This window comes from Episyrphus balteatus, chromosome 1 (assembly GCF_945859705.1).
Source record: "Episyrphus balteatus chromosome 1, idEpiBalt1.1, whole genome shotgun sequence".
Lineage (NCBI taxonomy): Eukaryota > Metazoa > Arthropoda > Insecta > Diptera > Syrphidae > Episyrphus > Episyrphus balteatus.
Genome location: NC_079134.1, coordinates 156928638 through 157033615, shown reverse-complemented (window position 1 = coordinate 157033615; position 104978 = coordinate 156928638). Strand labels below are relative to the sequence as shown.

General features: G+C 29.6%; 9 protein-coding genes and 1 pseudogene across 9 annotated transcripts; 3 read left to right on the top strand and 7 right to left on the bottom strand.

Moving 5' to 3' along the window:
- Positions 1 to 5023: 5023 nt before the first annotated feature.
- On the bottom strand, positions 5024 to 13494 carry LOC129917993 (lysosome membrane protein 2-like). The gene is made up of 6 exons (XM_055998278.1): positions 12828 to 13494; positions 8429 to 8543; positions 7765 to 8360; positions 7298 to 7703; positions 5444 to 5691; positions 5024 to 5380 (listed from the first exon to the last, which is right to left on the bottom strand). Exons 2-6 carry the CDS (start codon positions 8508 to 8510, stop codon positions 5114 to 5116), a joined length of 1599 nt encoding a protein of 532 aa, XP_055854253.1. The 5' UTR covers positions 8511 to 8543; positions 12828 to 13494; the 3' UTR covers positions 5024 to 5113.
- A 5327-nt stretch (positions 13495 to 18821) lies between these two features.
- LOC129918000 (lysosome membrane protein 2-like) lies at positions 18822 to 24959 on the bottom strand. Its single transcript, XM_055998289.1, has 5 exons — positions 24575 to 24959; positions 20774 to 20828; positions 19713 to 20708; positions 19401 to 19648; positions 18822 to 19334 (listed from the first exon to the last, which is right to left on the bottom strand). The coding sequence occupies exons 2-5, from the start codon at positions 20802 to 20804 to the stop codon at positions 19062 to 19064; spliced, it is 1548 nt and encodes a 515-aa protein (XP_055854264.1). The 5' UTR covers positions 20805 to 20828; positions 24575 to 24959; the 3' UTR covers positions 18822 to 19061.
- Positions 24960 to 38726: 13767 nt separating this feature from the next.
- LOC129917986 (scavenger receptor class B member 1-like) lies at positions 38727 to 67429 on the bottom strand. Its single transcript, XM_055998267.1, has 6 exons — positions 67089 to 67429; positions 47493 to 47769; positions 39893 to 40488; positions 39437 to 39839; positions 39136 to 39383; positions 38727 to 39070 (listed from the first exon to the last, which is right to left on the bottom strand). Exons 2-6 carry the CDS (start codon positions 47689 to 47691, stop codon positions 38840 to 38842), a joined length of 1677 nt encoding a protein of 558 aa, XP_055854242.1. The 5' UTR covers positions 47692 to 47769; positions 67089 to 67429; the 3' UTR covers positions 38727 to 38839.
- A 3059-nt stretch (positions 67430 to 70488) lies between these two features.
- Positions 70489 to 74647, bottom strand: LOC129911563 (glucose dehydrogenase [FAD, quinone]-like). Its single transcript, XM_055989397.1, has 3 exons — positions 74494 to 74647; positions 72266 to 72469; positions 70489 to 72203 (listed from the first exon to the last, which is right to left on the bottom strand). Exons 1-3 carry the CDS (start codon positions 74645 to 74647, stop codon positions 70489 to 70491), a joined length of 2073 nt encoding a protein of 690 aa, XP_055845372.1.
- LOC129907012 (glucose dehydrogenase [FAD, quinone]-like) lies at positions 74203 to 75280 on the bottom strand. Its single transcript, XM_055983043.1, has 2 exons — positions 75002 to 75280; positions 74203 to 74941 (listed from the first exon to the last, which is right to left on the bottom strand). Exons 1-2 carry the CDS (start codon positions 75087 to 75089, stop codon positions 74679 to 74681), a joined length of 351 nt encoding a protein of 116 aa, XP_055839018.1. The 5' UTR covers positions 75090 to 75280; the 3' UTR covers positions 74203 to 74678.
- A 7799-nt stretch (positions 75281 to 83079) lies between these two features.
- Positions 83080 to 85241, top strand: LOC129906423 (glucose dehydrogenase [FAD, quinone]-like; annotated as a pseudogene).
- A 3778-nt stretch (positions 85242 to 89019) lies between these two features.
- LOC129911554 (glucose dehydrogenase [FAD, quinone]-like) lies at positions 89020 to 90939 on the top strand. Its single transcript, XM_055989386.1, has 2 exons — positions 89020 to 89158; positions 89222 to 90939. The coding sequence occupies exons 1-2, from the start codon at positions 89020 to 89022 to the stop codon at positions 90937 to 90939; spliced, it is 1857 nt and encodes a 618-aa protein (XP_055845361.1).
- Positions 90940 to 92741: 1802 nt separating this feature from the next.
- On the top strand, positions 92742 to 94847 carry LOC129906056 (glucose dehydrogenase [FAD, quinone]-like). The gene is made up of 2 exons (XM_055981687.1): positions 92742 to 93008; positions 93067 to 94847. The coding sequence occupies exons 1-2, from the start codon at positions 92864 to 92866 to the stop codon at positions 94794 to 94796; spliced, it is 1875 nt and encodes a 624-aa protein (XP_055837662.1). The 5' UTR covers positions 92742 to 92863; the 3' UTR covers positions 94797 to 94847.
- Positions 94848 to 97353: 2506 nt separating this feature from the next.
- Positions 97354 to 99297, bottom strand: LOC129911546 (glucose dehydrogenase [FAD, quinone]-like). Its single transcript, XM_055989379.1, has 2 exons — positions 99159 to 99297; positions 97354 to 99097 (listed from the first exon to the last, which is right to left on the bottom strand). Exons 1-2 carry the CDS (start codon positions 99295 to 99297, stop codon positions 97380 to 97382), a joined length of 1857 nt encoding a protein of 618 aa, XP_055845354.1. The 3' UTR covers positions 97354 to 97379.
- Positions 99298 to 102694: 3397 nt separating this feature from the next.
- LOC129911535 (glucose dehydrogenase [FAD, quinone]-like) lies at positions 102695 to 104731 on the bottom strand. Its single transcript, XM_055989369.1, has 2 exons — positions 104482 to 104731; positions 102695 to 104418 (listed from the first exon to the last, which is right to left on the bottom strand). Exons 1-2 carry the CDS (start codon positions 104624 to 104626, stop codon positions 102695 to 102697), a joined length of 1869 nt encoding a protein of 622 aa, XP_055845344.1. The 5' UTR covers positions 104627 to 104731.
- Between the last annotated feature and the right edge of the window lie 247 nt (positions 104732 to 104978).

The window sequence follows — 104978 nt, the reverse complement described above, 5'->3', positions numbered from 1 at the left end:
AAGAGCTATAATTATTTGAACCCAATTAGTTTTCATCAAAAAATCGAAAAAATCAATCTTTTTTCCCCTCTAACACCATTAAATCCATTTTTCAAAATGACAACCTACAATAAATTTTATACCATCGGAAAGCATTTTATTTCACCTTTTATGTGACGCTCCAATCTTATTTCTATGATGCCTACAAAAAAAGTAAGAATTTTTTAAAGCTAACCATGTCGAAATTTCAAACTGAGATTACGGTATTTCCTACACTGGTGGCTGGTCATCGGCAACAGATCTCCACAGGTGCTTTGAGGTATTTTTCAAGTTTTTCAATTTAAGATTGTGTAACTTGTAGAGCTCGTACAGTTAATTGTGATACATCAAATGAAATATGTTATCAGCATGCATATTAAAGTTAAATCAAATTTTTATGTGCTCTAGATCAAAAGATACAACGTGTTTAGAAAAAGAACATCATTTCACCGTTATCTCAGGATTTTGAATATGACATCAATTGAAATTTCCTATCTACAGTATAAATTAAATTTATCTATCTATTAAAACAAAAAAGTTATAATCAATTGATTTTTCCTGTCGCTTTTTCGTTTCATCTTGTTTCAAATCACTATGATAAATAAGATTTCACTTAAAAAAAAAGCATCTTTCCTATCTTTTTATTCCTTTTAACTAGTGCCGTGCAGTATGCATTTAAAAGACCCTAGGTCTTACAGGCATATAGTTAAAATCATTAAGAGAAAATTTCTTTGCAATTAAAAAAGTAAAATAATCATTTTTATCAAAAAACAAAACCGACTTCCATGACTAAAACTGGGTTTTATGGTTTTTCTAATAGTTCCTATGGCCCGAACTGAATGAAATTGAAATGGGACCACATGGCAGCCACCAGCTTTCCAATACGAAAAGAATTATCAAAATTGGTTCTCTCAGTCCAAAGTTATGAGGTAACTCCTTTTTGGAAGTCGGTTTAGAGTATGTAATAGCGTAAAAATTATATAAAAGTGAATAATGTATATATTTTGTTTCAAAATTATTTTAATACTGAACAAATGAACCAAAAGAAGTCAGAAGTACCTCAAATTAGTTTCTCTGTTTTTTTTTTTTTTTTTTTTTTTTTAAAGTCACGCATACACCATGGTGGCCGTTTAACTTTAATTCAAATAAATATCAAAAAACAAAACATTTTCGAAATTATTTGGTCTAACCTTTTAAATGTGATAAATCAAAAGGACTGATATCCATTTCGTAAAAGTAGATTCCCAAGTCCCAACACTTATGCAAATAATCTCTTTTTTATTTTTCATATTAAAATATTCTAGAAATTCTCGTTAAAATATTGTATACCTAAGCTATTTTTGTTTATGAGTAAAGTCCATCAAACATTGGTAATACTCTTTTTTTACTTACGATATAGGTACTATAGGTCAATTTTAAGATTCGAAAAAAAAAATCAAACTCGAGATAACAATGCCAAAAAAGTGGGTCCGGCAATTCTGTCTGTCTATCTGACTGTCTGTCTGTCTATCTGTCTTTCTGTCCGTCCGTAAGTTCCTGGACCTGCAGCCTAAACTAGTGAAGCGATTTTTTTCAAACCTGGTAGTTTTGGGTGATTCCCAAAACTAACGCTACCTGTCATATAACGGAACCGCTCTAACGATTTTGATTAAATTTTTTGTGTGTAGTTGAACACATAAAAGCTTCCTTAAGAAATAAAAAAAATATTTTTTCTACCCTACCTGCCATAGAAAGTTTTTTTTTTGATTTATAGTAGAGTAACTAAAGCAAATTATTAGGGAACCCGGCCGAACAGCTCTGATTTTGACGATTTTTTTTTTTCAAACGTAGGTAATTAAAAATACTTTAAAGTCTATAGATTAAAGTCTATAGATTAGCCGGTGTTGCCGTATTGTTTTTTAAAATTAAAATAAAATTTTTTTTAACAAAACCATTTGTTTTTGCTTAAATTTCATAAAACAAATGATAGCAAAAGATTCTCTAGGTAATTTAAGGAAAATATATAAAAGGCAGTAAGGGACAATCTTCCATCGTTTAAGCGATAAATGCAATTTTCTAACATTCTGACCTCAAACACAAAAAAAATATTTTGAAAACAACGGCAACACCTACAATATTTTAAAATACATTTTTAAAAAGCCAGAAGCTCATTCTTATTTCTTAAATTTAAATCCACTAAATTTAATCAAGACTTTTTGAAAAAATGGTCCTCAAACTCAGAATTAAAAAAAAAAAGTTATTAGAAAAATTTAAAATGACTTTTTTCCAAACTTTTTCTAATAAAATATGAATTTATTTAAAACAAATTTTTGGCCATAAATATTATCAGTTGAATTTCGAAGCAAAAAAGGTAAAATATATCACACTTTTGAAAAAAAAATGAAAAATTACTTCAATTTCAATGGTTTTTTTTTTAATTAAAACTGAATTTTTGCATTGAAATAATTAATTTTCTCAAAGACTGTGGTAAATAGGAATTTTAAATTTTTGCTATTTAACTTTAAACAGTAAGGGTTATTAAATGAATAAAAAATAATTTTATGTTTAGATGTTGAACTTTAAAAAAAAAATAAGTTTCATTTTTTTTCAAAACTTTTATTAAAAAAAGTTCTTCGAAAATGAAATACTTTTTAATTTTTTTCATAAACCGTAATACATATTGACATTTCCTTTTATAATTTGAAATCATAATAAATGCGGCCAAAAAAATTTGAAAATAAATGCATTTTATATTACGACCAAGTTTAAAAAACGACATGTTAAAATTTTTTCAATAATTTTTTTTTTTTTTCAAAAATCTGAGTTCAATTACCATTCTTTCAAAAGCCGTTCATTCAATTAACTTAATTTTAATTTTACATATATGACTAAGCTTCTAGCTTTTAAAAAATGTATATTTGAATATTGTAGGTGTTGCCGTTGTGTTCAAATATTATTTTTTGTGTTTGAAGTCAATTAATAAGAAAATTGCATCTATCGCTTGAACTATAGAAGATTGTCCCTCACTCCCATATATTTTTTTTCCTTGAATTTCCTAGACAATCTTTTGGCATCAAATAATTTATGAAATTTAAGAAAAATTTTTGAAAAAAATTTGTTTTTGTTCACAAAAATCTTCAATTAAATTTAAAAAATCAAAACGGCAACACCGGCAATTTTTAATCTATAGACTTTAAAGTATTTTTAATTACCGACGTTTGAAAAAAAAGATCATCAAAATCTAAGCTGTTCGGCCGGGTTCCCTAATATTGCCAATTTTTGAGCTTTAGTTACTCCACTATTATGAATTTTTCGTTAACGACAAAGCTGATTCCGACCAATTTTTATACAAAAACGTTAAAACAACCATTGTATAAAAAATTTTAAAATTTTTCATTTTTAAAAAATATTTCATTTTTTTTTTTTTTTTGAAAAATCAGGATTTTGAAAACGGGTTGATGAATTTTATCGAAATTTCGTTTTTATGTATTTTCTAAAAATGGCATACCAACATTTTTTTTTTGAAAAATGTTAGAAAAATTTTATATACATAAATTTTATATGTATAAAAAATTAATTAAAAAAAAACGGGTCGATTTTCGTTTCCTTTTTATTCAAGAAATCAAATGGCATACTTGGTTTTGCATAAAAGATCATTTAAAACGATGTTTAATAAGTTATAAAAACAGTTTTTATTTTTTACACTACTAATGAAATTCCTTTAAAATATCACATTTTTCCTAATTTTGTTCAGTAAAAAGCTTTATTATAAGAGTTACTTTTACAATAAGAGCAAGTACGTGCGACCTCAGTCGTGCATTTAATTTTTTTATTGTAATAAAAAGAAGTTTCGTAATTTTGTCTCATGGCACATTTTTTCTAGAGTTTTTATTAATATCATTTATCTTCGATGTAAACTCTTGGGTCTTAATGAATGACTTATGAATTGGCCAAGCGAGGATCATCTCTTCATGGTTCACCTGAAGAAAGAGTAAACATTCCTCTAGTATTTGTAAAGGGGAACATTTTTTTCATTTTTTCAGATGAATCAAATTGAAGGTGGTGAGTTGAAAAACTACAAATTATCTACAAATGATCTTATCTGTAGATCTAGAAGGGTTATAGCCATGATTCCAGCAACCTCATACTGCTTGATAGGGAAGCATGCGGATAGGCTATGCATTCCACAAAACACTTTCTGTCGAATTGGGAAGGAATCTTCAATTTTTTTTGTCACTGTTTTGCTGTTGCAACAGTGACAAACCGATTAGAAGGCCTTCTATTAATACCTTGTTGAGCTGTTGGAATCGAAGATCATAGACTTGATCGCTTTCCTCAATGGCAAGAAATGGATATAAATAGTTTTCTCCTTTACAAACCTCAGCAATTTCAAGGAAGTTGGCTCGGTGGCCAACTCTACCCTCCAATAACACAGATACACAAAAAAATATAAAAGTTCTTATCTGGGGTTGCGACTAGGTTTTTCATATAGTTTTTAGGTCGCTAAAACTGAATCCGAAGTCTATTTTGCCGTATCATGCAGGTTTTTGAAATATCCTCAAAAAATGTCTAAACTAAAAAAAAAAGTTCTTATCTGACATTTTTAGAGAATATCTCAAAAACCTGACGTGATACGGCAAAATTGACTTCAGATTCGGTTTTAGCAACCCAAAAACTATATGAAAAATTTAGATAAGAAATTTTGTTTTTTTGGTTTTGACATTTTTTTGAGGATTTCTCAGAAACCTGACGTGATAGGGAAAAATTGACCTCGAATCTGGATTTAACGATCCAAAAACTATATGATTAACATATTCGCACATCCAGATCAGAGAAAAAAAAACCTAGTCGCAACCCCAGGTCAGAACATTTATTTTTTTTTGTGTGGCTGTGTAATTTTTAAATCTTCTACTGTATTAAAAAGCTCATGCCAGCGTTAATTGGGTTATTGATTCAGGGACTCATGAAGCTTTTATCACGTCAATTTCACTGTTTTTATGAGACCTTACACTATAAAATAGAAATATAAATAAAAAAAATTTTATTTTATTTACAAAAATTACTTAAAAAATAATATCCCTTACATCTAACTTATCTAACTTAAAATAATTTTTTTTTACATTGTAGTTTTATCTAATGAATTATCACTAAAAGCATTAATATAATGTTCCGATACATCATTATCAATAACTTTCGTTTTTTTCTTCTCCTTTGCGACATTCCATGATTTTTTCATATTAAAAGTCATCATTAGCTTAACAGTCTTATAAACCGCAAATAAACTTAAAGTTAATAATAATATCACAATAATCGGTTGTATCACTGGCATATTTATAAAAAATATAATCATTCCACGAATCATTTCATCATTATTTTTAACACTCTAAAAAAAAAAACAAAACAAAATCATTAGTATTGATCATTATAGGTTTGTAATTTTTCTTACATATTCCATCCAAAATTGTGGCAAAATCATTCTGCTAAATCTTTTAACTTCAGGTGGATAGTAATCCAATGAAGGAAGAGGAATGTTTGATTGAATTCTTGCAATTGCTTCCAATTGAATTCCTGATGTTGGTTCGACTAAGATATGGGATGAATGTTTTTCCCGACTTGGTTCAAGTCCTTCGATGTAGTTTTCCCATGCGCCGTGGAATCCCCAGAAATGAGGATTTGAAAGTGCCACCGGAGTGCCTACATATTTTGAAAAAAAAAAGTTGAAAAGCTTACAAAAAAATTATACCATTAAAAAGCCATATATTTCTTCTAAGAATAAAACCATTTTTAAATTTTTACACGCACAAAAAGTATTAAAATAATTTATTAAAAACAATCATTTCTTATGAAAAAAGTGAAAAAATCACTTCCATCAACCAGAAATCCATTTTTTTTATAGAACAACCTATAATAAATTTTATACCATCTGAAAGCCTATTATTTCAGTTAAAAAAATATTTATATCGCCCATGTCTGTGCGACGTCTACAAAAAAAAGCTAGAATTTTTTGAACCCAATCAGTTTTCATAAAAAAAGGAAAAATATCAATATTTTTTATCTTCTCACACCATTAAATTAATTTTTTTCTTTAAAAACCTATAATTAATTTTAGTAATAAGAAAGCTTATTATTTAACCTTTAATATGACGCTTCAATCATATTTTTATGATGCCTACAAAAAAAGTTAGAATTTTTTTAAGCCAACCATGTCGAAATTTCAAACTGAGAATACGGTACTTCGCAAACTCGTGGCTGGTCATGGGCAACACATCTCCACAGGTGTTTTGATGTATTTTTGAAGTTTTTTAATTTAACATTGTGTAGCTTGTAGTAAATGTACCGTTATGTGTGATATATCAAATGAAAGGCAATATTGTCAACATGCTCAATAAAGTTAAAATAATTTTTATCTGATCTAGATCAAAAGAAAGAACATGTTGAAAAATAGAACTTTATTTTACCGTTATTTCAAAATTGTGACAACAAAAGTGATTAAAATTTTGCACAAATTTAGCCCTTCCTATTATCTATTTACAATATAAATTCCATTCATTTAGCTGTTAATAAAAATAAAAAACGGTTAAAAACTGTCAAAAAACTTAGGACAAAAAAACTAGTTTTTCCTATTATTCAGTCAAAAATCATTTTACATGTTCTATAAGTTTGAGATTTTTTTTACGCTACGAAAAATTTAAAAAAATAAAATCTCACCCAAAAATACCCCAAAAAAGTAGTTGTTTTTCAAAAATTCATAGTTCGAAACGCAGAGACTTAAAAAAATCTGTATCTGACTACTATTTTTTTTATTATCTTTCGAATGACGTTTTTTAAGTTTTTAAAAAATTTTCCGCTACCAAAATCACTACTTTGTCAAAAGTCTACCTCATGTTTTGGTCTTAAAAAACCATTTATAACTTGGTTTTGAAAGTTTTAAGAATTTTGTCAATACTTTTGTCAGTCTTACAATAAATTTATCTATAAATTAAAATAAAATTCAAGTTTCTACAACGTCGCGTTTAGAAAATAGCCCTTTTTACCCCTTTTTACCCTATTAAATGACGTAATTTATAAAAATCCTTCATTTTTATTCAACTTTAGGTTAATATCTTTCAAATAAGCTATAGTAAATGTTTGTATCTCTAATAATTTATTTTTAATTTTTACGACTCTTCAAGTGGAACGTGAGAAAATGGCGTCACTTTTTAATGGATGCTACCCTGGTTCATCGATTTATAAGACGTTATCACGTCAAAAATTCATAGAATTTTTCTATAAGAGAAGTTGATAGGTCAAAGAATCTTACCAAGAGCACATTTTGAAGAATCAATTAGACCATCGGGCAACATAACACCTCCAGTCTTTCCCATACAATCTTTCTCAGGATCTTCTGCACGTTTGTAGATGTCTGGAGCGAAAATAAACTCATAAGTATCCAATGCTCCAACCTTAACCGTTTGATTATAAACCATTGGATAAGTCCGACAAAGGTTATTGGTAAAAGCCTGTATTACTGTGTCCTTTGAGAGATGTGGTGGCAACCCTGTACCTTCGCTAGCACCCACCAATGAAAATGGACAATGTTTGGGAAAGTTCTCTCCATAAGCATTAATTCTTGGCTTTCCATTGAGTGTGTTGATCTTGAAAAAGTTCTCATAACCATGTTTAGGTCCAATGTTGACATTGTATCGGGTTGTTGTTGGGTAAAAAGACTGCAAAAGGTGATAAAGAAGTTGTCAAATATGAACTGTTTCAAGGAAACCCTTAACTTACATTATACATAATTCCAGCATTTGGTCTTGGTGCAGCAAATGGTATTTGTTTAACCATTTCCAACATCGGTGATGTACTATTCCATAAAGCTTCATAAACGGTCTTATTCAAAAACACATGATCTTTAGAAGCTAAAAAGTCAAAAGCTATTTTGGCTATGAATTGATCATGTATCATAGCAGCTAGACCCAATAAAACTGGATTAATAGTTGTAATAGTTTTATTTAAAATATCAGGCTCATTCATTTCTTCAATATATTCCAATCGATAAACAGTTGTATAGGACATTGTTGAATCTTCATCGTGAAATACAATATCTTCTTGAGTCATGATTTTTTTATAGTAAATTGGACCGATTTCTTTAAGTTTAAGTTTAGCTTCGGGATTTGCAAGGAATTCAGTTGGATTTTCAACAGCGAAGAGATAAAGTTTAACTGCTATTTCAACACTGGAAGGATTTCTCCATTTTTCATAGGGTGGAAAGCCTGGGCGGAGTTTTATTCTCTCGTTTAAGGCTAGTTCGAGGAAGTCATATCGAATTGAAATGACACTAAGGAAGAGTGTTATGAATGCTAAGATGAAGTATGTGATGACACCTTTAAGACAAAAATAGAGTTTAATTATAAAAGGTTATAGATTTTGTTAAAGTGTTTTTTAAGCTTACATCCAATTTTCTTCTTTTGACCAGTTTGAAGAGAATCATCAGATTCAACTTGAAGATGTTTTTGTGATGTTGGTAGACTCATGTTTGTTGTCTTAGATTATGTGTTGAGGGAGGTCTAGAAAAACAATTAAAATTTAAAGGTTAAATGATTAATTCTGGAACCGACAGATAATTCACTAAGCAGTAGTTTGAAAGCTTTAGTCCAAAACTTTTAGCTTCTAAAAAACTACTCAAAATAGCATAATTCACTGTTTTATTAAAAGGTTATTTTTCACTATAAAAGAGTTGCTTTTCTTGTGTTTTTTTCGCGGACAAGAGGGAGGGGGTGAAGGTAAAAAATATAGTGAACAAACTTGTTTGTCGAATATTATCATATGACACATGTTTTGAAGGTATTTTTTGATGCTGAATCTAATGACTTAAAATAAAGGCAATACGATTGCTTTAAAAAAAGTTATCGCCGATTAAAAACAAGGGTGCTTGTTTTTTTACTTCAACAGGTAAAATATAAGGGAAACCCATGTAAAAAACATGCTACACTGATGAAATTCGGAATGAAGGTTTAAGATAAAGCAAGGACAAAGAACTCATAAAGTTATTAAAAATATTTTTGGTGAAAGGGTGTTTTTTTGATGGGTTGAGTTATGTGTGAGAAAGGTATCATAACAGCTGACTTAAATTTTATTAATTTTTAAAACTTGGTGAAAAAGTTTTGTTTGTAATAACAATTAAGAATCTATAAAGTGTACAAAATTCTTTTGAGTGAAAGGGTGTTTTTTTGGGAAATATGGAAAATCCGCGATAAGTCGGATAAAATCAGTGGTTTAAATTAATTATTTATTTTTTTTATTTATTTATTATTATGTATTTTTATTATTATTTATTTTTAAATTTAAATTACCCTTACGAAATTTATTGAAAATGTTGTCTATTCCATAAGAATTACGAATAAAACAAGTGTTTACATTTTTTCATGTGAAAGGGTGTTTTTTTAGGTGTAGAGATAATATGGGTATATTTGAAAAAGTGTGTAATACTAGGGTAATATTAGTGGTACCCTATTGAAATTCAGCAATTATGTTACTTTTGAAATTAGAAACAAGAGTCTAAAGTGTCTATAAGAATATCGTGGTTAAAAGGGTGTTTTTTTTTTTGAGTGTAAACAAAAATGATGGGCCACCCTAATGAAATTTGGTAAAAAATATTGATTTAGGGATAGAAAGCAAGAATAAAGAGTTTTCATAAAAAAAATTTAGGTGAAAGGGTGTTTTTTTTCGAAAAGACAGTAAAATCTGTAATTGGTCCCAAAAAGCCAGGATTCATTTTATTTTTGGTTTTGATTACAAATTAAACATAAGTTCTTAGACGTTTTGAACGAATCATTGGCTTTTTGGGACCAGTTACAGATTTTACTGTCTCTTCGAAAAAAACACCCTTCCACCCAACTTTTTTTTATAGACTTTTTTTATCCTTGGTTCTTATCCCAAAAACAAACTTTTTGCCAAGTTTCATGAGTGTAACAATTTTTTTGTTTTTTAAATGCTTATTTTACCTGTACTATAGTTTTACAATGAAATAACTCCCCAAAAGAAATATTTCAAAACACTTCGATACAGGGAATTCTTTTGTAATGAAATTGGTCCTTAAAGCCTCAAAGGTGCTTTGTGAATAAAGGGAAATACAAATAATAAGGAAGGCATTGTGACTGTTAGTTTAATCTATTTTGTTAAATAAAAATCTGCTAAATTTTTTAATGTACCTACTGCATTTTTTTCAGTAGACTGCGCAAATTTTTTTTGGAAGTGCTAACACTGCTCATTAAATAATTTTTCTTAACTTTGACCTCGAATATCTTTAGAATGGTTAGATTAATGAAAAAAGTTAACAAGACCTTTTTTGTGGGGCAATTTATTTCCTATAAGAATATGTCTTGGGCGTTTGATTTATTATAATTTTTCAATTTGTTACAAAATAAAGAACAAAAAAAGGAATTTTTTAGATTTTCTCGATTTTTGGACCTCAAATATCTATTAAACGGTTAGATAAACGAAAAAAAGTGTACAAGGCCTTTTTTGAAGAGAGTTCAATTCCCTACAAAAATATGTAAAGAAATTGGCTAAAAAGTCAATTAATAAAAACATATTTTTTTTTTTAGCAGAAGCTTGATGTAAAAATGGAAAATTGCGAAGCGGAGAACCTTCCAATTAATATAAAAAGCTCATATTTGGTGTGTATATTCTAGAAGTGTCTAGCAATCGATTTTACGGAGTACAAAATCAAAAAAAAAGAATTTCGATTTTTTCGACCCACCCTAATAAACATACCTACTTAAAAAAAAATTGTTTTCAAAAAAACAACATAATGCTAAGTTTTGATCTCAATGAGATGTGTAACAATCTTTGAATGAAATTTTTCATTAAATGTATGTGTATTTCCGATTCATGTGCAAGAAATGAATTAATCTCTAAAAAGCATTGACGTCAGCAAACTCGACTGGACACTCCCTAAAATCAGGCGTTTCTATTTTCATAAAAAATTTGCCAGTAGGCCACATTTTTTGTATATTAAAACAAGAATTAAATATTCATAGAGATAAGATTCCTTGACGTCAATTTCATTCTAATCCTCGTAATTGATTATTTCAATTTCAATGCAATCAATTTTTACTTCATGTCTGTGATAGAAACATTGAATTTATTATTTAATGATAGATGGCAATGACTTTGGTCTTGGTTTTCTTATCATAAATATGTAATAATTATTTATAATTTAATTGAACAAAAATTCAAAGTAAATGCAACAACATAAATTCAAAATGCAGTAAAATTTACCGTACAAGTTTATTTACAAGGGAGCTTTAATCTCAGTCGAGAAAAATTGCATACAATTTGGAGTTATTAAAAATACAAGCATGTCATTGCTTTTAACGTGATAACGTCTTAAAAATCGATGAACCATGGCAGCCACCACAAAAAAAGTGACGCCATTTTCTAGCGTTCCACTCTCGCACTTTCGCAGTGCGGCAAAAATTTCTGCATTTCGAAATATGAATTTTTGAGAAACACCTACTTATTTTAGGGTATTTTTGGATGATTTTTCATTTTTTTTAAATTTTTGTAGTGTTCAAAAAATCTCAAGGTTATAGAACATTTAGTCTATGACTGTGCGCATATATGTGCAAAAAATTGGTAATTTAAAATGATTATTGACCGAATAAAGGGAAAAACAAGTTTTTTTGTTCCAAGTTTTTTTTGACCGTTTTTGACCGTTTTTTATTTTTATCTTTTTTTCTTCAACAGATAAATGAATGAAATTTATAGTAAAAATAGATAATAAATAGGACTATATCTGTGCAAAATTTTAATCAATTTTGTTGTCACAATTTAGAGATAACGGTAAAAAAAGTTCTATTTTTCAACAGGTTATATCTTTTGATCTAGAGCAAATACAAACTTGATTTAACTTTATAGAGCATCCTGATCATATTACCTTTCATTTGATATATCACACATAACTGTACATTCACTACAAGCTACACAATGTTAAATTAAAAAACTTGCAAAATACCTCGAAACACCTTTGGAGATCTGTTGATCATGGACAGCCACCACTGCGGGAAGTACCGTATTCTCAGTTTGAAATATAGACATGGTTGGCTTTAAAAAATTCTAACTTTTTTCCTACGCTTCGCAGAAATAAGGTTGAAACGTTATTTGAAAGGTGAAATAATGAGCTTTCACATGATATAATACAATTTTGTATAGGTTGCCATTAAAAAAAATTGATTCAATAGCGTGAGAAAATGAAATTATATGCTTTTTTTTGCTTTTTTTTATGAAAATTGATCGAGTTCGAGCTCTTTTTGTAGATGTCTAATAGACATGATCGATATACATATTTTGAGCTGAAGCAATAAGCTTTCAGGTGGTATAAAATTTTGTATAGGTTATTATATCGAAAAAATGGATTTTTGGGTGATGGTAGTGATTTGTTCACTTTTTTTTCATAAGAAATGATTGTTTTTAATAAATTATTTTAATACTTTTTTTCACATTGTAAAAATTTAAAAATGGTTTTATTCTTTAGAAGCAATTTTTGGGTTTTTTTTTTGTAAGCTTTTAAAATAAAAAAATTAATATAATGAGAAAAGAAAAAAGGTAATTTTTTTTAGCTTTTTCTTGTAAATTATGATTGTTTGAAATAAATAAACACCTTAATTGACTCATTTCAAACAAAAGCACACAACCTGTTTTTATACGACGTTATCACGTAAAATTATCGTCCGTAAACCGGCTTTACAGGCGGGTTCTTAAGTATATTTTAAACCGAATTTGAAAAGTATTAGAAAATTGCAAATTATAATTTGTTAACACACATTATATTGTTATTAGGTACTTACTTTCTTTATTAAATTCCAAATAACAAGATCCTAAATATCAAGATCATACGATTCGAAAATTAAAATTATTGTTGCAAAATATTTGAAGATAATTTAATGAATATTTTGTTGCATGTAAAAAATTGTTTTAAACCGACATCTCGGCGCCTCGAATCTTCGCAATTTGATTATTTTTTAAAATTTTTGTTTCTTATTTTTTTTTTTAACAAACTGATGCCATTCACTTCTAGTTGATATATACTAGGTGCACGCGATTATATGATTAGAATTCAACTTAATTAACACGAAAGATTTCTTAAGTGCATCTGCCAATCAGAAGGTTATCACACATTATGACAAGTATAAAAATTATTTATTAAAATTTTCATTAACAATTTTTATTCAAAAAAAGAATAAATTTTCATTATATTTTTTTCTGCAGTCAATGTTCTGATGCAAAAAAAAAAAACTGACAGCTGAGACTGCAATAAATCGTAACAAATCGTTATGTGATTTTAATTTGTAATCCTTGCAAGTTGTTATTTTTTCTTTATTTTTTTTTGCAAAAAAAAAAAATAATAATCTTTTATTTTTTTTTAAATCGTTCTTTATCAGAAATGTGTCAATTAAAATAAATGAAAAAGTAATAACACCAAATAAAAAATTTATTCTTGATCATCCGCTGTTTTAAACCGACTCCAACGGAATTATAATTTAAAATGATCTGTTTTAGTAATAATTCTTCAAAAGGGTGATGATGGATTTCATATAACTAATCTTGAATTTAATAAACATTGCATCTTATCATTTTAATCGGAAGTGAATATGTGGAAGTGATTTGGAGGAAACTTATCAAATGTATATATGCAGCTTATCAATGTACGTTTGAAAATCCGATTTTGTTTTTTTAATGAAGCGTAACATAACAAAACATGCGAGCTTTAAAGAATTGAGTAGACATTATCGTTTTTGAAAATACACTACTCAAAATAAACAAGTGGACATTTTTGTTTAATTTATATAACTCTATGTATCCATGTTTTATATTATCGGATGTGTGATAAAAAATTTGTTTACATCACTTGACCCATAAAATTTTGACAAACAACTTCAAAAGGATCAGTGTATCCAATTTGATTGATATAACTTTTCACTTGCTTACGCAGTTCCATAAAAGAAATCTCCCATTGCCATTGTTTGAGAATGAAAATGAAAGCAGTTAAGAAAACCTTATTCGAAGGTGGTTTTGCTCTTATCTTCCTCTTTGATTCCGCATTCGATAGGATCGACATAAATCTTGCAAACAAATTTGTTTATCAATGAGATAGTATCCCGATAAAATGATCATATACATTTACATATGTACCTACATATGTGGGTTAAGATATCAAATTATTTTTTAAGGAAGTTTTATTTTTAACTAATTGAGTACAAGCTTTATCATCAGAAAAATATTAAAATTTGTATTGCATTGGAGTAATTAAAAAAACCAAAAAATTCAACGTTAGTGAGAAACACTGCATTCTGATACTATAATGAGATGAAATATTTAAGCCATTCCTTTTGTTACAAGAATATGTATCTAATTTTAAAATCTACAATAGAAACAAACACTATATCGTCCGTCGGTCTCATAAGAAAACCTCGTAACTCCACTTTTTTTCAAAAATGACTTTTGAATGCCATTCTTAAGAAAATATGTCAGCGGAGCAACCCAGAAAATTTGGGGTCATTCCGAAAACTCTAAATAGAATTAAATTCAAATTTTGCACAGCGCGTTTCTTCCCAACTACTCTGTTGTTTGTTTACTCTTTCGTCTCTCCTGTAAAATTTTGATTTTGGGAGTAACGAGGTTTTCTCATGAGACCGACGATATACAACTACATAATGTTGTTCTTAAAATTGCAAGAAAAAAAAAATTATAATTGAATTTGCGCTCACAATGAACTATATCCTTAAATTGCTTTTATTAAGATGAATTTTTATAAAATCAAAATTTATACCTAATAATTATCGTGCTTAATTATTTATGCAAATAAATAATTAAACAAATGTTTAAATATTAAAAAAAAAAACTGAAATAATTTTTTTTGACAATAAAAAAAAAAAAAGTCATGTGTGCAATTCACACGTGGTAGAAGTGAAACCTTAAAAAAAATTTTTTCTTGCAAAAAAAAAAGAAAAAAATATACCAATTTTTTATTCTATCTCCTTTAAATACATGTTTTTTATATGACAACCCGCATATTAATTTTTATATCATCTGAAAGCTTTTCTGTTTCAGCTCAAAATATTTATATCATCCATGTCTATACAACATCTACAAAAAGAGCTTATTTTTTTTTCAAACCAAATCACTTTTCATCAAAAAAGCAAAAAAAATCTTTTTTTTTTTTAACAGCAATAACTATATTTTTTCAAATGACAACCTATAATAAATTTTATATTATCTGAAAGCTTATTATTAACCTTTTTGTATGATACTTCAATCATATTTCTACAATGCCTACAAAAAAAGTAAGATATTTTTAAATCCAACCATGTTGATATTTCAAACTGAGATAACGGTACTTCCTACACTGGTGGCTGGTCATCTCCACAGGTGTTTTGAGGTATTTTTCAATTTTTTCAATTTAAGATTGTGTAACTAGATCAAAAGATATAACGTGTATAGAAAAGGAACATCTTTTTACCGTTATTTCTGAATTTTGAATATGAAATTAATTGAAATTTTGTACATTTATAGTTTGTTTAATTTATCTATCTACAGTACAAATTTCATTCATCTATCTATTAAAACAAAAAAGTTATAACAAGTTGAATGTTCTTGTCGCGTTTTCGTTTCATCTTGTTTCAAATCACTAAGATACTAAAGGAGTTTTCACTTCAAAAAATATTCATTCATCTCCTGAAATCTTCTCTATTTGAAATCCAAAAAAGAACACCCATTCATTTATTCTTTCACAGTGCATTATAAAAATATAGAGACATTGTTAAAATATTTTGAATAAATATCTTAAAAAATTTGGTACCTGTTGCCTATAATATTCATCAACAGCCAAGAATAAAATAAAAATAATTTTTATTAACCTGTTTTTTGTAAAAAAAAATATCAGAGTGCAAAAAAGAAATTTTATTTTGCAAAACAGTATTCTGACACTTTTTTCCATCGTTTCTTATTAACGTAACATGATTTTTCTTAAAATGGAAATCAATTTTACTATACTTTCTTTTAAAAATATATCTGTGTGCGAAAACATTAAATAACAGTTTAAGTCTCCTGCTTTATTCAATTTACATGGTTTTAAAGATAAAGTGAAGATTTTTACTTTGGAACATAATTTTTCATTTTTTTCACAAGATCTTACGAGTTTAAAAAAAAAAAAAAAAATAGAACTGCCCAAAAGACGTAAAAACTTAATATTTAACTGAGTATATCGTCGCTGTAGTTCTAATACCTCGTAACCCAGAAAAGACTATTTTTCAGCAGAGCCAAAAAACTAAGTATGAAATGTATGAGAATCAATACAAATGATCTGGTTTTAATTAAGCGTAGCTCTGACAATATCGATGTTAGGCAAACAGGGTCTTTTCTATTACATCCGGATTTTTTTCAACAATATAATTGCATCATTAGTCCAAAATCGCCTTTTTGTGGGTAACGAGGTATTAGAACTACAGCGACGATATGTAGTTTCAAAAAGAAACATAAAACCGTTTTGATTGTTTAGTTTTCCGCCAAAATGAGAAAACACAATTGTATCGAGTTAACAAAAAAAAAAAAAACAAATCTTCAATCCTTAGTCCTCTTAAATAATGAAAAAGAGCGTTCATCAGCTTTGAAACATCAGATTTTCTGGAGAAAGTTACTAGCTTTACAAAAAGGTATGGCACGTCATTGTGGTGGCAACCAATGATTTTTAGTAATTTATTCGATGAATTTGTCATTCGATGAATTGTCATTCGATAAATTGTTTATGACGAATTGTCATTCGAGGAATTGTCATTCGAAGAATTTTCATTCGAAGAATTTGCGGAAAATGCATCCAAACTCATGGTAAAATAAAAGGAAATGAACACTTAATCAACCACGTAAAGCAAATAAATTAAGGTTTTCTTAGAAAAAAGTTGTTTTGTTTTTTTTTTTTATTAGTTTCTCGGAAATGACAAGACATTTTAACATCGGGTCTTCTTTGTTTCCTTAAAAACAAATGTAAAAATTTATCTTTGAAAACAAAATAAGCATTTGAAATTTTTTTTCAAAATTTTGTGTTTGAAAAAAAAAAAAATTGGAAAACAGATTCAATAAAACGGTTTTATTTAAAGTAAGAGTTACTAGTTTTACAAAAACATATGGCACGTCATTGTGATGGTAACCGTTGATTTTTAAATTTATTCGATGAATTATCATTCGATAAATTGTTTTCGACGAATTGTCATTCGATATATTCGATGAATTGTGTTCGATGAATTGCCATTCGATGAATTGTTATTCGATGAATTGTTATTCGACGAATTGTCATTCGAGGTATTGTTTTTCGGTGAATTGTTTGTTCGATGAATTGTGTTCGATGAATTGTAATTCGATGAATTGTTTTCGATAAATTTTCCGGTGACCGATTTTCCGATATTTTCATAATAAAACTTGTGTTCAAATTTGACTTAAAAATATAGCCAGCAAGTTCCACATTGTGTATTGTGTAACTAAATGTAAGTGGAGTAAAATTTGATTTATACCTCGAAATCCAGGAAAAGTCGATAAATTTGTAAAACGCAGCCCTATCTGCATTATTAAAAGGTCAAATAAGGAAGTTAAAAAAAAATTTCACCGCTCTCGATTACAATAATTTTAAATGCAACCCTATACTAGTTTTACAGATTCATCGACTTTCCCTGGATTCTGAGATTTTACCAATTTTATGCTTAATTTTACTCGACTATAAACAAAGTTCATTGAAAAAAAAAAAAAAAAAACAATAAAAAATAAATTATATTTTTAGGCCTAAAATATTTTGTTTTTATTTTCATTTAATATGGGCCATTTCGTTAAAGGAATTTCTTCAGTAGATAATCAATGACTTGATGGAAAAAGGCTGTCGTTCACCTTTAAAAATATTTTGCAACTTAGAACCATTGAATTCACATACCGGGAATGGGAATTTTAATGTTCCTTAAGAAGTCTTTATAAAAATGTTTCTTCCTTTATCTGACTACGGAAAAGCCAAAAGGGGAGGTGTATAAATGGATGCTCATATGTAGCTCCTAAACGCATTATCATTGGAGGCATCTTTCTCAGCCGCAAGTTACCTAATGGCTATCTAATGTCTTATAGGATCGAGTATGGCGCACTCTAGAAGTAAAAGCCGTAAACCTTTTTTTTTTTTTTTAATTTTTTCAATGTACAGCGGCTCTAAAATACTTTATCTCGTATTGCGGTATTGACTACCCAAAAAATAATAAAAATAAAACTTTGAAAAGTATAAAAAAATAAAATATAGCAGTTGTTATCCTGGCCATATACAGGGTGTCCCAAAAGTAATGGATCAAACGAAATATGCTGGATAGGCCAACTTAAGGGTTCTCAGAATTTGATAACTTTTTCATCTCAAATCCTTAAGGTTTTCGATATAATATAACTGCCAAAAATCCTTATTACATTACAGTATTTTCGCAAAAACTGCATTTAATCGAAAACCGTGTAAGGATTTGAAATGAACAAGTTGCCAAATTCTGAAAGCCCATAAGTTGGCTTATCAGCATAATTCGTTTGACCCATTACTTTTAGGATACCCTGTATAAATAATGACAAAATATGTGCTTAGTAATATGTTGCAGGTATTGCAAATTAGCATCTGTAAAATCTCACATTTTGAAATTTGAATGTTATTGTTATTGTCAAGGTATTAACTTTGAAAGAATATAAAAATATAAAACAATATTCTATTTTTTAATTACTTAAAATAGATTTGTATACAAAACTTTTATTATATATATATAAAAAAAAAAAAAAAAAACAAATAAATCTTACAACTCTCTGAGCATCTACTTAACTTTACTTACAATTACTTAAACTAAATATCTTAAAGCAATTTTTGTGACATTAAAAAAAAGCAAAATTAGCACAAAAACGTATGCTTAATATACACAGACTTGTTTTTTTTTTAACTTAAAAAGGTTTCTACAAAATCGAAACCATAAGTATCTTATCAATTCTATTTAAAGCTATTTTTGGGAACATCTTCAAACACATCAAAATTACATTTTGATAGCATTCTTCGGTAAAAATGACTTTGAGTCATCATAATATCTTGGATTAGTTGGAACTTCTGAAATAGTTTGTTGCAACTCAGTTTGCCCAAACCATAAAGCTTCCATTGGACTGATACCATATATTCGACAAATAATTGTTGTCAAACTTACAACCGTAGCAAGTAAGAATATTATTGTAGTAACTTTTTGAACATATGGTAAGTAGACAGCAGTCAATTTGAGTAAAAACATTGAATGTGATGGCAAATCATCTAGATCCTGAAAAATATGTTAAAAATTCCTCTAAGTTTGGGTTTGAGATATAAAAATGATGTTAAAACTTACATATTCATACCAAAAGATCGGTACAACCATTCCGTTGAACCGTCTGATTTTTTCGCTAAAACCACTTAACTGAGGCACCGGAATACTTTGCTGAAATCTGTATTTCACTTCGAAGGAAACTCCAGTTTTTGGCTCAATCCAAACGTAAGTTTGATGATCAACTGGATTTGGTGACAAACCTTCAAAGTGCTCCTCGTAGTTGTATGTCGATCCGAAAAAGTGAGGTTGTGAGTAAGCCGAAGGGACATCTGAGGGAATTTTTAAAAACTATGAAAAAATGAAGACAAAATATGGACAAACTTTTGAACTTACCAAATCGACAACTGGAAACATCAAAAATTCCGCTTGGTAGCGGAACACCCATGGAATCTTTCAGACAACTAGCTTCGCTATCCTTGCCAATAACGAACTTGTAACCATTTAGACCACTTTTAGAAACATCGTGCTCATAAACCAGCGGCAATGTTCGACACGAATCTGCAGCAATAATAGAAAGCTGATCTTCACGCTTCAAATAAGGTGGAAATAGGGCATTTTCGAAAGCATTATCAACATGAATGGGACAAACTTCAGGATCCAATTGGATCTTATCAAGTTGTTTCTCAAAAACAGTAAGATTGTTTAATGAACGGACTTTGAAGAAGTTTTCCATTCCATGTTGCATGCCAATATTAACAGTGTAAACTTCTGGTTTTTCGTCTCGAAAAGCATTGTGAAGTGTACCAAGATTATCAACCGATACTGGCCACCATGCTTTAATCTCATCAACCATTGGAGTAGTGTAATTCCATAAGATTTCATGGACCGTGTGATGGACAAAGATCGGTTCATGTTTTGCATAAACATTAAAAAGATTTCTTGTCAAAAAGAACCAATCATGTATTTTTGCAGCAATACTCAATAGAACCACATTTGGAACATAGATTTTTTGATCCATTATTCCCGGAGGACTGTTCTTTTCATCGAATACAAATTCCTTACGACGAAGTTTACGGAATGTTAAAGTTGATTCATTTTCGTTATCTGTTATATTAGCGTTGCCAATTTTTATCCGATAGACTATTGGACCTATTTGTTGAAGATGAAGTTTTTTATCGGTGCCATTGAGAAAAGCTTCTGTGTTGGTAACATTGAAAACATAACAACGAAGTGAACCATCAGGTGGTTCTTCCCATGCGCTGCGAGATAGAAAACCTTTACGGAAGCGAACGTGTTCTTTTATTGCTTCATGCTGATAGTCTATTATAAGTGATATGAGGAATAGAGAGGAACTTATGATGGCCCAAATTAGAGGACATAGTATTTGACCTAAAAAAAAATCAAAGTTATAATTAAAAATATTTCGTAAAAATGTATGAAAAAATTCTACTAACGTTTCGCTTTTGAGTTCTTTGTGAAGTCCATTAATCGAAGTCCAAGAAAAAGTATCTAAAAAATGATATACTTGGTTATAAAAATGAAGTTAAAGATTAAATTTAATTATGGTTTCAAAATAATAAGGTAAGCAAAATTAATTCGTAGCTCCCAATTAAGTCACATTAATGTTTGCTTCTATCTCAAGCTTGAATTATAACCACTGAAACCCATATATTAGCTTTGTTTTTGAAATTTTTGAAAATCGGTCCATTTAAGGATCAGAATTATCTAATTTTTTTCTTGCACTGCAATGTTACCCGAGATGTTTATAAGTGAAAATTATTGGAAGCCAAATATGTATTTAAAATTTCGTCACCTGAATGAAAGAGCCAGCTAACTCTATAATTTAAATACTTTTGTTATACACTGAGGGAAAAATCGCAACGTAAAATGTAATATGTTCATTTTTGATTTAACGTTGAAAAAACTAACACGAAACATCTTTAAATTAAAATTGAAACAACGCACATAGGAGTACATTTCGATCAAAAACCTGGACAAAATTATTTTTTTTAAGTAAAACAATTTATTTTTGCTAGAAATTATTATTATTTATGCAATGAAAGGCGATTTTAAGTAATTAAGTTGAAAACTTTAAAAACGCTCGCGATAAGAAAAACTAAAAAAAAAAAAATAGTATGAAATTTCATACACCCAAAAGGGGGAAAATTTAAATATCTAAAATATCAGAGCTTCTAAAAAGGAACCATTGTAATTTTTAGGCTAAGTGAATCCAAATGCATGAAGTTCAATAAAAAATTTCTGGAAAATGTTAACAACCAGGAAGAAAAACACGTAGGGCGTATGGGTGATTTTTACTGAAAGTGAAAATTTCATTCGGAAATTATTTTGTTAATCGCAAAAATTCGCACCCAAATTTTTGATATTAAATTAAAAGAATAGTCAAAGTTATTATAAATCTATGTATCGAAGCAGAATAGTAGGGTATACTGTAACAAAGCTATTAGACTTAAAAAAAAAGGAATAAAAATATCTATATGTGGCAGACTCTTTTCCCACTGTCATTTAATTGAACAAAAAACATTTAATACTTCCATTACTACTCTTTAATTTATTATTCAATACCTGCAATTGTATTTTTCATTTGCAAATTTTATGTTTAAAAGCACACTCGCTCACAATCAATCTCCTAACAACACTCACCAAATCACCACAAATTAAAAAAAAAAAAAACAGAAAATAAAAAGTTGACTTTGAACTTGTTTTGTCACACCAAACACTTTACCACAAAAAAAAAAAGAAGTGCATAATATGAGCCCATGTATATTTACCATCCGCTTTGTAATAAATTTAATTAAAAATTTTGATTTATTAGAAAATCGACTTTTGTCCAGCTTTTCGACCAGAATACTCCTATGTGCAACGTAAGAAATTTTTTTATTTTTGTCGGACTTCAGGTTTTGTTACATTTTATCACCCTTATTTCCAACAGTGAGATAGCACATTGGTAAAACATTCGTCTAGAGATCCAAGAGTTGTAGGTTCGATTCCCAGTGTTTGCCAATTTTTTTCTTTTTTTTTTTTAATAAATCGTTGCTTTTTTTTTCAAAGATGAAATAACTTTGATTCAAAGATGTTTTCTAACGGCAAACCACTTTAAACTAACGATTTTCTACTTTGATTTTAAAATTTTCGTCTACAATGCAAAATCATTCCGAAAAATAGTTGAATCGTTGATTTTAAGTTGTTTTTTCTCTCAGTGTAGTTGGTAAAATAAACTGTTTTAATAAATGAGGAATCAAGGAAATGCACCGGGTCACACCTAATCGATTGCTAGCCGCAATATCAGAAAAAAATGAGATCCGATCTTGTCAGTCGGTTACGACAAACTCTATCAGCCCAGTGGCTAGCAAAGTTCAACATTGGTATAAAATATTATTTGCAACAAAGAAGCGGAAACTACGGTTGGCGCCAGCTCTAGTTGCTGACCCGTGCATTAGGTGAATATAGGAAAATGAATTTATAAAGAATTATACATAATTAATTATTATTTAAATTAAAATGTTTGCTAAGGCTCTCACACATATAACAAAAATGTAGGCTCTATGGTTTAAAATAGGAGCAATTACTCGAGTTGTTTAAATTCGAAAGGCAATACCTACATAAAAAAAAGGAATGAAGTTTAACTAAAATTGTTTTTATAACCCCAATTAATTTAATTGTAACTTATTGATAAGTAGGTATAAGCTTTTTTTTTCCACCTTTAAGTAATGTTTAAATAGAAATATAAGTAAGAGAAATGGTACACTTTCTATACAGTACACACAAGCTTCATATTTAGATTATGAATAAATTAAGCTTTGAAATTTCAAAGCTATAAATTATTTAGAAATTTCAAAGCTTATGAATAAAACTTTTAATAAAGGAAATCTGATCGACATTTTATTTTAAACCCACCAAATGAGTTCATACAATTTTAGATTATGACAAAACTGTAGATAAGTGAAAGTGGGGATCCCAAAGTGATTGTGCCCAAAGTTTAGGCTACATAGAAAAAAATAAGGCAGGGATAACACTATCCTACTAGTATAATTTAACTTTATTTCTGGTACACATATTTAATTTATTCCGACTAAATATACTAGAAGTAAAGTTAACCCTGGCGCTATGTAGGTACTTTCTTAATTTTGGAAAACAAGGCATTAAAGAAGATTTAAAAAACAAAAAAAAATAACTCGAATTAGGTATAGTATAAAATTAATAGTGTATTGAAAATTAATTGTTCAAGAACAAGGTACACCTGTTCAACCATTGCAAGGTCAAGAAAAATAGCATCAGTTCCGATTATTTTTTTTCTATAATAAACAAAGTTTTAGATTTTCAAAATAATTTTAGTTTAGTCCTTAGTTTGATTCAATGTCAATCCAAAATAGAATAAAAGAAAATAAAAGTTTTAGTCTGACTAAGAAACAAACATAAAACAACGACCTAAATTACAATTTCTTAAATTTAGAAATTATAAGATCGAATAATTTTGTTTATTTACTAAAGAATAAAATTTATTTCATTCAATTATCTTTACAAATGTGAAAGTTATCTACCAATTTATAAACGTTGAGCCATTTATGTGGTGGTCCCAATCAGCCTTAAATAATGCTTGGAATTGCTTAAAATTTCCATCTTAATTTTTAAATTTAAAAAAAAACATTATTCGCCTTACAAAAAGGTATTGCAAATTTTTGAAAATGTAACCGTTTATTTTTTAACATATATTTCCTAGCTAAGTTAAATTTTTAGAAAATTGCAACTCCCGGCTGATTTAATACCTACACGCTCTAGCTTTTTGGTACATTGCTGGTGAATCACCCTGTAGGTAATAAACATTCCGAATGCCATCGAAATAGATAATAAATCCATCAAACATTTTTGTTTTTTTTTTTTTTATGAGAAAAGAGGTCTTCAAAAATGTATGTATTGTAAAAAAAAAACTCATAAAAAATATTCATTATATTCCATAGTTGAAGGAATATTGCTGATAACATTAGAATTCACAAGAAAGGCTGATCAATATGACACAATTATAAAAAAAAAAAAAACATACATAGGCCAAAAACCACGCGCCTGAAAAATTATGTGGCGCAATTTTTTAAAAGCTTTTTTTAAAACTACTACTAAATATACATTATTTCTGAAGCTTTGTGTTTTTGAAAAAAAAAAATTCTATTAAATCGTTTGATACAATGTCAAATTAGAATCATTACAGTACAAAAAAATGATGATTTTAAATCTTTGCTTACCTGTAATTTGGTTGTTGTAAATGTTTGTTTGATATTGATTTTTTTTTTAAAAGATGATCACTTTTTCCAAACTTGTTTGTAAAACTAAACACTTGATTTATTGAATGAATTGCATGGTAATAGTTTTTGTTTTTTTTTTCAATTATATTTTGACACTTAAAACGGATTTAGTTATTTAGGTATTTAATTATTTTCTAAGTTAAACTCAGAGATTTAAATATTTTGAATTAAGTTTTATTTTTTTTTTAATTTAGTTTTGAATTTAGTTTTAATTTTTATGTTATTTCACTACAAATTCACGTTTTTTTTTCTGTTCAAGCTTAAAATAATAATTTTATTAATATTTTTTTTTTTCAAATCATTTGGGAAATAACACATAAATTCACGACCGGAGTCTTTTTTAAACTAAACAAATCTAGCATGATCATATACCAAATCTTACTTTATATTGAAGTATTTTTTCATATAGAAACAACAAAAAAAAAAAAAAATCTTCCCTATAGAGAGATCAAAGACCAAGAAATGATAAAGACTAGCCGGCAAGCATTTAATGGCTAATCTACAGACATAAGACAAATATAAAACTGAAAGAAATGAAACAAATAAAAAGAAAAAAATACCTACTTATGGAACAAGCACTACTCTACTCTCTAACCATTGCTATGCCAAAAGCCGGGTATAATAATGTTACGTCTGCGCAAGCATGATAAGGGAAGATGTTACAATTTGTTGGAAATTGAGATAATGTTTTGATTGACACGTTATGAGCCGCGATCTTACTATATAGACACATATCGATCTGTAAAAAGACAAATATTAAAGGTGTTTCCCATATCAAGTTGGTTATTGGTTGAAAGGCCAGACTTGATAATTTTATTGCTCTTTATCGATCAATATCGATTTTATTATGATATCGATTGAAAGATATCCTTAGTAAGCTATTTGTTTGTTTTCAAATATAAATATTTACTTTTGGGAATTTATGAATTTGTGTAAAAAACTAGAATGGTTGGACTTAATGGACTGATTGTCCAAAAAATATTAAATCACCATGATATAGTTATTTTTTAAGCTAGAAATTCATTCATTAACATTCTGCTAGCTGACTCAACATACGTTGTTCTGCTACAATAATTAATTCGAAAACTCGAGTTTTTCAACCTCTCAAAAATCATATTACTTTATTCGGAAAATGTGCTGTTAACCAAGCAGTTTTTTTTAGAAATCATCACCAAGTTTTATAGATTCACTGAAGCACTAATTCTTCGGCTTTCATGCAATTTCTTGCCTGACTTTGCTTGTCTGTACGTGACGTTCTTTTGTTTTCATTTTAACCTCTTTATAAAGTAGTTCCATTTTTTTAGTGATCACCGAAAACGAATGATGTTTTCAATTAATACAATCTACTACTTCAAACGAGAATGTCTGAAAATATGAACAATAACACGGTGTAACACTCAAAATATACGCGGGCGGAAACCTATCACGTTTCGTAGAGCTAGTCGCACTGATTACGAAACGGTATTTAAAAAGTCCCGAACACCCCCAAAATGTGGATTTAGGGGCAAAAAACTGTTTTTTTGACCTTCACCCATTGAAAAAAATCTAGCTTCGTCAAATTTTTACCCATTTTCGATAGTTTCTAATAGGAGATAAATATACCTTTTCAACAATGTATAAAACATGTAACTCGGTTAAACCACCTAGAATTTATAAGCTGTCAAAGTTCAAAAATTCCATTTTTTTCGTCATTTATCCAACTTCGACATCAAATTAAAGTATATATTTTCACAACAATATGCTGTTTTAAAAATATATTCTAAAATAATATTTAATTCCAAATCAAACGAGGTATTTTTTATGAAAATCAGTTTAAAATTGGCCTAGAAAAAAAATTTTACGATTTCAGCCCAGATACAGAAATTCGAACTTTTAGGTATAGAACAAAAATGTTGTTTTGGCACGTAGTAGGATACCTTGGGCGCCAGGATTTGATAGCGGGATTTTGTAGAGGAGTTCAATACAAACATTTTTTTCTTTGGAAGGGGGGTCTAACTCCCCCCGTTTAGGTGGGAGGGGCAGTTTTCTAAAAAAAAATTATTAAAATAAAAAAAATTATTGAAAAAAAACGACAACTTTTACAGTAATAAAAGATACCATTTCCGAAAGGCAAAACTGTACATTTAATTCTTATTTTTAAATCAATTTATTTTAACCAATAGTTTTTGAAATAATCGATTTCAAAGTTAAAAATAGGTGAAAAAAAATGTTTAAAACTTATTTTATACTATTTTTGTCCAGACTGTGAATTTTAATACAAAAATTACTTACACAGAAAACTGCCTCAATTGATTCCTTATCGAATAGTGAAAACTATATGTTTCTATGTCTTCCAGTTTTTGAGAAAATTGAAAAATAAAAACGTATAAAAACAAAAAATATTTTGAAAAAAGAAAAATCTGATAAAATAATTATAATCAGACAAATTTGTTTGTACGTGACGTGAAGGTAGTCCCTTTTATATTTCATCATTAAAAACGGGTTGGGGTCAAAATTCTGCCGGAGTCAAAATTCTTTTGTCAAAATTATTCTTTCAAAATTCTGCTTTTCAAAATTCTGTTTTACAAAATTCTATGCAAAAAAATTAAAAAAGGGTTTGGAAAATGTTAAAAAGCGCGCACTTTTTAACATTTTCCAAATCCTTTTTTAATTTTTTTGCAAAATTCTGTAAAATCATCTTCTTGAAAAATTATTATTTGATGACTTACCTACATAATTTGTCATTCTTTGAATGTATATTAATTTTTGTTTAATAAAGGAATGAAATTGAAAATATTAAGAAAAGGTTTTTAATACTAAACATTTCCGAAAATAATTCAAATTTTTTTATTTATCAAATAAAGATGTATATTCAAAAATTTGAATAAAAAATATATTGTATCAAACAACATCGGTTCCAATAAGTTATAGATTTTATTTGAAAGAAAGTCAGTCTATGCATTTTAAAAAATATTTGCGACACTTAACCAAAAAAATTTTGGAAAGTACCAATGTTGAATTCCATTACTGAGGTGTATTTTTCGGGTTGTCAAAATTCTTTTGTCAAAATTCTGCTTTTCAAAATTCTGTTTTTCAAAATTCTGTTTTTCAAAATTCTTTTAACATTTTCCAAACCCTTTTTTAATTTTTTGCAGAATTCTGTAAAATCATCTTCTTGAAAAATTATCTGCTTAATTTGTTATTCTTTGAATGAGGTGTATTTTTCTTTAGTCAGCGCATATGCTATAAAAAAAACAGAATTGGCAGAATTTTTTTGTTCAAGAATAATGCTGGCAGAATTTTGAAAAGCAGAATTTTAAAAAGCAGAACTTTGAAAAGCAGAATAGAAAAAAAGCAGAATTTTGAAAAACAAAATTTTCGTTGAAAAAGCAGAATTTTGAAGCCAGAATTTTGACCCGATCCCGTATTTTTCTTTAGTCAACGAATATCATATGATATAAAACAAAAACAGAATTGGCAGAATTTTTTTGTTCAAGTATATTGCTAGCAGTATTTTGAAAAGCAGAATTTTAAAAAGCAGAACTTTGAAAAGCAGAATAGAAAAAAAGCAGAATTTTGAAAAACAAAATTTTCGTTGAAAAAGCAGAATTTTGAAGCCAGAATTTTGACCCGATCCCGTATTTTTCTTTAGTCAACGAATATCATATGATATAAAACAAAAACAGAATTGGCAGAATTTTTTTGTTCAAGTATATTGCTAGCAGTATTTTGAAAAGCAGAATTTTAAAAAGCAGAATTTTGAAAAGGAGAATTTTGAAGCCAGAATTTTGACCCGATCCCATTAAAAACGACTTTTTGTGTTTTTTTTTTTTTAAACCTAATATATTAAAAAAAGAACTGTAGTTGTATGTTTATAAAACATTATTTTTTTTTGTTTGTTATTTTAACTAGGACAAGAAGTCTGTACACTATTTTAACACTGTCAAATGGAATCTTTTTCACTACAAAAAAAAACTATGTACTTGTCTCGAATATAAACTTTTCTTCATTATAAAAATAATGACAGATAAGGTTGTCTAGTCTCTTCTTCAAGGATTATCAACATAATTATAAATCGTAATTGTCTACTGCCCCCGACATACAATAGAGGTAGATATAGTTTAGTGATTTATTTTTTTTTTTTGCAATTTTAATGTTTAATTTTCAAAACATAGATAAGTCATATATGTATACCTATTTTATTGATTTTCACTAAAAAAAAAAAAAATAAATAAAAAACATAAAATAAACAGAACATGTGAATCGGTCAACATTATAAACTTAGTCACAGTCTGAGAGAATGAAAATATATATAAATAATATAGGAACTGTTGGCAATGTAAACAAAACTGACTTAATCAGTAAAGTGATTCTCCGAAACACGTGGTATATTGATCTTTTGATGAGGAGGTTATCACAAATTACTTGTAATTTTTTGATTTAAATTCTCTTAAATTCATTAAAAAACATTCATTTATGAGTGACTTTGTTAAAATAGTTACCCTTTAATAGGTGGCGCTATATAGGGTTTATTTTTAACTGAGAACATGCAAACCTGACGTGAAAAGTTGTTGCTAAATCTTAAAGATAGTTTTGAAAATTAAATCCAGACATGGGATTGATGGTCAAAAGCTTAAAAGTTTACAAAGATCAAGAAAATGCATAACGACAAATATTACCAATGCAATGTGTCTGAGAGGTGCATCGTACCCACTTTGCTATCAGTAATAAACCAATTAATCTGTATTATGGTCGTTAAATCGAATTTAATTGCTAAACGTCTGGACTAGGCGTGGTTGTTGGTTTAATTTTATTTGGTATTTAATTTTTTTTCTCTCTTAGTATTAACTAAAAATCAAAAGAAAAAAAAAAACAAGTAGAGCACAGCATTAAGGTTAAATGAAATAAACTTATACAAGGAAGTAGTTATTATACAATATATGTACATTAGGGCGTTCGTTATTTAGGTTTTTTTTCGGGAATCAAGTTCCTTAGTGGAAAAACAGTTTCTAAATAATAAAAGAATAATCCCCTAATTTTTTCAGATTTTTATTTTGACGCTAGATGGCGAGAGGGTTAAAGTTTTTTCTCATTCGAAATAGGTACATGTTGACTTATGAAGCCATTTTTTTTAGATAAAGCTTTATTGTACAAATTTTTGATGAGGTTCTTTTCTAAACACCCTTTTCAAAAAGCTATAAACCATTTTTCTAGGACCAGGTTTTATATTATTTTTCATGCTACTCATATGCTTGTTTTAGTAAAATATGCTTGGTTTAATAAACCCAAAAACGACATGCATGTCCTGACTAAACCCCTTGTCCTAGAAAAATGGTTTATACCTTTTTGAAAAGGGTGTTTAATATAGAAAAGAACCTTATCAAAAATTTGTACAATAAGACTATATCTAAAAAAAACCTCATAAGTCAACATGTACCTATTTCAAATAAGAAAAAACTGGGGCACCATCTAGCGTCAAAATAAAAATCTGAAAAAATTAGGGGATTTTTTTTTATTATTTAGAAACAGAAAAATAACGAACGCCCTAATGTACATATTAAATGATTGCTTTAAGGAAATGGTTAAATTTTAACTAATAAAACATGCAAAGCAATTTTAATCATGTCATGTAATGCTCATAAGGATTTATTTTATTAGTTGATAAAGTTCAATTTATCGTTAGAACTAGCCTCGAAGACTTTTTATGCTAAAACATCAAAAACAATAGATGGCTTTTTTAACCATTAGTTTCATTAAACGACGAATTTGTTCAAGTGTTCTAATTTTCATATTTGCTTGTCTGTGTTATACAATAACCAAGAAGTATTTTAAGACAAAATTCTGCTTTCAAAATTCTGTATTTTGAAATGCTGTAAAATGGGTAAATGAGTGTAAAAAAGTGCCAGCTTTTTTACGTTATCAAAAAGATTTTCAGCTATTTACAGCATTTTAAAATAAAGTAGGGGAAGGTGGCGGACAGTGAGACACCTTTTTTTCAAATTTGTATATCTTAGAATGTTTTCAAGATAGCTTAACAAAACTTTGAAGACAGTTTAAGACACATTTTATCTTAATGTTGCAAAAAATCTTGTAGTTAAAGAATGAATGAGAGCATCACATTGGACTAAAATGTAGAAAAAGTCAAAACGTCTCACTGTTTGCAAGGGTTGCGATCAGTGAGACATTCTTAGATGAAAAATAAATTTACGAAAATGTCAAATAATTAGGTAATTGACAAGTACATAATTAATTAATTTATGTTACTTTAACCCATATTTTCAAATAAAAATAACAAAAAGCCCAAAAAAATGAAAGAAAAAACACTTCGAAATTATATTGAAGTCATGCTAAAATAATAAATTTTTTTTTAAATTTATATGTCTCACTGTTTGCTTTTTAAAAAATCTATGTCTCACTGTTTGCTTTTACAAAATGTCTCACTGTTTACTTTTTGTCATTTTTCGGAAAAATATAAAATTAGAAAAAACGAGAAGGAATTCTAATTACATGATATTTTTTTATGAAAGAACATATTAGAGCGGGCGGCCACTGCAGAAACGCTCAACTCATCGAGCTAAAGAAAATTTCAAATGGGAAGTGAAAGAGGGCTATTAGTAGTTACGAAAACCACAGGTCTTCCCGTTCGCATCCTGGCACGATTGGCGTGGTAAAGTGCAATGTGCATCTCATAGAGTTAAAAGACAATATTGGTGTCAAATTAAAGGTGATATTGTCAGCTATCAAAATTCAGAGGTCTTCTGGGCGAAAGTCTGGCAGTTTTGTCATGCAGCCCGTTTTAAGGTTAGAAGCGATGAAAGTGAGTTTTTTCATAAAGTCTTGTTTTTTGGTATTTTGGTGGATGAGTTAAGGAGTTTTTCACTATAAAATAAAAATATGAGTTATTAGCATTTAAATATAAAACGATGTTTTGGAAAATGCTTGATAGTTTATTAACAATGACCCAAAGTATATGCAAAACTACGAATAATTCACGAAAAAGTCTCAAATAATACGCTCCGCCCCTTACAACTTACCGAATTAAAAGGCGAATTTAATTTCAAATTAAAGCTAATAATGTCTTTTTTTGAAAACCAGAGGTATTCCAAGCCACATCTTGACATTTCACCCCCCAGCTTGGGTGAACGTTTTAAGTAAAAAACGCTCCTAACCTTAAAACAAGCTGCGTGACCTAACTTCCAATTTTTGGCTTGGAAGACCTCTGGTTTTCAAAAAAAGACATTATTAGCTTTAATTTGAAATTAAATTCGCCTTTTAATTCGGTAAGTAGTAAGGGGCGCAGCGTATTATTTGAGACTTTTTCGTGAATTATTCGTAGTTTTGCATATACTTTGGGTCATTGTTAATAAACCATCAAGCATTTTCCAAAACATCGTTTTATATTTAAATGCTAATCACTCATATTTTTATTTTATAGTGAAAAAACTCCTTAACTCATCCACCAAAATACGAAAAAACAAGACTTTATGAAAAAACTCACTTTCATCGCTTCTAACCTTAAAACGGGCTGCATGACAAAACTGCCAGACTTTCGCCCGGAAGACCTCTGAATTTTGATAGCTGACAATATCACCTTTAATTTGACACCAATATTGTCTTTTAACTCTATGAGATGCACATTGCACTTTACCACGCCAATCGTGCCAGGATGCGAACGGGAAGACCTGTGGTTTTCGTAACTACTAATAGCCCTCTTTCACTTCCCATTTGAAATTTTCTTTAGCTCGATGAGTTGAGCGTTTCTGCAGTGGCCGCCCGGACTATATAAATATAATACATATGTAAAAAAAGTTCTGTCCACTAACCAGATTTTTTTGTGTTATACACTCCTTTTATAACACTCCAAAAACTACTTTCACCTGATTTTGGTTGATATTTTACGGTGTAGGAAAATGGACAGCTTTAATTTAGTCGGGACAAAATTAAAAGACGCAGACGGGGAAATAAACGTTTTGACCCAAACTAGCGTTACTGTGCTTATTTTCAGAAAAGAGAAAAATGGATTGTCTCACTGTTTGCACTGTCTCACTGTTCGCACCTTTCCCCTAGTTTAAAAAGATACTTTTTTCTTTCGACAAGAAATAAATTATGAAATATGAAGTGTCAAATATTTTTGTGTTTGACGAGATAAAAAATAAATTTTATAATTTCTTCTTTTTATCATCATTATTTCTTTGTTTCTTTTATTTATTATACATAAATTATTTTGACCAATCACAAACTTCACCAAACTAAATGATCATTCAAAGCTTTCACCAGTATTTAAGCATGTTTTTAAGATTGTACGAACTACGACATTATTTCAGAAAAACAGTTTTTGACGTGATAAATTCTTATAAACCGATGAACACTGGTTGCATGCACGAAAAAAAGTGACTCATCCTCGCTGGTTTTTATAGTTTACAATCTTAATGCCAAGCCAAAATTAATTAATGTAACACTTTAAGATGCCTAATCTTTGCATTCGGCCTTATCACGTATTCCATCATATCGGAAATTTTATACGATTCCCTAATAAAACAATCACAAAATCCGATTGTGGTGACGATTTGTATGAAATTTTAGATTACGGACGGATTACGTGATTATTTTTTTCGGAAATCATAGCAAATTTCCGATACGAAATGGAAAAGGCCGATTGAAAATAAGCCGAAATTGTAAGAAATTCGGCGAATATTAAAACAAAAATTTATAATGAATAAAATTTATTTTCATTGGAGAAATTTTTTTTATTTGCAATAAAATTTTTATTTTAAATGCAATTTTTTTCAGTTGCAATAAATATCTTCTTACAACCTTGATGAAAAGTTAGGGGCCCTTGTTTTCCTTTGCCTTAATGAAGGAAAATAAGGAAACTCATTGAACATTTGATCTTTTTTCCACTTTTTCTTACAACATCTATAAATAATGAGTAATAGTGCATTATTAGGTTCCTTTCGTTACATCCATTTCGTTACTAATATTTATGTAGGTACACTCATCGGTTGGGGGTCTTTTGATCATATCTCTTTGCGTTCACAAACAAATTTTGACTAGCAGTAACTAGATTAATCTGCAACATTATTCGTAATCTCAAAAATAAATTTAGACTAGAAATCTTAAGATTTTTTACTTATTTGCAATTTTTTGCAATTAACCTTGAACTGGCATTTATGCTGATTTGATACCTAATGCTCATTTAACACTAGGTATTATTGACATGTCTGCATTTTTTTTAAATTTTTTTTTGACAATTTTTCTTCTTAATTTGGGTTTTTTTTTTTTGTTATTGAAAACGATAAGGAAATCCCGAAGGTCATGAGAGGGCTAAAAACTTTAATCGTTAATTTGACTAAGGTAATTTATAATGTTGTTTGTTTGCTATAGGGAGAAATATGTTTATAAAAATAACCCAAAAAACATTTTTATAATATTTAATTAATTTTTGTCTGGCTGTACTTTATCAGGGTTTAAGCTTGATAATGGTGATTGAAATGAAATAATGACATGTATTTTTCTGATCATATTGTTTAATTGCCCTTGGTTCAAAAACATACCTACAGATTAAATTGGTACATACCTAAATGTTTTAATTTTTATGTTTTGATATTGTAAAATTAGTTTTAAGTAAAGGAACTAGCTATTCTGTCCTCCGACAGTCTTTAGTAAGAGGTAATTAAATTTCATCATATGATAAAAATGAAATTAGAGTCCGCCATTTTGTTTTTTATAACCTTTAGTCGTTTTGCCCAAAAATAAATACTAAAATTCACAGTGTCTTATGCTGTAATTTTTATAAGAGCCGGTTAAACATGCACTAAAATTTTGCGTGTTTGAAAGGGTACAAAAGCATCACGTTTGCATCACGGCGATTTTTGCCAAAAAATTATAAAATTGGTACACTGGATCCAAAGTCAAAAAAATTCTATGATGTTAAGTTTTTAAAAATAAAAACTTCAAGATGAGTTTTTATTTTATATATATACTGACCCGGCAGACTTCGGTCCGCCATTTCTTGTATTTATTTCTAATTTTCGACTCTGTTATTAGTTAATTTTCAAATGAAAAAGAGGATCAAAACTTGAAAAGTTACCCGGTGTGGCCGGTTAGCGAACGTACACAAAACAAAACTTTAATAGGTATATATAGTAGATTTTTTTTTGAATATTTTGGTTCAACGAAAAATTATATATTCCGTGTTAACGCCACTGAGTATACCTTCCCACTTCATCTATTACTTTATTAAAAACACCCTTCTAGTACCTTTTTTGAATTAGCTGAATCATAAATTCATAATCTTACATAGAAACATATTTTAGATCTCTTGAATTTTGTATCTCCTGATTGATAACTTCTGTACATTAAATAATCTAAAATTTGTAATACAATCATTTGGTTTCTATACCATAAGACAATTTAACTAAATTATCTATTTGAAATAATTAAGAAAATAAGAATATTTTACAAGAATTTTAACCTTCTTTACATTGAATTCTTAGTAAAAACCAGAGATCAGAAATAACAGTCAACCTTTATTTTTAATTGGTTTCTCTCTGAGAGTTACCACATTACTTTAAATAGCTTCGGTTAAGGTTTGAGATTTATTTTAAAAAATCAAAAATAAAGGTTATCGGTTGAGATTTATTTTTTATCTCTTAAAATATCTCTCAATGGTTGAGATTTTTACCAAAAAATAAATGGACAAGGTCAACATTTAACCGTTTGCGCTGAAAATAAATCAAAAATGGTCAATTCAAAGGAAAATGTCGAATAGGTCAAGAATGTCTTTATTTTGCAAAAATAAATATAAAGAGCATGTTTTTTCTAAGTTTATGTATTAAATAATGAATGAACCAAATAGAATCTCAAAGTTCTTTAGACCCAAGATTATATCTCTTTTCGTTTAAAGTAAATTCTAAAGACGAAAATGTGTTTTCCACTTTGATTAGAGTCGCTGGGACGACAAGCACAACCAATGCAATTTCGAATATTTCAGGAGACCGATGTTCTAATATATAGGACAAAGCGTTCAGCTTCCAGAAGCGTTTTCGCCCGCCCAACTTCAAACGGCTATATCTCGGAATTTTGAAAAAAAAAATGAAAAAAAATTTTTGATGCCAAAAGGTAGCGGGGACTCTAACCTACATTTGGGTACAACTCCCATCCCTGTAGGTGCTCGCATTCTCAAACAGGGAGAACTTAAAAGTCAAAAAAAAGTTAAGCCCGATTCTGAAAAAAATAGGCATGATGTTGCGGTTTAACATGGAAGATGATTTTTTTAAAAATCTGACAATGTGCAAAGCGTAGGCCCATGACAAAAGCTATCATTTGGCATCACTCCCAAAAATTGCTCTCAAGCGGTTAAGCTTTCAGGAGCGTTCAAAGATTCGGGTATTTTTCGAAAAAAATTTTACCCCAACTTTCAAACGCGATTTTCTTGGAATTTCGAAAAAAATCCAAAAACCCGATTAAACTACTATCGGGTAGCTGAGAATAAAAGCTTTCATATGGCACCACTCCCATGTCTTTAGGAATTGATACATTTGCAGATGAGATTTATTTTTTTCTCTCAGCGATATATCTCACTGGTTGACCGAAACATAAAAAAATACAAAATAAAGGTTTCTATCAGACCTTGACCGAAATTTTTCTTTGTTAAAAATAAAGGTTATTTTATGACCTTTATTGAAAATGGCGACAAATAAGAGTTATTAATTAACCTTTTAAAAGGTTGAGATTTATTTCTGATCTCTGGTAAAAACCATTTGTTAAACTGTCCAACATTCAGTTGTAGCAAACGTTTTAATTTTTTTTTCTATTATTTCCTGTTTTTTAGTCACGCCTAATAAAATAATATCTTTAAGAAAAAAAAGAGGAAAGTTGTCAAAATTTGTACTTATTTTGAAAAATCCAAGAAAGAGAATTATAAATGTTTGCAGAGTATATGTTTTACTTATTTGGCCTTTTTTGGACTTTGTTTTCAAAATATTACTTAATTTCAAGACCAAACAATAGCAATTCAGATAAATTGTTTAGCTTATAAACTGTTTTAAACAATGAAATTCTATTTAAACGTTGGCCATTTCGATTAAAAAAAAAAAGTTTGCAGTTTTTTCGTATTTTTCATACTTACATTATATCCTTAATTTTGTATCAAATTTTCAAAACTTTTGGTCAACATTTTTGACTCCCAAAAGGACCAAAGGCTCCACTGTGGGCGATAAAAGTTTGTTAACATCTATTAATCCTCTGCATTTAAGTAAAATGCGATATGATCTATTTGGTTTACTGGATGTTAATTGATCTAGAGACCGTGAATTCACCTAATTTAGAGGTTCGCAAATTCAGTGGTTGATATGAAGGCGTTTGTCCATGCTGGAAAACCGATAATTTAAAGTCCGTTGGAGTATTTTTTTGTCGTGCAGGATATGTCTTCCAATACACTACGCCAAAGATCCCCCTCGTTTCCAAACTTGTATTTAAGATGACCAAGAATAATATTTTCAGCGAAATTCGGGTGATTATCATACATCTTCTCGAGAAGATTGTAGAAGATTTTCTCAAGTGAGTTATCTTTCTCTTCTGTTGAGCAGTTATTTAATTACCAGAAAGATAGTCCTTTTTTTGTCCTTTCATAAAGTTTACTTTGTAACTTGCTGGATGGTTGTATCTGACTTCTATTTGTCACGTGGGATGCCTAAGATTCGGATATTGTATATTTGTATTTCACTGTCTTATTTTCGTGTGCTAATGTTATCAATACTTGGATCTTCCATATAACCGAGGTTTGTAGTTGCTTCATAAACATAATTGTTACTCCTTCTCAGTGGCGTACGTTTAGTCGCCGGGGCCCCAGGGCAAGACTAAATTTTGGGGCCCCTTTGATATTTGGGGGCCCCTTAGATAAAAAAAAAGAACGTATACGCCATATATTTTTTTTTGTATGGCTTATTAATTTTTAGGTTAACTTGAATGTTTTAATATGTTCGTAATCCACTTTTCTATACGTACTTTAAATGTCTATCATAAAAGTAGTAAATACTTGTACTAGGGGCCCCAAAATTAAATATTTAGAGACCCCTAAAATACAATTTAGTTTAGCTTAGAATTGATAGTTCTTGGGGCCTCTGTTCTGAAGTACACATTTGATTTTCCATCATCAAACATTGTTTATTTCTTTTGGGGCCCCTGAAATATTATTTTTGGGGCCTCAAAATTAAGAGGCCCCTTAAATATGATATAATTTTTTTGGAGCCAAGAATTAATAGGTATTGGGGCCTCTGTTCTGAAGTAATATTTGGAATGCCACCAATAACGTAATGTTTTTATTTTGGGCCCTGATATATTTATTTTGGGGCCCCTGAATTGATATTTAATTTTCCATTTGATTGTTTTGAACCACTGAAGTAATAGCTTTTGAGCATCCTCAAATAATATTTGCCATGCCATCAAAAAATTTGATGAATATTTTTGGGATCCTTACCTAGTAATAGATTTTGGGGCAACCAAATTAATATTTGATTGCCTCTCAACTAACGGGGTTCCTGAAAAATTATTTTTTGGGACCCTTCATATAATATTTTTGGAGCCCCAAAGTCTTTTTTGGGACTCCTAAAGTAATATTTAGTAATCAATCAAAAAATGTAGTTTAATTAAAAAAACAGTTTTTTTTTAATTTAATTTTTTTTTTTGACACCCTGAAGTAAAGGCTTTTGGGGCCCCTAACGTATTGACTTGAAGTAATATTTGGTATGCCATTAACGAAGCTTTTTTGGGGCCCTAAGATTAAATTATAAATTTTCTTTTAAAAAGGCAGTTTATTTTTTTGGGGCCCCTGGGGTAACCTTTTTTTAAATCAATATATATTGTGTGGCTACCAATGCATTATACATTACACTGAATGACATAATTTGTCTTCCTTGTATCCAAAGTGATTCAAATACATTTTAATTTACTTCATAACTCAATTTATGCTAACAGTTTCCTTCTCTGCATTGTCTCCAGTGGGGGCCCTAGAGTCGGTCGGGGCCCCGGGGCGCCACCCCGCTTGCCCCAAGGGAGTGTACGCCCCTGCTCCTTCTTAAAGGCTTACAATCTAAATGAAACCAATATAAACTTTTGTAAGCATATTTATTAACCTATTTTTTTATTTTATTTAAAACTACTTCATCCCTTTTTGGCACCACATTCGAAATTATAATTTCAATTTAAAAAATAAAATTCTATAGCTTATCCATTCGATGAACGTCTTAAGTAATGATTCTTTTCACGCCTCCATAATAATTTTACCCTAGAATATCCACTCAAACTTATATCATCATTTAACCTTTTTATCACAAAGTAAATTAAAATTAAGCCTAAAATTAAAAATATCACAGGTACAATATAACGTAATCGAGGCAAGTAATTTGATGTGAAGATTAACAGAGCTGTTATACTTGGTGTTACTTCAGGTAAATGCTTAAAGAAAAAAACAAATTAAATCAATTTATCTATATCAAATGTCTTGAGAATATTAAACTTACATATTCACACCAAATAATTGGAACTATCATCTCACTGAATTTATTTACTTCCTGACTAAATCCACTTAGTTTAGGAAGAACTAAATTACTTTGTGATCGTGCCTTCTGATCAAGTGGAACTCCATTAACTGGCTCAACTATCGCATAAGATCCATGATCAACATAGTTTGGAGTAAAGCCTTCAAGCTTATCATCCCAAATGCCAGAACGTCCAAAAAAATGTGGTGATGATACAGCAATTGGAAGGCCTATGAAAGATCAGTTTCAGAAATGTTATCGATAACAAAACCATCGATCTTACCACTGTAACACTTCGAGATATCAGAAAGTCCATCGGGAAGTGGTGTTCTTCCAAAGCCTTTATAACAATCTTCTGTCAGGTTTTCCTTCCGATCATACCAATCCACGTGAGTGACGTATTTGAAGGCCTTCAACTTTCCCATTTGAACTTCTTTTTCGAAGTAAAGAGGTATTGGACGACAAACTGATTTCCGCCAATACCACAATATCACATCTTTAGCGACTTGATTTGGATAGATGGCGCCCTCTGTTGAGTTCATTAAATCAGCATAACAATCACCACGTTCGGGTTGATATCCAGGAACAGTTTTCTGATAACCGAATGTGTTAATAGTGAAAAACTCCTGAGCGTTGTATTTCGGCCCGATTCTAACATTGATACGATCATTAAAGTCCTTATAGACCTAAGAAAACCCAATTGAACTATTAAGGCTTCAAGACATTAAATCAATCTTACCATATGCAAAGTTCCACCATTATCAACCGGAACCAGAAATGGCAAATATTTATCCACAGTCAACAGCGCTGGTGTTGTGAAATTCCAAAAATAATCACTAACTGTCATATTGACAAACAACTTATCAGCTCGACTTATCATATTGAATGGAATTTTCGTTGTAAACAAGGAATCAGCAATTTTCGTTACCATTCCAAGTAAAACAATATTTGGTACAATAATATGACGATCAAGAATACCCGGTTCATTCATATCGGGTAAAAATTCCAAATACCTTCGAGCTGTATAAGATAAAGTTGAATTTTCATGACGAACAATATCATTGTGTTCGAGTTGTTCTCGAAATACAATTGGTCCGAGTTCTTTGATTTTTAACTTTGCATCAGTTCCATTGAGGAATGCATCACCATTAACAGCTGTAAATAGATAAACTCTGCAATAGATGATAGGTTCGGGTTTAGCCCATAATTCGTAGGGAGGTAGCTTTGGAGTCATTCGTAATCGAGTTGTTGTAATAATTTCGAATAGTGACCATCTTGAGAGCAGGAGAGCTAACACTATGAAGAGTGTTCCAAAAAATATCTGCAGGTAGGTGTCTGAAATGTGAATACAAAATTAAAATTTTTGAAGTTATACTTCTTATGGGAGGGTGGGTATGAAAATTTACTTTTTGACAAGAATGTCAAAGGGATTATGACGCGATCACCCTGGGTAGCAGGGCTGTCGTTTCACCTTTAGAGTAGGCAGTACTTTAGTATTTAAAAATGCAGTACGCCGCAGTACGGCAAACATAAAACACACAACACGTTGCAAGTTACATGTTTCATGTGGCAAGTTGCATGTGGCAAGTCGTATGTGGCAAGTTGCATGTGGCAAGTTGTATATGGCAAGTTGCGTGTGGCAAGTTGCATGTGGCAAGTTGCGTGTGGCAAGTTGCATGTGGCAAGTTACATGTGGCAAGTTGCATGTGGCAAGTTGCATGTGGTAATTTCCATGTGGCAAGTTGCCAGGGTTGCAAAAAGCTCACATTTCAGCTCAGCTGAAAGTGAGCGCCCCAACTTCCAACGCCAATATCTCGGAATTTTGAAAAATATGAAAAAATTTTTTTTGATGCCAAAAGGAAGCGGGGACTCTAACCTACATTTGGGTACATCTCTCATCCCTGTAGGTCCATGCGTTCTCAAACCGGGAGAACTTAAAAGTAAAAAAAAAAATAGGCACGATTCTGAAAAAATAGGCATGATGTGGCGGTTTAGCATGGAAGGCGATTTTTTAAAAATCTGACAACGTGCAAAGCGTAGGCCCATGACACAAGCTATCATTTGGCATCACTCCCAAAAATTACTCTCAAGCGGTTTAGCTTCAAGGAGCGTTTAAAGATTCGGGGATTTTTCGAAAAAAAAAATTTACCCCAACTTTCAAAACCGATTTTCTCGGAATTTTAAAAAAAGTCGAAAAACCGGATTATACCACTATCGGGTAGCTGAGAATATAAGCTTTCATATGGCACCACTCCCCTGTCTCTAGATCAAAGCGTTCCAACGCCTATATCTCGGAATTTTGAAAAAAATGAAAAAAATTTTTTGATGCCAAAAGGTAGCGGGGACTCTAACCTACATTTGGGTACAACTCTCATCCCTGTAGGTCCACGCGTTCTCAAACCGGGAGAACTTAAAAGTAAAAAAAAAAAATAGGCACGATTCTGAAAAAATAGGCATGATGTGGCGGTTTAACATGGAAGGCGATTTTTTAAAAATCTGACAATGTGCAAAGCGTAGGCCCATGACACAAGCTATCATTTGGCATCACTCCCAAAAATTACTCTCAAGCGGTTTAGCTTCCAGGAGCGTTCAAAGATTCGGGGATTTTTCGAAAAAAAAAATTACCCCAACTTTCAAAACCGATTTTCTCGGAATTTAAAAAAAAGTCGAAAAACCGGATTATACCACTATCGGGTAGCTGAGAATATAAGCTTTCATATGGCACCACTCCCCTGTCTCTAGATCAAAGCGTTCCAACGCCTATATCTCGGAATTTTGAAAAAAATGAAAAAAATTTTTTGATGCCAAAAGGTAGCGGGGACTCTAACCTACATTTGGGTACAACTCTCATCCCTGTAGGTCCACGCGTTCTCAAACCGGGAGAACTTAAAAGTAAAAAAAAAAATAGGCACGATTCTGAAAAAATAGGCATGATGTGGCGGTTTAACATGGAAGGCGATTTTTTAAAAATCTGACAATGTGCAAAGCGTAGGCCCATGACACAAGCTATCATTTGGCATCACTCCCAAAAATTACTCTCAAGCGGTTTAGCTTCCAGGAGCGTTTAAAGATTCGGGGATTCTTCGAAAAAAAAATTTACCCCAACTTTCAAAACCGATTTTCTCGGAATTTTAAAAAAAGTCGAAAAACCGGATTGTACCGGAATTTTTTTTTTATGATAAAAAAAGAAATATTTTACTAAAAAAATAGAAATATATTTACTATCAAAAACACCAAGAGAAAAGATCACGAAAAATTATCTGTCTTATTTATAAAAATATCTATGTGTTAAAATAATTCCATTAATAACTAGAAACAAACAACTCAAGCTATGGTGTTTTATAAAAGTTTAAAATATCTTCATATTTCATTATACTTTCCAAATAAAAATCAATGTATCCTCTCACCCATCACAGCTCAGCTCACTTTACCTTAGCTCACCCAACAGCTCAGCTCAGCTCACCGACAGCTCAGCTCACCCAACAGCTCAGCTCAACCATCAGCTCAGCTCACTTTCAGCTTAGCTCAAATGAGCTGAGCTATGGTACATAGCTCAAAAGTGAGCTAGCTCAAAATTTGAGCTGAGCTGCGAGCTGAACTCAGCTCACTTTTGAGCTTTGTAGCAACCCTGCAAGTTGCATATTGCTACTACTAGTGCTGAAGCACACACAATCCTCATAAAATTACCATATAGCATATTTTATGCGCAATTTGTTTACTTTCGTTAAGCATATACCTTACGTTCTGAACCGCACAACATGAGTAAATTTCACAGATTAAATTGAAAACTACATGGATGCAAGGAGGATGAAAGAATTAATTTATTGTTCACTTGATAAAAATGTAAAAAAACGAAGTGTGGATTAATTAATTTAATAATAGAAATTAAAAATATCAAATGAAATTCATTTATATATACTGAATGAGAAGTATAACTGCAGTCGCGTGTACATGTGTACACACACTCTTTTTTTTTATAAGAATTAAAGAAAAAAGAAATATGAAAAACTTCGTATGAGTTTGAACCCTGATAAACTTAAAGGGATCGTGAAGTTCTTTTCGATTGACGGCATAATTTAAAGAAAACTATATTGATTAAACTCTTAATTAGACGAAATTAGCCGACAAAACATGAAAAAAAGGGTTGGGTAAAATTTCCCATGTACATTTGGTAGCAGAATAAAAATCCCAGCTGCAGTATGTCTCTGCAACGTTTTTACTTTCGATATACATAGGTTCTATAGGGCAAGTTTAGAGAATGGAGAATGCCAAAAAAGTGGGTCTGGCAATTCTGTCTATCTGGTCTGTCTGTCTGTTAGACCAGTGCCAATCCGGATTTCAGAAGGCAAAAGTTGAACAAATTACACTGGTCGGCAACGAAACTGGAGCTTGAACCAAACCATACTTTTCTATAGGACTTTTGTGTGCTGATTCCGAATCTGAAGTCAAAATTTCACTGGCACGTCAAGTTTTCGAAATATTTAAATATTAACACGTCAAAAACGCGTTTTTTGTGATACTTTTGGCGGTGAATTTCATCACCGTTAAATTTTTTTTCGCAAAACTACATATGCAATATTCAAAAGCCATGTTTTAACGTCTTAAATACGTTTATTTTTATTTTCAAAATTATTTTTTTCTAAAAGATAATTGGTATAGAAAGGTATGATATTTTAAAATCTAGGTGGTTAAGGTAACTTATGGTTTTTCAAGCAGATTTTAAGTAAATTTCAGTTTTCGACTCATGATTCGGTTGAAAAAATAGCAAAATATTACGGAAAAATAATATTTTTAGATCAAAAGTCAAAAAACATTTCATTTAAAATTAGTTTTTGGGACTTTATAGCTAAAATTGTGATGAGCAGAGCTCAAAAACTAGACGTGATGGAAAAAATCTGTAAACTGTTTTGAATTCAGCACACTCAAGTTTATTTAAATCACCTTACAGAGTTCTTGCTCCCGACTTTTTTTGTTTTTTTGACGACCAGTGTTATTATCAGCATAAGGGTGGTGGGAAAATTTAGGATAAATGGTATATGAATGGGGAAAAATAAATTGCCCACAAGGAAATTGGGGGAAAGGGGGTGGGTGGGCGAAAAAGTGGGGTGGGTGTCAAAAATCATGGTTTTTTACGATTTCTGTCAAAATTAGACGTCCTATCGAAAAAAAGTCAAATCCAAAAGTTGTAGGTAGTACAAATGTCTACAACTTTTACTCAAACAATTTTTTTCTATAACCTCAAAAATATTGAAAAAAATTCAAAAAATACGATTTTTTGATTTTTTATTTTTATCTTTTTCAAAAATAGTTGGATTTTAACAAAACTTGGTTAAAAATTACTTTGTTATGTTTTCTATCTTATTGAGCAAAAAGTTAATTTTTGGAAATTTATCGAATTTAATTTTTAAAAATAGCTTATTTTTCAATCAAAAAAGTTACCGAAAAAATTTTTGATTTTTGAAAAATTTGGAACGCAATTATTTAGCTTAAAACTGTTTTTTAAAGATTGTGTGGAAAAACTATACTTTTGTTTTAGAAAATATTGAGAAAAATTGAAAAAAACAAAAAAACGATTTTTTAAGATTGATTTTTCCGTAAATGACAGTAATATTGGCGAGAAATAATTTTCCATAGAAACTAAATTATACTTTTCTAATGGTCATTGACCTTTTTAATTTGAATCAAGTACTAGAATAGCTCTAACGTGCAAAGTTTTTGAGATATTGAATTTTGAACGTCCCAAACACTATTTTTCTAATGATGTGATAGACTTTTTCTGACTTCAGATTCGAGCTCAGCGCACAAAAACCATTAGAAAAATATACTTTAATTTCTATAATATGTATATACCTCAAGCTACAGCCTAAACGAGTGAAGTAATTTTCTTCAAACTTGGTAGTTAACAGTTTTGGGTGATTCCCTAGAAGAGAAATTGAAAGTTTTTTTTATGACGAAAACTAACGGTACCTACCATAAAACGGAAATAGAAAAATTAATATTTTTCAAAAACAGCTCTAACGATTTTGATTAAAATAAAAAAAAAATTTTTGAATTTTCAAAAAACACATTTTTGAATTTTTAAAAAATATTTCAAAATTTTTTTTTGAAAAATCAATTTTTTGAAAACGGGTTAGTGAAAAATTTTTTAATTTCGTTTTTATATAGGGTTAGTTGTTGCAAGACCACCACTTAAGTGTTTAAATGTCTTAAAAACCAATAAAAAACATCTTTTAATTAAAATAATATACAAAATAAAAAAAAACACTGAACAAAAGATAAATTAGTTTTTAAAAAACATCTAACAAAAAAACGGTCTTGCCCCCATGTGGGCGACCTATCAAATTCTGTTGACAATAAAACCGTTTTTATCTTAATATATGGAATCTTTTTGCAATAATCACAAACGTATGCTATACTTCATCGATATCCAACTTTTATTACAAAAAAAGAAATAGTTAAGACTTTTAAATATTTCGTTTAAAAAAGTACAAATTTCTTTTTACACGAAACATGACGATTTGATGAAAAATCACAAAATTTACTATAACTTTTCGGGATTTCAACCAAACTTGCTCATACTTACAGACATTATCGATCTTACTAGAAGCCATTTATTTTATATTACCATACTATTAAATTTTTTTTTTTTTTCATACAACATAGTACAAAAACGGTCTTGCCTCCACTTCCCCTATATAAATTAATTATTTTTTCAAAATGTCATACCAACTTTTTTTTTTTTGAAAAATTTAATAAAATTTTTATATATAAAAAAATTATTTTTTTTTTAAACGGCTCTAACGATTCTCAAAATTTTTTTATTAAAATTCTTTTTTAAACAATTTTATTTTTGTTTTCAATAAATATTAAATTCCATAAAAATGTCAAATTCTAAATTTCCCTAATTTTGTTCAATAAAAAGCTTTAATATTAGAGTAACTTTTACCAAAAGAGCAAGTACGTGTGACCCCAGTCTTGCAATTTATTTATTTATTATTTAATACTTTTTGGCGACATTTATCAGTGAGGCTTTATATAATTGTGGGCATAATTTTAAATTTTTAATCGCGGCAATTTTTTTAGGCTAAAGTAAATTATAAAATAAAGCTAAAATTATACCAAAACTCTTTCAAAATAATCGTGCCACAATCATAAAATTAAATATGAATTTTATGTTAAAAGTGTAGTTTTTTTAGAAAAAGTGAAATCTTTAAATAGCTATATAGCTAAAGCTCTATCTCACTTTTCAGTACATTTTCTTGAGATCTTTCTCAAGAAAATGAGATAGATCTCAAGAAAATGTACTAATTTTTTTTTGCATACGAGCCAATAACTTTTTTCTAAGATGTTAGACTGAGAAGTTGAGCAAAACAAGGCTTTGCATTGAGTATTAAAAGCTGCCTTAAAAGTTATTTGCCAAAGCCTCTTTTTATACCAAGAAAGAAATCATCCTGATTTTTTACTGTTTCTAATATTTATGGCGTGCTGTTGTTGCTCATGTTTAGTGAACCCAAAAACATATGTAAATAATAATAAGCAAAAAAAAAAAATTCTACATAAAGATGGCTTTATTTGGCAAAAAATATTCAAAACCAAAGGTTTTACCTACAATAAAGTGTTATTCCCATTTAAATAAGGCTGTTTTAATTTTGTTCTAATTTTTTTTTCAAAATTGTATATAATTCAGAACACTAACTTAATTTGAAAGTTTCGAGCTCAGAACAATTACCTTTTTCTCAAAAGAATTTAATTAGATTTTTTTTCTTAAATTTATATTTTAAATTCAACCAACCTTCAGCTTGTAAAAATATTCTATACCTAAGTACACAAATTATTTTCTTTTACGTTAACGATTTTATTAGAAACATCATTTTTTCAAAGCTTTATGCCATAAAACCATGAAACCATGTAGTCGAAGTTCAATTTCACAGTGGTTAAATGAAACCCATTCACGCTGCCATGAGTGACACTTTCATTTAAGTTTGTGGTTTTTATACTGCTATTTAGACTTTACATCATCTTATAGTAATCATCTATCTCCAAAATCATTAAGATTTTATAAAAATAATTTTATTGTTGAGACCATTCAGTACTTTCTAAATGTTGTTTTAAGTTTTAAAAACAGTTCATTGAAGAATCCATCTCCCATATTTCCCAAAAGTGGATGCATTAATTACTTATTTTGATGCTCAATTTAAAAATTTTAAAAACTATTAGGTATTTAAAGACTATTATCTTTTACAGTAAAATAAATTATTTAAAATAAATATTGTTTGGTCTTTCTTCTTAATATTAAATGAAAAAAAAAAAAAATCTTGAAATATATTAAAAACACTTACTTATATTGTAACAAAGATATGAACACGCTTTTCTCTTTGCATTTGAATCGATTTCGTCTTTATCCTGTTGGTCATCCTCGACAGATGTTTTTCTTAAAAGTTCAGCAAACATATCTTCTTTAGGATCAGTTTTGATATTATTGCTGTAGTTGCAATTTTCATTATCGAAATTCATTTCCAACATCTTTAAGTTTTGCATTTTTTTATCGGGGATTTTTAAAAACAAATAAATTTACTCAAAAATGTTCATATAATCATGCTATAAGGTCTCAACGATCTAAAATGAAAATACAAAATTCAAATGATTTTTAGTAATTATTGTACATATGAACACTTTATTTTATAAAACATGTTAATGGTTGCTAAGTATAAAAAAAACACAATTTTTGTTTTTTTTTCCATGAAACCAGTAACTTGTATTAAGACAAGAGTTATTAAAAGTAATATTTTATAGCATATTTTCAGGCTTATTAAAATTAAGACTCATGTTTCAATTTTGCTATGAATACTTCATCAAGAACATGATGCTTAACAACTTTGTTTTTCAAATGTTTATATTCTTGTTTTTATAAACTGCGTGAATTGAATTTCAAATCAAATAAAATGTTGATTCAAGATTGAGAGATTAATTTATTCTTGTTGTTGTAATTTTGTTTTAAATGTGTAAAGTGTAATCAAAACAATCATCACTATTTCAGCTACAAGCGCACCCCAGTTTACATGTGATGAAGTGATGATGAATCTAGTAGAATGCCGGTGCATCATATTTATCAACAAAATAATGATTGGTGCCTATTTATGATTATTTTTGTGAGAGAGTATTGGAATTTCTTAACCTAATTAATTAGAAAATAAATTGTGCTTTTAATCGATGTTTCATTTTGAGGTCAAATTATGCTTGTAATTAGTTGTGCTATTTAATATGGATTTGTTTTGCTATAAAGTTGTACAAATAAAAATTGCACATATGTAAAAAAAATTCGACCTCTAATAAATCTTCATATTAATGGTCCAGGAAATTATAGAAGCTATCAGGCAATTTTATGCCCCCGATATCTTCTAATGGAAAATTGTTCAGGTTATTGTTTGGTTGGTTCGAATTAAACAAAAAAATAAACGTATGTATTAAATTTTCAACAATCTATAAAAAAAAAATATTACGTATTCGCCACAGTGAACTTTTTTTTTAAGATGCAGTTGTGTACCTTCGACCTTTGAGACTAGGATATTAAATGAAAGTAGATATCATAACGATAAGGTTTATAAAAAAAATGTATATAAAAGCTTTTTGTAGTTTTAATGACATATTTAGACGAATTTTTCTATAATGTATAAGGCATTTATTTCAAAGCCTCAAAATATTTGTTTTATTTACTACCTACTTTACTGCACTAAGGCCTTCTTTCTTCTAGTTTAATATATGCTCTTCCTTTATTTTTATATCTGCTTATTTTTTGATACAAAATCTATGTGTGTGTAACGTTAATTTCATTAAAGTTCTATCCAAGTAATTATTTTTACTTTGTTTATTTTTGTGACGTTAAATTCTAACTGACTCTTAAAACTTTGCAAACTAAAGTTCAAACTAAGTGCATGAAAAAAAGAAAATTGTTTGTTCATATTCAATTAAAAATTAAGAAACCCTTAAGAGTTGGACAAATACGGAAAAACCTACAATTGAAAAAGTGTAGCTCATTTAAATGGTAGTGCTATGTACCTACAGGGTGGTATTTTTGGAGCGGGAACATGCACACAAAAGTACGCAATTGTATTCTTTTTTGTATTTTTTTTTTTATAAATACTGTCAGTGTGGAGGTTTTATTTTTTCAACATTTTACTATTTTTTTCTCTCAAACTTTTTGATGCAGATGCATAAAATGGCAAGTCACCCTGTACAGTGGGAAATAAGAACTATGCAAACAATTTCAGTTCCTTGTATATTTTACTTCTTAGGTCACGAAGGGTCTACAACAAATATGTCAGTAAGATAGTTGTGAAAAACATCCTTTTATTGATTTTAAAGGTTTAGTTGATTATTTATATTTTACTTTTTATAAGCATTAAGCACTTTTAGCAAACCGATTTGGGAATAGTTAATAATTTTGTTGCATAGGTTTTGATTTCTTTAATTTAATTGAAGATTTTTGTGAACAAAAAAAATTTATTTTCAAAAATTTTGCTTAAATTTCATAAATTTATTGATGCCAAAAGATTGTCTGAAAATAAAAGGAAAAGTATATATATGGGACTGAGGGATAATCTTGCACCGTTTAAGCGATAGATGCAATTTTCCCATAAATTGACACAAAAAAAAGTATTTGTACACAACGGAAACACCTACAATATTTAAATATACATTTTTTAAAAGCTAGAAGCTTATTCATATTTGTAAAATTAAAATTAATTAAATTGAAGAAAAATTTTTGAAAAAATGGCAATTAAACTCAGATTTTTGAAAAAAAAAAAAAAATATCGAAAAAATTTTAACATGACCTTTTTAAAACTTTTTCGTAACATAAAATGCATTTATTTTTCAAATTTTTTCAAGCAACGTTTATTATGATTTGAAATTATAAAAGGAAATGGCAATATGTATTATAGTTTATGAAAAAAAAAAAAATAAAAAAATAAAACGTATTTCATTTTCGAAGAACATTTTTTAACAGAAGTTTTGAAAAAAAATTTTACTTATTTTTTTTTTAAAGTTCAACATTTAAATATAACGTTATTTTTTATTCATTCAATAGCCCATATTGTTGAAAGTTAAATATCTAGAGTGTAAAGTTCTATTTAGCCAAAGTCTTTAAGAAAATCAATAATTTCAATGCAAAAATTTAGTTTTATCAAAAAAAAAAAACCCCAATGAAATTGAAGTAATTTTTAATTTTTTTTTTTCAAAACTGTAATATATTTATTACCTTTTCCTTTTCCGAATACAAGTGATGATATTTATGGCCAAAATTTTTTTTAAATAAATTCATATTTTACTACGAAAATAATAATAAGGTTTTTTTTTTTAATTTTGAGTTGAGGACTATTCTTTCAAAAACTCTTCATTAAATTTAGTGGATTTAAATTCTACAGATAGAAATGAGATTCTGGCTTTTTAAAAACGTGTATATAAATATTGCATACTTGTAACAAACAACGTTGCCGTTGTGTCCAAAATATTTTTTTTTGTGTTTGAAGTCAGTTTGTGAGATAATGGCATTTATCGCTTAAACGATAAAAGATTGTCTTTTACTCCCATATATTTATTTTCCTTTAATTACCTAGAGAATCCATCGGTATCATTTATTTTATGAAATTTAAGCAAAAAAATGGTTTTGTTAAAAAAAAATTATTTTAATTTAAAAAAACAATACGGCAACATCGGCAATTTTTGACCTATAGACTTTAAAGTATTTTTAATTACCGACGTTTGAAAAAAAAGATCACCAAAATCAGAGCTGTTACATGTTTGAAATCATCTCCCATAGATTCAGTTTGTCAATTTTAATATCTAACTAAGAGCTCATTATCTTTACGGATATGAATTTGTCGACTTCACAAATGGGTCAACAGTTCAAATTTTAGCTATAAATTTAAATTCCTTTCTAAAGAACTTCCTCTGTAACTTAATTAAGTAATAATTCAAATTGCTTTATTTATTAGTTGTAATAAATAACTGATGATTTTGTTTAGCTTACAATAATTAGTTGAGTGTGATGTGAATACCTGCCTTGTAATTAAAAGTTAAAACACTATTAGTAAGGTGATTTGAGTAACTATAACATTTTGAACTTATCTATTAATTATCAAATTTTTTGTAAGGTGATATAATCTTTTAATGGTTTTGGGGTATAATCACAACTATCAGCTTACACGTTTAATAATAGTCACTTTTTGACGTAGAATAAGTTTATAATAATTATTGTCGATTTCAAAATTTACCAATAGAAATTTTAGTTTCTAAGAAAACTTTCTTTGTAAGCTTACCTATGAACAATTCAAATTTAAAATGTTGCAGAATCAACAGCAGATCAATTTTAACAAAAGACAAGTTTGGAGATAGTTTAAACACTTTAAATTTTTTCAATGCAGTTTATAAATAATTTCAGTCTTTCAATGATTTGGCCTTGACTTTTAGGTGGGGTGAATTTTCTCGGATATAAAAAGTGTTTTTAACAAATGATGAAAAATTTACTTCACATTAGTAACAGTTCAACTCAGAGAACGGAAACAGTGATTTACTTATTGAAAACTGAAGTGCAGATCGTTGTCCTCTGTGAAGATTCTAAGTTACCACACCTATATTAATTTTGTTTTGTATCTATGTATATATTGCTTGTTGAGAAAAATAAAACTTTTAACGTCAATCAATAGACTCAAGAGTAAAAGGGTTAGTAGATAAATATTAATATTATTTCTTAATAACCGTTTTAAGAAAACTTCACATATATTTTTAGATTCGTGATACAATCTTGCAGTTTCAAGGTACATTTTTTAATTTTTGCTTTTGAGCTTGTAGGTTTTTTATAAAAAATAAAAACAAAACAAAAATATTGGTTTTATGATAGTTTTTATATCAACAAAAATCTTGACGAACATCACTTAAAACACATGTGTACTGTACGTGTAAGTATTTGTTATGCAAATGTTTCATAGGTCAGTTTTTCTCCATGCTTTTTGATGTGATAACGTCTTATAAATCTATGAACCATGGCAGCCACCACAAAAAAGTGACGCCATTTTCTAACATTACACTCTCGCACTTTCGCAGTGCGCTCAAAAATTTCAATTAAAAATTAAAAATAAACTATTAGAAATACAAAAATCTTCTATAGCTTATTTGAAAGATAATAACCTAAAGCTTAATCCAAATAAAGAATTTTAAAAAATTCCGTCATTTAATAGGGTAAACAGGGGTAAAACGGAAAGATGAAATTTGGGATAAATTCTAAAAGCGAAATTGTAGAGAATTGATTTTTTTTGCTATAGATAGATGAGATTAATTTAAGAATAACTGCATTTAAGAAAAAATTCTAACAAATTTTGAAACTAAGCTATAACGTTTTGTTTGAACGTTGTACACGTGTTGGGGCTATGACAAAATGATGATTTTGAGTAAAGGAAATTTTTTTTTTACAATTCTAAAGATGCCAGGTGAAAGATAAGGGGATTTTTTTCCAACACTCTGCGTTTCGAAATAGGAATTTTTGAAAAACACCTTGTTTTTTTAGGGGTATTTTTGGGTAAGTTTTGATTTTTAGCTTTTTTTTTGGAGAGTTCAAAAAAGGTTTTGGCCTACATGCAAAATTCATATCGTTTAGTGAGTTTTGACTGAATAACGGAAGTAACAAGTTTTTAACAACACGTTTTTTTACCGTTTTTAACCGATTTTTTTTTTGCTTTTTTTAATGAAATTTTATCGAGTTCAAAAAATTCTAGCTCTTTTTGTAGATGTCTCATAGACCTGATCGATATATATATTTTGAGCTAAGACAATAAGATGGTATACAATTTTTTATAGGTTGTTAGGGAAAAAATGGAATTAATGACGTGAGAAGATAAAAATTCATGTTTTCTTTGCTTGTTTTTTTGATGAAAATGATTGTTTTCAATAAATAATTTTTATACTTTTTGCGCATTGTAAAAATTTAAAAATTGTTTTATTCTTAAGAAGAAATACTTGCCTTTTAAATTGCATAATTTTTTTTGTAAGCTTTTAAAACAAAAAAATTAATATAATGAGAAAATAAAAAAGGTATTTTTTTTTAGCTTTTTCTTGTAAATAAATGATTTTTTGAAAAAAGTAAACGCTTCAATTGAAAGAGTTTTCTGATAATTTTAAAAAAATTCCTTTTTCAAAAGATTTATCTATATTATATCTAAACAACATGAAAAAAAATTAAAGCAAATTCAGCTTTCGAACGTGAAAATCTCGCACTGACTGAAATTACCTTAAACAAAATATGTATTTGGATTGGACAAAGTTGAAGGGCAGTATTTAGAGTTAATTTGTGTACCTATTCGAAAGATTTATTGGACCATTCAAAATATCAATTGGTTTGAATAACTGATGAACTTATTTAAAAAATAAATGTTACACATACACCCCAGTGACCCACTTTAAAAAAGTTTATACTTATTATAAACTGTGATAATTCACTTTCCATCTTTAAAATTAATAAACATATTAAATATAATAAATGATATAGTAAAATGTTTAGTATTTCAAAGTTTATTTATTATAATTATATCAAATAAAGTGCAGCCGATTGAGACTTTGACATCGAATTAACTTATTGATAACTTTTGTTTGTTTTTTATTGATTCGTTTATTCTAAGAGCTAGTTTAAAAACCTAAAATCTCGTAGGTGCCGGGTTTTACAAAAAAATTTTTTTTGAAATTTTTCTTCTGAAAAAAAATTAGGTATTCCCTAATATACGAAAACTAAAAGTAAAGGGTTCAAAATATATGGAAATTCTTTACACGGTGACAACATTTTTGACTGTTAAATACATGACTTTTTACCAGTTAAAAATTATTTTGGTAGCTATCTTGACACAAACGTCCTTTTGTTATACATCTATAAAAAGGTAAGGAATTACTCCATCTATACCTATCTATTAAATTCATTAAAATTGAACTCAGGAGGGTTCAAAAGTTACAGCCAGATTTCTCGCGGTGGCAGCATTTTTAACTCTTGGCAAACATCATGACACGCAAGCCTTTAAGTTATACATCTATAAAAAGGTAAAGATTTACTCTATCTACTGCTTTTTATTTGTAAAAATCGAAAGCAGGGTTCGAAAGCTATAGCTAAATAAAAACAAAAGTCATACCAAAAAAATTTCGACATAAGTCCAGCGACTTTAAAGGCTTAAAAACCCGCTAAGACCTAAAAAAAGTTTATACTTTAAAGGTTTATGCTCATGCTCATGTACTTATGTCGTTTCTGAAATAAACGATTTGTATGTGGGCCTGGAAATTCTTTGTTTTTGATTTTGTACTCCAAAAAATCGATTGCTAGACACCTCTAGAATATACACACTAAATATGAGCTCTTAATATTAATGGGAAAGTCCTCCGCTTCGCAATTTTCCATCTTTACATCAAGCTTCTACTAAAAAAAAATCATTTTTTTTTAAATCGACTTTTTAGCAAATGTCTTCACATATTCTTGTAGAAAATTTAACGCTCTACAAAAAAGGTCTTACACACGTTTTTCGTTTATCTACCCGTTTAATAGATATTTTAGGCCCAAAAATCGAGAAAATCTTTAAAAATTCGTTTTTTTTGTTCTTCATTTTGTAACAAATTGAAAAATCATAATAATAAAACGCGCAAGACATATTTTTGTAGGAAACAGATTGCTCCTAGATTGAATATCTTTAAATCAAAGAAAATATACCAAGTACAGTCACCTGTCATAAAGTGTCAGAAATAGCTCCCATACAAAAAGGAAAGCTGCGAATTTATGCACTTTGATTGAGGCATATGTAGGAGAAAAATTATGTACACAAAATATTAACGATTTTCGTCTGTATAGAAATTCGAACATTTTGGTACAAAACAATGAAATTTGTGTGTATTTTTTATTGGTTTGAGATCGTTTAAAATTTTTGTACCAGTCAATTTTTACAACCAATTGTTGTTTCCATAACTTGGTCTTATGTTAAAAATTGCTTAGTACAATTGAACCATTTTATGTAAAAATTCATAAACAAATATTTTTAATTTAATTTTATAAGAAATTAAATATAACTAATTTTTATATTGGTTTGAAACTACTTAATCGATTGAAATATATATTAACAAATATTTGATTATTTTGGATGTTGGTTTTATTCCAACCGTATGATCCTCTAGGGGTATAATATACAAAAAAATTCCAATTTCTTATTTTAAGGAATGTCCTACAGAAGTTTTTAACAATAATAAATTGTCTTACAGTTTTTTTTTTTTTATTCTTCTTCAAGAAAATATTCCACTTTTTTGCAGCTTGTCTTCTTCTGATGAATAAAGATGCCAATAACTTTTAAACGATCACCTTAAGCAGAGTAAACTAGAACACCCGTCTGTATCACTTTTACCTCTTGCTATGTTATCAACAATCCGTTTGCAGATCACAAAAAAAAAAAAAAATAAAAATCGCACAAAGTAATTTAGAACAGATAACAGAGTTATTCGAGTTCTCGTTTTTTTCTTTAAACACAAACGAACTTATTGGTTCGAGAAGCTGCCAATCCGATTGATAACCGCTAGCGATCAAGCTGAATTTGCAATTGATCGATGTAAAAGAAAATTAACTTGCAATTACATCGACAGGCAGCAGCGGCGGCGGCGACAGCAATTTCCAGCATCTGCTTGACAAGTGAATTTTTATAGTGGGATTTTTTAAACTAGAAGATCTTTACTCTCATACAAAACATGTTCTTGATAAAGAAAATAAAAACAACAACAAAGATATGATTAGCAAAGTTAGAACTATTTGATGTGCATTGAGCCAACGCAATTTTGAAACACCAATTTGTCTGCTCTAATAGCAAAGGTTAAGCTATAACAAGAGTATACATAATATTTCCATATAGTAATTGAACTGGAAAACGTGCCCCAGTGTTCAAGTTTAATGGGCCAAAGGTGTAATTTGGTAATTAAAATCAAATCCGCATAACATAAGACAAAATGCATGTTTTTAGTTCCTGTTGAGCTATAAATTAAAAGATATGCACAACAAGTCCATAAAATGTGTATCATCTTTTTGAGATTATTTGTTTTGTTAGATGAAATGGGTAATTAAATCATTGTTTAGAAGTTTAGGATCTTTGTTTTGTCATGTTTTAGGCGCAAGAAATTTAATTAAAGTAAGCAGAAATGTACTAACATCTAAGTGAGGTCTTGGTATCAGTTTTAAGTTCAAGTTGTTGAGAACTTTGAATGCCAACAATAAACGAATGTTGTTTAATTTTAAGACAGTAAAATAGAATAAATATTGTAAAAAGTATTTAAAACTATTCAATAAGCTACAGTAAATATTTTGCAAATGTAAAAATAAATAAATTAAACACAAAATGTATATAAACAAGAGAAATTTAATTCAACAAATAAAAAATTAGCTTAAATTGTATCAAAGTTTTTATAATTAAAAAGCAAATAAATAAATAAATGCTTAAAAGGTATGAAAATTATTTATTGAAAACAATCATTTTTCATGAAAAAAGTGAAAAAATCAAACTTTTTTTCTTCTAATACCATTAAATCCATTTTGCCTATAATAAATTTTAAACCATCTAAAAGCCTATTGTTTCAGCTCAAAATATTCATATCAAACATGTCTGTACGACATCCACAAAAAGAGTTAGAATTTTTTGAACCCAATCAATTTTCATCAAAAAAAAAGCAACAAAAATCAATCTTTTTATCTTCTAACACCATTAAATCTGAAAGCTTATTATTTCACCTTTTTAATGACGTTTCGATACCTAGAAAAAAAGTTCGAATTTTTTAAAGTCAACCATGTCGAAATTTCAAACTGAGACAAGTTTTTTGAAGTATTTCTGTTGTTTTTTAACTTAACATTGTGTAGCTTTTAGGTTTTAGTAAATATACCGTTATGTTTGATATATCAGAAGGTAATATTATCAGTATGCTCAATAAAGTTAGATCAAAAGATTCAACGTCTTGAAAAATAGAACTTTATTTTACCGTTATTTCAAAATTGTGAATACAAAATTTATTGAAATTATGCACAAATATAGTCCTGTCTATTATCTATCTACAGTAGAAGTTCCATTCATTTATCTGTTAAAGAAAAAAAGATAAAAATAAAAAAACGTGTTTTCCCGTTATTCATCAGTCAAAAATCACTTTAGAATACCAATTTTTTGAACATGCATGTGCATAACCTATAATATGTCCTTTAAGTTTGAGATTCTTTGAACGCTTCAAAAAATTGCTTAAAATAAAAAAAAAACACCCACAAATACCCGTAAAAAGTAGGTGTTTTTCAAAAATTCATATTTTGAAACGCAGAGACTTACATGCATGCATACGTTACTTTTGATACTAGTACCCGCATCAATAATATCGTTACTCGTTACTTTCGTATGTTTCGCATTTTTCGTATATCTCGTATATTTCATATGTTTCGTGTGTTTCGCAAAAATCTGTATTGTTTTTCATTATCTTTTGAATGGCATTTTCAAAAAAAAAAATTCTCCTACCTATAATCACTACTTTGTCAAAGGTCTCCCACATGTTTAACTTTTAAAAAACCATTTATAACTTGGTTTTGAAATTATCTTGAATTTTTTCAATACCTTTGTTAGCCTTACAATAAATTTATCCATCGATTTAAAAAAATCCATTTTCTACAACCTTGCGTTTAGAAAATAGCCACTTTTTTGCAATTTTGTTTTACCCCTATTTACCCTATATAGTATCATCGATTTATTGTTCTACAGCAGGCATGTCAAACTCAATGGTTACTAGGGGCCAAAAGAGCGAGATGTTAATTTTTATGGGCCGCAAAAAAAAGTTAAACCAAATTTTTTTAAAACAGATTTATAAAAATAAGAACAATGGTAACATTAATGTTTTCTTCCTGAATACCTGCAATCTCTTCTCTACTACCATTTTTTCTTAAAACCAAACTGTAAGTTAGGCTGGATCTAAGTGACTTATTCCTCTTTATACATTAGCTGCGTTCCTTTGGAAATATTTATCTACTTTTTAGTACTTTAAACTACTTTGAACTGCTTTTGCTAAAAAGTAGATAAATATTTCAAAAGGAACGCAGCTATAATCAAAATATGTGCTCGCAGGACAGGACATCATATTTCGGCTCTTAAAATTTTTCGTAGACCCTCAAAATTTCAAGTTATCGTCAAAAACCCGTTTTTTAATGTTTTCAGATTTCAACGATTTTTTACTCAGCCATTTTTCGGTCAATTTCAGATTGTTTTACAGTTCTAAACAGAATAGTACTTGTTCTTTTTAAAAATATTTTTTTATTATGCTCAAGCACCTAATTGGGTGTACCTAGATTTTATGGACTGAATATTAAAGCACAACATTTTTTCACAGTTTTTTAGAGTTCGGAAACCGTTTTAAACTACATTTTTTGTTTTGGAAAACATGTGCTCGCATCGACAGGTTCTGTCCCAAATCTGACTAAAAAATACTTATAAAATTCGGTCATATCCACTTCACAGAAATTTTGAAATTACTTCAGAGTCACACTAGAAATCGCATTCCTCAATTTCCATATCATTCGGCATTATTCTATTTTAATGGAAAAAATCAAAGAAAATGAAGGGCACTTGCCTTTCTGGTATCCCAAAAAGCTAAGTTGCATTTTATATTTTATATTTTATATTTATTATTTTCATATTTATATTATTTATTTGTTCATTAAAAAAATATGTGAATGTGCGTTCAACAGAAAATATAAATCATAACCTTAAGCCCAAAATTATTAAAAATGTCGAGGGCCGCAAAGTTATTCGTTGTGGGCCGCATGCGGCCCGCGGGCCGCTAGTTTGACATGCCTGTTCTACAGTAATGCTCTGTCGCTATCAATCCTTACTTTGGTATACTTTCCTTTTTTTTTTACATAATTCTGGGCTATAATTTTATTAATAAAAAAGTGCTCTGATTCGAAAAGGCTCTTTAATCAATTTCGGACATAAATCTGCAATTAATTCGATCATGGATGCGCAATATGTGTAATTGGTTTTATTGTTATCATAATTTTCTAAGTACATAATCATTCATAACTAATAATTTTAATTTAATGCTTGCCAATTAAATCGTTGGACTCTATACTATTATAGGAAGCAAAAATATTAGTTTTTTTTTGTATTTAAACTTATACAACTTTTAACTTCCCATTAAAATATAATGCTCGTCAAATTAACAGATTCTTATTAAGGATGACCTATAAATATTTTTAACAAGCCTTGAATGTCAAAACTAATAACTATGGTCTTTTATTTATTGACTATTATGTAGATTCCAATCTTATTAAAAATTATTGCAAGTTAATTTATTCAGTACGCTTGCTTTTAATAACAGTTTTTAAGATTTTTTCTTTTTTGTTTTTATAATAAATATACATAACTAAAGAGGAAATTGTGTGATAAATACATTACAGTTAACAGTTAAAGAAAAAAAAAAAAATGTATTTAAACTTTTAAATCATTTATAGGAATAATTTTAAACTTTGGCACAATTTAACGCTAGTGTTGATAGGCTGCGCGCAAGGCATCAATTATATGATAAAAATGTGCGTAATATTTCTGCAATCAGGTACAAAATTTATATATTGAGTACTGACCTCTTTAAACTTTAGTTTTTATAAATGTAATGTCATTATTGACGCAATTATTATGAGTTTACAGTGAAAACCCCTTCACAATAAAAGGAGAGTAGAGTATACATCTGAGGTTATGGTTTCCCCTGATCTACAATAATAGTAATTATATTAACTCGGAATAAATATGAATAAGTTAATTTTTATTATTTATACATTAACGTGTGTCGCTAGACATTTCTGTCAGCGTAAATGTTTTGATTCGAATAAAAGTTGCAATATTAATTTATCATAATTTTCTTGGAACTATTTATTAATTGATTTCTTTCTTCGATATCATAAAAGTCTTTTCAAAATTTTATTGCTTTGTGAGTGAAAGGCGAATTGGACTTATATGAATGAGTTGAGTAAACCAATGTACAAAGTTTGGTAAGAGCATCAAACGTGATGAAATTGTTGTGGAAAAATGTTGTTTCATACAATCATAAAATGGGATGTGGAACACAGGTAGATAAATAAATGTTGTTGAAAATACAAGAAAGCCTTATAAAATCATCAAGAATATTGTACTTAAAAAATTTACATAACGATGATATGTATAAGATAAGGTGTAAAAAATGTTTGTATAGCACAGTCTGTCTGCTAAATGGAATTGCTTCAAATTCGATAATTATCAGATATTATATTATTAATTAACTAATTATTTCTATAGACTACTTAATATCTTGGTTTTTCTAGCTAATGAAATATTCTGCATTATCAAATTAAATTTACCCTATCTTTATACAGCACCAACTCTGAAAAAGTGCCTTTACTTAATTTGTGGTTGTTAGGTCATCTCGTAAACAATCAAAATTTTATCGAAAATAGTTCAAACAATTTAAAGTACCTAAACTTTTCCCCGAAAAATTATGTTTTATTTGTTTTATATAAAAATTGTCTCATTCTTTGATTTTTTAGTCTCTTACCTAATATGTATATTCAACTAGGGTTGTAAAAATATCAATTAAAAAAAAATATTGTAAATAAAAAAAATTGCATTAAAAATAAAACTAAGTATTTTTTTTTTAATGCAAATATGTATCAGTTGCAAACAGTGCCGGATTAACCATGTCATGGGCCCCTAGGCAAAGTCATTCTTGGGCCCTTTTTCGATGGTTTTTCAATATCATAAGCATAATTAAAATTTTTAAATGTCACATCAATAAAATTGTTTTTGTTATTTTGTAATTTTATTTACTTTTTATATTTTTTTGATTTTGTTTCGATGTAGTTCTAGCTAAAATGTTGTTAAAAGAACTTTTGGTATTAAAACGTGATATATTTTGAGCTGACTGTTTTCCCATTTTCTGGGTTGATTTTCCCTTTTCCCTAATCAAAAATCCCGAAAAAAAGGAAAAAATCCCTCAATCTGGCATCGCTGGGTTGGGCCCTTCAGGATGGGATGGGAGTCATAGTTCATTATAAACACATTATATCCAATAGCCCTGTTATATTGAAGGTGATAGTTTACTCGTGAGTAGAAATCTAGTACAACAACTACACATTCCTATCTCCTCGATAGAAGATCATGTGTTGTTCTTTTTTCTTATTTTTACAAATACAAATGTAATGCTATTGAAGGTACAGCTCCAAGAATTTTTTTTTGTTCGTATTCAGGGCGAGGCAGGGGCCCCTAGCTGAAGTGGGGCCCCTAGGCAGGTGCCTAGTTTGCCTTGAGGTTAGTCCGGCACTGGTTGCAAATTTTGTTTTTTAATTCAAATATTTTCTGTTTGCAATAATTTTTTTTAAAGTTATTATGCAAAACAAATCCATTAAAAATATAATGATTATCTACAATCCTGGAGTTTTAAAAATCTAGGTATACTAACTTGTCAATTTTTTGCATTCAAATAAGTTTTAGCACATTTTGAGTAAAAATCAAAAGTTCTTATAGTAAATTTACAAAACACAAGTGCACGCAAAATAATTTTTTTTCTCTCAATCCTTACTTTTTGCTAAGAATCTAATCTGACTAAGCCTTTAAACCGGTAAACCGTTAATTAATTATTTTCAATTCACTTGACTTTCAATCAATATAATAAGTAATTCTTATACTTAACCACAATATTAATTGAACATTTTGAATTCGAAACAAAGCTTTCTCGAAGACTGAATGAGTTTTGTTTCATGCAATTTTGTTAATTGAAAATTTATTGCATAATTCTCTATTCATTTGACGAATTTTAAATTCAACATGTGGATACAAAAAAAACGAAAGAATTTAATCAATACTTATACGCATAAAATATTTTGGACATATCAATTGTGTTTAAAGACTACTAAAGATTTGCAAGTCGCAAACTCTTGCTGTTGGTAAGTGCATCAATAATGCAAAAACAAGCTTTTTGTTGAAGACATATCAGAAAAAAAGATAAATAAATTGTTCTAACGAACTACACAAAAAAATAAAACTACACAATAACAAGCAATTAAAATAAAATATGTTTGACGATCCAAAAATTAGCTTAAACGGCTTTATACCTTCACCAAAATCAAAATAACAATTGTTTCGATCATACATACATACATTTTCTTATAAAACCAATTCTTAACCTTAAGAGCGAATGAAAAGTAAAGAACGAACCAAAGTTTGAAAATATTTGGTAAGCAAAAAAAAAAAAAAACATTGCTTTATAATTCTAAGAGGTTCTACAATTAGTATCAGCCAAATCCATTTGCATATTATTATTTTTTAAAAAAAGTAAAGCGAAATTATCAAAAATAAACAATTTCGAATACCAATTACGGAACAAGCTGTCCTGTGAATATTATATAAAAAATAAATTATTATAAAGATTACGTCAAATACATAATTAAGATATTAATAAAAGTTTTTGATTACTTTCATTGCATATAAATACTCGTGCAGAATTTCTAAGCATTAAGTTTTGAAATAAGTAAGTAAGGCCAAATTATATCATATCAAAATGGTTATTAACAAATAAGTATGTAAAGTTTTTCCTGTAATATTATTTAATACAAATTTCTTTCAGGAAACTAAACATTTTCATATTTATGCAAATTTAATTTAAGGTTAGTTAAATTCATTCATTTTTTCTTGTAATTGATTCTAAAGTGAACAATTCATTTCAAGTTTAACAGCATCATTCAGCATAATATTTGATGAGTTTTTCATTGGAAGTAAACGTGAAACAGTTACTATTCACTTAATTGTGGATTGAAAGTTTATGTGAATGGTGACGTTATTATTGGAGAAAAAAAAATAACGCTTTTATTGTCACGATGATATTATTTTATTTTTTTTTTTCAATTTTTTTTGGCTTTTCATTGCAAGTTTTTACCGAGTTCCAAAAAGTGGAGGTATATTTAATTCGTCTGTATTTTTTTTGTTACCTCATAACTTTGGACTGAGTGAAACAATTTTGATAATTCATTTTGTATTGGAAAGATGGTATTGTATTGAAAAAAATGGTCCCATTTCAATTTCGTTGAGTTCTGGTCAGAGAAACTATTACAAAAACCATAAAACCCAGTTTTGATCCATGGAAGTCGGTTTTGTTTTTTGATAAAAATGATTTATTAACAAAATTAATGAAACAGCGAAAAGCTATCATAGAGATAGATGATAGAGAATACGGCAAATGTAGGTCCCACAATTTTTTCTTTCTATTTATCAGTTAGACAGAAATCTTTCTTGAGCTAGAGCTATAGAACTTTAAAAGATTCTCATCAAACTTGGTAGCTATGTATGTATGAGTTTTGTTAGAGGTGATATTGAAATTTTTTTTACCAAATTAACAATACCTGCAATATAACCATAACAAAACAAAGCAAAACTGAATTTTCTTAAAAACAAAGCTCAAACGATATTGATTTCCTAAATTTTTTTTATAAATTTTTATGTGTAATTGGCAAATAAAGTTGTAGTTTCAAAGAAAAAAAAATGTTATACAACCTTTTTTTGATTTAGTCGTAAGCTATTCAATCGATTTCAAAGAAAATAAATATTTCTGCAAAAACGTTACATTAAAAAAATGACAATTTTTTGAAAAATAAATTTTTGGATTCAGTAAAAAAATCAATTTGTTTTATTTTTCAACTATCGTTTTTTGTTTCTTTCAAAAATATTAGAACATATTTGTGCATATAAAATAATTTTAAAATAAAATAAAATACTGTATGGGTCATAATATTGTATTCAAAATACTGTAAGTAAAAATTATGTATTTCAAAATTCTGTATGTACAAAATACTGTATCATCAAAATACTGTAATTCAAAATTCTGTACATCAAAATTCTGCATTTCAAAATTCTGTATTTTGAAATGCTGTAAAAAAGCTGGAAAATCGTTTTGGTAACGTAAAAAGTGTGTGTGTAACTTACCAAAACGATTTTTTAGCCTTTTTACATCATTTAAAAATACAGAAGTTTAAAAATATTTTTTAGATGTAATTTAATTGACAGTTAATATTGTGAGCCACTTCTTATTTTATCTTTTAAACTGGTTATTAGCAAATTAGCAAAAGAATGTTTTTTTCTACTTTGCATTTTAAAAAAATCAAATTATTTTTTTTATAGCCATTTTTCAACGGTTATAACGCTTTTTTAATAGCTATGTGTTAGAAGAATTATTGTAAAATATGACTGATTAAAAAAACTGATGGAATCTATGCATTTGTGGCAGCATTGTGAAAAACTCAAGATTTTACAGTTAAAATAATTTATTAAATTAATAGGCTTTTTTTGCACTTTGATACAGATTTTTAAAATACAAAATTTTGTATAATAACGCATTTTAATATACAGTATTTTATTCATACAGTATTTTGAGTTACAGGATTCTGAATTTACAATATTTTGAAATACAGAATTTTGAGCATTATAGTTTTATGATCACACAGTATCGTACAATATTGTACAGAATTTTGATCATACAGAATTTTGAAATACAGTAATACGACCCACTACCCATTTTTTTTTTTCAAAATTTCCGTGAAAATGGGTTTAACGATATTAATACGTCAATTTTGGAATAAGGCGTATTTTCAAAAATCATTGTTAACAGCATCTCACATAGAACCAATTTTTATTTTTAATTAAAAAAAAAAACATTTTGAATAAAAAACCAAATTAAAAATCAAGTTTGGCTTATCTTTTTTAATCAATTTTTAGTTCTTGGTTAAATAGTACAAAATGCTATGACACTTTATTTTTTTGTATATTTTATACAATCAAATGAAGACTTTGTAAGTCAAAGAATGATAGTAGAGTAACTAAAGCAAATTATTAGGGAACCCGGCCGAACAGCTCTGATTTTGACGATTTTTTTTTTCAAACGTAGGGAATTAAAAATACTTTAAAGTCTATAGATTAAAAATTGCCGGTGTTGCCGTATTGTTTTTTTTTAAATTAAAATTAAATTTTTTTTAACAAAACCATTTTTTTTGCTTAAATTTCATAAAACAAATTATAGCAAAAGATTCTTTAGGTAATTTAAGGAAAATATATAAAAGGCTGTAAGGGACAATCTTCCATCGTTTAAGCGATAAATGCAATTTTCTAACATTCTGACCTCAAACACAAAAAAAATATTTTGACAACAACGGCAACACCTACAATATTTTAAAATACATTTTTAAAAAGCCAGAAGCTCATTCTTATTTCTTAAATTTAAATCCACTAAATTTAATCAAGACTTTTTGAAAAAATGGTCCTCAAACTCAGAATTCAAAAAAAAAAATTGTTATTAGAAAAATTTAAAATGACTTTTTTCCAAACTTTTTCTAATAAAATATGAATTTATTTCAAAAACATTTTTGGCCATAAATATTATCAGTTGAATTTCGAAGTAAAAAAGGTAAAATATATCACACTTTTGAAAAAAAAAAATGAAAAATTACTTCAATTTCAATGGTTTTTTTTATTAAAACTGAATTGAAATAATTAATTTTCTCAAAGATTGTGGTAAATAGGAACTTTAAAATTTTGCTATTTAACTTTCAACAGTAAGGGTTATTAAATGAATAAAAAATAATTTTATATTTAGATGTTGAACTTTAAAAAAAATAAGTTACATTTTTTTTCAAACCTTTTATTAAAAAAAGTTCTTCTTAAACCGTAATACATATTGACATTTCCTTTTATAATTTCAAATCATAATAAATGCGGCCAAAAAAATTTGAAAATAAATGCATTTTATATTACGACCAAGTTTAAAAAACGACATGTTAAAATTTTTTCAATAATTTTTTTTTTTTTCAAAAATCTGAGTTCAATTACCATTCTTTCAAAAGCCGTTCATTCAATTAACTTAATTTTAATTTTACATATATGACTAAGCTTCTAGCTTTTAAAAAATGTATATTTGAATATTGTAGGTGCTGCCGTTGTGTTCAAATATTTTTTTTTGTGTTTGAAGTCAATTAATAAGAAAATTGCATCTATCGCTTGAACTATGGAAGATTGGCCCTTACTCCCATATATTTTTTTTCCTTGAATTTCCTAGACAATCTTTTGGCATCAATTAATTTATGAAATTTAAGAAAAATTTTTGAAAAAAAATTGTTTTTGTTCATAAAAATCTTCAATTAAATTTAAAAAATCAAAACGGCAACACCGGCAATTTTTAATATATAGACTTTAAAGTATTTTTAATTACCGACGTTTGAAAAAAAAGATCATCAAAATCTAAGCTGTTCGGCCGGGTTCCCTAATATTGCCAATTTTTGAGCTTTAGTTACTCCACTATGAAATTAAGAAAGTTATCCTTCGCTCTTTTTTTACCTAAGTCTAATAGTTCCTTTTTCTGCTATATGCAGAAAAAAAAATCTTTTGAAACCCAAGCTGCTTCTTGAAATTAATATTATGAAAGGAAATAGTCAGTTTTTTTTTAATTATAAAAAAAAAATATTAATTCTAAAGATTTTTTAATTTTTTATTCTTATTTCAAAGAAATTTCCACTCATAAATTGAATTTTCAAACAACACTTGATTTTTTGTTGTTGATGATATCAATTTTGTTTTACTATTATTACAGCAAAATAAAATCAACCTGATGTGCGCACATTTGTTTACTTTTATTTGTTAATCAATAATAACATTTTAATCATGAATCAAAAATCAACAAGATAACCAAATTGACCGCATGCCGAGTTACTCATACAAATAATACCAAAATATGTAGTTAAAAATGTGTAAAATGATTCAAATAATTTCAAATATTTAAATTGGTCTACTTCAAAATTGGTTGATATAAAAAAACATTAATTGCATAATACACACAAGTCTGATTACCTTAAGTTCAATGAACTACACTTCGAGTTTGTATGTTTCTTATCAATTTATTGTTAATTGCAATTATATTTTTTTAACCTTGATAACTAGGTACTCGTATAAGAGATTTTATTAAATTTTTTTTTGCACAATTGTTATTCACATACAATGTAACTTTTTAATTATTTAAATTCTGCACTCATAGAAAATTACACCCACATTAAGTGCAAAACACTGTAAGAAGATTGTTTTACTTTTTAAATTTCTTTGAATTTGAACTATGTAAATGTTTTTTTTTGCATATAACTTCTTGTCTACGAGTATGTCAGTAAGGCACGTAAATATTTTCACTACTGAATCGATCAAACAACAAAATAAGAATCCCAACTTGCTTTATGAATTCATGAAAAGACAAAAAATGTTTACTCGACAACCCAACTACTGATAAGGGATATTCGATTCGTATATTTTTTTTTGTATGAAAACCAAATAAAACTAAATACAAATTTTGATTATGAAATCTGCAAAATTTTGGAACGCATTTTTTGCTATAAGTAATCGTCAAAACTTAAAAGATAACTGAATTATCTGATTATGAATTTAAGGAAGACTTTTTTTGGCGATATACTGGGTCCCATGTGGTTATTTCAAGTCAAGTGAAATAATCATTCTATGATTAGATTATGGAAGGTAAGATAGACCACACCTACATATCTACATTTTGTTTATTATATTCATTATTATTTTTTCGGGGGTAAATAAAATTATCTATCAATTCAAGGTTATTTGTTTGATAATAAAGATGATTTTGTCTTGCAACATGTTGCTATTTCAATGAGTTGTAAACATTTTGCCCTAAGGGTATGCAATGCAATATTAAATTTTGAATTTTTTGTATTTTCAAAATTACTGTAGACTTTTTGGATAAATATTTCAATATTTAAATTTTAAATGTTTGAATTGTTTTTGAAAGAGTGAGAGTCAAGAAAAAAAAAATAAAGAAAAAGACTTTTATAAGATATACTGGATTAAAGACTTTTTTTACTTTGGAGGACAATTTGTTGCGCAAGCCAAAAATTTGTAGTTCGCAAACCTTTTGATTAATTGATTATTATCGAGCTAATATCTGAAGAGCATAAATTCTAATTAATTGAAAAAATAAACAGCTTTTAATTTTGTATCTAATTTATAAATTTCATTTCAAATTAAATTTTAAAAAGTACACTTCCTGTCCGCTAAAACTTACAAAAAACATATTTATTTTGAAATAAATATTTCAAAACCTTTAAGTTTACATGATATGATGGCATTTCATGGATGAAGAATGTGAAAAAATGGATCCATCTATTCTGTTTGTGTGACTATCTTGTATACTATTATTATACTCTATACTTTTTGAATTCAACATGGTTTTTTGGTGAAATGGTGAAATAGAAATAACTGCGTACTTTTGAAATAAAAGTAATATGACATTTCATGAACTATTCGTAACGGTACCTCTGTCATAGAACAATTTTATTTAAAAGGATGATAATAGACATTTACCACCATACGCCCAACGCAGCAATTGAATTTGATCAATCTCCCATCACTTTTTCATCGAAGGAGTAGGTACATCAAGTGTTTTATTTTTTTTTTTAAATATATTAACTGGTGAAACTGATTAAAACTATCTTTTGTCACAAATACGTATAAACACTCATTCATATTCATTAAGATTAATAGATTTTATTTATTAATAGAACGATCTATGATTCACAAGAGCCGTTGCATGCTGCTTGCACTTTTATTTAATCGGTAATTTATTTTAATTGATTTAAATGTTTAAAAAGAGTGTTTAAAAAATAAATTGTATAGATATTTGTTCAAAAAATTGTTAAGAAAATTGAAAAAAACAATTTTATGTTCCAACGTATCAAGAAGAAAGAAAGATTTTTTAACAACACGACTCAACAGATTTTATTTAATCAATCGAATGTAAGGTTCTGTATGAAAGGAGAAAGAATTGAAAATGGAGTAAATTAGAAGATCCAAAATTGTCCTCGAAACTGAGATTTCTGGTTAGACGACAAAGAAAACCGCATCTTCTAACTAAAGCATATAGAAGATGCCAAAGCCTTTTTCTATCATGAATAATGAATTAAAATCAAATATACTTTTGACTAGTGAAATCGAACAGGGCAGAAAAAATGGAATGCCTTGTTCGATTTCACTCGTCAAAAAGTTTTTTTTTTTTATAGAAATCAAAGTATATTTTTCTAATGGTTTTTTGTGTCGACAAATTCTATCACATCACGTTTTTGAGATATTACCATGCCAAAACATCACAAAAATAGTGTTTTGGACGTTCAAAACTCAATATCATAAGAACTTTGCACGTTAGAGATATTGCTAGATTAAAATTAAGAAGATGAAAGGACATTAGAAAAATATTATTTTGTTTTCATGGAAAATTATTTCTCGCCAATATTATGTCATTTACGGAAAAATCGATCTTAAAAATCGTTTTTTTTTTTTTGTTTTTTTTTTTTTCAAATTTCTCAATATTTTCTAAAACAAAAGTATAGTTTTTCCACTCAATCTTAAATAAAAGGTTTTAATCTAAATATGTAACTGCATTCCAAACTTTTCAAAAATCAGAAATTTTTTCGGTGAATTTTTTGATTGAAAAATATGCTATTTTTCAAATTAAATTCGTCAAAAAATCCAAAAATTAACTTTAAAATCCAACTATTTTTGCAACAGATTAAAATAAAAAAATCTTATTTTTGCATTTTTTTTTTCAATATATTTGAGGTTATATAAAAAAATGGTTTGAGTAAAAGTTGTATAGACACTTTTACTATCTACAACTTTTGCATTTAACTTTTTTCGGTAGGAGGTTTACTTTTGACAGAAATTGTAAAAAAACACGATTTTTGGCACCTACCCCACTTTTTCGCCCATCCACCCCCTTTCCCCCAATTTGTCTGTGGGCAATTTATTTTTCCCCTTTCATACACCATTAATACTAAATTTTCTCACCACCCATATGCTGCTAGTAATTTTTTCAAATTTTGCCCTTTGAAAACCGGATTGGCACAGGTCTAAAATACTAATGATATCGTTGATTTTATTAAAGTTGTCAATGGATTATGGGTTTAACTTGAGCTCGCTCAAAATCGCCCCCTATACTAATGTCGTTGCTAAGTTCTCCAAATTATTATTTTGAAAACGCTTCATTCACCGCAGTCCCATAAGAGAGACTTATAATATGTGTTTGTTGCCAGATGAAACAAGTTTGTATCAATTTTTTTAAACATTTTTTATACATTCTTAATTAACTGAATAAACAAATAATCTTAATTCTATTTTTTCTTAACTCTATAAAATAAAAATTTCTTTGGTAAAAACTTAAAACAAATACCTACACTTTAAATATCTAATCATAGAATTTTTTAAGAATATCAGCACCCTTCTCGCCAATCATATAACCTACTGCTGACATGTGTCCACCAATAGAATTAGGAACCACACTGGTATCAATAACTCTCAAACCATTCATACCATGAACTATTAAATCCGAGTCTACAACCGAAGTATCATCCGAAGCAGGTCCCATTTTACAAGTAGCACTATAATGATGTAATGAAAAAGCATAAGCCCTAATCGAACATCTCCAATAATCATCACTTTCAAATTCCATTTTTTCACATCCTGGAACTTTAGTTCTTATCAATGTTGCATTAATTGCTTGCATACCAGGCATAGATGTAATTTCAATAGATCTCTTAATACCTTCAAGAATTTTCTCAACATCTATCGACTCGGAATAGTAATTGGGATCGATTTTAGGTGGAATTTTAACATCACTGCTTGTCACCCAAAGACTTCCAGTTGATTCAGGATAATAAAGCATTGTTAGGAAACCGAATAGTTCAACTCCTTCGGTAGGTTTGTAGACTTTATTATAAACATCATCACGCATATTGATGACTTCCTTAAATATTGTTCCATAGTCTACCGAAATAGTTGCACTAACCGATATCAATTCAACATCACGATTAAGTCCTTCGGTCAAATTTGAATTGATATATGCTGATGCTTCAACACCGCTCAGCGTGGAAACTCTTGTCGAAGGACTTCCAGCTAAGAATTCAGTTATATCAATTGGTGTAATTCGGTCGATAAACAGTGTTTGCAGAGTGGTATTGAGTGTGAAAAGTGGTCCAATATGACTTGTATGATCGCGAAGGGTTTTTCCAACAGGAAGATCTAATACTAGGGGAACATCGATTTCTTTGAGGGTTTCTTCAGGTCCAATACCAGAAACTATTAAAAGTTGTGCCGAATGGAAAGGTCCAGCTGAAAGAATGACTTCTTTACTTGCCAAAATTGTATATTTCTCTCCATTGTATTCGAATTCCACTCCATAGGCGGTTTTTGTATCAAGATTAATGAGGATTCTAGTGACCAAGGCATTTGGAAGAACATGAAGATTTGGTCGATCAGCTTGAACAGGTTCAATGTAAGCTCTGAAAGCACTATATCTACGACCATTACGGGTATCAGCTTGAGTATATGAACATCCTTCTCCAGTTGTCGGATCATTGTAATCGATATAATCAAGTCCAGCATCCTGGCAACCCTGAATTAAAGCTTTGGGTATTTCAGTTCTATATTTAACATCTTCATTGCTAATGTACTCTCCCGAATAATTGTGATATTGTGAATCTTGATATTTTCTTAAACTAGCATTTTCTGATTTCAGGAAAAATGGCAAAACTTCTTCGTACGACCAACCATCATTACCAAGAGCTGCCCAATCATCGTAGTTCTTACTAACTCCTCGATTGTAAATTCCATAACTTAGAGAAGACGAACCACCCAGAGACTTTCCCTGAGGAGTTTTACAAATGTTATCTTTCATTGCGAAACAGGCGTGTTTTTGTGGAACTGTTGTGTAACCATAGTTGGTATCAGTTTGTTGTAAGCCAATTGTCAATACTGGCATTTGATGAGCTAAACATTCTGGACCACCTGCTTCCAACAAATAGACGGTATGTTTTGGATTTTCTGATAATCTATTGGCTAGTGCTGAACCTGCAGGGCCAGCTCCAACGATTATGAAATCATAAGTTGAATTTTGGTCGGGTGCTATTGGATGAGATCGAATAGTAATTAGAAATGAGAATTGCTTAGAAGAGATTTATTCTTACCTTTGTATGAAAATGATGAAGTACATGAGTTGGCATCTGCCAATATTTGTTGAATATCAATGTCATCTACATTTTCAACTGAATCCACTTGATCTCCGATGGAACCTACTTGATTGCCAACGGAATCCACTGGATTGTTGATGGAATTCACTTGTTTAATTGAAAAAATTGTTGCTGCCAAAAGACAGACAATCGACCATTTCCCTAAAAACAGCATTTTTAATTTGTTCTTGACACCAACTTGTTCTAAAGTTTTGAGATAACTGGGTTAAAATCTTATGAAAATGTGCCTTTTATTGCTAAAATTGTATGCGCACGAATTTTTCTAATATTTATTTTACAATAAAGAAATTAGTTTGCTCTTGTTTAATTGCTTTGAATTATGATAAATTTGAATTCTGTCGGCTTTTGTTTTTTGATAACAACTGATTTAAAGCTATTCCCAAAAAATGTTTGGTAGCGGTTGCTGTCTTCTTAACATCTTAAAACAATAAAGATTTTAAACACCTTATAAAAAAAAAAGCACAGATATGATATTGGTGATATTTTTCTGGTACATTTTGGACCCAAAATAGCTATTTTGTGCTAAGTGACTTAATGTTTTCAACTAACCTACGTCAATACTCATCTTTTTTTCAAAACCGTTCTGACATATGTATGGGAAGTTAGATATATCGTTGTTCAGGTGGTATCTCATTTTTTTTTTGGAATTTTTATCACCTTAATAATTTCTCATAAAAAAGTCTTTGTTTTCCTTATTTGTTATTATTTTATCTATTCTTTATTTTTATTTATGGTTATTTAACAATTTAACATTTTTGTTAAGCATTTGATGAGTTGTTTGTTCAGTTTTTATTTAGTACAAAAAGTCTTTAAGTATAACACATTTGAGAAAAATATTTAAGTTTCAATTAGTTTCTATTCGATGGAACATCTACGTAGTTGGTTAATTACCCAAATTTTGAATTGCCATACAAATATTGTCAATTGATGAGAAAAAATTATTAAACAATGGCTTAATCGGCTAAAATCTTAACAAATATTAATAATTCTTTGACAAATCTGCAGCTGGTTTTGTTTGTTTTGTTGATTGATTTCTAATAATAAACTCTTTGTGTTGACGTGATACCATTATTGTGTATTTTTGTTATTAAATTTGTATTGTGAAATAGAAAATAAATATTTTTGTTTTAAAATCAGCCATCAATAGTGTTTCATTACCTGAAATAGTTAAACAAAAAAATGGAAATATTAACTTCAACAACGAATCAAAAATGTTCGTTCTTGTTGATTCTCATGAATTAAAGTTACCAAAAAACACTAAGTGTTTTTAATTTGAAAGGTCCAAGATCCGAGTTCATTAAGGAACAATAGTTCCAAGGAAGGGTTCGTTAGATCGAATTGAAACTTTTGCATAACGTTTGTATAAAAAGTAAAAATAAACTTTGGCAATTTAGGGGATAGAGGCAACTCATTGGTTTTAAAAGTTCACAATATTTTAGTTTCCTTAATTTAATTTAACATTTTTTGTTACAGGAATATTGAGGTTGGAAGACAGAAATGTAATTATTTTTTATAAATGCGTAAGTAAAATTTAAATTAACTCAAACCAAAATTTTCCTCTTCTGTGCACTGTAAAATGTTTGGGTAAAAAAAATATTGTGATCATTTTGACAAATAAGATTGACGAATGAAAAATTTGGAATTTTAAGTCTCAAAGATAAGTCAATCAATGTAATCTTTTAATTGAAATCGTTAAAGATTGGATATAAAAAAATTGCATTCTTTTAAAATTACGCTGGTTACCTTGAATGATAAAGTAAGTAAGTAATTATTCACTTTGGGCTTTGGGGGTCGGTTTTGCCATGAAACTTCTTCTGTATGATCAATCGAATGTTATCAATCTTAATTATTAAAAATTAAAACTATAAATTACATACATACATAATTGAATAAAAATTGTATTGAAATTTTGCTGAACAATTTAGTGATTGCTTAAACAAAATATTCATTTTATAATTAAAAAAGATTAATTGGAGAAAAGCGATCGTAATTCGTAGGTATTATAGATTGAGATAAATTTGCACAATTATTTGATTAAACAAATGCAGTCCCATGTTGGAATTCCCCGTTATAATCCACTTCGGGATATCCCAATTCCACACAGGCTTTAACAAATGAATCAGCCATAGCAGTTCGATATTAAAGGTGTTCAACGCTTTGTTCACCTGAGTTATTGTGATATGGAGAATTATTCAACTCCCACAAGTTTGCTCTCTCAGATCGTAAGAAATACGGAAGAACTTCATCATACGACCATTCACTATTTCCTGCTGCTGCTATTTCATCAAAGTCCTTACGATTTCCACGACTGTGGATCATGAAATTGATTGCACTTGAACCACCGAGTCCCTTACCACTTGGAAGGAAACATCTTGTTTTCATTCACTCCAAGACAAGCATTTTTCTGAGGTGTTGACTGATATTTCCAGTTAGCTTCTGTCAACTGTAAGAAACCTGCCAATACTGGAATTTCATTCACAATAGTTTCAGTACCACCAGATTCGACCAACAAAACGTTCCAAAGTGGATTTTCAGAGAGTCTATTTGCTAAGACACTTCCTGCTGTTCCAGATCCAATAATCATGAAATCAAAAGTTTCATTTTGTCCTGGGACTGAAATGGAATAGAATTATTATTTTTTTTTTTTTCAGAAAACTCTTTTGTTTTTCTTACTATTAACTGGTTCTAGCTTCTGCTTTTTAAGAGCTTCTTCACCCATTTTTATAATATCCTCCATTACATTGGTCGAAAAAAAGTGCATTCATAGTGCAACTGCTAAAAAAAGATAGCTTCCAAATCTGTACATAATGGAACCTCAGAACGCAGACTTGAACAAAGATGCCATATTCTCAATCTTAAGTTAAAGTAAATTGTTTCCACTTCTGGTGGAAAAAGTACGTTCGTTCTGGAAATGTTGTAATTATTTTATTTTACAGCTGCTCAAAACAGGAATTGAACTGGTACTTGCTGATCATTTAGCTTTAATTTTCAATTCAATCATGAAAACGAGCTTAAGAAAGGACTTTGTTATAGAAGTCAAATCAAGTTGAAAGAATTAAAAATCAATTAGTCCATTTACTTTAATTTTTTACTGTTTTCCAGATTTATTACTTTCAAGACTTTAGTTGATTTGTCATTTAGGTCCAATTTATTCACACTCCATTAAATTTAAAGTCGCCATTAAAAAAGGGAAATTTTAAAATTTGTATGCGATTTGACAGTTTTATAATTTTTAATGGAGCCTTTAAAAATAATGGAGAGTGAATAAATTGGGCCTTAATGATACGTAATTTAAAGTAATATAAAATGTTTTTTTTTGTTTTTGTATTACCAATTTTACTAGAAAGTACTTGCACGTATCTGTACAGAATAATAATAATAATTAATGTTTAAAATGAATAATGAATTGAGACAAGCCTCTTTAATTTTTAACATTACTTTTTAAGCTTTGACAATCCTTTCGCTTCTACAACAAGTAGGTATAAGTAGTTTCGTCTGAATGAAGATTTTCCAGACTTTAATAATCAGAAATATTATCATGATGAAGAAGTCCAACAAATAAAAATAATAAGTAATTCTCAACGTGATTTTTACAAAATTTGCATTATCTTTAGTTTTTCCTTATCGCCAATAAATATTCGCGCATATCCGGTTTATGTCTCAACTAATTTATCTGAAAAGGCTAAGTATGTTTGTCTCAATCTTGAATTCGTTTGAGAATAGATGGTCACTCTCCTGCAGTTCCATTTGAAGACATTTCGGATCTTTTATTAGTACAATTTTTTTTTTTCTGGAGTTTCACAATTCACAGTTTACGGCTACCAAATTTCTAAAAACTGAATGTAATACTAAGTTAAACAAAACGTTCTTTCAAAAGTTCCAAGTTTTAACTAAAATGAATGAAAATATTAAAGAAAAACAAATTAAGTTCAAATACAAAAACTTAAACTTTATTTATAAAACAAAACAAACAAAAAATGTTTCTAATTAAATCAGAGCCTTTCTTTTTTTGGAATTCATGAATAACAGCCTTCGTTTCTCAAGATTCAATTTTAAAAATTCTCTGTACTGTAAATCAGATTTAAAAATGAAAAGTTTAATATGGGGAGAAGTGCGCGTTCTTACCCACAAAAGGACTGCGCGATTTTACCCACAAAAGAATTTTTTTTTTATTTAAGTGTTGTATGTCGTTGGAAAGCTTATTTTAACTGCTATTTATATTGCTGAAAATAAAATTTTTTTAAAATATATTTTTAGTTAATATTATTTTTTTTTTTTTTTTTTTTTTTTTTTTTTTTTTTTTTTTTTTTTTTTTTTTTTGGCCTTTTCCTTCAAACATAATTAAATAAATCACTAACTTGTTCAAATAAATTAAACTTGGCAGCAGTTAGGTAGCTTATATACCAATCTCTGTAAATTGTGCAATATAGTTTTAAGAAAAAAAATAATGTAAATTTTGCTACAATAAAACAATATATATATATATATTATTTTTTTCACACAATAAGCTTTTATTTGCAGTTTTTGAAGTTATACTTCTTATGGGAGGGTGAGTATAAAAATTTACTTTTTGACAAGAATGTCAAAGGGATTATGACGCGATCACCCTGGGTAGCAGGGCTGTCGTTTTACCTTTAGAGTAGGCAGTACTTTAGTATTTAAAAATGCAGTACGCCGCAGTACGGCAAACATAAAACACACAACACGTTGCAAGTTACATGTTTCATGTGGCAAGTTGCATGTGGCAAGTTGTATGTGGCAAGTTGCATGTGGCAAGTTGCATGTGGCAAGTTGTATGTGGCAAGTTGCATGTGGCAAGTTGCATGTGGCAAGTTGTATGTGGCAAGTTGCGTGTGGCAAGTTGCATGTGACAAGCTGCATGTGGCAAGTTGCGTGTAGCAAGTTGCATGTGGGAAGTTGCATGCGACAAGTTGCATGTGGTAATTTCCATGTGGCAAGTTGCCAGGGTTGCAAAAAGCTCACATTTCAGCTCAGCTCACAGCTCAGCTCAAATTTGAGCTAGCACACTTTTGAGATAGACACCATAGCTCAGCTCATTTGAGCTGAGCTTAGCTGAAAGTGAGCGCCCCCAACTTCCAACGCCTATATCTCGGAATTTGAAGAAAATGAAAAAAAAAAAAAATTGATGCCAAAAGGTAGCGGGGACTCTAACCTACATTTGGGTACAACTCCCATCCCTGTAGGTCCACGCGTTCTCAAACCGGGAGAACTTAAAAGTAAAAAAAAAATAGGCACGATTCTGAAAAAATAGGCATGATGTGGCGGTTTAACATTGAAGGCGATCTTTTAAAAATCTGACAATGTGCAAAGCGTAGGCCCATGACACAAGCTATCATTTGGCATCACTCCCAAAAATTGCTCTCAAGCGGTTTAGCTTCCAGGAGCGTTCAAAGATTGGGGGATTTTTCGAAAAAAAAATTTACCCCAACTTTCAAACGCGATTTTCTCGGAATTTTAAAAAAAGTCGAAAAACCGGATTGTACCGGAATTTTTTTTTATGATAAAAAAAGAAATATTTTACTAAAAAAATAGAAATGTATTTACTATTAAAAAACCAAGAAAAAAGATCACGAAAAATTATCTGTTTTATTTATAAAAATATCCATGTGTTAAAATAATTCCATTAATAACACTAGAACCAAACATCTTAAGCTATGGTGTTTTATAAAAGTTTAAAATATCTTCATATTTCATCAAGGGGCACGGTAGTGCCCAGCCAAGTTCTCTAGCAACTTTGGCACTACACCCTTATTTACAGGAAACAACTCAGGCCATTTTCGACCCCCCTCTAACTTCCTCACCAAAGAAGCTAGAAATTTCAAACTCGCTACATTTGTTGAGCTGGTCAAAACCAAACTCCTCACAAAATTTCAGTCTTTTACGATGAGTAGTTTCTGAGATATAGGGCTTCAAAAATCGCAAAAACCGTAACTGACTGACTGACTGACTCACTCACTCACTCACTCACTGACAGATCATCAAAATTATGGAGAACTTCCCGTTAACGTAGAAACTTGAAATTTGACACGGTGATAGGGCTTGTGGTGTATACAAAGGGAAAAATCGAAAATTTGAGATTTTCAATTCAGGGGGCGTGGCATCCGCCCATTTCCGCTGAATTTTCATCAAATATTATAGAGCACTTCTGATTATCGTAGAATCTTGAAATTTGGTAGAATGGTAGATATGGTAGTTTATACAAAGGAAACAATTTAAAATTTGAGAATTTCAGCCAGGGGGCGTGGCAACCGCTCATTTTCACTGAATTTTCATCAAATACAGAGATTTTCAATTCTACAGCCATACCTTGCAAAAAGTAGTGAAATCACAACAAAAACATTACTGTTAAAAAAGGAGCCAAGTTCTCCTATGTTGAAATTATGCTGGCACAAAAAGTACTGAGATGTAAAAGTGTACCAAGTGATTGTTTACTTGGCAATTTTTGAAATAACTTTAAGAATCGGTAATTAAAAGAAAAATTGTCAAGAGAACAATCAAAATTTTATTGATACGAATTTGAACTCAAACTTTAGAACTTGGTACACTTTTACATCTCAGTACTTTTTGTGCCAGCATAATTTCAACATAGGAGAACTTGGCTCCTTTTTTAACAGTAATGTTTTTGTTGTGATTATACTTTCCAAATAAAAATCTATGTATCCTCAGACCCATCACAGCTCAGCTCACTTTACCTTAGCTCACCCAACAGCTCAGCTCAACAATCAGCTCAGCTCACTTTCAGCTCAGCTCAAATGAGCTGAGCTATGGTACATAGCTCAAAAGTGAGCTAGCTCAAAATTTTAGCTGAGCTCAGCTAACTTTTGAGCTTTGTAGCAACCCTGCAAGTTCCATATTGCTACTACTAGTGCTGAAGCACACACAATTCTCATAAAATTACCATATGGCACATTTTATGCGCAATTCATTTACTTTCGTTAAGCATATACGGTACGTTCTGAACCGCACAACATGAGTAAATTTCACAGAATAAATTGAAAACTACATGGACGCAAGGAGGATGAAAGAATTAATTTATTGTTCACTTGATAAAAATGTAAAAAAACGAAGTGTTAATAATAGAAATTAAAAATATCAAATGAAATTCATTTACATATACTGAATGAGAAGTATAACTTCAGTCGCGTGTACATGTGTACACACACTCTTTTTTTAATTTCGAATTGAGTTTTAAATGTTTCCGCTGTCTTCCGCTGTCTACTTTTTTTCACAAATTTGTTCTTTGGTTTATGTACTAAAAGATACAAAAAGAACTGGCTGCTTTTATCTGCTTTTCTTTGATAGAGAACGATATATCTGTCGAAAGACATAGTACAAAAAAACGTATTTTGGTGCATCCTGACCTGTTTCAATACATATCTTGAGTTCTATTGATCGCACTGTCAAGATTGATGTCTTCAGGCCTTGGGGATGACAGAGCATCAGTCCTTATATTCAGAATGTGATTTTGTGTTATTTTAGCCTACTCACATTAATTGGAAAACTCACGATATTTAACCTCTCGGAAACCATATAAAGCCGCGATTTAAAGCTGCCAGACTTTTTAATTCGTTATTAGAACGCATAAGGCTATAAAACTGCATTCTCACATCTTGGTTATACGCTATACCTCAACTCCCAAAATTTGCTGTGGGCTCTTAGACTTAGTATATGCACCCGAAATTGAAGATATTTGTATTTTGAACAATTCAGTCATTGTACTATTAGAAAAAGTCTAAGGTAACAGAAAAATGTTAGAATTTAATATAGTAATTGTTGAAAAAAATTTCATCTATGGAAAAAGCTAGATATAGGTAGATTTTATTTACTGATTTTGATTTTACTCGAAGATTTTCAAAAGAGCCGTTTAAAGTATTTAATTAAGAAGGATTTTCGTGAAAATTGACAACCATTTTTTTTTTTTGTGATATCTTTTTTTTGCTCTTTTCTCAAAAGCGTAGTTTTTCTACTATTTTACTTTGCCTCACAAACGACTTTATTTAACATGATTATAATCAATATTTTTCTTATAATTTTTCAATAAAATAGCTTTAATTTCAAATAACGTAACACAAACAAACTACATTGAAATGTATTTTTTCTTTATTTTATACTCATAAAAATAATTAAGTAATTTTAAGACACGAAGGGAAGGCCTTTATAAAATTAAGAAACCAGTTTTATCTTATTTTTCAAAATTTGAGAAAATAATCTTTTAAGATACAAAAGTTACAGATTTTTGAGACGTTCTAGCCTAGTCAAAATCGTAGTTTTTTAGCTTTGAATAAACGTTTAATACTTAAATAAAAATATTAGCTAAAAAAACAGTGTTTCAAATAATTTATTAAACATTTCAGGTAATTTATTCCTAATTTGAGTTAATTATTTTCAGACGCGAAGAAATGACAGATTTTTGGAACTCCATAGTCGATCCAAACTTGTACTTTTTCAACTTTGCCTAGCTTTTCAAAGCTCAAAAATAATTTGCATTTAAAAAAAGCTACGCTCAATGATTTCTGAGATTTCTGATACATTAAAGATTATATGTTCCAAATTTGGTTTAATTATTTCAGGAGACAAAAAAGTTACAGATATTTTTAAATACCCAAATCAAGCGAAAATCGTACTTTTTGAACTTTGACTAATTATATATCAAAGGCATTATGTTCCAAATTTGAAGCAATTATCACAAAAGACAACAAAGTTACAGATTTTTGAGACGCCTAAGGCCATATGGGCCCACTGTGCGACGCCACACGCCACACATTTTTAAAGCTCAACTTTTTTTTGTTTTGTTTTTAGCCGGTTTGTTTCAACCCTCTTTTAAAATAAAATGGAGCTGGGAACACACTCGCGAAGATCGTCACTTATTGACGCATTACTAAGCGCTGATTTCCTCATTTTTCGTTTTAATTTTTTTTGGACACAACTCGAGAAATAAGCAGTGCGCGCTCTTACCCACTGCGCAATCTTACTCCAAATGACTCTATCTCAAAAATTGTATTCCAAAGCTAATTTTGTACAAAAATTGAATCTACATCGTTCAGCTTTGATCGTTTGAATAGAATAAAAGAAAGCTTTTTATAGTGTAGTTTCTATTCAACGCAAAATTTGTTTCAAAGTTTTTTCTTTTCTTATTTTTCAAAGAATTAAAGACAGAACTATAGGAAATATTTCTACATTCCAATATCAACATTTTTAATAATAAAAATTATCCATAGGAAAAAAAGTTGAAAAATTTATTTCATCAATGAAAAAAGGATGGATAAAATCAAACTTAAAAGTGTAGACAAATCAAGGGGCACGGTAGTGCCCAGCCAAGTTCTCTAGCAACTTTGGCACTACACCCTTATTTACAGGAAACAACTCAGGAAATTTTCGACCCCCCTCTAACGTCCACACCAAAGATGCTAGAAATTTCGCTACATTTGTTGAGCTGGTCAAAACCAAACACCTCACAAAATTTCAGCCTCCTACGATGAGTAGTTTCTGAGATATAGGGCTTCAAAAATAGCAAAAACCGTAACTGACTCACTGACTCACTGACTCACTGATTCACTGACTCACTGACTCACTGACAGATCATCAAAATTATGGAGAACTTCCCGATATCGTAGAAACTTGAAATTTTACACGGTGATAGTACTTGTGGTGTATACAAAAGAAAAAATCGAAAATTTGAGATTTTCAATTTAGGGGGCGTGGCATCCGCCCATTTCCGCTGAATTTTCATCAAATATTATAGAGCACTTCTGATTATCGTAAAATCTTGAAATTTGGTAGAACGGTAGAGCTGGTAGTTTATACAAAGGAAAAAATTTAAAATTTGAGAATTTCAGCCAGGGGGCGTGGCAACCGCCCATTTCCGCTGAATTTTCATAAAATATTATAGAGCACTTCTGATTGTCGCAGAATGTTGAAATTTGGTAGAACGGTAGAGCTGGTAGTTTATACAAAGGAAAACATTTAAAATTTGAGAATTTCAGCCAGGGGGCGTGGCAACCGCCCCCATTTTCACTGAATTTTCATCAAATATAGAGATTTTCAATTCTACAGCCATACCTTGCAAAAAGTAGTGAAATCACAACAAAAACATACTGTTAAAAAAAGAGCCAAGTTCTTCTATGTTGAAATTATGCTGGCACAAAAAGTACTGAGATGTAAAAGTGTACCAAGTTCTAAAGTTTGGGTTCAAATTCGTATCAATAAAATTTTGATTGTTTACTTGGCAATTTTTGAAATAACTTTAAAAATCGATAATTAAAAGAAAAATTGTCAAGAGAACAATCAAAATTTTATTGATACGAATTTGAACCCAAACTTTAGAACTTGGTACACTTTTACATCTCAGTACTTTTTGTGCCAGCATAATTTCAACATAGAAGAACTTGGCTCTTTTTTTAACAGTATGTTTTTGTTGTGATCTTTCTTACTTTAATTACATATGTATTTTTAGTGTAGTTACTATCGCTTATCTTGAATATAACAAATAAAATTTCTATAATTTTCAAAGTATCATTAAGAATAAAAGAGGCTTGTCTTGTTTAACCCTAATAGCGTATACATTTTTTTTTATTATGGAGATACAGGTAGCATCCAATAAAATTGATCATAAAATTGATTTAAACTTGTTATTTGGTAGAAAACAAAAATTGAAATGATTAATTGATCTAAATTCTAAAAAAAACATGTTTTTGGATTTCATAGATGAATTTAATTTAATTCTTAATTATTTTTGATGAGGGTGTAAAATACTCTTAATAAACAACTTCTCAAATAAATTTAATGTATATAAAAAGCGGTGAAATTTAGTTCTATGTTAAGTTTTAACAAGTCACATCCCCTTTATCGGTCGAAAAATATCAGCTCTCTGAAAGTTCATTATGTATAGATTTGGAAGCTGCCTTTTGGTAGCAGTTGCACTATGCAATTTTCTTCACTCTGGTTCCACCAATGTTGTGGATTATATATTAAAAATGGGTGAAAAAGTTTACGCTGAAGAGAAATCAAAACCAGTAGAAAGTAAGGTGAACTCACAAAAAAAAAATATCATTGATACTAATTTTATACTCCAACAGTTCCAGGACAAAATGAAACTTTTGATTTTATCATTGTTGGAGCTGGACCAGCAGGAAGTGTTTTAGCAAATAGACTTTCTGAAAATCCACTCTTCAGCGTTTTACTAATTGATGCTGGAGGTACCGAAACTATAGTCAATGAAATTCCAGCATTGACAGGGTTCTTACAGCTGACAGAAGATAACTGGAAATATCAGTCAACACCTCAGAAAAATGCTTGCCTTGGTATGAATGAAAACAGATGCTCCCTTCCAAGTGGAAAAGGACTTGGTGGCTCAAGTGCTATGAACTTTATGATTTACAGTCGAGGAAATCGAAAGGATTTTGATAATATGGCAGCAGCAGGAGGAAACAGTGGATGGTCATACGACGAAGTTCTTCCGTATTTCTTGCGATCTGAAAGAGCAAACTTAGGGGAATTGAATGAATCTCCATATCACAATACCTCAGGTGAACAGAGCGTTGAACATGTTAAGTATCGAACTGCTATGGCTGAGGCATTTGTTAAAGCATGTGCAGAATTAGGATATCCTGAAGTCGATTACAATGGGGAATCCCAACACGGTACTGCATTTGTTCAAGCAATGACTTTCAACGGACAAAGACACTCTGCAGCAAGGGCCTATGTTTTGCCTATTCGAAAAGAAAGAAAGAACTTAAGTGTCTTGACTTTTTCTTCAGTCACAAAAATTCTAATTGATCAGAAGTTTTCGGCTTATGGAATTGAATTGACCCACAAAAAAAGGAACTACACAATCAAGGCCAATAAAGAAGTTATTTTATCAGCAGGAACTTTCAATTCCCCACAATTGCTGATGTTGTCTGGAGTTGGTCCAAAAGATGCACTAGATAAAGCTGGTATCAAGCAATTGATCAATGTTCCTGTTGGAAAGATGTTATACGATCATATGTCCCATGTCGGTCCAACATTCACCACAAACTCTACTGGATCAACATTATTCTTTGATCGAATTACTAAAGGAGATTTTGAAAGGTACAAAGCAAGAGATCCTTCTACGAGGTTATCTACTCTTACTGGCATGGAAGCTTTGACATTGACTGATTTACCAGACATTGGCATGGATGATCGTCCAGATGTCGAACTAATGTTTGGATCTGCAAGTTTAGCCATTGATAATGGATTCGTTTTCCAGAATGGTGGTAATTTCCAACAAGAAATTTACACAACCGGATTTAAGGCTCTTGAAAACATGGAACATTTTACTGTTGCTGTCATGCAATATCATCCGAAATCGTCTGGAAGGGTATGGTTAAATGGAAGCAATCCTGTCACTCCTCCTATTATAGATCCAAATTACTATTCCGAAGAAGAAGATATTGAAGTTATGTTGGCTGGAATAAAAGAAGCACTTCGAATTGCTAACACACCTGCCATGAAGAGTATCAATGCTACTTTGTTTACAGAAAAGGTTCCTGGATGTTTGGAATTTGAATTCGGAAGTGATGATTACTGGAAGTGTTCGATAAAAGTTTTGACTTATAGTCAAAATCATTATGTGGGCACCTGTAAAATGGGAATCTCGAATGATCCAAATGCAGTTGTAAGTCCACAACTTAAAGTTGAGAGTTGTTGATTGTAGTGTTTTACCAGCACCACCGACAGGGCATACAGGTGCAATTGAGTTAATGATTGGTGAAAAAGCAGCCGACATAATCATCAAGGAATGGCAGCAGGAATATTAAATGCACATTGCCCAAGGGCTTTTGTACACAAACGGAAGTGGCTAACGCGTAAAAGACGAATATCAAATACAATTTGTATTTAATTGTATTTTTCCTTAGTAAATCATGATTGTGTTATTGTTTGTAAATTTATTTCTTTGTTTTGATTTTGATTCACTAGCTCATATAAAAGACCAGTTGTCATTTAGTTTGAATTATTTCCTTCTATTCCCATAAATAAAGTATCTACAAGAATTTTCACACGAAAAACTCTTATACAAAAACGGTATTTTTGAAAACAACACTCATCACTCGTATCGAAAATACGAGGATATACATTTGTCGGGCCAATAAAATCTATATTTTGAAAACAATGCCATCCAATAGCAAAAAAAAAAAACACTTTTACGGCTTTGAACCAATTTTATTAAAAACAGTAAAAACTGTTCGAAAAAAAACACGATCAACTTTAGATAAACAAAACATTTTATCATAGAAGAACTCATCATGAGCAACCCATCATGAGGAAAGTCATCACAAGTTCGATTGTGATAAATTCATTTTTATAGTTGAGTAAAACTTCTGAACCTCATTTCTGCTATAGCATCCCCCAACTAACAATTTTACTTCCACGAGGTTAGGATCTTTAATTTCTTGCAGCTATTATGTATCTCTACAGGGCTTGTATTTAGTTTGTGAATCGAAAATTCAAACTTCCGAGGCTTAACTTTCGTTCGCTTCCTAGAAACCTAGTGCAAGTGGAATCTAAAAATTTCTACAAGCATTAATGTAAACATTTCGTTTAAATTTCAATATGGCCACATGAAATTCCATTGTAAAAGCACAAGAAATAAAAGCCAATAACTGACTTCTTTTAAATGGCTTTGCAAAAGAAATTGTATTAGAACTGCTTACAAAATCTTTATGAATGATTTATATTTTTTTTTTATTCAATTTGAAAATTATTAGACTCAAAAATGAATTAGGTAGATATTTAAGTATGGTAGAAAGTACCTACAACTTATACAATTGCCTTAAATGCATTTTTATTATAATTCTATATTACCGAAATTATGTCAATAGTATATGAGTCGTGATATTCATTAAAAAAAAACATTACGTTGAATTTCAAATGAACCGCATTAAATGGTTTTGCCTTTTTAAACAAATATTCCACAAATTAGATGTATTATAGTTACTGCATTCTAATATTTGAATTAAAAAATTGTTGAATCATTGTGTTTGATTGAAAATATTACAAAGTCTGTTTTATATTACTTTCAAATATAACGACTTACATAAATGTATGTTTTGTATCTCTGTATGAGAAAAAAAGAAGTTCAATTTCAGGCGCATGCGCGAAAAGCTTTTAGTTTTATATGTTTGCCTTAGCGAAGTTAGAGGATATTTATTTATATTTGTAGAGGTCCTTTAAGTACAAGCAAAACATTGTAAAAAGCATTTAATTTTATAAGTTTGCCTAAGCGAACTAATTTTATTTCTACAAGCCCTGTGAAAGTGAGTACAAGCTAAATTTTTTAAACTGTCAGGCAAACTCATGAGAATAAGAAATATTTGGATAAGTGCCATTATGGTGACCATTTTTGGTTTTTTTTATTAATTGTTATAAAGAAATACATGAAAAAGTGAATCTTTTCATATCGGTAATTGGTTTAAAATAGTGATATTAAAAATGGTTTACTGACCAATTCGGAGTTCATATTCAAGTAAGTGGAGAAGAAAGGAAAACAAGATTTTAATCTTCTCCACTTATTTAAATATAAAATAGTGATGGACATTTTAGATTTTTTATCTAAGTTCAAAACAAAGTTAATTCTCTAATTTTTAAGAAAAAGCCAAAAGCCCAAAAAATTTAAAATTTTTTTTTCTGCTTCAGAAAAATGCGGGTTGACGGCATCCGGGTGAAACCTCTAAAGTCTAAAAAAAAAACGAATTTTTCAGATATTTTTTTCTGCTCCAGAAAAATTGTTTTTGAGTAAAAAGTTATTCTCATTATTATTATCTTCTCAATAATGATATGGTTTGACAATTAGAATATAATATTATTAAGTCTATATTAAATAATTTTTTACAAGATAAAAAAAAAAAAACAGAAAATAACCAAAAATAATAACTTTCAAAAAAAAAAACACAAATGGTCACCATATTCTTTAAGATAGTGCAACTCATCAGGAAGTTAAGTCGAAGCCCTTAGAAAGCTCTGGTTTCAACTAGTCCAAATTTGAAACTCTTTTATTATATACCTGAGTAGCTCGATGGGTAAGGTACCGGACTATCAATCAGGATGTACGAGGTTCAAATCCAGCAAAATGCGTCAAGTAAGTAAGAAGTTTTTTTCTCAATACAATTGTGTTTGGAAAATTAATTTCAGAAGCAAAACTTGTCTGGGTAGAAAACAAAGAAGAAAGTGAAAAAATAAAATGTAATAGGTACACAAAAAAAAAAAAAAATAAAAATGAAAAAAAAAAATATTTTTTTTTTCTTTATTCTATTTGGGATATACCTCGTTTAGACTTTCACAATCCTTCGACAAGTCTGCTCAAAGCTTCTAAATAAAAATAAAAGCCTGCAACAATAATACACATTTTCAAATTTTAAATGTTGGTTGTTTCTATAAGGCATTAAAGACATGTTATGAGTCTCTCCAATCAACTTGCACATTACTCTTCTAAGGCCTATCAAGCTTCTCGGGTGGGCCAGATGGGCTTCTCTATGGTCGTATACAAGCAATATTTCTAAAATCGAAACAGCTTCGTTAGACCCTTGTGGAAGTAAAATTGTTAGTTGGGCCCTCTATTACCTCGATCACTTTTTTTTCGTATGTCGTCTTTTTTCTATTGTAAAGGCTATGTTCCTCCGTCTTTTTTCGTTTGTAGAGATCATTGCCAGTTCTGATCTTTGTTTGCAGGGCCGCTTTGTAAACTTTTTGTTAAGCTACATGTGCTTATCAACATTCATCATCAAACAAGAGGTTTTGTGCTTGTGGCCTAGTGAAACCCAGCACTTCAGCGCCAGCATTTCTGTCAATGTTACCACTGCCCTGGTTCTCTCTATTTGCCGCATAATTTATAATAATAATAATAAAAATAATAAAAGTGCAACAAAATTAAAAAAAAAAGTTCCCTGCTCAACTCTTTTGTTTAAACGAAATCTTAAAAATAAAATAGGGTTATATCCAACTTAGTGTGTTTTCGTTCTGAAAAACCCCGGATTTCATTTTTATTTATTTTTCCATACATTATGTTCATACTTTGATGATTTTTCCTTGCGGCTAGCTTGTTAGATTCTTAAGTTATGCCACAGGGAATGAAGTCATATCTTCCTTCCTTATTTTGTAGTTTGTCAGAATTTTCCACCCCAAAACGTAATCAAATTAGTTGGCTTGAGTTTCACTATGCTCTGGCCGCTCAATCATTCATAAATCTTTGGATCATAAAAACACAATGAATCAAATTATTTGACCTTATTTGGTACATTTTATTTGATGGCAACAAGTAATTATTCAAAGTTGTTTTGATGATTGGAGCATTATTCTGATTTAAATTTAAATTTATGCAGTTTTTTGTTTCATTATAATGCTTAGTGAACAATCACATGCACGTGCAACATACAAAAATAAAATATAGTAATTGGTATGGATCAGGATCATTTCTAAAGTTTAGAATTCCAAAATTGTATTCATTTGAACTCTGCAAAGCTATCTCTTAACCGCAATTTGCATCGGTCTCGCCGACTCAACGGGTCTTTTTATTTTGCCTCGTATATCAAAAATCCAGTTTTTTGTTTTGTTGTTTGGTACACTTTATTGATTGGGTAATTAAACTTAAGGAAATCTATAAAAGGCATTCGATTTTTAATTTTAGATCAAAATAACAATTGTGATACAAAACAATGAACAGATTTACAAGCTGTCTTTTACTTTCATTTGTATTTTGTAGCTGTCCCAACTTTGGTGCTAGTCAGAGCCTTGAAGAGATTTTCGAATTGGGTGAAGAAGCTTATAATAACGAGAAAACAAAGCCAGTTTATTGTAAGTCACAACAAAACCGAAACCTTAAAAAATAATGTTAAATAAATTTTTCTTTCTTTTTAGTACCATCACAAAATGAAGCTTTCGACTTCATAATTATTGGAGGTGGACCAGCAGGTTGTGTTTTGGCTAATAGACTTTCTGAAAATCAAAACTGGAGTGTTTTCCTGATCGAAGCTGGTGCCACAGAAAATATTGTAAATGATATGCCTGCATTGACACGTTATTTGCAATTGACTGAAGCCAATTGGAATTATAAATCTACACCACAGAAAAAGGCATGTTTTGGAATGAAAGAAAATCAGTGTGCTCTTCCGCAAGGAAAATTACTGGGTGGATCGAGTGGTATTAGCTTCATGATTTACAACCGAGGAAATCGAAAGGATTTTGATAAAATGGCAGAAGCAGGAAATATTGGATGGTCGTACGAAGAAGTTCTGCCATATTTCAAACTTTCCGAAAGAGCTGATTTGGAAGATTTAAAGTATTCTCCATATCACAATTCATCGGGTTTGCAAAATGTCGAATATGTTAAATATCGAACTCCTATGGCTAATGCTTTTGTTTTTGGATCAATGGAACTGGGATATCAAGGGATTGATTATAATGGAGAATCTCAGCATGGAACTTCTTACATTCAGGCGACAACTTTAAATGGACAAAGACACACTGCAGCGAAGGCATTTATTTTGCCATTTGTGAATAAGAGGAAAAACTTGCATGCACTGACTTTTGCCCAAGTAACCAAGGTTTTAATTGATGATACTTTGTCAGCCTATGGAGTTGAATTTGTCCACAGAGACAAGACCTATACAATCAAAGCTAGAAAGGAAGTGATATTATCTGCGGGAACTTTCAAATCGCCTCAACTATTGATGTTATCAGGGATTGGTCCAAAAGATGTACTTGATTCAGTTGGCATCAAGCAATTAGTTGATGTTCCTGTTGGGAAAGTCTTGTACGATCATATGTCCCATATCGGACCAACTTTTACTACAAACTCAACGGGATCTACACTTTTCGTTGATCGACTAACTTATGACGATGAGGCAAGATACCAAGCAGGAGATCCTACAACAAGAATATCCACACTGGGTGGCGTGGAAGCTTTGACCTTCATTAAAGTTCCAAACTCTAATTCTAATGACGATCGACCTGATGTTGAATTACTTTTTGAGTCTTCGAGTTTGGTGAGTGATTATGGAAGTGCTTTCAAGAAAAGTGCCAATTTTAAGGATGAAATTTATATAAAAGGATTTAAGGCTTTGGAAGGAAGGGAACATTTTACAATAATCGTAATGCCATTTCATCCTAAATCAACTGGCAGACTTTGGTTGAAAGATAGTAATCCTTTTACTCCACCAGAAATTGATCCTAATTATTTTGCTGAAGACGAAGATGTTGAAGTCATGTTGGCTGGAATCAAAGAAGCTCTTCGAATTGCTGAAACAACTGCTATGAAGAGTATCAATGCAACTTTGTTCACTGACAAGGTACCTGGTTGTGAAGAGTATGACTTTGGATGTGATAATTATTGGAGATGTTCAATAAGAGTATTGTCGTTCACGCTGAATCATCAAGTAGCTACTTGTAAAATGGGTCCTTCAAATGATAAAACTGCTGTAGTAAGTCCGCAATTGAAGGTAAATGGTGTGAGGAAGTTGAGAGTAGCTGATACAAGCGTGTTGCCAGCTCCACCTACGGCTCACACAATGGCTGCTTCGTTAATGATCGGAGAGAAAGCTGCTGATATGATCACCATGGAGTGGCGGGAGTATTAGAATCTAAAATAATTATTTACTTTAAATTATTAAATAAATGTTTTTGATTTTCGAAAATTGTTTTTTATGAAAATTGCTAGGAAAGTTGTCAAAATTGTCACTAATTAAAAAAAAATAAGCATTTAATTTCATCAACTTTTAAATTTTGCGATTACTTTTGTGTACTTCTTTTATTGGTGGAAATTTTGTTTTATGGTATTTTTATTTGTAAAATTTAGCCGTGTTCCAGACAATTTCCAGGAAATCTTTTAATGTAGATTTATGCAATCAAGTTAATCCAACATATAAATTCCAAAAAAATGACAATTTTCAAGTTGCGTCACTACGTAAGAAGAGGGACGACATAATTGAGTGTTACCTCTAACAGTCATGAATAGTTATAAATAAACCATTATTTTTTTACTTAGTTTTTCAGATTACTTCAGATATATTTCTTGTATGTGCAATCTGGCAACGTAACCGTACTTTAATGGCTATAAATTAAAATATTTTCTGACCTAGTTTTTACTCGCTTTATAGGGCATGTATTGGTTTGTGTCAAAAAAAATTTGAAGTTTTAATCAAAACCAACTTTACGATGATGGAGAAATCCAAAAAGTGGTTTTCCTCATGCTGCTTTATGCACCTGTACACATTTCCACTGTCGAAAAAGTTGACGGATTTTTTTTTAAATTTTGTAATTTCAAAATATTACAATTTGCTCGAAAACGACTCTTACGATTTTTATAGCACACGTTGTATTCTCAAAAATCTAAAATTTTTGTTTACTTGTAGATTATAAGATCACTTTCCAAATATATTTTACAGAAATTTGCTAATGTTGACTCTTTTACCAAATTTCTTTAAAAATTATATAGAACCAATTCTTATAATCTAAAAGTTAACTGAAATATAAGCCATTTGTACTGCAAGAGCAAAAACGTGCGACCTAGTCATGCTTTTTTTTTATTGATCTATCAATTTGTATCTCCTTTATTCTCGGTGCCGACATCAAATTTAAAAATCATTCAAAATCGAGATAATTACAAATAATTACCAGAAAATTATATGCAAATTAAAGCCATTTAAAATATTAATTTTTAAGGGCAAATCCCTAATCAAATAAAATGCAATAATAGGTCGTACGTACTTGCTCTTATGTTAACATTTGCGTAATAATTCACAAAACAATAATTTTTGTTTAATTTTAACTGTATTTTTTTTAAATAACAAAAAAAAAAAAAAAAACACCTTTTAAATGGTTTTCATCTGCAAATGAATTATGCAATTAGGTCAAAATTTTTTGTTGAACCGCGTAAAATCCGATAACAATAAAATTTAAAATTAAAAATTCATTTTAATTTTATTTCGCAATATTAATTTAATACATTTTTTATTTTACTTTGGTTAATAAATATTGCAAAAACAAATTAAGGTGACTTTTTAAATTTTTAAATTTTATTGAAATTAGATGTCTTTTATAACAAACAATTTTAAAAATTTGTTGTTTTGAAAATTGTAGGAGCTGTTAAAAATAAATAATTTTTTGTACATAAAATTTTGAAGAAATTAAACTCTCAAGTGAACTATCCCGAATCCGTTTTTTTTTGGAATTTTAAAAATTATTCTGCGTTTTTAAATTATTTTTAAGAATTTTCGTAGCAATCAGCTAAGTCGTTCTATGACAGGTATCATTAATATGGGAAAGAAAAACAAAAAAAAAAAAACATTTGTTTTTTACAGACTGTAAAAGGTAACTTTAAAGATAAATTTATTAATACTGCTTTTATTGATAAATAACACGCTTAAAAAATAATATTCCACATACACGAAGGTGTTACAGATTTTTTGTTTTTCTATTTAAGTCTGTAAATTAAAATTTTATACCAGTTTGGCAAAATCAATCAAACCAACACTTTCGAATTTTGCTCAACAAAAAAATACTATGACCACTTGCAAAAGTTCAAAATGTCTTGCGCTGGCTTTTTTACTAATTTGTGTTATAAACCAAAGTGCCAGCCAAGGACCTGAAAAACTTGTAGAAGCAGACCAAGAAGCGTACAATAAGGAAAAAAATGAAGATGTACAATGTAAGTAAAATTACATTAACCTAAAATAATTCCTAATGCCCTTATTTTTTTCTTTAAGTGCCTGAAAATAATTCCTTCGTAGATTTCATTATTGTTGGCGGTGGACCCGCAGGTTGTGTATTAGCTAATAGACTATCAGAAAATCCAAACTGGAACATATTACTCCTCGAAGCTGGTTCCACCGAAACCATCCTCTTTGATATCCCAGCTTTAGCCCCTGGCCTTCCATTGACCCATGGCAATTGGAATTACACATCAACACCACAAAAAAACGCTTGTTGGGGTATGAATGACAATATCTGCGCACTTCCACGTGGAAAATTACTCGGCGGATCAAGTTGCATTAATTTCATGCTCTACGTTCGTGGAAATCGAAGAGATTTCGATGAACTAGAAAAAAATGGTAACTACGGTTGGTCGTACAAGGATGTTTTTTCACTCTTCTTGAAATCCGAAATGGCTGATTCCGATGAACTTCAACCTCCATATCACAATCGATCTGGTTTGCAGGGTAATTCAATACCAGCTTATAGAACTGTTATGGCTGAAGCTTTTGTTAAAGGATGCAAAGAATTGGGATATCCAGAAGGTGACTACAATGCTCAAGACCAACTTGTTACATCATATGCCCAATCAACAACTCTAAAAGGTCAAAGACACTCTGCTGCCAAGGCATTCATACAGCCAATTATTAAGAAAAGGAAGAACTTACAGGTCTTGACTTTTGCTCATGTTACTAAGATTCTTATTGATGATACATTAACGGCTTTTGGAGTTAATTATGTCTTTAGAAATAAGACTTACACCATTCGAGCTAAAAAAGAGGTAATTTTATCCTCAGGAACTTTCAATTCACCTCAATTGCTTATGTTGTCTGGTGTTGGTCCAAGAGAGAAATTAAGAAAAGTTGGTATTAAACAAAAGCTTGAGTTACCTGTTGGTGAGATAATGTACGATCACATGTCTCATTTTGGTCCACTTTTTACAACAAATTCAACGGGAGCTACATTTTTTGATTTTCGAATAACCGAAAACGATTATAAAAGATTCGCAAACGGTGATCCTTCTACAAGATTATCCAGTCTTGGTGGAACTGAAGCTTTTGTATGGACAAAAAATCAAACATTAGCTCCAGATGATGATCGCCCTGAAATCGAAATACTTTTTATGGCAGGCAGTTTAGCTTCTGATAATGGAAGAAATTCAGTACCAGGTGCTAATTTTAAACAAAGTTTATACGATGGGGCTTTTAAGCATTTACACGAAGACAAAATTGAACATTTTACATTGCTTGTTGTATTAATGCATCCAACATGTTTTGGTAAACTTTGGCTAAAGGATAACAATCCTTTTAGTCCACCAATTATAGATCCTAATTACTTTTGTAACGATATAGATATTAAGACTATGTTGGCAGGAATTAGGGAATCAATACGTATTGGTGAAGCACCTGCATTTAAAGCAATCAATGCAACTTTGAATCCAATTAAGGTTCCAGGTTGTGAAGAACATGAATTCGGAACAGATGATTATTGGATATGTTCGATTAAAGTTCTTTCATATACTTTGCATCATCAAGTGGGTACTTGTAAGATGGGTCCTTCTAGCGATCGAACAGCTGTGGTAAGTCCTCAGTTGAAGGTGCATGGTATAAGAAAGTTGAGAGTAGCTGATTGTAGTATTATACCAAAGCCAATAACAGCACATACCAATATTCCATCTATAATGATTGGCGAAAAAGCATCTGATATGATCAAAAAGGAATGGATTAGATATACATTTAAATGAGTTATCCTAGAGGGATTTTTTTTTATTTTTAGGGAAAGCCTTTTTTTAATTTTTTTCAACTTTATTCTTTTTGTATGTTCCTTGTTTTTGTTAAAGGTTAATATAAAAAAAATCAAAAATAAAAAAAATAACACGGTTGAGGGTTGAAAATAATCTTCAAGTTGCTGATGTTTTACTAAGATACAAATAACGGAATTAATCCAAGCAACTTTACTAAAAGTATGAAAATATACGAAAAATTTAAATTTAATAAAAACTTATAGGTATTTATGTTAGATTCGACGTAGTCACATCTAAGAGTAGAACACTCTCATTGATTCTCATCAATTCTAATCAGTCCGTTCATTTTTCAATGAAAAGTGCGCAGTTTTCGACAAGATTTTGTTTTGAAGAATTATTATTATTTTAGATCTTTTTTCATTCCTTATAACATTGATTATTAAAAAAAAAACAAATCTTTGAAAAAAAGTTCGCTGCTCAACTCTTTTGTTTAAACGAATTTATGCATGTAAAATGGGTTTTTATCGAACTTAGTCTGATTTTATACAGTGAGTTAGTTACTAGGGATAATTATGTAAATAATAGCTCAGCATTTTGAAGGAAGCTGTCTGGAAGATTACAAAAAATTGTTGGGGAAGTTGGGGCAAGACCGCTAATTAAGTGTTTCACTGTCTAAAAAAACCAATAAAAAACAACTTTTAATTAAAATAAAGTCTTTATTCATTAAGTTAATTGTTTACTGTAGCAACTCACATCATTATAAAAAAAATAAAAAATATTGAACAAAAGATAATAAGTTTTGAAAAACCATCTAACAAAAAACGGTCTTGCCCCCACAAGGGGGTAAGACCGCCCTATCAAATTTTGTTGGTAGAAAGACTGTTTCTTTTGTTTTAAATGCAGTCTATGTGTAGCTAAGGTTTTTGCAAGATTTAACGGTAAACTTCTTTTTTCACTTATTTTAAGCTAATAGCGAGCTTCCAATTTCGTCCATTAGTGGGTCTATCAAACAAAAAGAATATGTATGGAAGATTAAATAGTTTTCTTTGTGATGCACAATTTTCTACAAAAAGAAGTATTTAATTCCTAGCAGACCGTTTAGTGAGCCAAATGTGCACACACAAGCAGACCAACCCAAACAAATTATGAAGCGTTTAAAGTCAATATTGTGAGGGGGCTTTTGAAAAAATTTGAATTGAAATGACGTGAAGTTAAAGAAACCTTGTTCTTCAGCCAGAAAAGGAAAAATTTTAAAATTAAAAAAAGCATTTAGAGATGATGAACAAATCTATCTTTACAGATTTTGCCAAAGCTTTTGACCGAGTGGATCATAAAATTCTAATAAATAAACTTAATCAAATAGGTTTTCATTCGAAAATGCTGGATTGGTTAAATTCATATCTAATCGGTCGCACACAATATGTTAAAATTGATTCAACAACCTCTAAATCTATAATAGTAACGTCTGGAGTTCCACAAGGTAGTCATCTTGGTCCACTTCTTTTTCTTATATTTATAAATGACTTACCTAATGTTTTTTCTTCTTCGTCATGTCTATTGTTTGCGGATGATCTGAAGATGTTTTCTTGTATAAAAAATCCTAATGATTGTTATTTGTTACAAGAAGATCTTAATAGGCTTTGGGTATGGTGCAATAAAAACAAATTTTTCTTAATATTTCTAAATGTAATTGTTTTTCCTTTACTCGTCGCTCATCTCCCTTGTTGTCTAATTATTGCATTGATAACGTTGTTCTTGAAAGAGTTTATGAAAAGAAGGATCTTAGAGTTATCTTTGACTCTAATTTAAAGTTTGATCTGCATGTTGACTTTATAGTCAGTAAAGCCAATTCAATGTTATTCTTCGTTATTCGGAATTCCAAAGGTTTAAAAGATCCATTTGCACTTAAATCTTTGTTTGTAGCATATGTCAGATCAGTTCTTGAATATTGTAGTGTGGTGTGGAATCCATTTTATAATTCATATTCACTAAGAATTGAGAAGGTCCAAAAAAAAATTTACTCGATTTGTAATAAATAAACTGCATTGGAATATAGATAGTATGCCTCATTATAATACTAGATGTCAGCTTATTGGCATACACACTCTTGAGAACCGACGCAAAATATATTCAATAACTTTTATAAGAGATATATTATCTTATCGCATTAATTGTTTTTTTTTTTTTTGCTTGAATTAATTAATTTTTATGCTCCAAGTCGCTTAATTAGAAATCGTAATTTATTCCAGGAAGCAAATTATAGAACGAATTATGCATTAAATGAGCCTATAAATCGCTGTGTGTACGAAGTAAATGCTATTTTGAATGATTTTGATTTTAATTTTCAATATAGTAGAGAAACTTTTAAAAATTTGTTAAATTTATATTTTTTAAATAGATAATTTTATATTGTATTATTTATTGTATTATTATTGTATTATTTCGTAGTCTGTAGAGTATTGTAACTCGATTGATGTAAATAAATTAAATTAAAATTAATTAAAAAAAAAAATCCAATATATTTATTTTATAACTGAACTTTTCAATTGGTTAGTTTATAATAAGTAAAAGTCAATATAGATCCTAGTTTTCCCTCCACTCAATGCGGATCATATTGGCTGCTTTCTCTCCAATCATCAATGAAGCAGCATTTGTATGAGCCGTAGGTGGTACTGGCAGCACACTTGTATCGACAACTCTCAATTTTCTCACTCCGTACACCTTTAACTGCGGACTTACAACCGCAGTTGCATCATTTGAAGGTCCCATTTTGCAAGTTGCTACTTGATGATGAAGAGTATAGGACAATACTCTAATTGAACATCTCCAATAATCATCACATCCAAATTCATATTCCTCACAACCAGGAATCTTCTGAGTGAACAAAGTTGCATTGATATTTTTCATAGCAGTTGTTTCAGCAATTCGAAGAGCTTCTTTGATTCCAGCCAACATGACTTCAACATCTTCATCTTCAGCAAAATAATTAGGATCGATTACTGGTGGAGTAAAAGGATTACTATCTTTCAACCAAAGTCTGCCAGTTGATTTAGGATGGAAGGGCATTACGATTATTGTAAAATGTTCCCTTCCTTCCAAAGCCTTAAATCCTCTTGTATATATGTCATCCTTGAAATTGGCACCTTCTTTGAAAGCAGTTCCATAATCACTTGCTAAACTGGAAGATACAAAAAGTAATTCAACATCAGGTCGATCGTCATTTGTACTAGAGTTGGGTACTTTGATGAAGGTCAATGCTTCCACGCCACCTAGTGTGGATATTCTTGTTGTAGGATCTCCTGCTTGGTACCTTGCTTTATCTTCATCAGTTATTCGATCGACAAAAAGTGTAGATCCAGTTGAGTTTGTGGTAAAAGTTGGTCCAACATGGGACATATGATCATACATTACCTTTCCAACTGGAAGATCAACTAATTGCTTGATGCCAACTGAATCGAGTGCATCTTTTGGACCAATCCCTGATAACATTAATAGTTGCGGCGAATTGAAAGTACCCGCAGACAATATGACTTCCTTTCTAGCCTTGATTGTATAGATCTTATCTCTGTGGACAAATTCAACTCCATACGCTGACAGATTATCATCAATTAAGACCCTGGTAACCGTGGCAAAAGTTAGCACATGCAAGTTTCTTCTCTGATTCACAAATGGCAAGATAAATGCTCTCGCTGCAGTGTGTCTATGTCCATTTAAAGTTGTGGCTTGAATATATGAAGTTCCATGCTGAGACTCTCCATTATAATCAACGCCTCGATAACCCAGTTCTAATGATCCTCTAAAAAAAGCATCAGCCATCGGAGTTCGATATTTAACATATTCGACATTTTGCAAACCCGACGAATTGTGATATGGAGAATACCTTAAATCCTCTAAATCAGCTCTTTCGGAAAGTTTGAAATATGGCAGAACTTCTTCATACGACCATCCAACATTACCTGCTTCTGCCATTTTGTCAAAATCCTTTCGATTTCCTCGATTATAGATCATAAAATTGATCCCACTTGATCCACCCAGAAGTTTTCCTCTCGGAAGAGCACACTTATTCTCGTTCATACCAAAACATGCGTTCTTCTGTGGAGTCGATCTATAATTCCAATTTGATTCTGTCTGCTGTAGATAACCAGTCAATGCAGGCATATCATGTACAATATTTTCTGTGGAACCAGCTTCGATCAGGAATACACTCCAGTTGGGATTTTCAGACAGTCTGTTAGCCAAAACACAACCTGCTGGTCCAGCTCCAACAATTATAAAATCAAAAGTTTCATTTTGTGATGGCACTTAACAGAAAGAAAAATTATTTAAAAATATTTTTGAAGGTTTCTTTTTTGTTTAACTTACAATAAACTGGCCTTGTTTTCTCATTATTATAAGCTTCTTCACCCAATTTGAAAATCTCCTCAATGCTCTGACTAACACCAAATTTTATAAAACTACATAGCACAAGTGCCAGCAAGAGGCAGCTTGTAAATCTGTTCATTGCTTCTTCTCAGTCTCAGAATTGTACTTAATTTTGATTTAGTTTCTTAAAGTCGAATGCCTTTTATTGGTTTTACTCAAGTTACATTACTCACCAATAAATTGTACCGAACAATAAACAAAAAAACTGGATTTTTTGTTTACGATCCAAAATAAAAAGGACCGTTCACACGAGGAGACTAATGCAAATGCATAATCATTAAAGTTTTTATAAGTTAAAACAAATTCAATCTTGAAATTCTAAACTTAAAGGTCCATAAGTCAAACGAATAATACAAATTTTTGTATATCCATGAAAAATACAATTTTGTAATTTTATATGTTGAACGTGTGGACTTGCATTAAGATGTGAAAGTAAAAAAAAACCTGCATTAATTAAAGAAAATTTAAATTTGAATTATATACTGGAATAATACCTACAAACAACTGAAAATACTTGTTTTTTGTTATAAACATGAATCAATTTTAGGTACCTACCAACATTAAAGGATAAGCTGAATAATCTTGTATGACTTATTTGATTGTCTTTATGAAGAAACAATAACTGTGAATAATTAAACGACTAACCGATATCAGAAAAGTATTAGTATTACATTTTGAATAATTACACTGGTCGGCAACGAAAATGGAGCTTGAACTAAACCATACTTTTCTAAAGAACTATTGTGTGCTGATTCCGAATCTGAAGTCAAAATTTGACTGGAACGTCAAGTTTTCGAAATATTTAAAAACTAACAGGTCAAAAACGCGTTTTAGTGGTACTTTTGGCGTTGAATTTCATCACCGTTAAATTTTTTTTTCGCAAAACTACATATGCAATATTCAAAAGCCATTTTTGATCGTTTTAAATACGTTTATTTTTGTTTTCGAAATTATTTTTTTTTAAAAAGATATTTGTAATAGAAAGGTATGATATCTCAAAATCTTGGTGGTTAAGGTAACTTATGGTTTTTGAAGCAGATTTTAAGTAAATTTCAGTTTTCGACTAGTGATTTGGTTAAAAAAATAGCAAAATATTACGGAAAAATAATATTTTTAGATCAAATGTCAAAAAACATTTCATTTAAAATTGGTTTTTGGGACTTTATAGCTAAAATTGTGATGAGCAGAGCTCAAAAACTAGACGTGATGGAAAAAATCTGTAAACTGTTTTGAATTCATCACATTCAAGATTATTTAAATCACCTTACAGAGTTTTTGCTCCCGAATTTTTTTGTTTTTTTTTTGCCGACCAGTGTTATTTTTATCACAAAAACAAAACCAACTTTCATGAATCAAAACTGGAATTTATGATTTTTTTCATAGTTTCTATAGCCAGAACTGAACGAAATGAAAATGGAAACACTGCAGGCACCAATACAAAAGGAACTATCAAAATTGGTTCACTCAGTCCAAAGTTATGAGGTAACAAACACAAAAAAAAAAAAAATACAGACGAATTGAATACCTCGCCCTTTTCGATTAAGGAAAAAAACTGTAAATTGTTTACATACATATTCTGCTTAAAGTAGCAGGTTCCAAAATTTTCTACTGTATACAAATTTTTCACCTTTGTCCACCTTTAAATTCCAAGAGTTTAAATCGTTGATTAGTGTTAATACTTTTCTAATTTTGTGAGGTCCATTATTCTTCTAATGATACTTTATCTTGTATTTTTTTAACCAACAAAACTTTCATATTTTTTTCATGACTGAAACTGATTAGACATTAATTTCTTCAATAGACATAAAGCAGGACCAGGGGATTTGTAGAATTGTAGCTCAGGAAAGAGTTTTTGGTTTTCGAAATAATTTTTAGGTATTTTTGGTACATCTTTCAAAACAATTTTTTTTTTAGTCTTGCGTGAGCTCTTCTTAATGTAACACTGTTGAACTGTTGCAAGAGTCCTTTTTTTTGTAAGTTGTGGTAAAACAAGATTTGAATTTTTGATAAGTTTTGCTAATTTTTTTCATGAAATTTTAGTGATGATTGCCTCATGTTACAATTTTCATAATAAATTTAATTGATTTTTTTTATTTATTCCTTGTATATTTTTTATTTTTTCATCAAAAATGTTATTTTCCTTAAGACTTTTTATTTAATTTACTTTAAACCTTGAAAACCTTTAAATGCTTACTTTCTATTAGGATTCTTGGAGACATTGGATTTTATTTTTTTTTTTTCTGAAATATTGTAGTTATTTTCCGCCTATTTTACAATATATTTGCCTTATTTTGGATTGCAAAACCTAGTGATAGTAGAATTTTTGTCTTGAACTTGTTTTAAGACCTCAAAATTGAAAAATACTTGAAGTTAGGTGCAAAGTTTTTCGCCAAGTACATTTTTTTTTTATTTTCGGAGAAAGCGGAGATATTTGCAAAAATGCATTTGATTATTTTTTATTGTTCTATTGTGTAGAAGTACCATAAAAAATCAATTACTGTTATCAACTTATGCCTTGTTTATGCAACAAAATATTCTGTAGTCTTAAAAAATTAAAAACTGGAAATATTATTTGTAAATTGTAAATAAACGATGATGAGACATGGGTTAGACGTTTTTAGGCCAGGTTCTTACGACGTAAAATTTACAATAGGAACTGTAATTAACCATTTCTTACTTTGCCTAATAAATCGTGTTTATCAATATTTTATAGACTTTTTGAACTTGGAATAAAATTATACTATTTTATTTGAGGCTATAATAATGTAGATATTAGTGTGAGTGGTGATAACCCAAATTTGGAAGAGTTTCTAAGTAGAATATCTCTTATCTAGAATTAAACATCCGTAAGGCAAAATTTAAGACCTTAATAAAAGTGTCATTGACTTTGGATGCCTTAATTTTATTATCCTGGGGCTAAAAAAACATTGAACTTTAAGCTTTCTTTTTGCTTTTCTGCAACAAAAAGCATGTATTGATAAGGCTTTGAAGTTTCTTTAAGATGTTAACTAATTTAAGACCTTTTCTTTTATATAAGGAATTAAAACTAGACACATTTGTCTTGTTTGTTTGGAGACATAGGTACTTTAAGACTCAGCTGTGACTTTTGCAAACACTTTTTGAAAATACTCTTTTTTGGCAAAAAAAAACTTGGAGATATTAAGTTCACGAATAGTGTATTTTTTTCGATTTTCGAAAAAAATCCAAGGTCGCCGAAAAAGTTCATTTATAAAATTTTCTTCAAAATCCATCGAGTAAAACATCAAAGAAAGATGCTTTGAAGCTTTCTTCATAATTGAAATCGAAAAATGTCATTGAGTTCTCAAAATTCTTTATTAAAAATGGATTTATTAAAAATGGATTTAAAAATGGATTACGGCAACGTGACAATTTTTAAATTTGATGTTAAGGCATTTTAATTATAGCTGTTTAAAATAATGAAATGATCAAATTAAAAATGGAACTTATTATAAGCCCTACTTATTCATCCAATCCTTCTTGATCATATCAGCTGCTTTTTCACCAATCATCAAAGAAGCAGCATTTGTATGTGCTGTGATTGGTCCTGGTATAACACTACAATCGGCAACTCTCAAATTGAACATACCATGAACCAACAACTGCGGGCTAACAACAGCTGTTGAATCATCAAATGTACCCATTTTACACGAAGCCACTTGATGATGTGTTGTATAAGACAATACTTCCATCGAACATAACCAATAATCATCTGTTGCAAATTCATATTCTTCACAACCAGGTACCTTAATTGCATGTATAGTTGCATTGATACGTTTCATAGCTGGCGTTTCAGCAATACGCATTGCTTCCTTAATACCCTCCAACATAGCCTGCTTATCTTCATCGTTACAATAGTAATTAGGATTGATAATTGGTGGAGTAAAAGGATCTTTATTTCTTAGCCTCATATCTCCGTAACAAGTTGGATGCATTAATATGGGAATAAAAGAAACATGTTCCTGTTTGGCGTCATATAGTGGCTTAAAGACCGTATCATATACATTTTGTTTGAAATTGGTACTTGCACTTAAACCTGATCCATCATCACTGGCCATGCCACCGGATACTAAACATATCTCAATCATAGGGCGATCATCATCCGAAGCTATTGTTTGATATTTTGAATATACCAAAGCTTCAATACCTCCAAGAGTCGATATTATTGTCGAAGGATCACCATTTTCGAATCTTTCCATAGCGTCTTCAGTTATACGAGTATCGAAAAGTGTAGCTCCAGTGGAGTTTGTTGTATAAATTGGACCAAAATTTGACATGTGTTCATACATTATCTGACCAACAGGTGACTGTACCAAATGTTTAATACCATGTCTTGTCAATATTTCTTTTGGACCAACTCCAGACAACATAAGCAAATGAGGTGAATTGAAAGTTCCAGCTGACAAAATTACTTCTTTTCTAGTTCGAATGGTGTAAGTCTTCTTCCTGAACTCATAATTAACCCCATAGGCTCTGAAATTCCCATCAATCAGAATCTTAGTCACATGAGCAAAAGTTATGACCTGTAAATTCTTCCGTTTGTTAATAATTGGCTCGATAAACGCCTTTGAAGCAGAGTGTCTATGACCATTTAGAGTTGTTGATTGAACATATGATACTCCAAGTTGTTCTTCTCCATTATAATCAACTTCTGGATATCCCAATTGTTTGCATCCTTCGATAAAAGCTTTAGCCTGTTTTGTTCTATAGGATGGTATCGAAACACCCTGCAAACCAGATCGATTGTGATATGGAGGTTGAAGTTCGATACCTTGAGCTTTTTCGGACTTTAAAAAATATGGAAGAACTTCTCTATACGACCAACCAACATTTCCATTTCTTGCCATATTATCAAAATCTGCTGGATTACCACGTGTGTAGAGCATATAATTAATGCTACTTGTTCCGCCAAGTATTTTTCCACGCGGTAGAGAACATACATTGTCGTTCATTCCTAAACAAGCGTTTTCTTGTGGTGTTGATGAATAATTCCAACTGGCATGCGTTAATACGGGAAGATTTGAGGCCAATACTGGTAAATCATTGACGATAGTTTCTGAGGAACCAGCTTCGAGTAGTAAAATATTCCAATTGGGATTTTCGGAAAGTCTATTAGCCAATACACAACCAGCTGGTCCACCGCCAACAATGATGAAATCCACAAAGGAATTATTTTCTGGTACTGGCAATTGAAAAAATAAGGTCGTTAAAAATTTGTTTTAGGTTATAGTAAAAGTTTACTTACATGTTACAGGTTTATTTTTTTCACGATTGTAAGCCTCTTCGTCCTGTTCAAAAAGTTCTTCAACAGTTTGACTTGAATTTAGTTCAAAAGCTAAAAATAGCAAAAGTGCCACAGCAAAGCATCTTTGTCTTCCAAAAGTCATCATGGTTCAGCAGAATTCCAATGTTATAGTTCACTTGTTTCTGCCTAACTGAAAGAAAATCTAAATTTCATCGCCTTAAATAGAACACAGAATACTGTCTGAAAACCTTTGTAGGTTTTATGAAATATGATTTCTAGACACGTGTAGCAAACAGTAGTAAAATATGTCTTTGAACTTAAGTTTAAAGATCTCTTCACACGGGTTTGCTGATAATCATTTTGTATACTTTAGTTAGTGGATACTTGAAGTCTTTTCTTTTAGTGAAAAAAAAAATTTTAAATTATGAGTTTGTTAACATTTTTTTATAAAAAAAAACACCAGAACTCGTGTTTTTCCAAAGTTATTAAAAGTGAAT

Excerpts from the sequence above, each read along its gene's own strand:
- LOC129917993 (XM_055998278.1), bottom strand. The coding sequence starts at position 8,510 with ATGAGTCTACCAACATCACAAAAACATCTTCAAGTTGAATCTGATGAT. Across the intron at positions 5,692-7,297 it reads TTCTTCAAAATGTGCTCTTG|GCACTCCGGTGGCACTTTCA; the intron begins GTAAGATTCTTT and ends CAAAATATGTAG. Across the intron at positions 5,381-5,443 it reads CACAATTTTGGATGGAATAT|AGTGTTAAAAATAATGATGA; the intron begins GTAAGAAAAATT and ends TTTTTTTTTTAG.
- LOC129906056 (XM_055981687.1), top strand. The coding sequence starts at position 92,864 with ATGACCACTTGCAAAAGTTCAAAATGTCTTGCGCTGGCTTTTTTACTA. Across the intron at positions 93,009-93,066 it reads AAAAAATGAAGATGTACAAT|TGCCTGAAAATAATTCCTTC; the intron begins GTAAGTAAAATT and ends TTTTTCTTTAAG.
- LOC129911535 (XM_055989369.1), bottom strand. The coding sequence starts at position 104,626 with ATGATGACTTTTGGAAGACAAAGATGCTTTGCTGTGGCACTTTTGCTA. Across the intron at positions 104,419-104,481 it reads AAAAAATAAACCTGTAACAT|TACCAGAAAATAATTCCTTT; the intron begins GTAAGTAAACTT and ends TTCAATTGCCAG.
- LOC129911563 (XM_055989397.1), bottom strand. The coding sequence starts at position 74,647 with ATGATCCACAGTCGTGGAAATCGTAAGGACTTTGATGAAATAGCAGCA. Across the intron at positions 72,470-74,493 it reads TCCATATCACAATAACTCAG|GGAAATGGTCGATTGTCTGT; the intron begins GTGAACAAAGCG and ends TGCTGTTTTTAG. Across the intron at positions 72,204-72,265 it reads TTCATCATTTTCATACAAAG|CACCCGACCAAAATTCAACT; the intron begins GTAAGAATAAAT and ends CTCATCCAATAG.
- LOC129907012 (XM_055983043.1), bottom strand. The coding sequence starts at position 75,089 with ATGCACTTTTTTTCGACCAATGTAATGGAGGATATTATAAAAATGGGT. Across the intron at positions 74,942-75,001 it reads GAAGCTAGAACCAGTTAATA|TCCCAGGACAAAATGAAACT; the intron begins GTAAGAAAAACA and ends ATTCCATTTCAG.
- LOC129918000 (XM_055998289.1), bottom strand. The coding sequence starts at position 20,804 with ATGGACTTCACAAAGAACTCAAAAGCGAAAC. Across the intron at positions 20,709-20,773 it reads AAAGAACTCAAAAGCGAAAC|GTCAAATACTATGTCCTCTA; the intron begins GTTAGTAGAATT and ends ATTTTTTTTTAG. Across the intron at positions 19,335-19,400 it reads CGATCTTTTGGTATGAATAT|GATCTAGATGATTTGCCATC; the intron begins GTAAGTTTTAAC and ends CATATTTTTCAG.
- LOC129911546 (XM_055989379.1), bottom strand. The coding sequence starts at position 99,297 with ATGAACAGATTTACAAGCTGCCTCTTGCTGGCACTTGTGCTATGTAGT. Across the intron at positions 99,098-99,158 it reads GAAAACAAGGCCAGTTTATT|TGCCATCACAAAATGAAACT; the intron begins GTAAGTTAAACA and ends CTTTCTGTTAAG.
- LOC129911554 (XM_055989386.1), top strand. The coding sequence starts at position 89,020 with ATGAACAGATTTACAAGCTGTCTTTTACTTTCATTTGTATTTTGTAGC. Across the intron at positions 89,159-89,221 it reads GAAAACAAAGCCAGTTTATT|TACCATCACAAAATGAAGCT; the intron begins GTAAGTCACAAC and ends CTTTCTTTTTAG.
- LOC129917986 (XM_055998267.1), bottom strand. The coding sequence starts at position 47,691 with ATGCAAAACTTAAAGATGTTGGAAATGAATTTCGATAATGAAAATTGC. Across the intron at positions 39,384-39,436 it reads TATCTCGAAGTGTTACAGTG|GCCTTCCAATTGCTGTATCA; the intron begins GTAAGATCGATG and ends GATCTTTCATAG. Across the intron at positions 39,071-39,135 it reads CAATTATTTGGTGTGAATAT|CATTTACCTGAAGTAACACC; the intron begins GTAAGTTTAATA and ends TTTTTCTTTAAG.